The sequence below is a fragment of the Somniosus microcephalus genome, chromosome 1 (genome assembly GCF_052327205.1).
Source record: "Somniosus microcephalus isolate GS21.2 chromosome 1, FLI_Smic_1.0, whole genome shotgun sequence".
In the NCBI taxonomy this organism is placed as follows: domain Eukaryota; kingdom Metazoa; phylum Chordata; class Chondrichthyes; order Squaliformes; family Somniosidae; genus Somniosus; species Somniosus microcephalus.
In genome coordinates, this window is record NC_140987.1 from 373159982 (window position 1) to 373304160 (window position 144179).

The window sequence follows — 144179 nt, forward strand, 5'->3', positions numbered from 1 at the left end:
ACTGGAATGTGCTGTATTGTATACTGGAATGTGCTGGAATGTGCTGTGTGTAGGGCTCCGCCCATACCTGGCCCCGTTTGTAAGCTAGCTTCAGTCTAGCCCCAATCTCCAGAAGGACGACATCTCTCTCGCTTACGTGTTTCCTTCTAAGTTAATAAAAGCCTTGTTTTGTTCTGCTACCTTCGAGTCTCGGAATTATTGAGGCACATCAATTTTATTAACTTATTTTTTCAACACTATGGATCAACTCCTGAAACCCGAACGTTTGGATTTGGATCAACATGCTCCGGACGCATCAGCACGCTTCGGACACTGGTTTGAGTGTATGGAATTCTTCCTGGACAATTCCGCAGCCGTCAAAGACGCTACGGACGCTGCAAGGATGAGACTCGGAATTCTGCGGAATTGGGTAAGCCACCGGGTTTACCCCCTCATCCAAGACGCCGAGACGTACCTGGCTGCCTGCGACATCTTAAAGGCACATTACCAGCAGCCTACGAATGAGGTGTATGCTAGGCACCTGCTCGCCACCCGCGCACAGCGACCTGGGGAATCGGTGGAGGAGTTCCTAAGCACCCTGAAAATGCTTGGCAAAGACTGCAAGTGCCGAGATGTAAAAGCCGCAGTGTACACTAACAAGCTTGTTCGCGATGCCTTCATCACAGGCCTCAGCTCCACTTACATCCGGCAAAGACTGCTGGAAAAAACGGGGTTGGACCTGAAACAGGCTGCGGACACCGCGCGATCCCTGGATGTGGCCCAGAGAAACTCGGACGCCTACTCTTCAGCCCGCGCCGTCCACGCCGCCACGTGTGCACCGAGGGCGCCGCCATCTTGGAAGGCATCTTCCCCGCCCAACAGCCCGACACCGGCTGGGCCCCGCTCTCCCCCCAGAAGCCCTACGACAGCCGCGACACGTCAGGGACCCAACTGCTACTTCTGCGGGCAGCCAAAGCACACCAGAAACCTGTGCCCGGCGAAAGGCACCACCTGCTTTAAGTGCGGTAAGAAGGGGCACTTCGGGAAGGTGTGCAGAGGGAACCCCGCCGGAAAACCCGCCACCGCCGCGTGTGCGCCGTGGGAGCGGCCATCTTGGACGCCATCTTGCCCGACCTCGTGGGGTCCGCCATCTTGTGAGCAGACAGCGTGGACGCCATCTTGTATCGATCAGGGCCCTACAGTGGCATCGGTCACAGTGGACCAGACCAGGCCGCACCCGCTATCCAGATCAATGGTGGACATCAAGGTAAATGGGTGCCGGGTTAAATGCTTAATTGACAGTGGAAGCACGGAGAGCTTTATCCACCCAGAACTGGCACAACAACTCTCCCTAAAGGTGGTCTCTACTCAGGGTACCATCTCTATGGCTGACAAAACCCAGACATCGACCATTCTGGGTTATTGCACGGTACAATTGTGCATTAACGGAACTGTATATGACAATTTTAAAGTATTAATCATGAAGAACCTATGTGCGAGCGTGATCTTGGGCCTGGATTTCCAGTGCAACCACCAAAGCATCACGCTCAAGTACGGTGGGTCCCAGCCGCCCCTCACAGTGTGCGGTCTGGCTACGCTGAAGGTAAAGCCGCCTTCGCTATTCGCGAACCTTACCCCTAACTGCCGGCCAATAGCGACCAAAAGCAGGAGGTACAGCTGGGAGGACAGGCGGTTTATCGCGACCGAGGTAGGCAGGCTCCTGAAAGAGCGCATTATTGAACGCAGCAACAGCCCGTGGCGCGCCTAAGTGGTAGTGGTAAGGGGTAGCGAGAAGAAATGGATGGTGATCGACTATAGTCAAACGATCAACAGGTACACCCTACTAGACGCCTACCCGCTACCCCGCATATCAGAAATGGTGAACCAAATCGCCCAATACCGGGTGTTCTCCACCATCGACCTCAAGTCAGCGTACCACCAGCTCCCTATCAGACCAGAGGACCGCCCGTACACCACCTTCGAGGCGAACGGACGCCTCTACCAATTCCTCAGAGTCCCCTTTGGGGTGACGAATGGGGTCTCGGTCTTCCAGAGGGAGATGGACCGCATGGTCGATGACCACCACTTGCAGGCAACCTTCCCCTACCTCGACAACGTCACCATCTGCGGTCACAACCAGCAGGATCACGACTCGAACCTCGAGAGGTTCCTGAAAACCGCACAAAAACTCAACCTCACCTACAACGAGGACAAGTGCATTTACAACACCACGCGCCTCTGCATACTAGGCAGCGTGGTGGAGAATGGGGAAATCGGACCAGACCCCGACCGATTGCGCCCCCTACGGGAGCTGCCCCTGCCCAACACTCCCAAAGCCCTGAAAAGATGCCTGGGGTTATTTTCTTATTATTCCCAATGGGTCCCCAACTACTCCGACAAAGCCCGCCCCCTCTTGAAAGCATCCTCTTTCCCGCTCTCTGCTGAGGCCCACGCCGCCTTCAAAAGCATTAAGCAGGATATTGAGCGGGCCACGCTACAGGCAGTGGACGAGAACACTCCATTTCAAGTGGAAAGTGATGCGTCTGACTTCGCCTTGGCGGCCACCCTCAACCAGGCGGGGCGGCCCGTAGCTTTCTTCTCGAGGACCCTCCAAGGGCCCGAGATCAGACACTCCTCCGTGGAAAAGGAGGCCCAAGCCATCGTGGAGGCAGTGCGCCACTGGCGCCACTACCTAGCCGGCAAACGCTTCACCCTACTTACCGACCAGCGGTCGGTAACGTTTATGTTCAATAATAAACAGAGGGGGAAGATTAAAAATGATAAGATTCTTAGGTGGCGGATCGAGCTCTCCACCTTCGAGTACGACATCATTTACCGGCCAGGGGCTCTTAACGAATCCCCTGACGCCCTCTCACGAGGGATGTGTGCCAGCGCCACCGGGGATCGGCTACAGACCCTCCACAACGACCTCTGCCACCCAGGGGTCACGCGGCTGTTCCACTTCATAAAGTCCCGTAACTTACCCTACTCGATTGAGGAAGTTCGGTCCCTGACCAGGAACTGCCGCACTTGCGCTGAGTGCAAGCCTCGGTTCTACCGTCCAGATAGAGCCCACTTAATCAAAGCTACACGGCCCTTTGAGCGGCTCAGCTTAGATTTCAAGGGCTCCCTCCCGTCCGTCGACCGCAATGTTTACTTCCTGAACATTGTGGACGAATACTCTCGGTTCCCATTCGCCTTCCCCTGCCCAGACATGACCAGCGCCACGGTCATTAAATGCCTCAACAGCCTGTTCTGCCTGTTCGGTATGCCGAGCTACATCCATACGGATAGGGGGGCGTCCTTCATGAGTGAAGAGCTACGCCAGTACATGCTGTCCAGGGGGATCGCCACGAGCCGTACCACCAGCTACAACCCCCGGGGTAACGGCCAAGTGGAGCGAGAGAACGGGACAGTATGGAAAGCAGTCACTCTAGCTCTAAGGACCAAGGGCCTCCCTATCTCCCGCTGGCAGGAAGTCCTCTCGGATGTGCTCCATTCGATACGGTCGCTATTGTGTACGGCCACTAATACCACGCCTCATGAACGAATGTTTGTCTTTCCCCGGAAATCCACCTCAGGCGTATCCATGCCGTCATGGCTCTCCACCCCAGGTCCGGTACTCGTGCGAAGGCATGTGAGGGGCCACAAGACGGACCCTCTCGTGGAGCCAGTACACCTACTCCACGCCAACCCCCAATACGCATATGTCCGGCACGCCGACGGAAGGGAGGACACCGTGTCAATAAAAGACGTCGCCCCAGCCGGCATCGACAACAACCACGGCAATAGCGGCAACGACGATCACAGCAACTCTTACCCACCCACTACTCTTTCATCACCCCCGGAAGAACACCGACCAACGGCACCCCCACCAACTACCCCTTCAACAACCCTGGCGGCACCCCCGGCAGAGACCCAGGAGGCTACCGGGGACACCCAGCCGACACCCGCGGCACCGCAACAGCCACGTCGGTCGCAGAGGACTATCAAACCCCCGAACAGACTAAACCTATAGAAGGGGTGAATGTGATGAAATATTTCCATTCATCACTGCCTGTGACTGAGATCGGTTTCAGTGTCATTTCCCTTCCCCCAGACCTCATTGTATTGTGTACTGGAATGTGCTGTATTGTATACTGGAATGTGCTGGAATGTGCTGTGTGTAGGGCTCCGCCCATACCTGGCCCCGTTTGTAAGCTAGCTTCAGTCTAGCCCCAATCTCTAGAAGGACGACATCTCTCTCGCTTACGTGTTTCGTTCTAAGTTAATAAAAGCCTTGTTTTGTTCTGCTACCTTCGAGTCTCGGAATTATTGAGGCACATCAATCAGTCCAAAACTTGCCTTTCACTAGTTTGAATCTACGCTGCCTCATCCTGTGAAGTAATGTTCTGGATTTGTTATTTTCATAAAATTTACAATCTTGCAGACCTCAGTAAGATCGTCTCTCTGTTAACTCATTTCAAGGTTGAATAGCCCATAATTCTCAAGTCGTTCCTCAAAACTCAATCTTCTGACACTGGGGATTGGACTGATGGCTTTTCTCTGCACAGTCTCTAGGACTTGAATGTCTCCTTTGTATCTCAGTAACCAACTCAGGATACAGTGCTCAATGTGTGGTCTGACCAGATAACAATGCTGAAAGGCTGCGTAGGGGAACAATGGTAACGCAGGATCAGGGAGTAAAACTATGAAACAATTACCTCTCCATGTAGGGTAGGAAAGCTATATTTAACATAAAGAAAAGGCAAAGACAAGAACAAGACATTCAGTTCATCAAGCATGTCCCTTTAGTGTTCCAACTCATCCAGCCCAGCATCTAATTGGATTTTGAACTCCCCTAATATTAGCTTATTCCAAGCGTTATTTTCAAAGATTGGTTTTAAATTTACTTTCATTCACATAAATGTACTGTACGTCCTCTCATCCTGATATACTTTGAAGCAATTTTCTGGGTTCACATTTTGCATGGCATTTAATAATTTGTACGCTTCCTTTGAGTCCTCCCCTGCAACCTTCTGCTCTCTGGATTATATAGATTAAGCTTCTATAATTTTTTTTTAGTTGATCCCCTTTACATCTTGTTGCTGATCCCCTTTACATCTTGTTGCTATAAAGGGGATAATAAAGCAAACTAAAGACACCATAATGGTAAGTATGAAAACAGTGATCTCAAGAAACACATAGGGGGTGAAATTCAACTTAGGCAGGAGCACAAAATGGGCGGTAGCAGATCAACCACTCATTATACACCCTGGCCGAATTTCTTTCTATTGACTTCAAATGGAAAGGAAAATCAAGTGGAGCGTGTATAAGAACTTACGAATATAAGAATTAGGAGCAGGAGTAGGCCATACAGCTCCTCGGGGCTGCTCCGCCATTCATTAAGATCATGGCTGATCTTCGACCTGAACTCCACTTTCCCGCCCGAGCCCCATATCCCTTGATTTCCCCATGATTCCAAAAATCTCTCTATCTCAGCCTTGAATATACTCAATGGGGGAAAAATTCAGTTGGTTGTGCCTCCCGTTAGCGCCTTAAGAGGGCGCTGATGGGACGCAATGCAACTAGCGCCCGGGCGCGGCACTGCCCATGCCTCCCGCACAACCACTCAATTTCTGGCTCGGGGGTGCTAGTGCCCCGGCGAAGTTAGTGCCCCAATTGGGGCGCTACTCAATTTTTAGCCCAATGACTCAGCATCCACAGTCCCTTGGGTAGAGAAATTTCTCCTCATTTCAGTTTTAAATGGCCGACCCCTTATCCTGAGACTATGGCCTAGAAATTCAGTATAGCCACGTTTGGGGCGCTACAGCCGGGCGTTCGCTAAATTTTGCGCCCGGTGCAACTTAGCGCCACCTTCGCCGATATTCAGTTGCAACGCCCCAAGAGGTTGCTGCTGCGCTAAAGCAGGCGATGCACGACTATCATTAGGCGCTAAGCCGGCGATCCGGGGCGCTAACACCGAGGACGGGCGCAGCGCAGGTGCGGCGAGTTGCTCAATGAAGGCAGACACGCTGGCGCCGGTCAGCTCTTAAAGGGGAAGGGTCGACTTGTTTGGCTGCCATGCCCTGCACACTGCAGCCCTGAAGCAAGGCCTGACCATTGCTGGTTCATCAGTTCTACGCCCTCAACCATGGGGAAGCCCGCTATTCTTCCAAATCCCATTGCACGCTCTTGCTGCTTGTCCAGGGTCATGGGGAAGGAGATGTACTGACGTCTCCTAATGAAAAGGGCATTGTTCACCAGGCGGATGCAGCAATGTACCGCGAACTGGGAGATGTGGGAATGTCCCCAGTAGCGGATTGGAAGGAGCCAGTGGCATCGAAGTTGAGAGCCACCGTCACCTTCACTGCCACTGACAGAGACGTCCTGCTCCTCAGCTGTGGCTGCAGATCTCTGCGAAGCAGGTGGCAGATCTCAGTGACCACCTCCCTTCTGAATCGCATCCTCCAAACACACTGCTCCTCAGACATGTTCAGATATGAGAACTGCTGGCGGTATACCCTGGGTGGGTAAGGTCTCCTGTGCCGACGCCTGTTGGCCAATCTCCGTCTGGCCATGACTGGCACTCTCTCACGGCGTCTCTGATCCCTTTGAATGCAATGCAGAAAGCCAATGTTTCCACCCATTGCAGCCCCCATTATATGTGGCGACTCAAGGCTATGGCACTGAAAGTGAAATCCAAGTGCAAAGCTCTGGCCTGAAGCCACAAGTACCTGTGCAAGCGCTGAGTCAAAGCAGAAAGCTCTCTGCCTTTGTCTCTCTCCAAATATCCGTCTCTCACACAGAAGGATTGGCACAAAATGGCTGCCACTTATACTGCAGGAGGAGTCCCCTTTAAATAGCGCCCCCCGCGCCGACTGGGAACCGTTCCCTTCTACCAGTCGCTGGGGGCGCCAGGCGCAAAGAAGGGCGGCGCCACTGAATTTCCGGTTCGGGGCACACAAAGGGCGTTGCACCATGAAATGACGTCAGGATCTGCGCGCGCAGCTGAGCGCGCGCAAAGGTTTTGTGCTGCCGCTAAATCTTAACTGAATTTCGCGAGAGGCGCAGATCGCGCCGCGCCCGAGCGCTAGCCGCTTAGCGCCCCACTTCTCCTCCTCCTAAGGCGCTAGCGGCTGGCGCAAACAACTGAATTTCTAGGCCTATGTTCCCTAGTTCTAGACTCTCCAGCCACGGGAAACAACCTCTCAGCATCTACCCTGACAATCCCCCTCAGAATCTTATATGTTTCAATGAGATCACCTCTCAATCTTCTAAACTCCAGAGAGTATAGGCCCAATCTATTCAATCTCTCCTGATAGGACAATGCTCTCATCCCAGGGATCAATGTAGTGAACCTTTGTTGCACCACCTGTAAGGCAAGTATATCCTTCCTTAGATAAGGAGACCAAAACTGTGCACATACTCCAGGTGTGGTCTCACCAAGGCCCTGTACAATTGCAATAAGACTTCCTTACTCTTGTATTCCAACCCCCTTGCAATAAAGGTCAACATGCCATTTGCCTTCCTAATTGCTTACTGTACCTGCATGCTGACTCTCTGTGTTTTCTGTACGAGAACACCTAAATCTCTCTGAACACCAATAGTTACTCACCAGTTTAAAAATATTATGTTTTTCTATTCTTCCTGCCAAAGTGAATAACCTCACATTTTCCCACATTATACTCCATCTGCCACCTTAGTGCCCACTCACTTAACCTATCTATATCCCTTTGCAGGCTCTTTGTGTCCTCCTCACAGCTTACTTTCCCACCTAGCTTTGCATCATCAGCAAACTTGGATACATTTCACTCGGTCCCTTCATCTTGTAAATAGCTGAGGCCCAAGCACTGATCCTTGTGGCACCCCACTAGGTACAGCCTGCCAACTGGAAAATGATCTGTTTATCCCTATTCTCTGTTTTCTGTCCTTTAACCAATCCTCTATCCATGCTAATATATTACCCTCAACCCCATGAGCCCTTATCTTGCATAGTAACCTTTTATGTGGCGCTTTATCGAATGCCTTTTGGAAATCCAAATATACTACATCCACTGGTTCCCCTTCATCTACCCTCAAAAAACAAATAAATTTGTTAAACACGATTTCCCTTTCATAAAACAATGTTGACTCTGCCTACTCATATTGTGATTTTCTAAGTGCCCTGTTACCACTTCCATAATAATGGATTCCAGCATTTTCCTGATGACTGATGTCAAGCTAACTGGCCTGTGGTTCCCTGTTTTTTCCTCTCCCTCCTTTCTTGAATAGCGGGGTTACATTTGCTACTTTCCAATCCATTGGGACTGTTTTAGAATCTAGGGAATTTTGGAAGATCACAACCAATGCATCCACTATCTCTGCAGCCACCTCTTTTGGAACCCTTGGCAGCTGAGTCACTGCCTCCCATTTGTCACCGCTGCCGAAGCTGAATTTCACCAATAGGGTTGTAAAAGGAATGATCCCATAATGCCACAATAAAGCAATGATGTCATCATGTAACCTTACCATGGCAAAGCAATGATTTGCAGAACTGTAGATAAAAATACAGAATTGAATAGCGCAGCATGAAAACAGACTGATACCACGATTCCTTAGAGGAAGTAATGCAATGACACTTCTGTACAGGAAATGATGGAGGCAGCAATGCTCTTCAGGAAAAGTGGGATGTCACAATGCTGCAGTGGAGTAGGAGCAGGAGGGCAGTTTAGAGCTATGGTGGAGCAGTAGGAGGAGGTTGGTGTCACAATGGGGGGAAGGATGTCACAGTGCTGAGGATCAGGTTGCCAAGGATCTATGATGAAGATGAAGGAGGATGTCACAGTATGTAGAAGGTGGATGTTGCCATGCTGTGGAGAAGGATAAGGAAGAGGATAATGGCACATTACTGTGGATGAGGAGGAGGGGTATGGCACATGGCTAAGGAAGAGGATAAGGATGAGTATAATGGCACATTACTGTGGATGAGGATGCGGAGGATGGTACATGGCCAAGGATGAGGATAATGGCACATTGCTGTGGATGAGGCGAGGAGGATGTTACATGGCTAAGGAGGAGCATAATGGCACATTGCTGTGGATGAGGCGAGGAGAATGGTACATGGCTAAGGAGGATAATGGCACATTGCTGTGGATGAGGATGCAGAGGATGGTACATGGCTAAGGAAGAGGATAATGGCACATTGCTGTGGATGAGGATGCGGAGGATGGTACATGGCTAAGGATGAGGATAATGGAACATTGCTGTGGATGAGGATGCGGAGGATGGTACATGGCTAAGGAGGAGGATAATGGCACATTGCTGTGGATGAGGCGAGGAGGATGGTACATGGCTAAGGAGGAGGATAATGGCACATTGCTGTGGATGAGGATGACGAGGATGGTACATGGCTAAGGAAGAGGATAATGGCACATTGCTGTGGATGAGGATGATGAGGATGGTTCAAGGCTAAGGAAGAGGATAATGGCACATTGCTGTGGATGAGGATGGTACAAGGCTAAGGAAGAGGACAATGGCACATTGCTGTGGATGAGGATGACGAGGATGGTACAAGGCTAAGGAAGAGGATAATGGCACATTGCTGTGGATGAGGATGACGAGGATGGTACATGGCTAAGGAAGAGGATAATGGCACATTGCTGTGGATGAGGATGACGAGGATGGTACATGGCTAAGGAAGAGGATAATGGCACATTGCTGTGGATGAGGATGACGAGGATGGTACATGGCTAAGGAAGAGGATAATGGCACATTGCTGTGGATGAGGATGACGAGGATGGTACAAGGCTAAGGAAGAGGATAATGGCACATTGCTGTGGATGAGGATGACGAGGATGGTACAAGGCTAAGGAAGAGGATAATGGCACATTGCTGTGGATGAGGATGCCGAGGATGGTACAAGGCTAAGGAAGAGGATAATGGCACATTGCTGTGGATGAGGATGACGAGGATGGTACAAGGCTAAGGAAGAGGATAATGGCACATTGCTGTGGATGAGGAGGATGCCACATGGGCTGTGGGGGAGGAGCCTACAATGCTTTGATAGAAAACTGGAAATAAGCATTGTATTATTTTTGGTACCAGGCCTAAGGAAGTTACAAATAACTTCAGCAAAATCAATGACAAGTTATAGGCACAAGGTGTTCCCGATGAATTTTAACTAATGTTAGAGAAGATCAGGTTTTACTTTAATCTCATAACTTTCATTAAAAGTAATCAAAAGAATATCTTCAGGGCTTTTGAAAATACAGGTTAAACAAAAAAAAAATTAAGGTAGGTTGAAAATGGGAGAATAACTTGAAATGATGATAAATTTCAGATTTGGACTTCGCTATGAGGTGATAGTCCGAAATAAGGTACTTGTGTAATGCTGCTTCCCATTTAATTGGTAGGCATGGGTATGAAGTGGGCACAGTCAGACATGCCTTTCCTGTCAGATTGTCACCAAATCACAAGGCAGATATGAACTGAAACGCTGTAGTCATAAGCAGCAACCTCAGAGATTTAAACTGACACCTGGCAGTCTGCCAGTGTAACCCTCTAAAGTTAGAATTTCAAATATAAAATTTAGAACAAAAATAAGAGCCTCTCACTGACACATGTTGTGAATTCATCTTCTCTGGGGTTACACATTTAATGTCAATCATGACGCACATCCCATGGAATCACATCATTTATTTTGCAAAACATATTGAACAGGAGAATGGAAAATGACATTAAAAAGCCATGACTTTTATCTTTAACAATCTTTAAATGACAGTCCACAAGTAATTAATGTGTCTGCAACCCCTGCTTTTTTTTTTTAAGTGTACAAAATAAAAGAGTATTAACCCTTAAAGGACTGAAATAGCACTACTTGCTCTACCTCCTTTAAGGCGTACAAGGCATCTACTGTGGATTCCGAGAATTGTTGTCTTTATCACCAGTTTGCTGCTAATTGCCACACTTCCTCCCATGTTACCTGATAGTGTCGCTTATCATTGCCAATTTTTGATAATTTAGCTTTTATTTTTTGCATATCTTGCTGCATAAAGTATATATTTATATATATTTTTGGTCATGCCAGTCCAACAATTGCTGTCCCCTCAATGTAGCATAACCTTCCCCAGAAACTGCAGTTGTTCCTTCCTTTTGGACAGGTACAAATAATAATTAGAAAGGCTAATGGTGTGTCATCCTTTATCTCAAGCGGGCTGGAATACAAAGAGGTGGACGTTATGTTACAGTTATGTAAAGCTCTGGTTAGACCCCATCTGGAGCACTGCATTCAGTTTTGGGCACTGTACCTCAGGAAGGATATACTGGCCTTGGAGGGGGCACCGCGCAGATGCACCAGAATGATACCGGGGCTAAAAGGGTTAAATTAGAGCTAGGCCATTCAGGACTGATGTCAGGAAGTACTTCTTTACACAAAGTGGAAATCTGGAATTTTCTCCCCCAAATAGCTGTTGAGGCTAAATCAATTGAACATTTCATAAGTGTGATTGATAGATTTTTATTAGGCAAGTGTATTAAGGGTTACAGAACCAAGGCAGGTAAATGGAGTTAAAATACAGATCAGCCATGAATGGCGGAACAGGCTTGAGGGGCTGAATGGCCTCCTCCTGTTCCGATGCTCCTTCCATGTACAGTAATCAAAATCTCCCTGAAGCTGCACTAACAATTATTGTGCACAGTGACAGATTTGTGTAGTAACTGGCTTTTTCAGTCCGTCTGGAGTGGGTCTCGGAAAAAGCTCCACTGTCTGGGAGTGAAGCCCCTTGACAGACTAAAAAGTGACAGGACAGACAGGAATGCAGCATATCAGCGGACAGCAACAATGGTTTAGGTACACGGCTTTAGTCAGTGTGAATGTGTACTCTTTACCCATTTTTTTCCCTGCAGAGAGGTCCGTGTGCAATCTCGTTTAATCTTGTTGTTGCCCAAGTGGGAGAAGGAATTGTAAAAGATAGCATGAGAAAAATAAGGGCAGTATTAAAACGGTAACAATTGCTGCAGGCCAACAAATTCCCTCTTGTGGTTAACGTCCTCAATCTAACCTGGTGCTATATTTTACAAAATTTTCCAAGCCGGATGTGGTATTCTGTAAAATATCTGCAGAGCAACACAAAGCACAGTGAGTAACATCGATGCCCATTGTTCCCCCCACCCCTCCCTCCTTCCCTAAGTAAATTCTTCAAGCAATTCATCAACCTATAGGTAAATCATCAGCAAAGTCAGTTCTGGAAGGGTTAACATTGTTCATTGTTAACATGCAATTTCAACTGCAATGCTTTGCACAAATAATAACAAATATTCCCATATCCTAAAACTACCAGCACTACCAAGAAATACTTAAAATTATTAGACAAGACCGATTTTTTTTAATGCTTTTCCATCATTCAGTGATTAAAGTAACTGTTTAATTAGGTGGCGCTCTTTTGCACACTGTAACTGCCTGTGATTTGAACAGATTACCGTGAGACAACATTTGACAAATTACAATGCTACTTATACCTGCTGGGCACATAAACAGCACAATAAGCTTTCCCCATAATCCCCATTTTATGGTGCAAAAAACCCCACATCTAATATACATAGCAACTTTCATTGTTTTACAAGCAGTCATCATACAGCAGATTTAATGCAGTTTTTACAGCTTTGAGTGACTAGTTAGATAAACGCTACATACAGTAATCCCAAACAAAACTTCACAAAGTCTTTATTTTCTTCCCCTTTCTGAAGGCTTACTTCGATTGTCATGTATCCAGAGAGTCTGGAAATTGTGCATGTTACCTGATTTAACATAATAACAAACAAGAGGCTCCTCCCTTTACGTCACGACATAGTAGCAAGCCATTTGGTATTAAATCTGAATTTCTGGATGAGAAGGTAGTGCTTCAATTCTTCAGTGTAATCTGCAGGTACATCTCGAAGGTCAGTGTCAAACATTGCCTACCTCTCTCGTCAGTTATATGATGCAGCATACCTGAAATTGCCCTAGAAGATTCAGTTATAAGACACAGTAATGCTCTATAGAATTGAACAATTTATCTTGCAGGAGCTGATAAAATTTGGACTCCTATAGGATTTTAAGCAGAATGTCCTATAAGATATTTTAATAAGAGCAATCTTTACTCTAATCTAATTCAGAAATCAAACGTACAATATAGAAATAGTATATCAGATCACTTCTAATTACCTATAAGTATATAAGCTTTAAGTATAAAATGTATTTTACATTTTCAATACATTGACCTCAAACTACTCTACATATGTAGTACATGAGCTGCACACATAACGGCGATCAATCCTTTGCAAGTTTAAAAACAAAACCTACTTTGTAAAGAATAAATACAGTTTGAGGTGACTTGGTAGCACGGGGGTCGAACACCAGGTACTGTGGCTATAAAGGCCAGGGCTGTTTGTTCCTCAAATCTGCTTGCCACTCTTACTAAGACGGGTTCCTGGATGGAGTGCCCCTTTAATGCAAGGTCGTGCGCCTGTTTCAGGCGGGCACATCATCAGGAGGGCTGGAAAAAGTGGGGACCGTCAGCTCTCCTGCTACAAGTGAGTCTTCTCTTCCCTGATCAGAGTGGCACTGACACAACTTATAGAAGAAGTCCACAGCGCAGACCATGTGTATTCTGCTGTGTTTCTTTTAAATTATTCACGCGAATCATCACTCCACCGAGAAGTGGGCTCCTCGTATTGCAAAGTACCAAGGAACTCCAGCGTACTGATTTTGGCACTGATCAAGTGCGACACGGGTAAAACTGGTTTTAAAAAGAGCAGTGAAAGTAAAACTGATAGCATTCATACAGTCCGTTTTCTTGCTGCCATTTTCAGATTGTGTCTGACATCATTAGTTCAGAAAGAAAAAGGTGATTCTGGCTTGCCACCGAACTTTGGTGTAATACAACTGCCCACGAAAATTCACTCCTGAAAATACACCCCCTTTGCCTTTCTGCAACACAAACATTTCCTCAAGTGTTTGTAAGTAACGGCACAAAGAAGCTGCTGATACACAGCTTCATACACTACTTGTTTGGAAGGCCTCCCTTACTAAAGGTATACAGGTGTTTGCGAATGTTTAGTACTGCAAAGCAGGCTTGTATATTTTGACATGTGGGCTCAACATGAACTGAAAGCAGCAACTATATACATCCTGGCTTCAGAGCTTCCCAAAAGTTGCTTGAAGTGTTTTCTAAAGCTGGTGCTCGTGGACGTAGGGGGAGCTGCCGCCAGACACGGGCCCCTGCTGGGTTGGCGTAAAGTTTGCCAGGGGAATGACCTTCACAGGATCCTCGTTGCTGCAGTGTCTCTCCGAGCTGCTGTACAACTGCTGTCTGCCACCGCCTTGGCTTTTGTCACTGTCGTCCTTGTTGCTGGCTCTCCCCAGGGTGTGCCTCCCCTCTGGCCTGCCGCCTCTGCCCCAGCTCTGCTGAAATCCGATGGACGGCAGGGGTGGGTTGGGCTGCTGGTACTGGGTCAGCGACGGGGGCATCCAGCAGTTGTCAGAGTGACCGAGGACGAGGCACTCCTGCGTGCAAGTCTCCGAGGCTTCAGCCAGCACTTTCTGAAGAGACACCTCGACACCTGCAACACAAGCACAGATGCATAATGAATCAGCTCAGCAGATCCACGGGGAATAGATGTATTTTACTAATTTGTACAGAAAAGCGTCAGTAAAATCATTTGTTCAAAAAGAGAACAGGAAAGGCCTTGTTGTGACGGTTAAACATTGTGCAAAGAGGCGACAAGACAATTTAATAGCGCTTTGTGCCACTAAGAACCTTTTGTCATGTCAAGGTGGGATTAGGCTGCACTACATCGCTGAGTATTTATATTTACAGGTTTCCAGTAACACCAAGCGTCTGCTCACATCATTTGCATTTGTCGTGGCTTGGTGTCAAGTTTAATCAATCTTGCATTTGTTATTTACATATCTACATGCCACGGTGCCTGACAGTTTCTGGGACCGAGGTCATTCAAGTTAGCAAACCCAGCCCATCCACTCTAATTAGCAGAATTACAGTTACATGAATTAAATACAAGCTAGACAGGAAAAGATACCATTTTAAGTGTGGTCCTAAAAAAAATGAACAAATTCAGACATGTGATAATGGTAACATAATATATTACACAGAATTACATAGAATTCACAGCACAGAAACAGGCCATTCGGCCCAACGGATCTATGCCGACGTTTATGCTCCACATGACTTACCTCCCACTCTACTTCATCTAACCCCATCAGCATATCCTTCTATTCCATTCTTCCTCATATACTTATCTAGCTTCCCCTTAAATGCATCTATGCTATTCGCCTCAACTGCTCCACGTTCTAACCACTCTCTGAGTAAGGAAGCTTCTCCTGATTTCCCTATTGGATTTATTTGTGGCTATTTTATGCTTATGACCCCTACATAAAATGTGCATTGAGCTTACTAACAATATTTCAGCACCCACTTTTTTTTTTCTTCCCTCATCTCTTGAAGCCACAGACTTATGCTGGAGTGAAGATCCAGGTTGCAGATGGCCCTCCTGTACCACACCCAACAAGCCATTCCTCAACCGTGAGGCTGGGTAGTGAGCATTAACAGGCTATTTGACCACCCTGGGCATAACAAGCAAGTCTGATCATGTCCTTGCCCAGGGTCAATACACAGGCTATTCACCGCTCACCTGACTTTTTTCATCATTAAGGTTTTCAATGCAGCAACGTGATTTTTGCAATCGTGACAGATTAAACCTTCCAACTAAAATGCAATAGATTTTTGCCCCAAAACATCTCACAAATGATAAGGTTTAAGGGATCAGAACTCACAAAAGCTGCCCAATGTTGATGACTTGGTCTGGATCTAAGGAACAGGAGCAACAGGTGTTTCTAAATTTCAAAAGAATTATTTTATAGCTGCTATTGAAATTATGTTGCTTTATCTCATGCTACATTTATGTTTGCACACAGAATGATTCAGCTATGCATCACTCTGTCGTAGGTATCCACCCTAGTGATATTTATACTATTGAAGACCACAGATGTTTAAATCCAGGTGCAGGGGGCAAATAGTAGCATATTGCCATTAGGTTACCATGCTGGCATCACCTGTGAAGACAAGTGCTGTTTACACTATAGCAATGCCAGCATTAGTCCAATATGAAAGCTGCGCTTAGAGAGGGTGAGTTATTAGACTACCGCTGCCCAGTTTTTAATGCTTTCTCCAATATTATATGACCTTCAGTACAACTTGCAAGTTGTCATAACGTGCAGAATGTTTGGCTCCTCAGGCCTGTGTGACACGAGCAGAGCTGGTTTAGGTAAAATCATAAGTAGCTAGTTCACCTCCTGTGGTATTGCTCAAGGACAAAAATAAATTATGTTTTTGATAGTCTCTCTTTGTGTAACTGTCTCTCTGTTTGCCTCCAAATTTAATTCCTTGATTCCAGTTTTTCTATTTGACTTCCACTCGTTCTATCTTCTTCTTTTCTGCCTCTACGTCTTTCCAGAAGATGCTGAGACACTAAAAATAGAAAATCTGAGTACTCTGGGAGGCCTTGTGGCGAACTGACTTAAAACACAGAATCGATCTAACGACTGAAGTTAAGAGTAAAATCAAAGTAATGATATGATCGCAAGCCCTAGTCGTTGTATAAACAAGCCCCAGTATATATAAACATGTGTGTGTGTGAGTGTGTGTGGGGCGGGGGGAAGCAATTTGAGCAACAGACTCACAGTTTTTGAAGCGCTCACAAAAGACAAAAAAATGGCTTTCGACGTCCCGGCAAGACTGGTGTCAGCAAAAAAAATGGAGCAAACAGGAAACAAACAACAAAATAACAGCTTTGTGAGGACATACAACAAATACAAGTTGTTTTGAAGGGAATTCCTATCGAGTATATACTCATGGATGTGGAATTTGTCAGGAACTGATTTTTTTTGTGAAAGGGGGATTAATAACAATCACAGGTATGTTAACAAAATGTCATTCTTTCCTAAAAAGAAATTTTCTGAAAGAGTATTGTGAATTCTAAATCTTACAAACAAGAAACCTTTGAAAGCACTTTGAACAAGACAGTAAGTAACATGAAGCATTTATAACTAAGTATATCACAGTGGAATCTCCATTATCCACTACCATAGAATAGACTCCTGGTGGATAATGAAAATTGGTGGATAATTGAGTGTCTCTGAATTTTCCTCTGGCACAGCAAGGCATGAGAAAGAAAACAAGCCTAATGCATATGACATAGGAAACATTATGCGGTTTTATTCATCAAGGAAAGGGATGAAACACAAATGACAAAAGTGTCTGTACAAGCAGACGTCATCTCACGCGAAGCTGTGTCCTCCAAAAATTCTGCAGAATAATCAGGGAGCTGCATAATTGGAACGTGAATAATAATCAGGGCTCCAGTGTAAATAGAAACAGTATCTCAGGGTGTTGTCAGTTAAGAGGTAAATATCAGAATGCTAATATTATAATACTATTAAAAAAATCCTGAGAACTGTAGTAAGAGACTATACTTTAAAAGCTTTACATTGCTATTAACTATAGAATGATTTGAAGAATATTTATAACCAACAAGGAAGTTGAGCTGTTTAATAGTTGGCGTATGTACCAGCTCTTGTGTATTGGTGTGTGCACGCAGTGTTGTTTTATGGCGCTTTTCATCTGTAAATGTGATGAAAATTTGAAAAGAAATGAACGTGAATTGCATGCACTGAAGGGTTATGATCAGTAAGAATGCATTATACATAACCATTGCAACAGAGATCTCTCTCAAAACAACAGCCCCAGTGCCCTCAACATATGTTATACCGGCTTCATACTAGAATAAAAATGTAGTGCTACATTAAAACTTTGCTTTTGAAATGAATATCATTAGGCAATTGCACATTGCAATCATTGCACATTTTTGCCAACTAAGCAGTTCAGAGAAGTATAAGGGGGAAATAAAATCTATATATTTTTGTTCGCATAAAACATAGGTAGCAGCAGGGAAGTGAGCCTCCCCGGTAGTTAAAACAGCCGTTTTCTCCCTGGAAATGAAACAAGTAAGTTTGTTCCTGTCCCTTTTCCTGGCCTTTGTCAAGTTTCTGTATGTAATATTGATGCTGATAGCCTTCCCTGGGGAATAACATCTCATTCATCTACTTCAAAGGCAATATTAAACAATTCAAAAGGATTTTATTCAGGTTTAATGTAGATGTGCCTCATGAGTTAAGCCTTACCTTGTGCAGAGCTGGGGTTGGACACCCTTAGGAGGTTAGGAATGAAGTGAAAGACTAAATTAATTCTAGATGTCAAAAGGAATATATTGTTAACGGTTTAGGTGCCCTAACATCAGCGTAAAAATAAAGGAGTCCGCAAAGCGCCACAAAAACCGCTGATCTAAAATATGCGGTCTTTGATCATTGTAATGTAGGTTCTTGATACTGGGAAACATATGGTGATCTGTTGCATTACATTGAAGCTACACAAACGTCAGAAGTAGGCCTGAAATCCTAGCCAGCTCCATATCACACTTGAACTGTTATAGTCAAGATGACTGTGTGGCCACTTTTGTTGGTGAAAGTAATTTGCCAGCTGTGTACTGCAATAGTTGTCCCATATCACTGTCTCTTTATAATAAACTGGAATTTAAATTGCAAAAATGTTTTCCTTTCTAAATTCAATGTTATTAAGATTTCTCAGAAAATATAAAATCTTCAAATTTCCTTATTATCCCCAATAAACAATGGGCCAAAAGGCCAATTTAATAATAAAATGTAAAAAAATCCACTCAGATTTCTCACTGGACTCCTTGATGACTCGTCAAGCTTATTCCATCGGCAGTTGAGTCATACAGACCAGAAATGCTCCAGGTTCAATTACTGGCTGATGCTGAGGTAGTTGAACTTGGCCGAAAGAACAGGAAAGGCACAGAAATTGGCCTCAGGCTTAAGGGCAGAAAATGACCTCTTGCCAAATGCACAGATGTCAGGGGAGGACAGGATTGGGTTCAGCTAGGATGCCCCCCATGGCCTGTTAGCCGGCTGACAATCACTGACAAGGCTTACATATAGGCGAGTTGCACGAGGGACTACCGGGCAACCAATGCCGGTGGAAAAGCAACAAGGCACGGAGTCAACAGGCGGGAATTTCCTTGGAGCTGCCCGTGTAACTTCGCTGGAAGTGCGGCGGAAACCTTGTTTACGTGTGTAAATAGGGTTTCTGCCACACTTCCGACAAGTAGTGGAGCAGGAGCAGCTCCAAGGAAATTCTTGGCCAATGCTCTCAAGAGAACAGGGGAGGGAATTTTTTTTTTTAAATTAGGTTTCTGACCCAGTTAACTGCAAATTGGCAACAGTTTTGTTTCATGCTGTGCACAGCATTCAGTTCCTTCACAAAGGTTTGGTGGAAGGTTTCAATTATTTTTCTGACTTAAAACATGTTCCATGTTGAGATTAAAGCTGATACCACAGGTGTGCCTTTTCTTGCACTTTGAGCTGATCTTAACAAATGCTCATTTAGTCCTGTGACACTCTGTGTACCCTGACTGTATAGGAAAAAATAACACGCATAAAACTTCCAAAACACTATTAAACAAGGCAAAACATGCCACACTACAATACCTCCATCAGGTTATTTATAAAAGACACCAATATTTACGTGTCAAAGTATAGACCAGAGTTTCAGTGATGTATGTGTGAAAAAAGCATTAATATATAGTTTGATATATAGTTGGATAGAGTACTGTGCACCGTTTTGGTCCCCTCATGTGATGGGTGATATAGTGGCCTTGGAAAAGGTTCAGAAGAGAGTTCCAAGAATGATTCTTAGCTCGTGTCAGCTAAGACTCAGTTGGTAGTACACTCGCCTCCGAGTCAGAAGGTTGTGGGCACATAAGGCTAGGCTGGCACTCCAGTGCAGTGCTGAGGGCGTGCTGCACTGTCAGAGGTGCCGTCTTTCAGATGAGACGTTAAACCGAGGCCCCTTCTGCTCTCTCAGGTGGACATAAAAGATCCCATGGCACTATTTCGAAGAAGAGCAGGGAAGTTATCCCTAGTGTCCTGGCCAATATTTATCCCTCAACCAACATAACAAAAACAAATTATCTGGTTATTATCACATGGCTGTTTGTGGGAGCTTGCTGTGTGCAAATTGGCTGCCGCGTGTCCCACATTACAACAGTGACTCTACTTCAAAAAGTACTTCATTGACTGTAAAGTGCTTTGAGGGGGGTTGGAGAGGAATTTTCCAGAGTATTTTTCCCCTGACTTCATTTTCTGTTTGTTTTGTCTTTCCCAGGAAATTACATGACTGCGGTGTGGGGTGGGGGGGTGGGGTGGGTGGTGGAGGAAGTGTCTAGTCATGATGCTACCAGCATCATAAATATGGGGCAGGTTTGATGGACCAGTTAGTCTTTCCCTGCCTGTCATTTTTGTATGTTCGTGTAATGCATTCATACTTCAACATGTACATCAACAGAAGGGATAGGCCATTTGGTTTCACATGTTGTTAATGCCTAATATCTAAAGGGGAAACAGTTTGATTTCACTGATATGAACAGTAGGCTCTTTAGTGTATATTCACCAGACACTGGTAACACTACAACAAAGCTTATTAACAACGATGCATTTGTTACCTTGGGTGTGAAATTCTTCCCATCCATAATTTTAAGGAAAAATCAGTACGAGTACGGAACGAGAATTCTTATTTTATACGCCAACTTTATCATTAAAATTACTAATAGAAAGAATTGCATAACTCAAAATGACAACAGCATTCATATAGCCTGGAAAAAAAGATAGAATACAGAACGAAAGGCAGGAATCATATCCATTGGAGTTCTGGATGTGGAATATGCATGTGTACAAGTGAGGCTCATAACAGAAGTGAGATCTCACACACAGGGATGCAATGTAGCAAATTAACATGAATTAACTTGGTGCTATATTAAAATACGATGCCATTGAGATTGAAACTTTCAAGCTAAGTACAAGGGGAAAAGAGCAGCAACATGAAATCCATCAGTCCTAATATTGTGGCTGAAGTTGAAGTATACAAGTCTGTATGAAAGGATATATATAGAGTTTGTGGAACTAAGCTCTGATTGCAGTGCTCAAGACCACAGCAACATTATACAGTGCTAATGAAAGCTGGCTTTACTCAGGAAACAACTGCTCCCAGGCAAGTTATTAATTTTGAGAGCCGAGACAGAAAATTGGAACAGTTTGGCAAATATTCATGCAGGAGAGTCAGATAAATAGGGTCACCCAACACCGATAGGGACTTGATCTTGCTGTAGGGCAGGCTGAGTTAGCAGTGTGGCTGGTGTTGAAAAACAATCGGGTTTTTTTTGTCTGAAAAAAAAACTTGTAATGTTGTATTCTGCATTTTGGATAATTCTGGTTAACTTAACCAGGAGTGAAATTATTTCCCAAGATAACATTATCTTTAGGAAAATATGAAGACCATTGCGACCAGATGTTTAATTACCAAATTTATCAAAATAAAGTAATATTTTTATATTGAAAAGTTTTGTGTCTGTAATAATGCAGGACTATATGTCTGTAGAAATGTAAAAATATATGACACTACTATCCTTTTATTCAATCAGGTCCCAGAACCAGAATATTGTCCTTTCATCCAATTTTATACCAGGACTTAAACAATTGTAGTGATAGAGCAATTTAAATGTGAGAATTGAGAGACATTTCCTGAATGTCAGTGAGTTATATATCAATGGGGGCGATTTTGCCAGTGCTCAGGGGTCAGGTTTAGAGGCGGGACTGCTGGCAAAATCAGAAAGATTGGCAGCGGGTCCCGAACCCGCTTATAACCCGCCTCCAATCAATCTTCCCAGGAGTCGGGTCCCCGATTTGCACAGGGACCCAACTCCTAACGGCGGGAATAGGATTATAGCCACTTAGCTGCTTATTAACAGGTAGTTAATAGGCAGTTAAGAGGTTTTTTCCAATTTTGCCAGGTCGACTGCGGGCTTCCCAATGTCCGGACACCACGGCAGGTAAGTGTGGCGTGTTGTGAATCTGTTGTAGTGTTTCTTCATTAATGACAGCTGCAGAAGTGGTGTGAAGGATCCAATGGTGCACTGGTGAGTTTCAGAGTTAAGGAAATGCTGGGAAATTCATTTTTAATGTATTTAGACTTTTCTGTAGGTAATAAGGTTTGAAGTGTTTGTATAGTCCCACCTCACTGGGAGAACCTCCCTCACCAGTGACAGATCGCTTCTGTAACCTCACCTGCAGCTGCCATCTGTTTTATCCTAAGGAGAATGTCTCTGGAGAGCCTGGGTGCAAGGGCTCACTTTTGTACAGTGATTGTCAGTGTTTGCAGCACCTCAATGCTGTCAAACACTGAAAAATCATCTGTCAAACAAAAATGAGCATGTTCCCTTTAAGAAAACCGGCAGATGATGAGTCACCAACTGATATCATCTGACACCGGCTTCCTCTTAATTGGCCGGCAAGCCCGCGTCGTTGGGGGCGGGAATGGAACCCGCAAGTCAGCTGACCCGTTCCCAACTCACTTCTTCAGGTAGGATCGTGACCAATGTTGCAATTAGCCAACCAATCCTGACTGATCAAGATAGACAGTCTGCAAAATAGAAGTTGTAAGCTAAAGGGGAGCTCTTGAATGGTGCTGCATGTAAAGTTGTTTTAATCTTAATAATTATATTCCTTAATTATTCCGTGTTGTTTTATACTGAACCATAAAACAAGTGCAATGTAAGATCACACCAATCAGATACCAGAGGACACTGTCCCTTCAATGAATTAGATCCCAGAACCCTGCTTGTAGTTTCATCAGCTCATCATAAAAATGACCAATTACATTGGAGAAAAATAAGTTTCAATGACAAACAACCACTGTGACATTCTCCTTTCCCCCACCTCCTAAACTAAATTCAATACAATTTTCACAATGACATGTGTATTCCAGCTTTACTCTATATTAATTGGGGGTGGCTCATCTGCTGCTGAAACCCTCATCCATGCTTTTGTTGCCTCTAGATTTAACTATTCCAATGCATTCCTGGCCAGCCTCCCACATTCTACCCTCCGTAAACTTGAGGTCATCCAAAGCTCTGCTGCTCATGTCCTAATTCACACCAAGTCCCGTTCACCCATCATCCCTGTACTCGCTGACCTACACTGGCTCCCGGTTAAGCAACACCTCAATTTTAAAAGGCTCATCCTTGTTTTCAAATTCCTCCATGGCCTCGGCCCTCCCTATCTCTGTAATCTCCTCCAGCCCTATAGCCCTCCGAGATATCTGCGCTCTTCCAATTCTGGCCTCTTGGGCATCCCTGATTTTAATCACTACACGATTGATGGCCGTGCCTTCTGTTGCCTAGGCCCTAAGCTCTGGCATTCCCTTCCTAAACCTCTCTGCCTCTCCTTCCTCCTTTAAGACGCTCCTTAAAACCTACCTCTCATCTGCCCTAATATCTCCTTATGTGGCTCGGTCAACATTCTGTTTGATAACGCTCCGGTGAAGCACCTTGGGATGCTTTACTATGTTAAAGGCACTATATAAATACAAGTTGTTGTTGCTATCTCCCAGCCAGGCCCACACATTCCACTGTTGATTGTTACCTCCATCTTCCTCATTCATTCCCTCCAAACCTTGGCTTTGCCACCTGCTCCTCCCCAGATCAAGGCAGGCCTAACATCCCTAACTACCTCACGTTGACTTCAGTCCCAGCCCTCCACCCCTATAGTCTTGCCAGAGTGGTCTGGCTTTCCTGTTTGCTTTCTCTGGACTTCTCCTCTATGCTCGCTCCTGCCGCACTCACCCCCCCACCCGCCCCGCCCCGCCCAGCCCAGCCCAACTCACGTTCACTCCTTTCCAACCTTGGCCTCCAAAGCTGCTCCCTCTAATCTGCAAACAGCTCCCTGCCTTTCTGCTTACTCACACATACCTGGCCTTCCTGATCCCTCTTGTTTCCACTTTCCCCACTTTTACCTCTTGAGCCTCTACACCCCATCTGCTCTTGCCTGGCCTGGAAGGATAAGGATTAGCTGGGCCCTGCACTGAGATATATATGGCCCTGGGGCTAGATTAGTCACTGATTACATGGGTCTGGGATCTTATTAGGCTTCAGGGATTGGCTGGGCTGGGACATACACCCAAATGCAACAAAGCAGCAAGCAGTCTAACTCCCTGTTGCCAGTGAAAGACAACTGTCAAAGGATGAAGCTCCAAATCAGGTTCCAATTCTGCTTGGGAGATGAGGGATAGGAGAGAGAGTGAGGACATACAAAAAGAAAGAGAGGGAAAGACTCACACACTCACATGAGGAGAGACCATATATACTAAATGGTACAAGTTTAAAGGGGGTGCAAGAACAGAGAGACCTTGGGGTGATTGCGCACAAATCTTTGAAGATGGCAGGACAGGTTAGCAAAGCAGTTAATAAAGCATATGGGATCCTGGGCTTTATAGATAGAGTACAAAAACCAGGAAGTTATGCTAAACCTATATAATACACTAGTTCGGCCCCAGCTGGAGTATTGTGTCCAATTCTGGGTGCTGCACTTTAGGAAGGAAGTAAAGGCTTTGGAGAGGGTCCAGAAGAGATTTACTAGAATGGTTCCAGGGATGAGGGATTACAGTTAAGTGGATAAACTAGAGAAGCTGGGGTTATTTTCCTTGGAGCAGAGAAGGCTAAGAGGAGATTTGATAGAGCTGTATAAAATCAGGAAGGGTTTAGACAGAGCAAATAAAGATAAAGGGGGAGAAAATCGGTATTGCCCCATTTGGGGCGCAATTATCGGCCGGGCGCAAAGTTTAGTGCCTGGTGCTAATTATCACCTCCGACTGCAAACTTGGCCTCTATCGCCCCTGGAGGTGATTGGAGCGCTAAATCAAGTGCTACACACCTCTCTTAAGGCGCTAACGCCGAGGAGCGAGGAGCTACCTCAGAGCACTGGCGAAACTCATGTGATGTCAGTCAGCAATGGAACACAGACACACTGGCGCCGGCCAGTTCTTAAAGGGGAGGATCAATCTTGCTCTCCATCCACACCCTACTCATGGCAGCCTTGAATCTCAGCCTGGAGAGACCTGTACATCAAATCTGCTGGAAAGAACAATGGAGAGGCCCAGGGAAGGAGCTCAGAGTGCAGCCCCCACAGTCTCTTCTAAATCAATGCAAGATCAAATCAAAATGAACCTGCAAAGTGCTGTTCAGTACCCAAAACTCCTCAATTAGCATTGAATACCTCCAAAAGTCTCTCTCTCTCTCACTGAGAATGCGTGGTGCAAAAATTTTGCAGACAAAAATAGACGGGAAGCGGTCGCCTTTAAATAGCGCTCCCCCAGTCCCTTCGTGACTGCAAAACGCTTCCCCCAACCTGTCGTTGCTAGCGGCAGGCGGTAAGGCAGGGGGCAGCACTCAATATCCGGTCCGGGGCGCTACTGGGGCATTGCACGTTCGACTGACGTCATGATCTGTGGGCGCAGGAGATCATGGCAGTAGTGTTTAGTGCCGCTGCAAAACGTCTGGTCAATTTCGCAAGCGTTGCAAACATCACCGCACCCGGGCGCCAGTTGCTTTGCGCCCCATTAGCGCCCTCTTAAGGCGCTAACGGGAGCCACAAACCAACAGAATTTTTCCCCCAAACTGTTTCCAATGGTTGAAGGGACGATAAGGAGAGGGCACAGATTTAAGGTGGTTGGCAAAAGAACCAGAGGCAGCATAAGGAAAAACGTTTTTTATGTAACGAGTGGTTAGGATTTGGAATTCACTGCCTGATAGGGTGGTGGATACAGATTCAATAGTAGCTTTCAAAAAGGAATTGGATAAATACTTGAAGGATAAAAAAATGCAAGGATATGGGGAAAGACCAGGAGAGTGGGACTAACTGGATTGCTCTTCGAAAGAGCCAGCGCACACTCGATGGGTCAAATCGCCTCCTTCTGTGCTGTACTATTCTATGATTCTATACAGAGATAAGATGTGTGAATGACAACATACCCAGATAATTGGAAACATACAGAAGAGGAGCTAGCGAGGAAGAGACTTATAAAAAGATGAAGAGAGTGAGAAAAAGAGTCAGACAAAAAGTGATGACAACGATAGAAAGTGTGTGCACGCCAGAGAGAGAGTGGGGAGGGAGGAGTTTTTTTTAGATGATATAATTGCACATTGAAAGATTTCAGCAAGTTAAACTTATTACTGTCTTGAATAAATGGGTATAAACACATAGAACGACTCAATTCTTTTTACAAGAATATACTGATAATGCCAAGGAATTTTGATCTACAAAGGATAAATAAGTGGAAAATATAAAGCCTGAATCCAAATTGATAAAATTTGGGCTCACTGGATTAATTTGGTACAAACTGTTATTGTCAGCACAGTTCAGTTTTGTAGGAACTTGCCCAAAGTGTGAAATGTTGGGTGTTATTGTCTATGCAAAGCAGTTTCTCATTTGATAAGTAGAATTCAGAATCCACATATGATATTCTTATTTATGTATCTCAGTGTACGTAGAACCATTCTATCACTTCACATCAATTTCACCCACGTAAGAAGCATGGATAAAAATTACAAAAAGAAAATTCTGCAGATGCTGGAAATCTGAAATAAAAACAAAATGCTGGAGATACTTAGCAGGTCAGGCAGCATCTGTGAAGAGAGAAACAGAGTTAACGGGGCCGATTTTCCCGCAGGTGCGGGGAATTGTCGGGTTCCCCGAATGTTGGGTTCCGACACGAATCTAAATGGGTCTGCCAGCTGGACGCAATTTTCCCTCAATTGGCCAATTAATTTCCAGCGTGTGGGCACCCTTGCTAATTGTCCATTTCCAGTCAGAAAGCCCCACAGTATGATGTCATCATTTGTGGTGCTTTTAAAGTCTCCAGCAAGCTTTTCAACCTCTACAGGCTTCCCAACCAGTCGTACAGCCAGCGGCAGAGCCCGAGCTGCCGCCAAATTTGATAAAACCTCACTGCAGACATTGGTGGATGGGGTTAGGGCCCACAGGGAGGTCCTCTTCCCTAGCTCAGGGAGGAAGAGGCCTCCCAAAGAGACCAGGGCTGCTTGGATGGAGGTGGCTGCAGAGGTGATCTCTCAGGGAGTCACCCGACGGACCTGGATGCAGTGCAGGAAGCGCTTCCATGACCTTCACCGTACAGGAAAAGTAAGTATGAAGTTTCCATCACCCTGAACCTGATCCCCATTGCCTTTCCCCAACAGCACTCAGCTTCAGCACTCTCTTCCTCCACATCCCACTTCACAGTCACATCCATGCACCCTTATCCATTCCCTATCTCTCTATGCTCACATTCACATAACTATTCCACCATGCAGCCCTCACACTGCCTCTCACTTTGAGGCTTGGAACACAACTGACAACACACAGGGAGGGCCCTTGGTCTTGCAGCCTCACACCATCTTTGTCTCCTTCTAAGTATCTATGCTATGCAATCTCTACACTCACTCCTGCACTCTCACTCAAACTCCACTTGTCTCCCTCACTGCAGGAAAAGAGAGCCCACAACAACAGAGAGCGAGCCAGGACCGGAGAAGGTCCACCCTCAATCGCCCACCTGACCTCCTGGGAGGAAGGAGTGATGGAGATTGTCGGGCCTGATGTGGCTGTGGAAGCTGGGGAAGGAGAGACAGGAGCAAGCCCACAAGCTGGTGACCGAATAGTTTCCCATCTCTCTCATTGACATAGCATGAGTCGCTGATATGATTCTGAAGCTACATCATTTGGACTTATGAGCATCTGCCAAATCCAATGTGCAAGTAGCCTTGGCATCAGATCTCTAACTCTTTCCTTTACTCCCCCACAGGACCATCCAGAGCCCCCGTCCCCACTGTCGAGGAGGAAGAGGCTGTGCAGCCAGACTCCTCAGAGGAAGCTCCAGCCTCTGAGGGCACAGCGTCAGCAGAAGTAAGCGCACCCAGCACCAGTGCAGACACTCACACCTCGGGGGGGCCTTCGGGACATAGAGTAGTGTTGTCACCTGGTGTTTCACAGCTCACAAGTGAGCATCAGCAGATTGTGGAGACAGCGACAGCAATGGAGAGTCCTCGTCGGAGGGCGCAGGCCTCTGCCAGCTCAGCTCAGCTCCATGTCGACCCTATGCCTCTGGGTCCATCCGCAAGAGAGGAGGTGATGGATCTCCATGCACAGATGCAGGAGTCTCTGGCAGGTTTTGTCTCCGGCAGGTTTTGTCTCCAGGGTCACTGTGAGTGTGGAGCGAATGGAGGAGTCCATGGCGAGCATGAGCAGAGCCTTATTGGAGTCATTGGCGCATGAAAACATCACCACGGAAAGGATGGCTACCTCCGTGGTAAGCCTGGCTACCGCCGAGGAGAGGAGGTCTGCGGCCGAGGAGAGGAGGGCTGCGACCGAGGAGAGGAGGGCTACGGCCATGGAGGAGCTTATTCGCCAGGGTATCGAAAACATGGTGAGTGCTCAGAATAGAATGACATCTCTTGAGGAGCGATGGGCATCTATTGAGCACTGAAACCAGACCTTCATGGAAGTCCCTCTGAGCAGGACTTCCAGTGCAGATACGGGTCCCCATGGCCCCCCCTGATGTGCAGCAAGGTGCTCTCCAGCCACTTGCAGGTGCTGAGGGGGAGCTGACCCATGAGAAGGAGGTTGTTGGCACACCTCAAGGAAGTGGGGGCTCCTCTCCACGCGCTCACACTTCCATGCCACTTCAGAGCCCTCGGTCAGAGCCCCGCCGGAGTCCACACCCAAGTGAGATAGGAATCTCAACCCCTGCACAGCTGCAGGAGCAGCAGACTGCTGGCGAGCCCTCACAGGCTCGCCACCCCAGAGGATGCCCGCCAAAGGTGTCGAGACAGGAGCAGCAGGAAAGTGAGCAAGGGGCCGCCACATCTGCTGAAGCCACAGGGGTACCACTACATAGGAGCACGCGTAAGAGAAAAATAAAGCACCACTAATCACAAGGGAAGTCACTTGGGTGAAAAGTCTTGTATATAGTTTTAATGCCATCAGTTTCTTGTACATAAAAAATCTGGTGGCAACTGCTGCAGTTGTGGCGTCTGTCATTTGGCGAATGGGATTTCACATTGAGGCCTTAGGGTTACTTGCAGATGTCAGCAAGCTGGTCAAATAGGTAGAAATGCGCAGGGATGGGCCACTGTCCATGGTCAGTTAAGAAGCAGCAAGGCTACAGTGTTTGATGTACCAGGCTACGCAAATCTGGCCAGGATGAGTGCGTTCCTTGCATTCCGCCCAGCAATGTTCTCGCGCACTGGTCCCGCTGGTTGACAGGCTTCTGCAGGATGCTCGTTTCCGTCCTCCTCCTGCTCAGCATCATCCTCAGCATCATCCTCATCCGAGGCGGCTCTGTGAGGAGCCTCTTGGTCCTGCGGAATCGGCAAGCCACGACGCTGTGCCACGTTGTGAAGCACACAGCAAACCACAATGATTTTGGAGACCCTGGCTGCTGAGTACTGTAGGACTCCACCTGATCTATCGAGGCATCTGAAGCGCATCTTTAGCAATCCGATGGCTTGCTCGATAATGCATCTGATGGAAATGTGGCTGGAGTTATAGCGCTCCTCAGCTTCGTTGGCTGGTCTCAACAGCATCATTAGCCAAGTCCACAGGGGATATCCCTCGTCTCCAAGTAGCCATCCCTGAAGTTCGTTTGGCAGACTGAATAGCGGAGGCACAGTAGACTGGCGCACGCAGTATGAGGGAGTCATGGCAGCTGCCAGGGTACTTGGCACAAACATGCAAAATCACCTTCTTGTGGTCACACACCAGCTGAACGTTAAGGGAATGGAAGCCCTTGCAGTTGACAAAAACTCCTGGATTGCGATGGGGAGCCCTAAGGGCCACATGTGTGCAGTCAATGACGCCCTGCACCCTTGGAAAGTCTGCCAGCTGAGCTAATCCAATCACTCACGCCCTCACACTTGCGCGATCCCGGGTGAAATGGATGTCATTGTGCGCGAGGGCAAAGAGGGTATCGGTGACCTGTTTGATGCAAGTGTGTGCGGCCGCCTGTGAGATGCCGCTGATGTCTGCTGCTGATCCCTGGAAGGAGCCTGAGGCATAAAAGTTGAGTGCAGTGGTGACTTTGATGGCCACTGGTAAGGAGTGTCGACCTGGTGCTCTGGGCTCCAGGTCTTGCTGTAGCATTGCACAGATGTCAGTCACTACCTCTCACAAAAGTCACTGCTGCCTTTGGCACTGCTGCTCAGTCATGTTGAGGTAGCTCACCCTGTGTCTGTAGACCCTGTTTGGGGGGTGTCTCCTGCGTCGATGGCCTTCCATGCGCTGGCCCCTTCTGGCCTGTGCTGCCTCAAGTGTGTGAGCCGCAGCCTGGTGCTCCAGCTGCTGCTGCTGTTGCTGGTGCTGCTGTTGCTGGTGCTGCTGTTGTTGTTGGATCTGCTGCAGCCTCCTCTGCTGTTGGAGATCCACTAATGCCAAGAAGGGAAGGAACAAAAGGCCTCCCATGCTTCTGGCAGATGACTCCGTTGAGGAAGCGCTGAGTTAGGGTGGTGAGAGGGGCTTCCCAGGAGCTCACACTGGAGAAGTGTGTGAGGCCCCAACCTTCCACAGCTGTGCCTAAGCTTTGAACAAGTTGCCCCAAGCCTGGAACAACAAGGTCCTGCAGCCTACAAATGCTGTCTGATTAAATCTCTTCATTCCTGATTGACCTGCAGCTGAAAGTAAACAAGCCGACATTGTTCACGCCAGGTTTCATCAGCGGTGTTCCCACCAGGCGTGGTTTACGTGGGGAAAGGCTGAAAATTGCAAGGGGCCCTTAAAATTGGATTACAGATGCCAATTATTGCTGATTAGGCTCCCGACGACCAGTCCCACGCCTGCTGCGGGCGGGACTGATTCGGGTCACTTTGAAACACCGGGGCGAAAGTCGGACGGGGCGGGGAATCGGCCGGGGTGGGGTGGGGTCGCGACCCCCTATTTCTGCGATTTTTCAACCCCCGCATGCCTGAAACCCCGCCTGACGGCTCCAGGAAAATCGAGGCCAACGTTTCAGGTCGATGACGAAAGGTCATCAATCTGAAACGTTAACTCTGTTTCTCCCTTCACAGATGCTGCCTGACCTGATGGATAAAAATTAACCAGTTATGGACTAGTGCATTCCTTGCTTCTTAGCATCCTGGAAATTGCTGTATAATAGAATAGATGGTCTCACCTACACCAGAGAAGTTGGGCAATGGGCAAAATTGAAACTGAGTATCAAGGCAGCTATGCATTTGAGTGCTATGTAGGTTAAATCAGCCTGATTTACTGCTCAACAGTGAATACTTAAAGCACCGAACTGCCATAAATCTAACCTTAGGTTTTTGAACTGAATCAATTACTGCAATGCTTACTTTACCATTTTCCAGCAGTAACATCCATTTTGTTCAGCAACATAACGAAACTTTTTTTTAAAGGAAGCATTAGGTTACTAAAGTATTATACCAAATGCATAGTGGGATAATCCAGCGGTTTGAAATTCAAATACAAGGTAGCTACCCCTTATAATGCTGAGGGCTGCCAAATGTGACACATTTGACCTCCCTTTTGCAGATTCTTTACAAATATTATTCCAAAGTTTGGTCTGCCCAGTGTTCAGTATCCATCTTCCATCATTATTGATTTGATGGACTTGTTGCAATAAACCCTATCTGAGCAATTTGTCTTAAATCAGCACAAAACCACAAATGGTGTTCAATATCTCAAATCCTGTCACAGTGCTGTCCTCCTATCTCATGACATAGATCTAATGTACTGTAACCTTGTCTATGTGATGTCAATAACATTATTTTGACCATTGCCTGCATTCTACATGAAAAATAACATTTTGAAAATAGAATCCTTGAGACTTGAGTCTTCATCAGGGGCTGATAATTGCATTATATGTTTTGTAATATTACTACTTACCTGAAACACTGGGCTGAAAATTCAGTAGGGTTAGCGCCCATTTTGCGGCGCTAGAGGGCCTAGCGCCGCAATGATAGCCGTTTCTGAAATTCACTTCGGCGCTGCCATCGGCGTTAGCCGGTTGCGCTGCGCCGGCACCGATGACGTCATCGGTGTGCGCAGCGTCCCGGTTGCCGTGGCAAAGCGCCCGAACGCCGAAATTCAGTTGCGGCCGCCTCGCCCGTGGCAGCCGCAACTAAGACTCTGGCAACCGAGTCTTACACAAGTTAGCGCCGGCGCATTAAGGTCGCGCGGCGGCCGGCCGCTTTCCCGCCGGCCGCCTGCCCGCACCTCCCTCCCCGGACTCCTCCACCCCCCCCCCGCGGAACAGATGCGTCTGGCCTGCAAGCCCGGCACTTGTCCGAGGTGCCGGGCTCATTTTTGAAAAAATCAAACGGCCAGCGATCGGGTGAAGGCAGCGCCTCCTTAACGGGAGGAGGAGGCCTGCACTTCCCCAGCCTGCCGCACCGCATCGGGTGCCGCAGCGCCGGATTAGCGCCGCAATGCGGCACTCAGCGCCCATTGGGAGGCACTCACGCCCGCCAGTAGCGCCGGCAGCCGTCTGGGCGCGGCGCTACTGAATTTTTGGCGCGCGCAAGGGAATTAGCGCCGGCGCTAAATTTCCGGCGCTAAAGCCCTGGCGCAGCGTCAACTCAATTTCTAGGCCAAAATGTCCACAGCCTGCCCAGTTCTGATCTGTCCAATAGTCTTCTACCTGCTTTTATTTGCAAATGGATATCCATAAAAGAGATAACCAAAAGACAGGTAATGAGTAGTCCTGAAGGCTAAGTGGTAAAATCTCCTTCTCTGAGCCCTACTGACCAGGGAGATCCCAGGTTTTTCTGTACTGAGTTAAGCCAAAGTGTCAGTAGGGACTCCAAAACTGCCACAGCACACCTGTGTCACGGAGAGAAATTGGGCCTGAGTTCTCATTTGCTATACAGCAATCCCTACTGGAAATGCATGGATGTGTGGATGCCAGATGAGGACAGGATTGGTCTCGCTGTTATGCCCTCCACAGCTGGCAATGTGGACTGTCAAGACTCACATGAATAATAGCCACGTGATGAGGTACCAGAAGGTAACTGCCCCCTGTGGACCATACCCCCAAATGAGGGAGTCAATGCCTTCAAGAGAAAGAAGAGGGGAGAAAACTGAAAACAGAAAAACACAAGAATGCCTTGCTGTCAACAGAAAACAGCAACACATTAAAAGGAACTGCAGTCATTTTTTTCATTATTTTCAAAATTCTTTTAAATGTGATTTTAATTTGCCTCTATTTCTCTGCATGGGGGTTTTATTTTATTATTCATTTTTATTCTTAAGCTGTCAATGTAGCAATCCAATAAGCCAGTCTCCCCCAATTCCCTTCAACATGGTTCAGGAGTCAGGAAGATTGACAGATGTATTGGCGAGCTCCCATTGAGTTGGGCCCTGTACTTATTGCGTCGTCAAGGTAACAAAGCCAAGCTGAAGGTGGCCAGGTACTCTGCTCTGCCAAGTTACATCCAAACATGGGTTCTGTTGAGGTAACAGAAGCCTGACTTTGCATTTTAATATTTATTTTAAAGGCTGTTTTTCTTTATAAATTCTATGTCTGTTGCATACATCTTCATAAGGCAGACAATCATAGTAACATCAGTGCTGCTTTAATGGACCATTAAAGATTCAGAGTTGACTGCTTTTGCAGTTCTACTTCACAACTTGCATCAGTGCAAAACAATTTTTCACACTGCACCAACATAAGGCATAAAGTACATCTACAATATTAACCAACCAAACTAGTATATGCTCAGCAGTTTTCTAGTGTCTTCCTGAAGCGATGATTTCATAGCTCTGTTGATTTACTTTACACTATAACTTCAACTGGTGCAGCATGGTTTCCAATCTGTCCCACAATGCACCATGAAATGCCAAGAGATTTAAAGTATGGGCATACCCGCAACAAGCAGTTATAGAAAATGCTGGAAATACTAAGCAGGCCAGGCAGCATCTGTGGAGTTGGAAACAGAGTTAATGTTTCAGGTCAATGACCCTTCGTCAGAACGTTAACTCTGTTTCTCTCTCCACAGATGCTGCCTGGCCTGCTGAGGATTTCCAGCATCTTCTGTTTTTATTTCAGATTTCCAGCATCCGCTGTATTTTGCTTTGGTACAAGCAGTTCAAGGTTCTTTTTAAAATGTAGCAGATGGTTACGCATCCCAGTTGTTCTTCCTTTTGTTCAATGCAGTTTTAAAAACTTTTTTTCCCAACACTGCAATCACAGGTTAAGTCCCTGCAATTTATTTTTGCACATTTATCGCACATTGGCACTCAGCACAAAATTGGCACACTGAAGCGAACACACATGGGACATTTGAAATGGCTTCCACTGAAGCAACAAAACTCCACTTACACCATTCCAATAAATTGTCCTAGTATACGATCGCAACCAACAGTAGAGCCATTTTCTTTCTCCTTCTCAACCCAATTCAGTCAGCTGAAAGGAGCCTGCAATCAATGCTTTGCATGCTGCTATTTTTCATAACTTGTTTGGTGTAGTGGGTGATTGGGTGATGCCATGTGTTTGAACATCTTTCAACTCTAAGAGCAGGGGGCTGAAATCAGTCCAAACAGAGGGAACGATGGCCTCCCCTTTCCAACAGCTGTTAAGGACTGCGAGCTCATCCCAATCCGACAGCTGTCCTCAGCACAGTGCCCTCCAATTTTGCACTAATTGGGCTTGAAAATCTTGGCACAGTGGACCGACATGGCAAGGGAAGATTAAAAAGCTTTAAAAAAGTCAAAACTCATTATAAACTTTTTAAGACATCGATTTTATATAAAGTTACAGAACTTTAGTAATATTCTATGCCCAGAAATTTCCCATATAACTCTTTATTTTAGTATCAGATACAAACTGACAAAGAAACAAAGACATGTATTCAGATAGCATCTTATCGCAACTCGCAGAAATGTTTCAAACTCTTTCACATATAATTAACTACTTCAAATTTCAGTGACAGTATAGGCAAACATGGCAGCCATTTTATGCACACCAAGATCCCACAAAAATATTCTTGGTTCAAGATGGAGATCAACAGATTTTTGTTAGGTAAGGGTGGCAAGGGTTGTGGAGCTAAGGCGGATAAACGGAGTTGAGGTACAGATCAGACATGATCTAACTGAATGGCGAAACAGTCTCAAGGGTCTGATGGACTAATCCTGTTCCTATGTCATATGAAGGATGACACCTTCCCTTCAGAAATCCAGCACTCTCTTAGTATTGGAGTGTCAGTCTAATTTATGTGTTCAAGTCCTGGAGTATGGCTTGAGCCAACAGTCTGACGAGAGATGAGACTGCTACTAATTAATCAAAACTGACACCTGCCCCAAGCCTCCCGTCAAGGTTGGCCCTGGATCCTAACCTAGACCATGTCACTCAAATGTACAGAATTATGCAAAATTTTAATATACTAAGATATGCAAAACAAACTCCCGTTTCCACATAATTCATATTTCCTCTATAATTCTTACAAAACATAAATGTTCTTAGAAATTTCCAAGTAATATTATATATCTTTCATTACACCATAGCCTGTAATTTGCAGTCAATGCTGAAGCTAAGGCGCTCGCCGTTGACCTCGAAGAAAGCTGCCCACAGAGGTCTTGCGATCTCTGTGACGAGAATTTTACCTTTCTCGGCGTGCAGTTGATTGTAGCGCTGTGTAATGGGAATTCCCAGTGTAGAGCTGCAGTGATGTCAACAAGCTGTCTAAGCAGCCAATCAAATTGAAGAATTCTCATAGACGGCAAACCAGAAAATGGAAAGCACAGATTATCTGCACTTTTTAAACATGTTGCAGAGAGTGTTATAATGCTTGGGACATACACTGGGGTTAAGGTAAAAGCTGAAATATCATGAACAAACTTTAAAAAAGAAAACAAAATAAAAATGTTTTCAAATTGTAATTTCTATCATCATGGAGAAATTTGACACTCCACAAATATAAAAATTAGTTTTTCAGGGCCAGAATGGATGTTTTGCAGTCAATACACTGTTAAAAGCCCAGTTACACCTATTCCAACAAGGCTTGACATTTAATTGGGTATTTAACAACAATATTAGCACAGAAAAGCTCAAGTTCTCATCAGTTCCACTGATTTCACTGATTACACAGATTTCTGGCAATGGAGGGGCAGGGGGGTGGGAGGGGGGAGCAGGGGGGTGGTGGTCCACACGCAGCCAGTGTCAGAGCAGTGAATGACTGACTGCAATGTCAGGATTTCTGCGTTTAAATGCGCATGCGCTAAATCCTGATGTTTCGGTCAGTTTCAGAGGGTTAATGAAGGCGAACGCTGGTGGTTTGCTGTCATTACCCATGGCAAAATCTGGGCCTATGTTCTAATTCTTGGTGTTGAAATTTAGTTATTCTTTCCTCACTGAAGAATGTTGAGTTTTATTTGAAATGAAGCATCCTGTCTCCCCAAGAGGCCACATTGACCATGTACAGCCCAAAATCAACGCCCAACATGACTTCCGATATAGTCCTCTTGCCTGGCCCAACGCCTGTCAAGATTGATTCCTGACTCTGCCAATGAATCAAGGTACTTGTGTTTTCTTTTGTTTACATTTGGAATGTAAAACAAAGACTGAATGGATTTCATTTTTCAGTGGAAAGTAGATTTCAGTTTGTTCTTTCAAATGATTTAGACATAACTGGATGATTAATTTCAATTATTGGGTTACATAAGAGCATAACAAACTAAGAAATAGGAGCAGGAGTAGGCCATTCGGCCCCTCAAGCCTGCTCCACCATTCAATAAGATCATGGCTGATCTGGTCTTGGCCTCAACACCACTTTCCTGCCCGCTCCCCAGAACCCTTGACTCCGCTGTAGCTCAAATATATGTCTATCTCCACCTTGAATATATTCACTGACTCCGCCTCCACAGCTCTCTGGGGTAGAGAATTCCAAAAATTCACGACCCTCTGAGAGAAGAAATTCCTCCTCATCTCTGTCTTAAATAGGTGACCCTTATCCTGAAACTATGCCCCCTAGTTCTAGATTTCCCCAAGAGGGGAAATATCCTCTCAGCATCCACCCTGTCAAGCCCTCTCAGAATCTTATATGTTTCAAAAAGATCACCTCTCATTCTTTTAAACTTCAGTGAGTATAGGCCCAACCTCCTCAACCTTTCTTCATAAGACAACCCCTTCATCCCAGGAATTAACTTAGTGAACCTTCTCTGAACTGCCTCCAATGCAATTATATCCCTCCTTAAATAAGGAGACCAAAACTGCACGCAGTACTCCAGGTGTGGTCTCACCAGCGCCCTGTACAGTTGTAGCAAGACTTCCCTACTTTTATACTCCATCCCCCTTGCAATAAAGGCCAACATTCCATTTGCCTTCCTAATTACTTGCTGTACCTGCATGCTAACTTTTTGTGTTTCATGTCTGAGGACTCCCAGATCCCTCTGTACCATAGCATTTTGTAGTCTCTCTCCATTTAAATAATAATTTGCTTTTTAATTTTTCCTACCAAAGTGGATAACCTCACATTTTCCCACGTTATATTCCATCTGCCAAATCTGTGCCCACTCACCTATCTATATCCCTTTGCAGACTCTTTGGGGGGAATTTTGCCGGCGCTCAGGGGGCGGGGTTTGGAGGCGGGACATCTAGCAAAATCGCAAAGATTGACAGCGGGTCAGAAATCCGCTGTCAATCCGCCTCCAAACAATCTTCCCAGGTGTCGGGTCCCCAATTTGTGCATGGACCCAACACCCAGCGGCAGGAAGAGGAGTATAGCCACTTAACTGCTTGTTAACAGATTGTTAGCAGGCAGTTAAGAGGCTTTTTGCAATTTTGACAGGTCCACTGCGGGCTTCCAGACATCCGGACACCACACCAGGTAAGTGTGGCATGCTGTGGGTCTACTGTAATGTTTCTGCATTGATGACAGCTGCAGAAGTGATGTGACGGCTCCAATGGTGCACTAGTGAGTTTCAGAGGTAAGAAAATGTTGGAAAAATCATTTTTAATACATTCAGACTTTTCTGTAGGTGACAAGTTTTTGGATTGTATGTGTGGTCCCACCTCATTGGGAGAATCTCTCTCACCAGTGACAGATCGCTTCTGTAACCTCACCTGCCATCTGTTCTAGCCTAAGGAGGCAGTCACTGGAGAGCCTGGGTACAAGAGCTCACATTTTTACAGTGATTGTCAGTGATTGTAGCACCTCAATTTCAATGCTGTCAAACACTGAGAAATGAGCTGTCAAAAAAATTGTGCGTGGCCCCTTTAAGAAAACTGGCCAATGATGCATCCTCAACTGACGTCATCTGACTCCAGCTTCCTCTTAATTGGCCGGTAAGCCAATTGATGCAAAATCGCGTCTGTGCATCTGATGTCATTGGGGGCAGTACTGGAACCCGGAAGGCAGCTGTCCCACTTCCAAGCCGCCTCGGACCAAAAAATTGTGGCCTTTGTGTCCTCCTCACAACTTGCTTTCCCATCTATCATTGTATCATCAGCAAATTTGGCTACAGTACACACGGTCCCTTCATCCAAGTCATTAATATAGATTGTAAATAGTTGAGGCCCCAGCACTGATCCCTGTGGCACCCCACTAGTTACAGTTTGCCAACCTGAAAAAGACCCATTTATCCCAACTCTTTGTTTTCTGTTAGTTAGCCAATCCTCTATCCATGCTAATATATTAACCCCAACCCCGCGAGCTCTTATCTTGTGCAGTAACTTTTTATGTGGCACCTTATCAAATGCCTTCTGGAAATCCAAATACACTACATCTACTGGTTACCCTTTATCCACCCTGCTCGTTACATCCTCAAAAAATTCTAGTAAATTTGTCTAACACGATTTCCCTTTCATAAAACCATGCTGACTCTGATTGATTGTATTATGAATTTCTAAATGTCCTGCTATTACGTCCTTAATAATGGATTCCAACTATTTTGGAGCTTAACAGTAACACTTTGGATAAAAACTTCAGAAATGAAGAATGTGCAAGTGTTTTGTGAGAAAATTTTTGTTTAGGGAAATTTACTGATTGTATAAGTTGGCAAACACAATCATAGCGGATTAAATGCTTTAAGGCAAGATGGTGGGTAGGAGGATTGAGGATGGTATAAGAGGCTATGGATGGTTAGGAGGAGCCGAATAGACTGATGGGGTGGGGACGCCTGCAGATCTGAAAGGGGCCAGGGGCAGTTCAGGCCTTCCTCGTCATCAGGGCTCCCAGACCCTACTCCAACAATACTCTCAAGCTCTAGTCCCACTAATGTTCCCAAATCCCATATCCAGTCCTGCTGAACCACAGGATTGCCTTCCCCAGGACTTCCAGTCCCAGAGCGACTTTTTCCCAGTTCTCACAAATTTCAGAACAGCCTCCCAGTACTGTCAGCCTCCACAACCCTCCTTTCCCAATGCTCGCAGAACCCTAGACCACTCTTCCAATGATTCCAGATATCAGGTACCTGTCCTAATGCTACCAGACACCTGAAGTCCCCTCCTAGTGTTGCCTGATCCCAGGCCTGCCCTCAATGGTCCCAGACCTTGGACATCTCAACAACAACTTGTATTTATATAGTGCCTTTAATGTAGTAAAACATCCCAAGTCACTTCACAGGAATACTATATGACAAAAAAGTTGACACCGAGCCACATAAGGAGAAATTTGGGCAGATGACAAAAGTTCAGTCAAAGAGGTAGGCTTTAAGGAATGCCTTAAAGGAGGAAAAAGAGGTAGAGAGGTGGAGAGGTTTAGGCAGGGAATTCCAGAGCTTAGGGCCTAGGCAACAGAAGGCATGGCCACCAATGTTTGAGCGATTATAATCAGGGATGCTCAAGAGGGCAGTATTAGAGGAGGGCAGTATTAGAGGAGCGCAGCTACCTCGGGGGGTTGTGGGGCTGGAGGAGATTACAGAGATATGGAGGGGCAAGGCCATGGAGGGATTTGAAAACAAGGATGAGAATTTTGAAATCAAGGCATTGCTTAACTGGGAGCCAATGTAGGTCAGCGAGCACAGGGGTGATAGGTGAACGGGACTTGGTGTGAGTTAGGCCATGGGCAGATGAGTTTTGGATGACCTCACATAGGGTAGAATGTGGGAGGCCAGCCAGGAGTGTGTTGGAATAGACAAGTCTAGAGGTAACAAAGGCATGGATGAGGGTTTCAGCGATAGATGAGCTGAGGCAAGGGCGGAGATGGGCGATGTTACGGAGGTGGAAATAGGCGGTCTTAGTTATGCCACGGATAAGTGGTCGGAGGCTAATTTCAGGGTCTAATATGACACCAAGGTTGCGAACAGTGTGGTTCAGCCTCAGACAGATGTTAGGGAGAGGGATGGAGTCAGCTAGGGAACGGAGTTTGTGGTGGGGACCGAAAACAATGGCTTCGGTCTTCTCATTATTTAATTGGAGAAAATTTCTGCTCATCCAGAACTGGATGTCGAGACTGTGGAGGGCTCGAGAGAAGTGGTGGTGAGGTAGAGCTGGGTGTCATCAGCGTACATGTGAAAACTGTGTTTTAGGATGATGTTGCCGAGGGGCAACATGTAGATGAGAAATAGGAGGGGGCCAAGGATAGATCCTTGTGGGGCACCAGAGGTAATGATGTGGGAGTGGGAAGAGAAGCCATTGCAGGTGATTCTCTGGCTACAATTAGATAGATAAGAATGGAACCAGGTGAGTGCAGTCCCATCCATCTGGACGACGGTGGAGAGGCGCTGGAGAAGGATGGAGTGGTCAACCGTGTCAAAGGCTGCAGATAAGTCAAGAAGTATGAGGAGGGATAGTTTACCTTTGTCACAGTCACAAAGGATGCCATTTGTGACTTTGATGAGAGCTGTTTCGGTACTGTGGTAGGGGTGGAAACCTGATTGGAGGGATTCAAACATGGATTTGTGGGAAAGATGGGTATGGATTTGGGAGGTGACAACACGTTCAAGGGCTTTGGAGAGGAAAGAGGAGGTTGGAGATGGGGTGGTAGTTTGCAAGGACGGAGGTGTCAAGGGTTGGTTTTTTGAGGAGAGGGGTGATGATGGCAGATTTGAGGGAGAGGGGGACAGTACCTGAGGAGAGAAAACCATTAACAATGTCACCTCTTGCCAATACTATCAAATACTAGGAACTTTTTTCCAACTACATGCTCCCAGAATCTCTCTCCCTCCACGGTGCTCCTAGATCCTGGGATCCTCTTTCCAGGGCCTTCACAATACAAATGATAATGTTTCCCTGTTAACACTCATATTCTTATAAAATATTTGCACCACCAATAGCAATTGCAAAATTCATACAGTAGAGAAAGACATAGAAGTAATCTTTCATTTAGGATAGCAGTAGCTGATCTTAGCATCCGTCCTACCCTTATCTGACCTTCAAACACAATTTTTTTGAAACATTTTTTGTCAGTGCTACAGAATTTTTTATAGAAATGTTTTCCAAATTTGTTCCCGCCTTTTCTCCTGAAGCCACTCTCTCCTGCTGCTTGCAGCAATGCCCAAAAAACATTGGGATATAGCTCAGATCAGACTATTGCAATGGAATTGCTCTATGTAGTTCCATATCCTGTTGTATTGATAATTGGCTATGAGAATACATTCATCTTGGATCCATCCAAAGCATGAAGAAGCAGTTAACAAAAACCCATTATAGGTTCAAGAGAGATTTCTTTTTACAATTAGCTAGCCTTTACTCAGTTAGCTTTGCTCAAATTGATTATTTGGTACATAGTTCACTATCTCCCATCTGGATACTGGGAATTGTTTGAAAGTGGTTACCAAGCTAAAAATTAAAGGAAGAAAGGAGAGAAATAAAATAGTTAAAGCTGAAACATTTTATCAGAAAGACTTTGATATAAATCAACCATAACTGAGCATGTTGTCTGCTGTACGTGCCCATGGTGTTTAAGAAAGACTTGCATTTATAAAGCTCCTTTCACGACCTCCGGACGTCCCAAAGCGCTATACAGCCAATTAAGTACTTTTGAAATGTAGTCACTGTTGTAATGTAGGAAACGCGGCAGACAATTAGCGCACAGCAAGATCTCACAAACTGCAAAGTGATAATGACCAGATAATCTATTTTATTGATGTTGGTTGAGGGACAGAAAACTGGGAAAAAGCACTTGGAGCATCAGCTGGCAATTTTGCACTATTCTAAGTTTTCTGCCCTGTGAAAAAAGAATGAATTACTTCAAAAATTTAACTCCACTGCTTAATCATGCCCACTATTGGTTTGTTAAAGGCTCTTACGGCCAATTGAAACTGTTTTTCCATCAGATGCAATAAATTCTCCACTGCTGCCCATTGCTCCTGCCCATAGGTGGAGTGATTGGCCCAGACTGTCCAGAGAGGTGATCACTGAGCTGTGTCACTTTCTGAACAACGAGCTGCAGGAACAGTCTTCAGTTAGCACTGACCTCCTTATGGCAGTCTAGTTAATGACAGCATTCAATTTCTATGCCAATGATAATCTCCAGATCTCAATAGGGAACATCACTGGGGTGAGGTGCTATTTAGTCCTGAGAGTCATAAAACAAGTGACTATTAAGCTACTTGGCCATACCCAAAGTACATCAACTTTGGCACGGAACAATCATTAAAGCAGCAGGGATTCCATCAACTTACACAAGTTCTTTGGGTCAAAGGATAACAAGTACCCCTGTTGTTATTTGGGTGCTTTCCAGCAAACTATGTTGCATCTAAATCAAAAGGGCTCTCACTCGCTCAATGTGTGACAGTATGTGACCAATAATATAGGATTGTGCACATAAGTGTCATATTCCACTAACTTGATTTCCTTTCAGATGTCATTCAGGCTGCTTAAGATATTGCACACAAACTAATCCAGAGTATCCAGAGTTTCCGATAGGGCTAAGTGACATTCATGTACCATGTACCTGGTCCAGAACTCTGCTCAAATGTGTTTACCAAGAGACCTACTGCCTCAGATGTGTCTCAGGATTCAGAGTAATTAAGCTTCTGCTCAGTACATTCGAGCATCTTGGAAGAGTCCTCTGGCGATAACCCCTCAACAACAGTACTGTTACCATCACCCAACATGTAAGTGATTTTATGCTGCTGAAATGAATGGAAAGGTAACATAGGAACAGATGTGGACCATTCAGCCTCTTGATTTGTTCCATTTTTTTTATTCATTCATGGGATGTGGGCATCACTGGCCCACATTTATTGCCCATCCCGCATCAGTCATGAATGACCTCAACTCCATTTTCCCGACTTTGACCCATATCCCTCGATACTCTCACCTAACAACATTTATTGATCTCAGTCTTGAAAATTCAATTGACCCAGCATCCACAGCACTTTAGGGGAGAGGATTCCAGATTTTCACTACCCGTTCTGTGAAAAGGTGCTTCCTGATTTGCCTAGATCTAATTTTAAAATTGTGCCCCCTTGTGCTGGATTCCCCCAGCAGAGGAAATAGTTTCTCTATATCTACCTTATCAAATCCCTTTATCATTTTTAATACTTCAATTAGATACCCCTCAACCTTCTAAACTCAATGCAATACAAGCCATATTTATGCAAACTTTCCTCACAATTTAACCCTTGAAAGCCTGGTAATTTATTGCCTGAAAGGGTGGCAGAAGCAGATTCAGTAGTTACGTTCAAAAGGGAATTGAATATATACTTGAAAAGGAAAAATTGGCAGGACTATGGGGAAAGAGCAGCGGAGTGGGACTAATTGGATTGCTCTTTCAAAGAGCCGGCACAGACATGAAGGGCTGAATGGCCTCCCTCTGTGCTGTACGATTCTATGATCATTCTGGTGAATCTCCTCCTTTGTTTCTTTTCATGCTCCTGGGGAGTAGCGGAAACCAGATATGTGGGTCCTTCCCTAGTGAAGAAAGTACATGGGACAGTAGTGCATTGTTAATTCTAGTGAGCAGTCCAGCTGGTACATGTTGCATGAATGTCTTTCTTCAATTCCTAGCTGTTGTGTTACATGCCACAGAGGCACATGACAAGTATGTAGGCATATATGTACCTGTCGGGCTGTGGGCCTCCCACCACAGGAAATCCTATTCCAATAAACCCCAGATTGTTGGAAAAAAACAACTGGTTCACTAATATTCTTCAGGGAGAGACCTGCCACCCGATCCCAGTCTGGTGTACATGTGACTCCAGTCCTACATTACATGGTCGACTCTTAATCAATGTTTCTGCTCATTTCTTTTGGGTGCATGGCCCCTTTAAGGGGCTGCGCAGTCCATTCAAATTACCGCGCATGCACAATTTTTTTCATTATAACACCATTGAGTGGCCTGCGTGGGACCTGCAAATTGCCGCACAGGAACATTGCTTTTAATGTCTCAGGGCAACTGGGAATGGGCTGTAAAATACTGTCTTGTCAGCATCACCCACATCCCAAGAGCAAACTTAAAAAAAACAATTAGACTGATATCTCTCTGCGGCAGAGCCTTCTCCTGGAACCACCCCTCTCTGATGCCACTCCTGGCTCTGGTATTGTAAGACAGCTTGGATGAGAAGCAGAGTATTCAGTTTTAACAAATGGTGCTGATAAAGGATGGTGCACAGATGGAGCTGTTTTATTTGTCTGGCCAAGTCAGGGGTAATACTTCAAAAGTGGAGGGTAACATTTACCACTTGTGTTGCTGTGCCAAAACATTGACACCATTCCAAACACAAAACATGAATGACAGTGAGTGCGCATACAATATTTCTCCCCCATATACCAGCTCCCTTTCCTTTCTAGACCGTCACCTCATGTTCAAGGTTTCCTTACAGGTATGAACTTACAATAAGATTAAAGTTGAGTTTTCTCCAAATGTTTGACATTTGCACAAATTGTAGCCTATTTGTACATTAATTCCAGCTGTCACCTTCTATTTACATTATAACCTCTAGCAACAGAACACTTACATTATAAGCACCTTGCTATAGGTGGTCTTTTAATCCTTTGGCCCTTTGTTCACATATTAATGTTGGCTTACCTTTGTACTTTTGCACAAGCTGGTAAGATTCCTATTCACTTCATCCATCATCCATGGTCCAGGCATATTCAACATTCATCCTGTCAGCAACCTCATGCCAGGCATGCTGATATCTGGCTTGAGTGGGGTTAGCATCAGCTGAGTTTCAGAGCTCCTCTCTTTGCAGTGTTGCATTACCAAGTTTGGACAGAGACTTGCCCGTGAGCCCTGATTTTCTTGTGCATGGTTAAAATGCAGCAGCCCTTAAATTAACATTTTACAAATACGCCTGCAATTTAAGCGGGGATTCTTCCAACCTCACCCTAAAGTCAGCCAAAGATCAGCGGAACAGCTACACATACTAATTCTTCAGAGTATCCGCAGAAGTTACAGGAGGAGGTTGGGAGAGCCCGGTGGAATTTCTACCCCTGCACTAATTATGTGCCTTTTAGGTCAATGCAGAAGTGAAACTGCCATCATCACATTGACCAGATTGTTGCATTTGCAAAGATAATCCAGAGGATGTAAGCAGAGCTCAGTTCATGTTGCTTTTTAATGGCTGATCCACACACACACTCTCAGGCAAAAAGCAATCGAATACCAATACACAATACAATGATAACAGCACTATCAAACTCCATGTGCTCAGGCCAAGGCAATCGAGTACCTATCACCAATGTCAGACATAACATTTCCTCCCCCTCACAGAATTTCAAACATGAAATGTAGTGACAAAGTCCTGTAGGTGGCCAGGGCGAGAACATGTACGAACAGGCCGAGGTGCGGACTGGTGAAGAGCAGGCCGAAGTGGGGGCTGGTGAGGAGCAGGCTGAGGCACAATATCTGCTTGAGGGTTGGCTGGCTGAGCCACATGTGCATCCTGCCACTCTGGGGGTAAGGCTTGGGGATTAGGTCCATATAATCCCGCATCAGGGGGTGCTGGCACCTTCCGAAGGCAGCTGGCATGCCACCGAGAGCTGTCAGTGAGGCAGAAAGTGGCTGGTCCAAGTTGGCGGCTGATTTGGAGAGGGAAGGACCAGAATGACGCCATCTTATTGTTGCGGTGGGGCCTGCGGACTCTGACCCAATCGGAGACTGAGATGTTGGGCGCCTTGGCCCTCTTCGACTGGTCGAAGCGGAGTTTCATCTTCTCGGCAGACTGGAAAACTGCTAATGTAACGCCCTTATTTAAAAAGGGCAGTAGACAGAAGGCTGGAAACTATAGACCGGTTAGCCTAACATCTGTGGTAGGTAAAATATTGGAGTCCATTATTAAGGAGACAGTAACAGGACATTTGGATAATCATAATTTAATAGGACAAAGTCAGCATGGTTTTATGAAGGGGAAGTCATGTTTGACAAATTTGCTGGAGTTCTTTGAGGAAGTAACATATAGGGTGGATAAAGGGGAACCAGTGGACGTAGCGTATTTAGACTTCCAAAAGGCATTTGACAAGGTGCCACACAAAAGATTATTGCTTAAGATAAAAAATCACGGGATTGGGGGTAATATTCTGGCATGGATAGAGGATTGGCTATCTAACAGAAGGCAGAGAGTTGGGATAAATGGTTCATTCTCAGACTGGCAATCAGTAACTAGTGGTGTTCCGCAGGGGTCAGTGCTGGGTCCCCAACTCTTTACAATCTATATTAACGATTTGGAGGAGGGGACCGAGTGTAACATATCAAAGTTTGCAGATGATACTAAGATGGGAGGGAAAGTAGTGAGTGAGGAGGACATACAAAACCTGCAAGGGGACATCGACAGGCTAAGTAAATGGGCAGAGATTTGGCAGATGGAATACAATACTGGAAAGTGTGAGGTTGTGCACTTTGGCAGGAAAAATCGTAGAGCAAGTTATTATCTTAATGGCAAGAAACTGGAAAGTACTGAAGTACAAAGGGATCTGGGGGTCCTGGTGCACGAAACTCAAAAGGTTAGTATGCAGGTGCAGCAAGTGATTAAAAAGGCCAATGGAATGTTGGCTTTCATTGCTAGGGGGATAGAATGTAAAAATAGGGAGGTATTGCTTCAGTTGTACAAGGTATTGGTGAGACCGCACCTGGAATACTGCGTACAGTTTTGGTGTCCATACTTAAGAAAGGACATACTTGCTCTCGAGTCAGTACAAAGAAGGTTCACTCGGTTAATCCCGGGGATGAAGGGATGGACATATGAGGAGAGGTTGAGTAGACTGGGACTCTACTCATTGGAGTTCAGAAGAATGAGAGGCGATCTTATTGAAACATATAAGATTGTGAAGGGGTTGGATCGGGTGGATGCGGGGAGGATGTTTCCGATGATGGGTGAAACTAGAACTAGGGGGCATAGTCTTAGAATAAGGGGCTGCTCTTTCAAGACTGAGATGAGGAGGAACTACTTCACTCAGAGGGTGGTAGGTCCATGGAATATGCTGCCCCAAAAAGCTGTAGAAGCTACATCATTACATAAATTTAAAACAGAAATAGACAGTTTCCTAGAAGTAAAGGGAATTAAGGGTTATGGGGAGCGGGCAGGAATTTGGGCATGAGTCTAGGTTCGGATCGGTCATGGCCCTGTGGGTAACGGAGCGGGCCCAGGGGCCGTGTAGCCTGATCCTGCTCCTATTTCGTGTGTCTAATTCTGTTAGATTCAGGAGATGGTTCCATGATAGTGGATTGGCGGTTAGGATCAGATCAGCCATGATCTTATTGAATGGCGGAGCAGGCTCGAGGGGCCGATTGGCCTACTCCTGCTCCTATTTCTTATGTTCTTATGTTCTTATGTTCTCCTGCTGTCTAGCAACTGTGGCTTGAGCCGGTGGAGCAGGGCTCCGAGCTAGCGAGGGGCGGAGCCTGCCAAGGGGCAGCATGAGCTCACGGCCTAGCATGAGGGATGCGGGTGAGACCCCGGTAGTGGAATGCTGGGAGGCTCTGTAGTGCAGCAGTGTGTGGAGGAGGGCCTTGTCAAACGCACACCCCTGGGATAGGTGTGCTCTGAGGCCATTTTTCTATGTCTGGTTAAAACGCTCCACCCCCCATTTGACTCGGGGTCGTATGTGACAGATGCCCTTGCTCTCAAGGTAAGAGGAGAGTTCCGAAGAGACCATTTTGGGGCCATTGTCTGTGGTGATGGCCTTTGGATGCCCCCAGCGGGAGAAGAGGGACTCAAGGATATCAATGATGACCCGAGAGGTGACGGAGCCCACGGCAGTGACCTCTGGCCATTTTGAGTGCAGGTCATAGGTCACCACTAGGAACCGTTGATGGTGGGGGACACCATGGATCTCCCCGCAGACGTCCAGCTGCAGGTGCTCCCAGGGCTGAGAGGGCCAGTCAAGGGGTTGCAGGGGTGGAGGAGCTTGGTGGCCAGTCTTGCCACTTACAAGGCAGGCTGCACAGTCCTTGACCAGGGCCTCGATTTCCCTGTCGATACCCGGCCACCACACTAGGTCTCGGCATCGTTGTTTGAGCTTCACTATGCCCAAGTGGCCCTCATGCGCCATGGATAAAACACGCGCACGAAGGGCACTTGGGACCACAGTGCAGAGCCCACGTGCAACACAGGAGTCATTCCAGCAGGAGTGCTCCTCTTTAACTCTGGAGTAAGCAGACAGTTCCTCAGGCACCTTGCGAGGCCAGCCATCTCTGATGAAGGTGCACAGCTGGGAGAGGGCCGGATCCTGTTCAGAGGCCTCTTTGAGCTCCTGGAGAGAGACTGTGGTTTGGAGAGGCGTGTGCAGCATCGGGACGATATCCTGTTCCACATGGTCAGACCCGACGAGTGGGGCTGGGGCAGAGAGAGTGCGGGAGAGCAGATCTGCAACAACATTGTCACGTCCTGGTGTGAACTGGAGACTGAAATTGTATTGGCGGAGGCGGTCAGACCAGAGGTGTAGACACAGTGGTCTGTGGCCCGTGCCGGATGTCGACAGCAGGGCAGTGAGAGCCTGGTGATCGGTTCGCAGGGTGAAGGCATGGCCATACGTGTACAGGTGCCACCGCTCACATGCCCAGACGCACGCCAGCGCCTCACGCTCGCCTACTGAGTACTTCTGTTCGGTGGGGCTAAGGGCTCGGGAGGCAAAGGCGATTGGTTTCTCCACTCCATTCTGTATCTGCGATAACACCGCCCCCACAGCTGCAGCGGACGCGTCGCAGGTGACGAGGGTGGGGCTGGCGACGTCAAAGTGAGCCAACACTGGAGGCGACGTGAGCTGCGATTTGAGGAGGCGAACAGCTTCTGTACAGGCTTGTGATCACACCCAGGGCTCATCCTTTCACAGGAGCTGGCGCAGTGGGGCTGTGGTGGCTGAGTACTGGGGCAAAAACTTCAGGTAGTACCCAGTCATGCCAAGGAAGGAGGCAACCTGTGCTGCAGAGCTGGGTTCTGGGATGCTGTGAATGGCATCCATGTTTGACTGGAGTGGGGATATACCGTCAGCCGACAACCGAAACCCCACAAATTCGATCTCTGAAACAGCAAAGACACACTTTTCGCCATTCAGTGTGAGCTTGTGTTTTGCTAGAGCCGTGAAAACTCTGTGAAGGCGTTCGTCGTGAGTGGATATTTGTCAGGGATTACGGCCTTATTCACTGCTCGAAGATCGACACAGACGTGTAGACCACCTGACTTTTTTGTTGCGACCACCAGGTTGGAGACCCATGGGGAGGCATCAACTGGTTCGATGATGCCAGCTTCCAGTAACTGCTTTAGTTCAGCTGTGACCACATCACGGAGAGCAAGCGGGATGCGGCGCAGTGGCTGAATGACAGGGGTAATGGTGGAGTCAACCATGGGCTGGTGGGTGAAGGCAGTCAGGCAGCCCAGACCCTCGAAGAGTGCTGGCCATGTTTGGCGCCACGGTGAGGCGATGTGCAGAATCGCAGACCCGCCGGTGTCCAAGAGAGAAAAACCCAGGTCAGTGAAAAGATCCAGTCCCATCAGGTTAGCTCCTTGGCGTGCCACATGAAAACAAAAATCTGGCAAAACTTTTGTTCCATAGCGTAATGTGAGGTTGACTGAGCCCACTAGTCCAATTTTCAAATTACCATACCCGCAAAGGGCAGTGAAGGGCGCAGAGAGTGGCAGGGAGCTGAAAAAACGTTTGAATGTGTCCACATTCAGCATTGAGACGCTGGCACCGGTATCCAATAACAGAGGGATGCACACATCATTCAGGTTAATTGTGCATGACTTGAAAGCCACTACTGGCCCAGAGCTCACGTTGTGAATTATAGGTCAACTGCTTGAGGACTGAGAGTGTTCATCTGTAGCAACAGGGGCAGAGTGGCAGACCTTGGCAAAGTGATTTTGTTTTCCACAATTGCGACAGGCTTGGCCGCACGCGGGGCAATTCTGCGCTCTGGTAGCATGTGAACGAGATCCGCAGTTTCCACACTGTTGCCGCGGTAGCGCGCGTTGCTGCCGTCGCGCGAGCATTACAGTGTCAGGGCTGTCGGGGCCGAAGGCGCCATCACTGGGTGTGTGTGCTAGTTTCGCTGCACATTCGGCTGCAGACTCCACTTGAAAGGCAATGTTAACTGCCTGTGACAACGACAGATCGTCGGACTCAAGTAACAGTCTTTCACGCACTCTCATGTTGTTGGTGTGCTCTATTAGTTGATCACACACCATCTCATCTTGTAGTGCACCGAACTTGCATGAGCTAGCTAACCCCCTCAAATTAGCCACGTATTGATGCACCGACTCGCTGGGAAGTTGGTGACGCTGTCTAAAAATGAATCGCTGCAGGAGGGCACTTTGTGGGGCAGAGAAGTGTGTGCTTAACAGAGCCACAGCCAGATCATACGTTTGAATTGAGTCTGCTTTGCATAATGTCCCAAGAACATGCTGGCCCTCCACTCCCAAGCAATGGGATAACAGTGCCTTTTTCCGAACCGTACTCACAGTTTCTAGTCCAAGAGCAATGAGGTAGGTTTCAAAGGACTGTAACCAGCGAACCCATGGGATCGGGGGCTCACCTGGTAGTGCAAGGAAGGGAGGAGGTGGTGGAAGAGAGATTTCAGCCATCCTCATCACCAAATGTTGCGTTTGCAAAGATAATCCAGAGGACGTAAGCAGAACTCAGTTCATGTTGCTTTTTAATGGCTGATCCACACACACACTTTCAGGCAAAAAGCAATCGAATACCTATACACAATATAATGATAACAGCACTATCAAACTCCATGTGCTCAGGCCAAGGCAATAGAGTACCTATCACCAATGTCAGACATAACACAGATTTCCAGCATTAACACTAACACAAAAAAACGATGAAAGAGGTTCCCAGCAGGAAACCTGTTGTAATACAAATGGAAGAATATTAACAGGAATAAACCCAAAAAGTAGGCATATTAATGCTTGAAGAACCACAAACAGAAATTCTACCTATTTCCTCACTTGTAACGTTTACAGCCCTTCCCAACATGTTTTGCACTTTTGAAAGGTTGTGTTACCAACATACTTTGACCCAAAACAGGAAAAAATATAACTGGTCGGGCAGGCACCTAATATAGTGAAATACTTTACAGCAAAAAAAATACTGCTGAACTAAGGTACACTGAACAAGTGAGCAGGAAGAATGGCACCTGCGTTTTATTTTTAGAGTCATTTCAAAGTTCTAAGTATGAAAATACATTTGCCAGTCTTAGAAAGTAAAGGTCATGTAGCGTGTCAGTCAAGGCAATGACGGGTTCCTTTTCAAAATATCATTTATAAGATCGACAATAACCAGGCTCCAGAGTAAAAGAATGCAATCTCAAAGCAATTCAGGGTCCCCCGTTCAGTAATTATGCACGATGTAAATGGCAAATTCAGTCTATAATTACCGCTAGCAAGATACCGCTTCCACAGCCAAAAAAAATGCTTAAATATAATTTCTCTATATTTATTACATATGCATTCCAAGAAGTTGGCGATTTGAAAATGTTAATGGATCAACTACTCTATAATCCACAGATGTAAGTGTATCTAATTGCTGGATACAGCTCATGAATACCATTTCTATTTTGTTAAAATCCATTCACCCCATTTGAGTCGTGTATGAGTCACATAACGATTTAGCAGCATATTGAACATTTTTTTTAAAGCCCTAAAATACACAGGAAAGCATTTAGAAAAAAAAATCCTGCTCTGAGCCAATTGACAGATACTCAGAAGAATATTTTTGAAAGATATTTTTACCCACTACATCAATGGAATAATTACTCGAGTAAATAATTAGGCAAACATGTGGGAGAACATTACCACCAATTACAAGCTAATTGCATGCAGCTATTCACAAAGGTATAATCAGATTTCTAATCAGAAAAAAATTATCAAAGTCTTTTTTATATGGTGCTCCTAGGGTGAGGGGAGAATGTTCTAAAATGGAGCATTTTCCAAATATGTCACAAGAGCTACTTTAGCTGGACTGTATTGAAAGAAATATCAATCACACTCTGGGCCCCCAGATTTCAGCCTTACACCGTTGATCCAGAACTAGATATTCCCCACAGTAACTTGGTTTTAATCCCAAATAGTTACAGAGACTGTGAAAGAATATTATTTGGGTGCCTCCAATACACAGCTTGAATTTATTAAAAGGATTTTTAACACATTTCAAAATTATTGCACTTATCAATAACATCCAACTATTATGTTTAAGTGTTCATTGTTTTGCCATTATGTATCTATATCCTATACACAAATATATGAATACAAAGTTATACTCTATTATATACATGTGTATATATTTAAGCAGGTATTGGCTTGTAAATCGCATGAATTTATGATCCACCCTAAGGCTACTGTGTAAACAAGATGGTTCATTTTGATGCATTTTCCCCAGCAATGATTTTAAGTAAATCCACAGGGACTGAAGACCTTTTTCAATGCCACACAAAGGGAACATGCTCCAGGGCTTCCTCTGTAAGTAGAGTGCACTTCAAATACTTTGCACTTCTGATTTTATGTACCACCATTTGTGATTTCCCTTGTTATAACACAAACAAACACAAAGTGTACAGGGTGCATCAATATTACCAAAACTTCATGATGATTACCTCCAGGGCACATCTTAAAAAGAGTCCAGATGCAGATAGATTAGTACTTGACATTTAGGTTAGTTCTTATAAGAAAGTAATTTTTGAGAATGAAGATGGTTCTAATCAGTCAAATTGAAGCTGGAGCTGGTCCTGAACAACCTGAGAGTAGAGAGTTTTCTAACTAATAGAGAATCATACAATCCAGAAGGTGGTCATTCAGCCCATTGTGCCTGTGCCGGCTCTTTCAAAGAGCAATCCAATTAGTCCCAGTCCCCCACTCCTTCCAGGAACTATAATATGCAAGAGTGGAGATGGTCCTGACTATCGTGTTAGACTGAAGATGGTCCTAACCAACTTGTGAGAGTGCAGATGGTTCTAACTTGTTTTTAACTGTTTATAAGTGAGCCCTTACATGAGTTTTAAAAAATGCAGCTAATCCAAGGGCTTTCGTATAGCTGGGAGTAGTAATATGAGACCAAGTATCATAAGATGGGTCTTTTAACAAATGCTCAAAAGGTGGAGGTGAGAGCTGCATTCAACTAATTTCAAAAGAAGTTAAACTTTAAGAAGCTTGAACCCTTAAAAAACTGTGAATGATCTGTAAATTTCTCACTTATACGAAACATATTGCTCGTCTGAATAAATGGATTCAGCCTTGTGTTGAATCCAAGCCTAATCCAGGTCAAATCTAAACTATTAAAGCACTGTCAGTTCATTGGTAAACTGCAAAGAATCAGCCCCAAGTTTCCATTTCACCTTTGGAAAAAATCCTAAACATTAAGCTGACAATTCTCATTTTGGCTTAGTTTCATGCAACCAGCCAAACTGAGATTAACTCCAATTTTTGGTTGAGATTTGGGCTAATCTCTCATGGTTTGGGTCGTACAGCAGCTAAACCACTTGGCTTTGTAGCTGTGTTTTTGATAATTGAAGTTTCTTATGAACTAGGGATAAAGTGCCTAGGCCACAGAGCACCATCAGGTTCAGCAGTGGAGCAGTTACAGAGGATTGTACTGACCACTTGTCTGCCAATCCAACAGAAATACAAAGAGCTCAATACCCAAGATGGGGAAGCTTAGGATAGAAAATAATCTGCATCTTCAAGAATTTTTAAGAGTATCATTGAAAACATATAAAAACAGAAAATGCTGGAAATACTCAGCACATCAGGCAGCATCTGTGGAGAGAGAAACAAAGTTAATGTTTCAGGTCGATGATCCTTCATCAGAACTGAAAAAAGCTGGAGATGGAACAGGTTTTTAAGCAAGTGCAGGGGCAGAGAAAGGGGGGAGGGGAGGAAAGAACAAAAGGGAAGGTGACGTAATAAAACTCACTACGCACTTGGTTTGAGCATAAAGCAAGGCTTTAATCAACTTATTTCAGAACATGGAAGTCTAGTTGTATCCACTAGCTCCTTGTCTTTACAAAATGTCCCTGGCAAGCTGGGGCCAACGCCCGAGTATTTATACTCCTTGGATGGCGCCACCAGCTGGCCATCCAGTGTTATTTCATAGGTAGTTTCTCGATGATGAGATTTATGACAGAAGGTCTGTGATAGGATGGGAGGCAGGAGAGATTAAGAGACAAAAGGAGATGGTAATGGGACAAGTTAAGAAATAAAAGATGGCTCTAGATAAAGTGTAAATGGCACTGGCAGAATGAAAGACAGCTGCCATGTGAGAGAGAGAGAAAAAAATGGAAAAAAAAGATAGGGGCAGAGGTTATGGTCTGAAATTGTTGAACTCGATGTTGAGTCCAAAAGGCTGTAAAATGCCTAATCAAAAGATGAGGTGCTGTTCCTCGAGCTTACGTTGAGTTTCATTGGAACAGTATAAGAGGCCAAAGACGGTGAGGTCTGAGTAGGAGTGGAGTGGAGAATTAAAGTGACAGGCAACCGGAAGCTCGGGGTCACCCTTACAGACTGAATGGAGGTGTTCCGCAAAGCGGTCACCCAATCTGCGTTTGGTCTCCCCAGTGTAGAGGAGACCACATTGTGAGCAGCGAATACAGTATACTAAATTGCAAGTACAAGTAAATCGCTGTTTCACCTGGAAGGAGTGTTCCTTAGAAAACATATATTTGTTTTGTTCCAAGTAGACAGCAACCTATAGACAGATACCTGAATTCTTCAGTTCTAGTATTTATTTGTCTTATGGGAAAATAGAAAATGGCACTGAAAAGATAAAGAGTTCACCCTTACTGAAGGATAAATGTAGTTTGAAAGAAAATAATTAAGTTTGTAATTACTATTACTTAGAGCTGTACATTTCCCATTCCTAGTATCCAGGCTGCATTAGAACGGACTCATTAATAATAATGAATTCATTTAACCCTGCAGGCACATTACAAGGTGAAAGATGCCACACTTCATTACTATGAATAGAACAATAATGTGGAGGTATGATAGACTATTGATGCATACTTATGGCAGAAGAATGCTTAATACTGCTTCTGTACATGTTTCTTCAATCTGTTATTTAATTACTAATAAGTGTGCAATTATTTCATTTCCTACACTCCGGAGTTGTCCTTATTTAATTCAGATGACAAAAGTATTAGCTGAGGCTGAGAGCCCTCTTTGCATTAATTTACAAGGATTCAATCTCACTAAAAACTCGCAATCTGCCAGGGCATCTAGCCTGTTAGAAAATGCAGAGGACTAAGTATTAATGACCTTAATCCTGCCCTTCATGCATCTCTTAATACATTTCTAATATAGCTCTGTGAAATAGAGACAAAGCAATACAGAAATCAATAGAAGTCAGAACTGCTTCTGCTGTGTTACAGTTGTTAACTAATGATACTCAGTATAAGGGGAGAGGTAGGGAATGGGACTGTGTCTCCATGGGCTCCCCAAATACACTTTTATGTTGTACTTATTAGTAGCTTAACACTAATTGTTAAACATCTTTGAGAATTGGTATCATGGAGGCAATCATGGTGTGGTAGGATGTTATATTCTGCACATGGCTAATTCTTACCTAAGTCCTTGGGTCAAATGTAGAACAGGTTTTTGTTCAAGGAAGGAATATTGGGAGTAAGTGTCCCCCACCAAACTGTTGTCATTTAACTCATTTCTGGCACTGGAATGGGTTCTGACCTCTGACCTCTGACCCCTGAGAGCTGGCATCAACTGGGGAATAGCGTATTGACCAGAAGGATTTACCAATGGGAAGAAAATAACAAAAATATTGAAGGATAGAAAAACAAATACCAAAAGAAAAAGACATTTTAGTACAATAATTACAAAAAAGACTTGGGGGGGAGTTTTGACAATGGGGGCGCGTTGGAAGTGGGACTACTGTTTGTTGGGCTTTAGTCCCGCCTCCACCGACTTCTGGCCAACCCATGCTATTTTCCCTTGATTGACCTTGTTAAGCCTGCCCAGCAGGCTTAGCAGGCCAATTAAGGGTAAGCCGGTGACAGAGAACGTCAGCGTATGACGTTTCATCTGTCAAGATGAATTATCATCGTTTGACAGCTTTGAGAAGCTGTCAAACACTGACATTTTCTGTAGTTTGGTGAGTTCTTGTACTCAAGACTCACCAAACCTAATTCCAGAACAGAAAGCAGATGGCTGTTGCATCGGAGAATGCAACAGCCGTTCTGTCATCTCTGCCGTGGAGATGCTGGAGCCTCCGGATCCCCAACAATTGAAGCCTGCAGAAAGAAACAAAGGTAAGCAAACTTTTTCTAACACATTTCACTCACCTCACATACTCATCTCTTCACACTTGCACCCATCACTCACCTCCACAGTGCACTTTTGGACCTCTCTCACCCCCGCAGAACCACTGCTCGCCTCGCTGACCCTGGCAGGGTTTCCTGACATCGGGAAGCTCGCACCTCTGTTGGAAAAATGGGGATAATCCTCTTAACTGCCTGTTAACTACCTGTTAACAGACAGTTAAATGGCTGTAATCCCCTTCCCGCCTCCAGGAGATGGGACCCGGCATGGGTCGGGTACCCACCTCCTGGGAAGATGGCACGGAGGCAGGTTGGGAGGCGGGTACCCATTTTCCCGGCAGTCCCGCCTCCAAACCCACCTCCCCAGGGCTGGGAAAATCGCCCCCTTGCATTTATATAGCACCTTTCACAACCCCATGACATCCCAAAGCGCTTTACAGCCAATGAAGTACTTTTGAAGTGTAGTCACTGTTATAATGTAGGAAACATGGCAGCCAATTTGCACACAACAAGCTCCTACAAACAGCAATTTGATGATGACCAGATAATCTGTTTTAGTGATGTTGATTGAGGGATAAATATTGACCAGGACACTGGGGATAACTTCCCTGCTCTTCTTCGAAATAGAGCCATGGGATCTTTTACGTCCACCTGAGACAGCAGATGGGGCCTTGATTTAACATCTCATCCGAAAGACCTCTGACAGTGCAGCACTCCCTCAGTACTGCACTGGATTGTCAGCCTAGATTTTTGTGCTCAAGTCTCTGGAGTGGGACTTGAGTCCACATGGTTCGATGAGTCAGCATATGGTCCTTTCATCTCAGGAACTTAATTGTAAATCCAACTGAATGAAGATCCTTTCTCTCTCTCTCTCTAACGATTCAGAGACTTTAAATGAAATGAGATTGGACAGCTTTAACCCAACTGCTCAACTCAAAATTGACAGAGAGTTGTAAATCACACTCATAAAAGGTGGCAAGTATGGAAAATGGAGTGAAAAACAGATTATGCTTTTGCAGTAGGAATGCTGTTCTGAAATTGAGAGAACATATGTTGTTGAAAGGAGAGATGCAGATGATGGGAAGAAAGAAAGACTTGCATTTATATAATGCCTTTCACGACCACCGGACGTCTCAAAGCGCTTTACAGCCAATGAAGTACTTGTTTTTTGAAGTGGAGTCACTGTTGTAATGTGGGAAACGCAACAGCCAGTTTGCACACAGCAAGCTCCCACAAACATCAATGTGATAATGACCAGATAATCTGTTTTTGTTATGTTGGTTGAGGGATAAATATCGGCCAGGACACCGGGGATACCTCCCCTGCTCTTCTTTGAAATAGTGCCATGGGATCTTTTACACTCACCTGGGAAAGGACAGAACCAGGTTTAGGTTGTGATGCTCTCCCCCCTATGATTAACTAGCCTGAAATTTAAGACATACCCTGGTAAGCTGCCCCACTATCCTTACCAGCATTGTCTCCGCCAAACCCAAAGACTGTTGGAAGAAGAGTGACAGCAGTCCCTGAGGTAAAGGTAGCAAACTCCTTACTTCACAATATTGAGGCAGAGGACCTAGTAAATGTCTCTTTTTATATATTTTTAAGCCCTCAACCAAGCCTAAGGCCTAAATAAAATTGAACTCTTTGATTTTTCAGGACTCTTCCCCTCCCTTGAACCCATGGCCTACAGTTCTGGTGCTGCTGCAGCAACTCCCCCTGCTGCACTACCCAGAACCTTCTGGAAGTGAATCAGCGGGCTCCCTACTGCTGGCGGGGATTCTGCCAACACTGCATACTTAATGAGCCCTGACCCAGGAGACAGGATTGGGGTTACGATGGGGTCGAAGGCACTGTTTCTTTTAAGTTGCGTGACTGTGCAGCACTCTAGGGGTCCCGTGGAGCTGGTGAGCCTGCTTTTAAATTGAAAAAATCGCGCATGCACAGAATTTCGAATGGGCCGCGCAATCTGTTAAAGGGGCCGCGCGGGCCCAAAAAACAATTGCAGGGAACGTTGGTTGAAGGTACGAGGGGAACTCCTGCCCCACCGCTACTTCGCCAACACCAGAGAAACCCTGGCCATCAAATCGCTGGTCTATCGCAGGGTCTGTGTGAGTTCTACAACCATTCTGCATTACAGCATAGACATTGTTAATCATGCTCAACTGGCGTGATTCGAGCACTGTTGCTGACTGCACTTGCATTGTCATTTCCACCTAATTTAAAGCCATTTAAAGGGCAGCCTTCTTATCTTTAAGACAGTGGAATAGATTTGGAGCAGCCAAATTTGTGGACAATGGATGGTTCTTGTATGTATATGATCAAATGGACAGATGTTGTGCTTGAAATCACGTTGGATGAAATGAGACAAAGGTAGGCTGCTCTTTTTAGCACTGAAAGTCACAATCCCCAGTCAAGCTTGGCAAGAGACAGATGACGGGGTGAATATTATCAGCAACACCCAGAGGACCTGGCTGCAAATGCAAAAGGTGATAAATTTGAGGAAAATTGCCAAGGTAAGGCGCCTCATGTTTCCTACACCAAGTAGCTGCCCTAAGTATGCATGCCACATAGTTTTATCTCTTATCCTGTTTAGACTTTCACTGCTGCCACATCTAAAACACTTGTAAAACCATACAGACTTTTGAATGCATGGCCATATTGCAACAGGGCACAAATTCAAGCTGCAACTTACAATTGAATCTATTGTCACACTGAAGGCATAAAAGTTGGTCACACAGCAAATGTTTCTAACATTACCCAGCTGCACGATGCATTGTGTTAATTTACGCACACACGACAGGGTGCATGATGGTTACTTCTGTGTCACTGGCATAAAAGTTAAGGGTCATGATGGTGATCTTGACTACCACTGGCACTGCCATCCTTATGGCGGAGGTTGGCGCCAGAGTCTTTGAAGCAGATGGTATAGCTCTGTAACTCCCCCCTTGCTGAACCTAAGCCTGTGGAGGCAGTTCTGTTTGCCATTGCCAGGCAACTGTACACGTAGGCATGGCTGGTGGCAATGTGGTCAGTCCAACTCAGGCACCATTCGATAGCCCTAGCATCTCTCTGTTCTTCACTCTCTTCCATTAAACCTAGTGAGAGGGGTCACTGAAAGAAATTCCCACATCTTACATTTGAATGGCAGGGGAAAAAAATGAAGACTCTAGCTTGAAAGGATTCATTTCCTGCAGGCAGGAACTTGGCTGACCTTTAAAATCTACTGGAAACATGCAAGCTTAGCTCACTGCACGTGTGGTGTGAGAAGTGAGGAATTTCACAGACCCCCTTCATTAAAATCTGATTTGCATTGTATTTGAATAGAAAATGAAGCTCGTATAAAGGTTACATGGCCAGCAGAAAATTTGTGCAAAATGCAAAGCAAGTGAGGAAGTGAATTCCTTAACTCATGAACAGATGATTGTCCACTTCTCCTCGGCAAAGGTATTTTCACCAGCAGAAATTCCCAGGTTTGTGTCGCACTTGCATTAGTTGTCAAGTTACATAGAATTACATAAAAATTACAGCACAGTAACAGGTCATTCAGCCCAACTGGTCTATACCGGTCTTGATGCTCCACACAAGCCCCCTGCCACTTTACTTCATCTCACGCTAAGTTACTTAAACATAGCGCAGCACTCAGTCCAGAATTTGGAAAAATGCACAACATTTCTAAGCACTTTAGAATGTGTAAATATTACGTACAAGTATGTGGAAAGTGTGAACTTAAGATTGCCTATTGAGGCTTTTATGTACCATATCTAAGAAGAAGATATACCTTGAAAAGAGAAGTACAGGACCATACTGTGACCCACGTTTACCGATTATTTACATCTGATTTAGAAAGCATGGTAAGTGCACTAAATCTATGCAATATCTATCCAAGACGAATTTACAGGGGTAATTTTGTGAGGCTCAGCTTCCAAAGTGAATGCAAGTTAGCACTAAGAGCACAACCTCTCAAAATTAACCCCCTACAAATAAAGGTGTTCCGTCGATTTAAATAAATACAATGAACAGAGATTTGTTTCCTGAAATTACTTTTATTTTCTCCTCCATTCCTCTGATTCTAAATTAATGCTTGTCCCCTATTCCCTCTACTCCACTGGCAGAGGTTAATCTTTCAGCCATTGCAGCCCTGCCCTCTGGAATTCTTCCAAACCTACACTGCCCTCAGTCTTGCCCTTTCCCCATTCCTCTGCTTCTACTTAGTATCCATCTCTCACCTCTTGCGAAACACTCTTGAGGCACTCGTGCACATCAGGAATGTCTTATAAGTGTTTGTTGTTGTATTCACTTAGTAGAATACACAGCCATTGGTAATCGCTTATGAGGGACTGGCTGGAATGATTGTCTCTGGCAGCAGTGCTGAAATAATGTCCTTCAGTTGTGTGTGTGAGCGCTTGTATGCAATTATGTCCTCAGCCTCCAGCTTAGGCTGTTCTTTCACTCTAATGCTCGCTCTACAACCCTCAGGGCAGTGTTTTAGCATGACAGACATTCTGTAGCAATACGACAAACAGCAATTCAGTACTCAGAAGGGTATTTTATTTTATTGCAGTTTATGCCGTTACTATTTAACTATTCACTGCGTTTAATTTACATCACTTGAGATGCCTGCTAAAGTAATCATGTGGTTCCTGGCTATAGCCTTGCCTGTTGAAAGTGCTGTAGCCTATTCTTGATTAAAAAAGACAATACCAAAAACAAGGTCAGTGTATCAGTATCTGTAACTTGTTGTGGAAGCTGGTGCGGTTGCCTGTGCTTCTACATTTCGTACATCAAAAGGAATCTCATTTTTTATATAGTGAAGGGTCTGGGTTAGAACCCTATTCTGTCATCTCTGGGACCTGGATTTGAATCCAATCCAAAGACTCATAGATGAAAGTCTCGTCTCTCTGCCAGCTGTGAAAGTACAAGGTAAAAAATGAGTTTGGGCAGAGTCAATCCAGCTCCTCAGAGGCACAAATCCATAGCACAAAACTGTCCATAATTCAGCAGTAATTAGCACTAAATTAGCAGCCTCAGTCAAAGGGCTCACTAGGGGATTTGTTGTGGGAAATTCATTGCTATACCAGTGCAGTAGGGAATGCTCTTCAGCAAAGCAGAGGATGCTTTATTTTGGACCAAACCCGTGCTGTATGTTAATCCAAGATTTCTTAGCACTGACATAGGTGAAAAAGAAACGGGTAAAGAACATCCATTACAAACTTCCTTCAGTTTTGCCAGAAGTGTTGGTTTAAGTGCAATATGGGGCTCTGAAACCTTAGTTATACTGCCGCTCTGCACACAGGCACCCAAGTGACAATTACATTTTTAATGTTAGTGAAGGGCTGGGACAGTCGGCTCTTTGCCAATGTTAACCAGTTTAAATATTAAGTTTAAAGATTCCGAGATGGTCCAACAGCATCTGTTGCAGTTGCGGAAACAGGTGGCAAAACAATGGAAGAGAAGCTTTAAATATCAGTTTGGCCTAGTAGGTGGCACTGTGGGCTATGAGGCACAAGGTTATGGTTCAAGTCCCACTCCTGGAACTTGAGCACATCTAGACTGACACTTCAGTGCAATACTGTGGGAGTGCTGCATTTTTGGAGGTGCTGCTTTTCAGATAAGATGTTAAACTGTTGTCCCACCGGCTGGTTCAGGTAGGTGTAAAGGACCACATGGCAATATTCACAGAAGAGCAGGGAGTTCTACTGGTGTCCTGGACAACATTCTTCCCTCAATCAACAACACCAGAAACAGATCAATTGTTCATTCATCTCATTTGCTGTGTGGGTCCTTCCTGTGCAAAACTTGATTGTCATTTTTACCTGTGTTATTTGTGAAGAATTTTAAGACATGGTAGGATGTTATATAAATGCAAGTTCTTTCTCCATGAGAGTGGTCTCAATACTTGGCGTTTTCAATCTGGAAGATTCTACTCCCAATTTATACTACGCTGTTAACAGCAATGAAAATCTGAAACCACTTGCAATTGTCTCCTCTCCTGTACAGGAGCCATGGTATTGTGCTGAAGTACAATCCTGTTGGTGCCATCAGCCCTATGGTACCTTGCCTAATTAACCACTTTTCATGTGTGACCCTAGATATTGAATGTTGGCAAGCTAAGGGTCATCATGGTCGAACCCATTTGTGTTTTCACCTGTTGTTCACACACAGATTAGGCTACAACTGGAGTATTGCATCCAGTTCTGATCACCACACTTTTGGAAGGATGTGAAGGCCCTTGAGAGGGTGCAGAGGAGATTTACCAGAATGGTTCTGGGGATGGGGGATCTTAGCTACAAGGACAGGATGGAGAAGCTGGATTTGTTTTCATTACAGCAAAGGAGGTTGAGGGGTGATTTGATAGAGGTCTACAAGATTATGACAAGTTTGGATAGGCTAAACGGGGAAAGGCTGTTCCCACTAGTTGATGGTACAAGGACTAGGGGACACAGATTTAAGGTTTTGGGCAAGAGATACAGGGGGATGTGAGGAAAAACTTCTTTACGAAGCGAGTGGTGAGGACCTGGAGCTCACTGCTGACAGAAGTGGTGGAAGCGGAGACACTCAACGTTTTCAAGGGGAGACTGGACAGCCACTTGAGAGAAATAAACTTGCAGGGCTATGGGGATAGAGTGGGGAAATGGGACTGACTGGATTGCTCTGCAGAGAGCTGGCATGGACTTGATGGGCCGAATGGCCTCATTCTGGGCCATTATGACTCTATGACTTATGACTCTATGACATGTAAGAGCCATTGGATAGCAATCACAATTGGGAACCCAGGCTGCTTTTTCTCTGCCCTTGTCCATTGGTACTTTTGTCAACTGTTTTGCCCCGACCACCACCCAGAGTTGAGAGGATTACCTATTTAAAAAAAAGTTTTTAAAATACCTTAAGCAAAACAAACTCAGAAAAGACAATATATTATATCTGAAGTTGATGAAGGAACAATCATTTATTTTCCTAGCCAATGTTCTCTCCGTCCCTACACATCTCAAGGCATTGACTTTCTCACTGACGTACAATTCCACAGGTGGTGGTTGCCCCCGGTACCTCACCAAAACACCCAATACTCAAGTGTGAGCTTCAACGGTGAGCAAGGGTGGTCAATCCAAGTGTGGAGGACAACACAGCCGAACCCAATCCTGTTCTCATCTTGTGCCTACATATATGCACTTGAAGTTGAGATTGCAGAATAGCAATCAAGAGTAGAAACTCCGCAGAATTTACCCTCCCTAACCCAGGGATACTAAGACCCTACTGCTGTCCTGGTCAAAGATCGGCCAACTCAGCATAGGGATCAAACCTGGGACATTCCTGCTCTGACTGGCTCACAGATGGAGCCTTTCCCTTTAAGTTACTGGGGCGGCTTTTTGGTATAGTTGATTTTATTGGTGACTTAAAGTAAAGTCCGCCTTTTCAACCAGGTTTTTCCAGCAACATCTTAATAACTCACTGATATTCTTTCACACAACAATAACCATCTTGTCATAATCTATCCAAAGAAAACCGCTGGCTTTGTAAACAGATGCTGCAAAAATTCATCTGAAGGATTAATTTATAATTTATAAGAAGAAAAACTCTGCCAAGATATCTGTTTCGAAAGAAGGCTAAAGTCCCGTGAGCTGTGCCCAGCTGGTGACTGAGAGACTCAGCGGGGACTACATTTTAAGGTTGGTTGGGCTAACACACACTTAACAAAAAAATGTAAAGCCTGCTGAAAGCAAGCCCAGCTCTTGTCCTGGGGCAATTATTCTTCTGAATACCGGGAGCATTAACATTGATCCATTCAAAAAGTAGAGATTCTTCTTGCTGCTGTAAGCTAGGCATAGATTACTGATCCTAAAACAAGGAGTTTGTAATAGGTATAGAAATATCATATTCTTCATTGGCACATGGAATTATAGGTTTTACTCCTTTGAAGTTTCAATTCGATAGATTGAGCTTAATTACAGAAAGAATCATTTAACTGGAACACTTTAGACCAACATAGTCACTTCAGCCAATTGTTCCCATTAAGTAAATATTGCAAAATTTATGGGGAACGAATTGTTGTCGGAGCAGGTGATCCTCTTCCTTTTAGATCTTGGATCTCTGTGCTGCAAATCTGTGGTGATCCATTTCCACTATTACACCTTGTAAGCAATGTGATGGATGGCCCAGAATTTGTAGTGGGTAATAACAGCAAATTAATAGCGTTGGCTCTTATTACCCCTTTGAAATTGACCACAACTTCAGGATTTAGCGCATGCACATCTAAATGCAGAAATCCTGAAGTTGCGGGCAGTCATTCACTGCTCTGACACTGGCTGCACTGTGGACACCTCCCCCTCCCGCCCCACATAGCTGTCAATCAGTAAAATCTGTGAAACTGATGAAAACTTGGGCTTTTCCATGGTAATACCGCTGTTAAATACCCCAATAAGTTAGGCCTTGTTGGGTTAGGTGTAACTGGAGTTTTAACAGCGTATTGCCTGCTAAACAAATGTTATGGCTCTGAAAAACGAATTTAAATTTTGTAGAGTGTCAAATTACTCCATAATAATGAAAATTACAATTTTTAAGAAACTTAAAAAAAATAAAAAAATTTAAAGTTTGTTCATATTTATTTCAGGTTTACCTTTTTCCCATGTGAGAGTCCCAATCTTTGTTTTGCTCTCTGTAACATTTTTAAAAAGTCAGAGTAAAAAGGAGCTTCTTCACTTCCTGATTCTCTGTTTGTGAGAATTCTGCATTGTGATTGTCTGCTTATACAGCTTGTTGACATCACAGCAGCTTGCGCTATGGAATTCCCACTACACTACACTGATCTCAATTGCACGTTGAAAAAGGCAAACTTCTCGCCACAGAGGTCGCGAGATCTTTGTGGGCAGCTTTCTTCAGGGCCAGCGGCGAATCTCAGGCCAAAATCTTTTGGCCATATTGCAGTCACTCTTGCAGCATATCTAAGTACAGCTATAATATATCCTCGGCATATCTTTTCAAAGCCTACTACAAAGTAACAAAGTTCTGTGACCTATAACATTTTTATCTTACCTTCACCCTCTCACGCCCTTTTCAAATATAGTCTTCTGCTAAGTAGCAATTTACTTTACTGTATGAGTCAATATTTTTAATTGATCTTTAAGTCCTTTCTATCTCATAATTGACACCCTAACATGCTGAGGTCCAAGTCAGTCAATAAATGTATTAAATGGCTCTGCTGAGCCATAGCACATACTTTTATAAGGAGTTAATCAATTGTAACAGTGGAAGGTTAAAGGATGTATATTAATTATTTGGAAAACAGGCTCTTATTTGCTGCCTGGTCTGATGTGGTTCATTTGTTATTATCCATCTACTCTTAATTAGGTCAATAGTGTAATAAACTTCTTGTTATTAAGTCAACAGTCCAATCTCCATCAAATACCATACGTTTAATTAACACATTAGGAATCTATTACACTGAATCAAATGGCCATTTTGTTCAAGTAGAATATTCAGCTGCCGGGATTCTCCATTTGTGCTCTGCATACATGTACCAAACAAAATCAGTCTTACTTCTTATCGGGCAGATCAAATAAAATATCCAATGCATTCATTTTAAGTGTCTGTAACTCTGACATAATCAAAGAAAATATAGTAAGTTAATGATGGCACAAGGTAGATCAAATAGGTTTTCAGATCTTTTGTCTTAAGGATGCTACAGTATTTCATAATTCACAGACTGTGATGAGTCTTCCAGCTGTGCACTTACATCCAGTTAAGTTGTCAAGTTTATTCTGGAGGAAATCCAGTATGACTTTCATTTCACAATTGGTGGGGAAAATATATTATGCCAACATTATACTGGAATGAATTCTCACACCTCCGGACATGGTACTTCATACCACCCGCACACCAGTATTGTGACAGTGAAAAGACAGAAATGTAAAGACACTAGATACTGCAGTTGTGCATCCCATATGAATATCAAAGCAGTATGCACTTTTAGAGTGCTGCAAAAGGACAGCATCAAATTATATTGTCTTGATTGTAACATTCTCTAGTTAGGGGTGAGAACAGCCTTGGCTCAGTGGTACCGCTCTCGCCTCTGAGTCAGAAAGTAGTGGGTTCAAGCCCCATTCCAGAGACTCAAACACAAAATCTAAGCTGACATTTAATTGCAGTATTGAGGGAGTCTTGCACTATTGGAAGTGCCATCTTTTGGTTAAGAAGTTAAACTGAGGTCTCATTTGTCCTCTCAGATGTACGTAAAAGATCCCATGGCCCATTTTCAAAGAAGAGCTGAGGAGTTGTCTCCGGTGTCCTGGCCAATATTTAATCCCTCAACCAACATCACTAGAACAGATTATCTGGTCATTATCTTATTCCTGTTTGTAAGAGGTTGCCATGTACAAATTGGCTGCCACGCTTCCTACATTACAACAGTGACTACACATGAAAAGTACTTCATTGGCTATAATCGCTTTGGGACATCCTGAGGTAGTGAATGGTGCTATATTAGGACTTGATTATCAGGATGGCAGAAGGCAAACTAGATGGATCTTGGCCTTTTTTCATCTAGCAATTCCTATTTTCCTAGAGGAATTAAACTTCGTTCTTTCTTTCTAGCTGTTATGATATAGGTGTTGTTAAATTTGGATTAGGGAAGACCAGCATTTATGAGATTGCTAAATCTTGGATTCTTTATCCTGGCGGCATAATCAAAGACTCAGTTCTTCAAGGGTCTAAAAGTCTGTTTCTAGGATAAGGGAGTTGGATTTGCTGGCTGGGTGGTAGCTCAAAGGTGGCCACAAACAAATTGAAACAGCAACTGCATAAAGCAGCTTATAATTACTTAAATACATGCAAAGGGATCTGCTCAACAGGGAAATTTATATCATCAGAAAAGAATGAAATGTCCTGTCAGCTTTTTACCAGTCCAGCACACAAACTGGTAACTTGTTTTTAAAGTAAAGATCTCTCCCCACACATCTCAGAAACAAATCATTCTAAGATTGACTGCCTTAAACTGCATTTAATGGCCCAGAAATTCGGGTCCCAACGCGTGAGTACGCACGGGGTACTCACTCGTGGACCCGATGGAAGTGGCGGTTTCTTGCATGCACTGCGCATGCGCGGGAAACCGGCACTTCCGTTCCTCTGAACGAAGGGGTTCAGAGGTCGAACGCGTGCGCGCGGGAGTCTGCGCGTGCGCTTTGAACTTACGTTTTTTTTACAGGTTTTTCCATGAGGGTAAGTCTTTAGATTTTAGAAATGTAAAAACCAGGCGTAAGGCCTGCATTTTGAAAGGTAAGTGGTCAATTAATTAAAATTAAAACATTTTTTCCACAGGTTTATTATTTTTAAATACTTTAAAGCAAGGTAAGTTTATTTTTAGCCCTGTTTTTTTATAAAATTGTTTTTTTCAAAAATTTAAATTATTGTTTAAAATAGTTATTTAATGTAATTTATAGTTTATTTAAAAAGTGTGATTTAAAAAAAAAATTATTTGAAGGTTTACTGTTATTTTGGGGCCCGTATATTCATAAGTTTAGACAGGTCTTCCTGTCAATCTTATGAATGGGCTTTTCCCTCCTCTGATTGGCTGCCCATGGCTCACGTGATCCCAGGGGACGCATCGCACTAACTATGCCCCTGGGACACGCAAGCACAGCGCGCTGGGAGTTGGAGCAGGCCCCGGAGCAGAATTCCACGGGAGCCCAGAGCTCAACTGCCTGCGCGCAAGGTATGTGCAGGTCGGGGGCTTGCACCCGCGGGAAGCCCCCGACCCGAATTTCTGGGCCTTTATGATGGTGCAAACTCAATTGAATGCTGCAAAATCTGCAATCAAACTGGGCTAAGAACATAGGGACAGGAGTCAGCCATTCAGCCCTTGGCGCTTGCTCCACCATTCAATTAGATTATGGCTGATTTACACCTCAATTCCATTTTTCCACCTTTGCTCCGTACCTTTACCTAACAAAAACCTATCTATCTCAGTCTTGAAAGCTCCAATTGTCCCAGCATTCATAACGCTTTGGGGGAAAGAGTTCCAAATTTCTACTTCCCTTTGTGTGAAAAAGTGCTTTGATTTTGCACTTAAATGGCCTGGCTTTAATTTTAAGATTATGTCCCCTTGTTCTTGATTCCCCCAACAGAGGAAATAGTTTTTCCGTATCTACCCCATCAAATCCTATTAACATTTTAAACACCAGAATGAAACTCCTGCCTTTTTTATGCCTAAGAGTTAGAACTGGAATGTAGCTCTGAGTATTTGGAGACACACATTGGTTGCTGAAATACTGGGGGCAGTTTCACCAACCAGAGGGGAAGAAAACCTTGCAGTAAAATAGAAAAACCATGGCTACTGCCTTCTGCACCAGTTCCAGCTTCGTGACTAGAGCCTAAATCCATCCCTACACTAAATCGGCCTTATTTTGTGGTCATTTTAAATGGGATTTTGAAAGGATAAACAAGAGTAAGATACATTCCAACCGTTTTTAAAAGTAACACACACAGAAACAAGATAAATTATTCTGACAAAAATCGGTGAGCTTCAACCCAAGTTAGTGAAACTTGCCAGCTTTGTCTGCATTTAATCTCCCATATGTCTCTAAACAACAAGGCCTGCGATACAGTGACTACATAAATGGATTTAAAGGGCCAATGGTCTGCAGCAGTGTGCTTACTGCAAATTTGACCTTGTATGCTTATACGCCATTCAATTTTACGAATCAATGTCTAATTCAAAGGCTGCTTCTGTTGAATCTGACATGCATTTCAAGCTTAACATTCTCTGCAATGCTGAACTCCAGAACTCAGTCAGGTTGGTTTGGACTTACCTCAGACCATGGTTTTAGACCCAGATCAACTCAGCCTTTGGGTAGTAAATAGACCTGAACTGGACTCTGAATCTTGAAAAAGAGCTGCCATATTCCCTGACCATTTTTCTGAATATGGCAGGACAGGGGTGATCAGGTAAAATAGCAGCCCCATTGTGTCATGGGTAAATTCTACTTTATCTGACATCTATTTCTAACATAATCACAAGTACTCTTGGAATCACTATGGGCACCAGTCAAAAAGCTGCTTTAAAGTTGAAAAAGTGATGACAATTCTGAGACAAATACTGGGGTGGCACTGAGTGGAAGCTGGGCATCTCCACATAGGGAAAGGTGAAGGGAGAAGCTTTTGAATGGATCAGTACAGCACTAGTGAAGACCAGAGCAACAAGATAAACCCCAATAAATAACCTCCTTCAGATTTTCACTGTAAGCACAAGTCCGTAATTATAGATTTGGCAGCAGGGACAATGTGTTCTTATTATTTTGGAAGGCACTTTGCTAATTAGGTGTGGGAACATGAGTCATGACCACTTGACTGCTCTAGGACTGGTGCAGATGGTGAGTGTTTGACCATCCAGGACAGAAACATAGCAAGAAGGTTTTTGACTAAAGACTTGAAACTTGGAATGTGGCCATTTTGACTGACCAGAATTGGAAGCATGCCAGTGGCTGTTTATCCAGGACCAGAGGTATGGCTGATGGCTGTTTGATTGATTGACTAACTGCCATTTTAGGCTTGGCTTGCAGAGAACAAAATCACTGCTAAGAAGAAGCCACTGGGCTCAATTTTGTCACATATGCTCATAAGTTTACTACTTTGTTAGACCATTTAATGCAGACATAATAGTACTGAACAGATGGTATTAATGGAGCCATGTAGAATGAGCATGGGCTATGATAATAGTTTAGACAGGCTAAGCTGGTACCAGCAGCAATGGCACCATCCAAAGTATAACCTGCTTAAAATCTGATAAGGCAGACTAAACACTTCAAAAAGAGCATTATTGAAAAAAATGTGTTTTTGAAACCTCAAAGTAAGGAATTGGTTTCATCTACGGAAGTTAGACACTTTTGATTTTTTGGCAGAAGCATCTAATGATTTCATACTCATATTATAAGCTTTTCTTTTTATGAATACATATTAATTTAAGATTTCTGTTGTGATTAAGAGTGCTGTGCTAACTCCACCCTTGCACTTTGACAGTACTGAAAATAGCTCAGTAAAGTTATGGATACCCCAATATGCAGCTTCAGACAGTGAAGCTAATCTATTATACAAATAGTTTTATTTTCTCAACTCAACTGCTAAAGCAAGTCCTTTGTCTCTTTGTCAAGTTAAATTTCAAACTCTAAATGCTACATTACAGGACTCAATATATACTCTGCAGGTCAGTAGTTTGCACAAAGCTATGGCAAAATTTCAACTGGTCAAGTCAAATATCAGTTCTAGTCTACCACATTCTAAACAATGCAAAGTGAAAAGTGTGATTAATTGGTGTTGGAAACATATTTTGGCAAAAGCCATGCACAGATGTGGATAAGTGCTGCACGAAAATAAAACATGATGCGAGAGAAACAGCTACAAATCTTCACCTACGTCCGACTTGTTATTCAACATTGTGAACAGTTTTGGAGTCTACAATTCAGACTGCATATGGGACTTTTCACAGTTTTAGCTACAGCAAACATCAGTTGCTTCAGTGCTAATCCATAATCAAAGCAACTCCCAATTAGAAAGCATATCATTCAGCCCTTAGTGCTTTCTTTCCTGCTGAACCTCTGCCTGAAAAGGATCTAATAAGGCCATCCAAAAGAACAAAAACCTTTGGAATCCAAATTTCTATTCTCCATCTCCCCAGGATTGCAGTACTTTTATATAACTTCTGCTAAATTACCCACGTTTGAAGATTTTGTTGGCCATTGCATATATTTCTCCCTCTATCCAAACAACTTTTACTTTCATTTAGAATTAGCTTCTCTCCCGAATTATCAAAATGAAAGTGTTTAAACAGCTGTGATTTAATTGGAAGAACAGCCATTGTTCTGAATCAGATGCCCTTAGGCTGAGTGTAATAATGTTTGAACAGTCAGTGAGATATTTCAATCTCCATATTTGTGTATTTAAAACGAAATAGGTCATATGGATTCATTGAAAGGCAACAGGTCATCTGAATTTGGAGTTCACTTAGATCTGACTGAATTTGTTTAAACTCCAGTATCAGCATGACCTTCATTTATATAGCATTCTTCACATTGGAAAGATGTCTTAAAACAGGAGAAGAAGAAAATACAAAGAATAAGAACGTGTTCATCTTTATCTTTTGATTACCGTTTATGTGTTGCTGGAATGTATTTGAAAACCAGAATTTGCCAACACCCAAAAATGTGAAAATATAACATGACAAGGTACCACACCCCAATGAGATTTCTTGCTGCGCTACATCCCCTGTTAAACTGAAATGTCATACAGGCTTCTTCTTTGAATTTGTTCTGATTGTTAACAAGTAGAATGATGAGATCGATGCAAGTACTAGCCCATTTAAATAACCCAGTTTCCTTTGTGCTGATTTTGCCCCACTTATAATGCAGGACAGATTCTGAGACTGGTGTCATAACTGGGAGAATAGCATGTGCACAAATCCTATCACATTATAGAAGCTGCCATTTGAGATCTTGCACATGCTCACTTGCATTCACTACATTGCCAATCCACCCTGGGCCTTCTCTGATGCCAGGAAATGTTTCTAAAAGCCAACAAGGTGAACATCACTTTGCTGGTCTATATGGACATGCCGAGAGCTCAATCAGACCACAACAACAACAAAACTGGCTGGCTTGATGGTGACCATTTATCAGTTAGCATAGCTACCACTTTGGTTTCAGATGCAAAGCCTAAAACCATTTCGGGAGGTGATATTCCCTGCCTTGAGAAGCATGTATGCTGCCTCATTTATACTGCAGCCCTGTCTTCAGAGCAAATATTGTTATGTAAATAGGATATCGACCATTGGAGTTAAAAAGTTTCATTTGTTTCCTCCTCCCCTCACAATATTAAGATGATGGTAATGGATCAGCCATCTGTTATACACCCAGCTTGATTTTCCTTTCCATTGAAGTCAATGGAAGTTAAAACCAGCCCTAATGTTTCTCGGCAGCTATCTATAGTTGCACTTATATTATTGCTTATTTAGGTTGGATTCTGAAGAAATGGTGTTCCAGATCTGGCTTCCAGCACTCATACAGCTAATTTCAGCTCTCTAATCCCTGCGGCAGAATTGTGCACCAATGAATAATAGAGCCAGATTTGGTAATATCAGTGCTGGGAGCTGGCATTTGGACAGCAGTCTCCTGGTATCCAACTTTAAGAAAGTGCCAGTATAAAAGCAGTTTGTATTGCCCTCCACTCGTTAATACGATGAGCAACATGGGTGACCTCACCCACTTATGAAGCAACCATTGTAGGAAAAACTCTTCCGCTCCGAAGATGCTACTGGCTAGGGTCAGGTATTTACCATGTGGGAAATTATAGAGATGGATCTTGGCATACTGAGGCCGGAATTTTGCCAGTGCTCAGGGGGCGGGTTTGGAGGCGGGACATCCGGCAAAATCGCAAAGATTGACAGTGTCAGAAACCCGCTGTCAACCCGCCTCCAGACAATCTTCCCAGGTGTCGGGTCCCCAATATGCGCAGGGACCCAACACCTAGCGGCGGGAAGAGGATTATAGGCACTTAACTGTTTGTTAACAGGTTAACAGGCTTTTTACAATTTTGACAAGTCTACTGCGGGCTTCCCGACGTCTGGACACCACACCAGATAAGTGTGGCATGTTGTGGGTCTACTGTAATGTTTGTGCATTGATGACAGCTGCAGAAGTGGTGTGAAGAATCCAATGGTACACTGGTGAGTTTCAGAGGTAAGACAATGTTGGGAAAATCATTTTTAATGTATTTAGACTTTTCTGTAGTGACAAGTTTTGAATTGTTTGTGTAGTCCCACCTCATTGGGAGAACCTCTCTCACCAGTGACAGATTGTTTCAGTAACCTCACCTGTAGCTGCCATCAGTTCTATCTTAAGGAAAGAGTCACTGGAGAGTCTGGGTGCAAGGGCTCACCTTTGTACAGTGATTGTCAGTGTTTGCAGCACCTCAATGCTGTCAAACACTGAAAAATCAGCTTTCAAAAAAGATTGTGCCTGGCCCCTTTAAGAAAACCAGCAGATGATGAGTCATCAACTTCCTCTTAATTGGCTGGCAAGCCTGCAGGGCGGGCTTAATAAGGCCAATTGACGCAAAATCGCATCTGTGCGTCAGATGTCGTTGGGGGCGGGACTGGAACCCGGAAGGCAGCAGTCCCACCCCCAAGCCGCATCGACTGAAAAAATCATGGCCTGAGTCTTTCAGACTACTTTGGAGTTAGATACCTGTGGAATTGTGTTTATTTATTGATTTACCAAATGCTGTCTCTTTTGGCGAGATGTCACAACTTATCAAACTCGATTACAAACAGCATTACACAGGCAGAGGACGGAATAATGTCAAATATAAAAGTGCACTAAATCAGATACTGTACTGACAATTTTATTTGAAGTATCTAATAGCTACAGGTTAAATGCATTAATAGATTTATCCGATCATTAACATTACTCACAAATAGTCCTTAAAGTATTTCAAACCACATGCTATGCAGAATGGTAATTAAGAGGCTGAAATGTTGTGGTACTGGTATTTTTGAATTGATCATTTTCCTTTGTATCCCATTCAGTTTGCTGCCTTAGCCAGCTTCTCATTTACCATGGGCAAAAAAGCCTATTCTGTTTGAAAAAACAAATACATTAATTAGAAATCATTACATTGCTCCTGACCAATTGGGATTGACTTCTGCTGAGGCAAGATGAAATCACGGAGACCTGCTTGGAATGTACATTAAGATATCTTCAAGTATCTTTTAAAGTTGCAACATAGGCATTGTGTCAGCATTCCGATACTGGTGTGTTTATTGCGTGGTTGAAGATTAAAATTCAGGGTAGGAAGCAATCCAGCAGTTAAACCTAATCAGATAAAAGTTTTAAGAATGTCCATTGCACTCTGGACATCACACTTCAAAAGTAAATAAAGAGATAAGCATTCTGTTTTTTTTCCCCTGACCTGGAGCTCTTGCAATCTGCAAATCTCCCTCAGCGATACTTAAACACTGATTGACCTCACAACTTACTTAGCCCACTCCCCAGAAAGACTAGAGTAGTGGCTTTAAAAGGACAGGCCACATTAGCAGCTAAACATCACAAACATGCTCCAGACCACAGACTTCCCATGAGCTATGCTATATTAGATATCACTACTTGTTACAGATGCAAAGCCAGATGTTCTTCTGACCAGAAGCCTAAAATTTGGAGGTAATTTCCAACTGACTTCTAATTGACCTCTTTAACAAACAGCTGCAATTATCTGCATTTCTGCAGGGAGTACTTGAGCAGTGTCCTTAAAGGGACAGTCCAAGTACGCAGCCAAACATCATAACCTTGCTCCAGCCCCCGCGAGCAGTGCCATGTGAGATCCCCTAATATATGCAAAATGTTAGTTAACATTAGTTGATGGGAGCATTCTGAGTGGTTGTACTCAAAACACTGAGCTCTAAACTCAGACAGTACAGTACACAATAAACGTTACTGGGAAGTGGGGTGAAATTCAATGGAAATCAATTTGAATGGAAAAGGTAATTGAGCGGAGTGCAAAACTGGCTGCTGGTGCACAATTGCTCATTTTGCTTTACCGCCCAAGATGAATTTCATCCCATTGACTTACAAAACCTCAAAATAAGAATACACGCTAAAACTCTTCATACTGGAGACATACAATAGGTCATATCATTGTACGATTGCCTTCACTTCATTAATGGATTCAATATACCAAATCATGGGCAACAACGTGTACATAAGAGCTGGAGATTTATTGAAGATAAAAAAAAACAGGAATACTTGAAATTTGAAATGGAAACAGAACTGTTCTGTGGAAGGGTACCATTTGAAATGTTAACCTGTCTTTTATCTTCCAGATGCTAATCATTTGATGACGTGCACTTCCAGCAATTTCTATTCTATTTATTGGAACAGAATTAATGGAGAGCCACCTATGGGAGGACTATGTACAGTGATATATTTATATACTCAAGGCACTGACATGGTCTACTGCCACACTGTTGTGTCACCACATTCTCCTGGGCTGTGCAAAGCTCCACATGAAACATGGCAACTTCTCACCATAGCAATGAGACTTCATCCGTCTGCAGTGCCTGCAGAGATTTATGCACACGAGTGACAGTTGTCTCAAGCGTGAGCTCCCGGTGGAAAGCTTCTCTGCTGGGAATACATCAGGAAATTGTGAGCTCGCTCTGGACAGTAAATCATGGGAAACGTGCCCCTGATTTCCTGATATGTGCTGCAGGGAGGTGAGGTTCTCGGTTGGCATTTATAAAGTCAGCCCTATAGTGTGTTTATTTAGAAAAACAATTCCAAGTTTGCAATATTCTCTCAAATATTCTTACTATGCAACAGTTATACCTGATAGTTGATAACTTCCATTTTGAATTCAAAATACCAATTAGATGATTGAAGTTTTGGTTATGAATATGGAAATTAAAACTATCTAATCAAGTGACTCAAAATCTGACACCCCTGCCTGGAGGTTAAGTTGCTACAATCTGTTGCAACCAGGGGGGTGATTTTTGCCAATGGGGGCGCGTTGGAGGCGGGACTGCTGCTTGTCGGGTTTTAGTCCCACTCCCAACGACTTGTGGCCAACCCACGCTATCTTCCCTTGATTGACTTTGTTAAGCCTGCCCAGTGGGCTTAGCAGGCCAATTAAGGGAAAGCCAGTGACAGAGAACGTCAGCGTATGACATTTCATCCGTCAAAAATTTTGACATTCCCTGTTGTTTGGTGAGTTCTTTTACTCAAGGCTCACCAAACCTATTTCCAGAGCAGAAAGCAGACGGCTGTTGCATCGGAGAAACAAAGGTAAGTAAATATTTTCTATAATTTTTCACTCACCTCACATACTTACCTCTCCACAATTGCACCCATCACTTACCTCCACAGCGCACTTTTGGACCCCTCTCACCCCTGCAGACCCACTGCTCACCTCGCTGACCCTGGCGGGGTTTCCCGACGTCGGGAAGCCCGCACCTATGATGGAAAAGTGGGGATAATCCTCTTAACTGCCTGTTAACAGGCAGTTAAGTGGCTGTAATTCCCTTCCTGCCTCCAGGAGACGGGACCCGGCGCGAGTCGGGTACCCACCTCCTGGGAAGATGGCACAGAGGCGGGATGGGTACCTGCCCCCAAATTCTGCCATTTTCCCGGCAGTCCCGCCTCCAAACCTGCCTCCCCCAGGCTGGCAAAATCACCCCCATTGTTCCTCTTTAAGCGCAACTCAACATCATTCAGTAAGGGGGAGGGGGGGCCACTGTTAGATTGGCACGAATAATCATTGCTGTGCTTTAATGACCAAGCCAAACTGGATTTATACTAATGACGCTGTTCATTAATTAGGCGGAGAGGTTAGAACTGAGAAGCCGATCACATAAATCTATTCTCCGATTCAGTTCTGTGACCAGTGGTTTGATGTTACTGCTGTGATGGGCACCATTACACTGCTCGTAGATTTTCAAACTATGGAGGTGGGGACAGGGGGAGTTGAGAGTTCCACGAGGTCATTAGATTTTCCATCTGGGTGTGGGCATACAGTGGCTTGACAGCCCAAATTTATAATGTTGTTTTCATTTTTCCAGATTTATTGAATTACTTTTAGCCCATTGCTTCTGTTGATATATCACCGTCGCCTGCAGTGACAGCATTACCTACTATTAGCCAACTGACACCGTCTTCTGGATGTTAGAACAGGGCTCCCCGGCAATGCATCAGTATTTAACGGGGGTGCCCAGGAATGGGCCAGTATTTTCAGGAAGTCTCCCACACAGAAAGGTTTGGTAAATCACTGACCTAGTTGCAAAAAAAATAAATTGGTCCAAACTTGACTGGGCTACATAAATATCCATTATCAGACCAAACAGACACTTACTAAAATACTTATTAGAGAAAAAAAGTGCATATTAAAATATTATTAGATGAAGTTTAGGTGTGGTTAATAATCATGTGGTGAATATAGTAAATATCAACTTTTATGATGATTGCTATAAGTGCCAGTACACAGTATAGATTTATTGGAGTTTTCTCATGTTATATCAATCACGGTAAAAATTGTATATCCTTGTGTCTTTCTGTCTCGAGAGTATGCTTTTTTAAAACAATAAATATTTATATAGCCTACAGGGACACATGGTGCATGGATATTTGTTATTTAAGTGTTTTGCAAGAAAGTAATGGATTTAACTGAACCAGATCGAAGCATGTTATTGATGGGCCAGGTGTTACTATTGACCATAATTTTCATTTCACAGGAGCTCTTAAGTTCTCCTCGGGGTTCTCTCTATAGTGGGAAAAACCTTGGTATATAACTGTATATATTTGGGAGGACATCAATAAAAGCCCTACCCACAATTCCCTCTGTGCATTAGCGAATGTGACATATCTGAAGTTTAATGTGTGCTGTCGTTCAGCAGCCTGTGCTTATTACTTCACTTTCTCCCTAATGACATCGGAAAGAGCTTTTCAACAAAACCATTTTATTTTAAACATTATTGCCGCAGACAGTTTTCTGCAATTGAGGCTTCATTGGCTTGACCTTGGTGACCAAACATTGGGCAGAAGACAACGAATAAACGTCTGGGCTAACAGTTTTCATCTCAAGTGTAACTGCCAACGCTTCACCTGGGTACAGGTACTATCTATCATTACAGCACTCCAGCGTGTGGGAAATTCAGTTACGTCTCTCGAAGGCTAACTCAAACTGTGCAGTTCAATTTTCATCCTATCATTTCAGCTGAGTAGAAAATCCGACAATTTATTACAGACCCATGCAGGATAATGGCCCAGTTGCAAGGAAGTGATGATAAAGCTTAAGTTCATGAGCTGCTCCTCCATTTTGCAAACACAAGACTGTCAGATCCATTCCTATCATCTCCTACAGAATGCAGATTTTCTTGCTGTGCCTTAACCCCTTCACTAGCCCACTGTGTACCAGAAATCTTTTATTGGGACATCAAATTATAGCTCATTTAAAGTTCATTTAGTTTAATGTTTTATGAGATTTATTTTTATTTACTTTTTTCTTACACTTTTCAGGTCCACTGAATCTCCTCAGTTAGGCTTATAATTTCTGTCAGGAAGGCATGATGGCCAATGATTTATTAATGGTGTCTGTGTGGCTTTCACTAGCCGGGATTAGAAATGCTTTCTACCATTTTCATTAAAAGGCATCGGCACACTTTACTTGAACTTTAAGGCACTTTCAGCCCGAAGAACAGCCAGCTCTCAAAATATTATTTCAGAGCTGCTATATTGGTTGCAGCATAATAAATAGAGGGAGAAGAACCGCCCAGTTGACTGTGCGGCAACATCATAAATGCATTGACAAGGATTTCCGCTGGTCAATATTTCTGGCAAAGTGTAAGCATGTTATCTTTTGAGGAGTAGGTTAGAATTTCACTAGTAATACTGATAGGGGAAACTTTCATGAATGCACATTTAAGGGCTTGATTTTCAGTGTGCCGTGGAGTCGGGTTTGGAGGCATGCAGGGGGTTAAATTCCCAAAATCGGGGATCCCGACTCCATCTCGCCCCCAACCTGCCTCCGTGCCAATTTCAAAGGAGGCGGGTACCCACCCCACACTGGGACCCGCCTACCTGAGGCGGGAAGGGATTAGTGCCAATTAACTGCCTGTTAACAGGTAGTTAACAGGCAGTTTTTAGCCTAATCCCTATTTTTAAGCTTGAACTGTGGGAACCCCAACGGCTCCAAACCACGCCAAGTTGGAGGAGTCAGGCCGTCGGTTTGAAGGGCTTGGAGGGGTCGAGATGTCGGTGTTCAGGTGAGTGACGTGTGCATGAGTGCAAAGGTAAGTGTGTTTGGTGTGTTTAAAGTGATTAAATAAGTTTTACATTCACTTTCTTACCTTTTCAGCCTTCCTTCCTTTAGGTTCGGGGAGTCCCTCATCTCACCTGCACAGAAAGCAGAATGGCTGCGAGCTGTCAAAAGTGACAGCCTGCAGCTTTCTGTGCAGGAGAGATTTCTAACTGAGTCTGTGGAAAAGGACTCATGTTAGAAGTAAGACTGTCAGTGTTTGACAGCTTCAAACAGCTGTGAAACACTGATATTTCATCTGTCAAAACATCTTGACAGATGACATTTCAGTCTGTGACGTCACCTGTTGCCGGGTGGCCCTTAATTGGCCTGCTGAGCCCACTGGGCGGGCTCAACAAGGTCAATCAAGTTAAAATTGCGTGGATTGGCCGCATCTCGATGGAGGCGGGACTACAACCCGAAAGTTGTAGTCCCGCCTCCAACTCGACTTCTGAATGAAAATCCAGCCCTTAATGTCACTACACCTAGTGACTCAAGCAGCTCTTCCCCCATGTGTGCTGCTTAAAGAATCATTGGCATAAGATTTTGCACACTGATATTTTGAGGGATTTTTGTACACTGATGCTATAGCACCACCAATATGTCATTATCAAATCAGTGTTTCCAAACCTGATAGAATGGCTTATTAATTATTTCAGCAGGATGACAATGCCCCTTTAAGACAGCATGGACTAGTAACTGAAGTCGGTTCCCAGTTCAAACTTGCCTGACCGACCTAATCTTCCTAGTAAAACAGTTATATATTCTCATCTCAATGGGCTAAATTAAATACTTTGTTACATTAGTGTGCTGGGACCAAAGCAAAATACTGCGGATGCTGGAAATCTGAAATAAATTAAATAGCGGGATTTTATGTTGGAGCTAGAATGGGTTTACAATCGTTTTGGTGCCAGGGCTGCAAGCTTTATTTTCTTAGGAAGTTAATACCGACGTGTTGGAGAATGTTCAGAGAAGTGCAACACGCCTAGTTATTGCTATGTTGATTAAAAAAGAACAGCTGCATGAATATCAGGGTACGAACATGATAGAGGATTATGCAGATGAGTATAAATAGTGATGACTGAATGCTGTCTGGTACACAATGATTCCTGAGCTATAAAGATCTTAGAAATGCCATGCCAAGGAGCGCATCTGGTCCAAGATGTATAAATGTAGGATGTCAGAATAGACCGACATTCTAGGCTTTTGTTTGATTTACCGTTGGCCTGAGAGTGATAGAGAGAGACATTTTACAGAATGCTTCCTTGGAAGGTGAAATGGCTTGGGTTGTATATGTTACTGTTCAGGCTCTAGGAGAATTCAGTTCAGACAGGGAGCCTCAACCTCCGTACCTTCTTTCTGTTCCTACTCTCATTGTAGGGCGGCTGGAGATTGTTGCACAGTGCATATTTAAATTTTAGTGACTGTGCATGTGCACACTGGTGAGCACCAGGTGCCTGCGCTGCATGTTCAGGGTAGGCCTGGCTATTGAACATAATGACGCACGCGCATAAACACTTGGAAACAGTTCCATGCATTAACAGGCAGCTGCAGGAGATGCAAAACTTAACAGCACATTGTGGGACCCATGAAAGTAGACATCTCTGATGTAGTTGGGAACTTGGGTTCTTCATATTAAAGAGCACCATCATTGGTGGGAGTATTACATGCCTGCTGTTGCAAGCAAAGCTTTGTGTAAATATGCCACATGACAGTTGTTTTTGTGTTGTGCAGGTGCTGCAGAATATAAAGGAGACGGCTTTCATAGAATTTGAACCTTAAGGAAATATTATCAAATTCCTTTCTGTAGCTGTTCTGCAGCATAACTATGAAACTGGACTTCCCTAGCCAAATGCTAAAGGCAAGCTGGATCAAGCCAAGTAAGAATTAGCATATGTTATGTGCCCCACTGTTAAGGTTGTGGGAGACACACTAAAAATGTCTTACGAAGGAATGTTTAATGTCTGAGGAGAGGGAGGGTATTTCCCTTACTAAGGGAGATATTAAAAAGATTATACAGAGTGTAATGTATTGTGTGTTCTATTGTGTGTTCTCCTCCCACCTGTGGTGGCGCTGTCACAGGAGATAAATGGTTGGGTGTTCTCTGATAAGTTTAGCTCACTTTGTTCGGAACTTTCCAGAACTTCCTTTCCTTCCAATAAAGCACTTCATGTTTGAATCTCTGAGTTCTGAGTCCTAAATTGTGTCTAGGTAGAAAGGTACTGACACAACAAGTGGCGACGAGGAGTGGATGAATCTGCGTACGTTACGGGTGCAGTGAGTAAACAGAAAATTTAATTTGAAACGTGAGATGGCTACTATATTAGGAAACATCGGTGATTTTGATGAAAATGTGGAGCAATGGAGCGCTTATACGGAATGTTTTGACTATTTTGTATTGGCAATTGCGGTGGCAAATGAAAAGGTCGTGCCTACCTTTTTGAGTGTAATCGGGCTGAAGACATTCAATTTACTTCGCAGCCTCGTGCAGCCAGATAAGCCAGGAACTAAAACATATAAGCAACTAGTGGAAATTCTTGGAGCACATTTTTCACCAAAACCTCTGGTTATTGCTGAGAGATTTAGATTTCACAAACGGAATCAAGAGGAGGGGGAATCAGTGACGATGTTTATTGCTGCTTTAAAAAGGTTGTCGGAACACTGCCAGTTCAAGGAGGTGCTGAATGACACCATTAGAGACAGACTTGTGTGTGGTCTGCAAAATGCAGCCACACAGAAGCGCCTTCTTACTGAGGACAACCTTACTCTTGAAAAGGCCATTGAAGTTAGTGTCTCCATGGAGATGGCAGAAAAGGAGGCTCACCAGTTGAGTTCAACAGGCAGAGTTCACAAGGTGTCATCTGAGCCTAAAGGTGCGCGGAACGGCACATGTTACCGTTGTGGGAAAACGGGCCATCACGCTAATGACTGCTGGTGTACGGAGCTGGAATGCCGAAATTGTGGCAAAAGGGTCACATTGAACGCCCCTGTAGAGGTAAAAAAAGAACAGACAGAGCTGGGAAGCATGGAAGCAAAATGTCTGTATTTGGACAAGAGAGGAAAAAGAGTGTTCATTCAGTGCAGTATGATGGAACAAGCAAAACAGAGGGGAGCGACACCTCTGAGGAGGAAGAGGTGCATATTCTGACGGTTGCAGGTGATTCAAATGGCTACTGGGTGTCACCACTGGTGGAGGGACAATCAGTGCGGATGGAGGTGGACACAGGAGCGGCTGTGTCCCTTGTTTCAGACACTGTCTACAACAAAATGCTAAAGCATCTTACCCTTCAGCCAACAAACATTGTGCTAAAGACGTATACCAGCGAACCTGTGGCCATGAGAGGCGTCATTGAGGTGACAGTTAAATTGAATGTAAAGACTGCAAAACTGCCACTATATGTGGTAAAGGGAAATTACCCATCGCTACTGGGACGTGCGTGGATAGAGAAAATCACGCTGGACTGGCCTGCAGTCCGCATGATGTCAAAAGGGGAGTCAGGTCTGACTGCAGTGTTAAACAAACATGCAGAACTCTTCAATGGGGAACTTGGGAGCATGAAAAAGATCAGCGTGAGACTGGACATTAAACCTGACAGCAAGCCAAAGTTTCACAAAGCCCGACCTGTACCCTATGCAATTAGGCCAACAGTTGAGGCTAATTTGGAGGCCTTAGTCGAGAATGGAGTCCTGGAGCCTGTGAGCATGAGCAAATGGGCCACACCCATTGTTCCTGTCCTGAAAAAGGATGGATCTGTTCGAATCTGCGGGGATTTTAAAGTGACTATTAACCCGGTGCTGTCTGCGGAACAGTACCCTCTTCCCCTCATTGATGATCTTTTTACGGGCCTGGCCGGAGGGCAAAAGTTCAGCAAAATAGACTTATGCCAGGCTTATCTACAAATGCATGTCGATGACAAATCAAAGGAGCTGCTGACAATTGTGACACACAAGGGGCTATACAGGTACTGCCGCCTTCCGTTTGGAATTACGTCGGCCCCTGCTCTATTCCAAAGGGCAATGGATCAGATTTTGAGTGGACTGCCAGGAGTCCAGTGCTACCTGGACGACATCCTTGTCACTGGGACAAATGAGGAGGATCATCTTCTGAACTTGGACGCGACACTACAACGACTGGAAGAGTACGGACTCAGAGTTCGTAAAGACAAATGTGAATTCTTTCAGTCTTCAGTTGAGTACCTGGGGCATGCGATTGACGCTACTGGCCTGCATAAGGCGCCGTCAAAGGTCAAGGCGATCGTGGAGGCCCCAACACCCCAGAATGTGAGCCAGTTACGTTCATTTCTGGGGCTACTTAACTACTATGGGAAGTTTATTCCAGACTTAGCAACATTGCTGAAGCCATTACATCAGTTGCTATGTCAAGGCAAAACATGGAAATGGACTGAACTGTGCAACGAAGCTTTCGCCCAAGCAAAGAAAGCATTGCTGAAATCGGAGGTCCTGACACACCTCGACCCAAAGCTACCCGTGCAGCTAGCATGTGATGCATCACCATATGGTGTGGGAGCAGTCATATCCCACATCATGCCTTTGGGTGAAGAGAAACCTATCGCCTTCGCATCACACACCTTGAACAAGGCCGAGAGTAACTATGCGCAGATCGAGCGCGAGGCCTTGGGAATCGTTTTTGGAATTCGAAAATTTCATCAGTACCTGTTTGGGAGAAGGTTCACACTCCTGACGGACCACCGTCCATTGACTTCAATCTTTGGGCCCCACACCGGAATTCTGTCTCTCGCTGCAAGCAGGATGCAAAGGTGGGCTTTACTCTTGTCAGGACACACATACGACATCAAATATCGCAAATCAGACTTGCACGGCAATGCAGACGGTCTCTCGAGGCTACCCTTGCCTGTTACTCCCCCAGAGCCTCGTCAGATAGACATCTTCTACTTTAGACAAGTGGAGGGAGCACCTGTCACTGCAGTTCAGGTGCGAAGGTACACCCGCAACGATCCAGTCCTGTCTGAGGTAATGGACGATGTCATTCGAGGGAGAGCTATAGGAGATTCTCCTAGTTTGAAACCTTACATTTCAAAAAGAAATGAGCTCTCCGTCCAGGCAGGTTGTCTTCTTTGGGGACGCCGTGTCATCATTCCGCCACCTCTGAGGGAACCTATACTGCAACAACTTCATACAGGCCACAGTGGGATGGTTCGGATGAAGGAAATGGCAAGAAGCTACTTCTGGTGGCCAGGTCTCGATGGGAATATTGAGGAGAAAGCCAAAACATGTTCCCCATGTCAAAGGGTCTGGAATGTTCCACAGCTGGCAAACCTACACCCCTGGGATTGGCCTGCAGAAGTGTGGCAGCGAGTACATGTGGACTTCGCCGGTCCTTTCGAAGAGAAGATGTTTATGGTGGTTGTGGACGCTCGTAGCAAGTGGCCGGAGGTCGCTGTGATGAGGTCTACCACGGCAGAGAAAACAATTGAGAAACTTGGTGAGATGTTCAGCCGTTATGGCTCACCAGAACAACTTGTAAGTGACAACGGTCCACAATTTGTATCACAGGAGTTTGCAACCTTCCTGCATGTGAATGGTGTCCAACACATCAGGTCTGCGCCCTATCATCCCTCTACTAACGGCCAGGCAGAAAGGTTTGTGCAAACTTTGAAGCATGCCCTGAAGGCATCGCAAGGTCAGGGCTCAATCCACCAACGTCTGAACAGCTTCCTGTTGTCCTACAGGAACGAGCCGCATGCCACAACCAAAACTTCCCCCGCTTCGCTCATGATGAAGAGGCAGTTGCGGACAAGTTTTGACTTACTCAAACCTCCAAGGGCAGAACAGGTTGTCCATTGTCAACAACAAGCTCAAGTTGAAAAGAGAGAGAAAAGAGCCAAGGAGAGACGGTTTCATCCGGGAGAGCACGTCCTAGCTCGAAACTACAACACTGGACCGAAATGGGTTCCTGCTACGGTGATCGCACAGGCGGGCCCTGTGTCTTACATGGTTGAGACTGCTGAGGACGTCGTCTGGAGAAGACACACAGATCAACTGTTGCTAGGAGCAGAGACAGCCACAGAGGCTCCAACGGCTGGTTGGCCTGAACTGTTTCAGGATGATACCGCAAACCAGCATCCCTTGCCACAGTGCTCTTCTCCAACACAGGAAGTCATAGGGACTGTTCCACCTGTGCAAACTCCTGACTTTCGACTGACACAGGCACCTTCTCTCTCTAGGCTTGTGTCAATGCCTACTGCTGTGGAAGCCAGCGATGACCGCCGGTATCCTGTCAGAGAGCGGCGGCCTCCAAGACGCTTGGATCTGTAGGCTTAGTGACTTACCCACAAGACTGGGGCAGAATAAACCCCAGGGTAAAGTCAGGGGTTGAGGCAGTCTACCTCTACCCTAGGTTCGTTGAGTGCATTGAAAGTAACTTACCTGTTGAGGAATAACGTGGACCTTCCATTTAAGAGGGGAGGAAATGTTATGTATTGTGTGTTCTATTGTGTGTTCTCCTCCCACCTGTGGTGGCGCTGTCACAGGAGATAAATGGTTGGGTGTTCTCTGATAAGTTTAGCTCTCTTTGTTCGGAACTTTCCAGAACTTCCTTTCCTTCCATAAAGCACTTCATGTTTGAATCTCTGAGTTCTGAGTCCTAAATTATGTCTAGGTAGAAAGGTACCGACACAACACAGAGAACTGTATCAAAAGGAGTAAGGCCAGTGTCCCCAGCATACAACTGTACCACACAGAGCAGAAGCTCCCTGGTTAGATTTGTGCCTTTGCTGAATTATCTAATGTTAACTGGGGTGATGGTAAGAATTCTACGTTTGGCTTCAACATTCCTGATCTGGGGAAGGGAAAATGAGTCTGGGGTCCCCCTGCTAATTGCAAACGAGTGAATCTTGCTTCAAAGTGCACGTGTGAGGACAGAGTCAGGCCCAGTCATGATACCTCCAAGGATTCAACAACCTGCTGATGCTCACTTTCTAAACTCACACATGACTGATGGTTGAGGTGCTCAGTGTCCATGGAACCATTACTCCTTCAGGACAGGAGGAGGACAGAGATTTGGTGAAAAAAGGAGAACGTCTACTCAATAAAGTCACATTATTGTTTGAAGACTAAATTGCTCCTACATTTTCCAACATACAACAGTGACTACACTTCAAGAGTACTTCATTGGCTGTGAAGTGCTTTGGGATGTCCTGAGACCGTGAAAAGTGCTATATAAGTGCAAGTCAATCTTTCTGTTTTCTTTCTCCCAATTTACAAATTCCAAATCTGCCTTCAAAATTTTTTCTCAGTTGTGCCTCTATCTCTACCCTCACACAGTTAAAGAGTTCTGAGTTGATGTTATGTTTCTGCCACACAGCAGATTTTTTTCATAGATTAATAATTATGAGAGTGATTATTTCTGGGTATAAATATTTGTTTTACGTACAAAACCTTCCAGTACACCTTCTTCCCTTGATTTCTCTCTGTGCTCCAGTACACAAATAAATGTTGATTTCCCAAGTGAACATAAAGGGCTGATGCAAGGCTGTTCATTTGTGTTTGCAACAAGTACTTAAAAGAAAAAGAGTTCTTTGGATAGATGGCTCGGGCCTACTTGAGGGGAAGGGGCGAAGTGGCTCGTAACTGAACTTATATAAAAACTGGAAGTGTTGGAAATTGCACAGCAGGTCAATAGAGGAAAACAGGTTTGGGTGCGACCGTTCACCAGGAGGATTGGCCTGCTGCGCATTTCTAACATTTACTATTTTTGTTTCAGTTTTTCAGTATTCCCACTTTACTTACGAAATATATTTAAAAAAACAATTGTCATGCTATTGAATAGATCCGATCCATAGAGCTTTTGTTTTGCTGACCAATTGTGGAACAACTGCAAAAAGCTGCATTTTAAGCAGATTAGCTAAAACTGACTTGGGGCATAGGTCTAGAACAAATCAGAATTGCCCTGACACCAGATTTGTATAAAAGTGGATTGATGTGTTTCTCTTAAAATGCTTCAGGCTTATAAAGACTTTCAATGTCAAGTGGTGAAAGCAGCTGACTTCATAGAATCATAGAATGATACAGCACAGAAGGAGGCCATTCAGCCCAACATGCCTATGCTGGCTCCTTGAAATAGCTATTCAATTAGTCCCATTCCCCTGCTCTTTCCCCATAGCCCTGCAAATGTTTCCACTTCAGGTATTCATCCAATTCCCTTTTAAAAGTTATTATTGAATCTGCTTCCGCCAACCTTTCAGGCAGTGCATTCCAGATCATAAAAACTCACTGCATAAAAAAAATGTTTCCTCATGTCACCTCTGGTTCTTTTGCCAATCACCTTAAATCGGTGTCCTCTGGTTACTGACCATTCTGCAACTGGAGACAGTTTCTCCTGATTTACTCTATCAATACTGTTCATGATTTTGAACACCTCTATTAACCTTCTCTGCTCTAAGGAGACAACCCCGGTTTCTTTATTCTCTCCACATAACTGAAGTATTTCATCCCTGGTACCATTCTAGTAAATTTCCTCTGCACCCTCTCTGAAGCCTTCACATCCTTCCTAAACTGTGGTGCCCAGAATTGGACACAATACTCCACATGGGACCTAACCATTGATTTATAAAGATTTAATATAACTAACCTGTTCCATTACCATCTCCTTTTGCTTTGAATATCTCTTAATGTCTCTTAATCTCTTCCGCCTTCCATTCTATCACAGACCTTCCCTTTTATTCTTTCATCCCCGCCCCCCTTTCCCAGCCTCTTCACTTGCTTAAAAATCTGTTCCATTTCCTGCATTTTTCCAGTTCTGACAAAAGGTCATCGACCTGAAACGTTAACTCTGTTTCTCTCTTCACAGATGCTGCCTGACCTGCTGAGTTTCTCCAGCATTTTCTGTTTTTGTTTCAGATTTCCAGCATCTGCAGTATTTCCTTTTTGTAACATAACTTCCTTGCTTTTGTACTTTATGCCTCTGTTTATAAAGCCAAGGATTCTGTATGTTTTTTTTAACAGCCTTCTAAACCTGTGTATGTACACCCCCAGGTCTCTCTGTTCCTGAAACTCCTTTAAAATTGTACTATTTAGTTCACATTGCCTCGCCTCATTCTTCCTACCAAAATGTATCAATTCACACTTCTCGGCATTAAATTGAATCTGCCATCAGTCTGCCCATTTCATCAGTCTGTCTATGTCCTCCTGAAGTTTGTTACCATCCTCCTCACTATTTATTACATCTCCAAGTTTTGCACCAATTGCAAACTGTGATGAAATATTCCATTCACCACTGCCTGTGACTGAGATCGGTTTCAGTGTCATTTCCCTTCCCCCAGACCTCATTGTATTGTGTACTGGAATGTGCTGTATTGTATACTGGAATGTGCTGGAATGTGCTGTGTGTAGGGCTCCGCCCATACCTGGCCCCGTTTGTAAGCTAGCTTCAGTCTGGCCTCAGTCTCCAGAAGGAAGACATCTCTCTCTCTTACGTGTTACTTTCTAAGTTAATAAAAGCCTTGTTTTTGTTCAGCTAACTTCGAGTCTCGGAATTATTGAGGCACATCAATTTTATTAACTTATTTTTCAACACTATGGATCAACTCCTGAAACCCGAACGTTTGGATTTGGATCAACATGCTCCGGACGCATCAGCACGCTTCGGACACTGGTTTGAGTGTATGGAATTCTTCCTGGACAATTCCGCAGCCGTCAAAGACGCTACGGACGCTGCGAGGATGAGACTCGGAATTCTGCGGAATTGGGTAAGCCACCGGGTTTACCCCCTCATCCAAGACGCCGAGACGTACCTGGCCGCCTGCGACATCTTAAAGGCGCATTACCAGCAGCCTACGAATGAGGTGTATGCTAGGCACCTGCTCGCTACCCGCGCACAGCGACCTGGGGAATCGGTGGAGGAGTTCCTAAGCACCCTGAAAATGCTTGGCAAAGACTGCAAGTGCCGAGATGTAAAAGCCGCAGTGTACACTGACGAGCTTGTTCGCGATGCCTTCATCACAGGCCTCAGCTCCACTTACATCCGGCAAAGACTGCTGGAAAAAACGGGGTTGGACCTGAAACAGGCTGCGGACACCGCGCGATCCCTGGATGTGGCCCAGAGAAACTCGGACGCCTACTCTTCAGCCCGCGCCGTCCATGCCGCCACGTGTGCACCGAGGGCGCCACCATCTTGGAAGGCATCTTCCCCGCCCGACAGCCCGACACCGGCTGGGCCCCGCTCTCCCCCCAGAAGCCCTACGACAGCTGCGACGTGTCAGGGACCTAACTGCTACTTCTGCGGGCAGCCAAAGCACACCAGAAACCTGTGCCCGGCGAAAGGCACCACCTGCTTTAAGTGCGGTAAGAAGGGGCACTTCGGGAAGGTGTGCAGAGGGAACCCCGCCGGAAAACCAACCGCCGGAAAACCCGCCACCGCCGCGTGTGCGCCGTGGGAGCGGCCATCTTGGACGCCATCTTGCCCGACCTCGTGGGGTCCGCCATCTTGTGAGCAGACAGCGTGGACGCCATCTTGTATCGATCAGGGCCCTACAGTGGCATCGATCACAGTGGACCAGACCAGGCCGCACCCGCTATCCAGATCAATGGTGGACATCGAGGTAAACGGGTGCCGGGTTAAATGCTTAATTGACAGTGGAAGCACGGAGAGCTTTATCCACCCAGAACTGGCACAACAACTCTCCCTAAAGGTGGTCCCTACTCAGGGTACCAACTCTATGGCTGATAAAACCCAGACATCGACCATTCTGGGTTATTGCACGGTACAATTGTGCGTTAACAGAACTGTATATGACAATTTTAAAGTATTAATCATGAAGAACCTATGTGCGAGCGTGATCTTGGGCCTGGATTTCCAGTGCAACCACCAAAGCATCACGCTCAAGTACGGTGGGTCGCAGCCGCCCCTCACAGTGTGCGGTCTGGCTACCCTGAAGGTAAAGCCGCCTTCGCTATTCGCGAACCTTACCCCTAACTGCCGGCCAATAGCGACCAAAAGCAGGAGGTACAGCTGGGAGGACAGGCGGTTTATCGCGACCGAGGTAGACAGGCTCTTGAAAGAGCGCATTATTGAACGCAGCAACAGCCCGTGGCGCGCCCAAGTGGTAGTGGTAAGGGGTAGCGAGAAGAAACAGATGGTGATCGACTATAGTCAAACGATCAACAGGTACACCCTACTAGACGCCTACCCGCTACCCCGCATATCAGAAATGGTGAACCAAATCGCCCAATACCGGGTGTTCTCCACCATCGACCTCAAGTCAGCGTACCACCAGCTCCCTATCAGACCAGAGGACCGCCCGTACACCGCCTTCGAGGCGAACGGACGCCTCTACCAATTCCTCAGAGTCCCCTTTGGGGTGACGAATGGGGTCTCGGTCTTCCAGAGGGAGATGGACCGCATGGTCGATGACCACCACTTGCAGGCAACCTTCCCCTACCTCGACAACGTCACCATCTGCGGTCACAACCAGCAGGATCACGACTCGAACCTCGAGAGGTTCCTGAAAACCGCACAAAAACTCAACCTCACCTACAACGAGGACAAGTGCGTTGACAACACCACGCGCCTCTGCATACTAGGCAGCGTGGTGGAGAATGGGGAAATTGGGCCAGACCCCGACCGATTGCGCCCCCTACGGGAGCTGCCCCTGCCCAACACTCCCAAAGCCCTGAAAAGGTGCCTGGGGTTATTTTCTTATTATTCCCAATGGGTCCCCAACTACTCCCACAAAGCCCACCCCCTCTTGAAAGCATCCTCTTTCCCGCTCTCTGCTGAGGCCCACGCCGCCTTCAAAAGCATTAAGCAGGATATTGAGCGGGCCACGCTACAGGCAGTGGACGAGAACACTCCATTTCAAGTGGAAAGTGATGCGTCTGACTTCGCCTTGGCGGCCACCCTCAACCAGGCGGGGTGGCCCGTAGCTTTCTTCTCGAGGACCCTCCAAGGGCCCGAGATCAGACACTCCTCCGTGGAAAAGGAGGCCCAAACCATCGTGGAGGCAGTGCGCCACTGGCGCCACTACCTAGCCGGCAAACGCTTCACCCTACTTACTGACCAGCGGTCGGTAGCGTTTATGTTCAATAATAAACAGAGGGGGAAGATTAAAAATGATAAGATTCTTAGGTGGCGGATCGAGCTCTCCACCTTCGAGTACGACATCATTTACCGGCCAGGGGCCCTTAACGAATCCCCTGACGCCCTCTCACGAGGGATGTGTGCCAGCGCCACCGGGGATCGGCTACAGACCCTCCACAACGACCTCTGCCACCCAGGGGTCACGCGGCTGTTCCACTTCATAAAGTCCCGTAACTTACCCTACTCGATTGAGGAAGTTCGGTCCCTGACCAGGAACTGCCGCACTTGCGCTGAGTGCAAGCCTCGGTTCTACCGCCCAGATAGAGCCCACTTAATCAAAGCTACACGGCCCTTTGAGCGGCTCAGCTTAGATTTCAAGGGCCCCCTCCCGTCCGTCGACCGCAATGTTTACTTCCTGAACATTGTGGACGAATACTCCCGGTTCCCATTCGCCTTCCCCTGCCCAGACATGACCAGCGCCACGGTCATTAAATGCCTCAACAGCCTGTTCTGCCTGTTCGGTATGCCGAGCTACATCCATACGGATAGGGGGGCGTCCTTCATGAGTGAAGAGCTACGCCAGTACATGCTGTCCAAGGGGATCGCCACGAGCCGTACCACCAGCTACAACCCCCGGGGTAACGGCCAAGTGGAGCGAGAGAACGGGACAGTATGGAAAGCAGTCACTCTAGCTCTAAGGACCAAGGGCCTCCCTATCTCCCGCTGGCAGGAAGTCCTCTCGGATGTGCTCCATTCGATACGGTCGCTATTGTGTACAGCCACTAATACCACGCCTCATGAACGAATGTTTGTCTTTCCCCGGAAATCCACCTCAGGCGTATCCATGCCGTCATGGCTCTCCACCCCAGGTCCGGTACTCGTGCGAAGGCATGTGAGGGGCCACAAGACGGACCCTCTCGTGGAGCCAGTACACCTACTCCACGCCAACCCCCAATACGCATATGTCCGGCACGCCGACGGAAGGGAGGACACCGTGTCCATAAAAGACGTCGCCCCAGCCGGCATCGACAACAACCACGGCATTAGCGGCAACGACGATCACAGCAACTCTTACCCACCCACTACTCTTTCATCACCCCCGGAAGAACACCGACCAACGGCACCCCCACCAACTACCCCTCCAACAACCCTGGCGGCACCCCCGGCAGAGACCCAGGAGGCTACCGGGGACACCCAGCCGACACCCGCGGCACCGCAACAGCCACGTCAGTCGCAGAGGACTGTCAAACCCCCGAACAGACTAAATCTATAGAAGGGGTGAATGTGATGAAATATTCCATTCACCACTGCCTGTGACTGAGATCGGTTTCAGTGTCATTTCCCTTCCCCCAGACCTCATTGTATTGTGTACTGGAATGTGCTGTATTGTATACTGGAATGTGCTGGAATGTGCTGTGTGTCGGGCTCCGCCCATACCTGGCCCCGTTTGTAAGCTAGCTTCAGTCTGGCCTCAGTCTCCAGAAGGAAGACATCTCTCTCTCTTACGTGTTACTTTCTAAGTTAATAAAAGCCTTGTTTTTGTTCTGCTAACTTCGAGTCTCGGAGTTATTGAGGCACATCACAAACTTTGAAATTATGTCCCAAGATTCACCACCCTCTGAGTGAAGTCCCAAGTGATAATATCTCTCAAAAAGTGCAGTGATCCTAATACCAATCTCTGGAGCGCACCACTGTACACTTCGCACCAGCCTGAAAAACAACCATCCACCACTACTCTCTGCTTTCTGTCTCTTAGCCTATTTCATAAGTACAGGAAACTTTGGTTTATCCGGAGGTTAACTGTCTGGAATGCTCGATCCACCGGCAAAATTCAGGAGTCGGTTCAGTAAGTTTTTTTTCTTTTCGTTGCTTTTTTTTCACCAGTCAGGCTCTGCAAGGTCTAGCTAAAGCTGTTGCTTAGCTACAGAGACGCTTGCAAGCTACGGCCGACTGTTTAGAAGCTGTTGCTAAGCAACAGGATTTGTTGCTAGATACGGAGCTCAAAAGCTCCGTATGTTTTAACATAAGCGCTGGTTTGTCCGGCAGTTTTGATGGGACGGCAACAGCTCGGTCCCGTCGGTGCCGGATATCACAAAGTTTCCTGTACATAAGAAATAGGAGCAGGAGTAGGCCATTTGGCCCTTCGAGCCTGCTCCGCCATTCAACAAGATCATGGCTAATCTTTTACCTCAACTCCACCTTCCCGCACTATCCCTTAATTCCCTTAGTTCCCAAAAATGTATCGACCTCTTGTCTTGAATATACTCAATGACTGAGCAGCCACAGCTCTCTGGGATAGAGAATTCCAAAGATTCACCACCCTCTGAGTGAAGAAATGTCTCATCTCAGTCCTAAATGGCTGACCCCTTATCCTGAGACTGTGACCCCATGTTCTAGATTCCCCAGCCAGGGGAAACATTTTCTCAGCATTAACCCTGTCAAGCCACGCTGTCACTGTCTCTTTAATGCCATGGGCTTCAATTTTGCTAACCAGTCTATTATGAGGTATTTTATCAAACGCCTTTTGAAAGTCCATGTACACAACATTAACTCCACTACCTTCATCAACCCTCTCCATTACTTCATCAAAGAACTCAATCAAGTTGGTCAAACATGATTTGCCTTTAACAAATCCATGCTGTCATTTATTAAACCATATTTTTCCAAGTGACAATTCATTTTGTCTCGGATCATTAACTCTCAAAGTTTCCCCACCACCGACATTAGGCTGACCGGCTTGTAGTTGCCAGGTTTATCTCTTTCCCTTTTTTTGAACAGTAGTGTAACATTTGCAATCTTTCAGTCCTCTGGCACTGCTCCCATGTCTAAGGAGGATTGGAAGAATGTGGCCAGAGCCTCCACAATTTCCACCCTTACTTCCCTTATTAACCTAGGATGCATCCCATCTGGACTGGGTGACTTTTCTACTTGGAGTGTTGGCAATATTCTAAGTATTTCCTCTTTATCTATTTTTATTTGCCACATTATTATGGGTTTATGTTTGACTGACTTTATTCCAAGCATTTGGTCAAGGATGTAATTGTGCAAAGGACTGTATCGTGAAGATTTGATTTTAGATGGTTATTCTGATCCCAATTTAAAATTCAGGATCATAAAAGAGTGTTTTGCCATGTTATACTGTGTACTGCCTACCTGCCATTTTTCTGGGATCTTGTGAAAAAATGGGTAAGTAACAACCAGTATTCTAACTTTGCACTTCTGATAGGTAGACTCATCCTCTGTAGGTGGAATTCGATTACAAGCTGCACGTAATTAATTGATTACCTAAATTAGCAGATGCAAAATTTTGGTTAGTGCACACCCATCTTTCCAATACATGTTGCTGGCAGGAGATACTTCGTGTCAACAACAACTTGCATGTATATCGCGTCTTTAACATAGTAAAACGTCCAAAGGCAATTCACAGGAGCATAGCCAGACAAAAAATTGACACCGAGCTAAAGAAGGAGATATTAGAATAGGTGCTTGGTCAATGCAGGAGGTTTTAAGGAGCGTCTTAAAGGAGGAGGGAGAGGTGGAGAGACAGAGAGGTTTACGGAGGGAATTCCAGAGCTTAGGGCCCAGACCACTGAAGGCACAACCGCCAATGGTGGGGCAAAGGAAGTAAGTTTGGGCGTGTGAAATCAGAGAATTAGCTCTGATAGGCTTTTTTAAATTTCATCATGCAAATGTTATATTCTTCCTTCTTTAGCCCTACATCTTCACACCTCTTGGGCTAAGACAAATGGAACATTGAAAACTTTCAAAAGGGAATTGGATATATGCTTGAAAAGGAAATGTTTTCAGGGCTATGGGGAAAGAGCAGCGGAGTGGGACTAATTGGTAGCTCTTTCAAAGAGCCAGCACAGACACGATGGGCCGAATGGCCTCCTTATGTGCTGTATGATTCTATGACTTGCTGCCAGCGTGATTGCCACCTTTAGAGAGCGTGTGAGGACATCCTTGGCTATTGTCCTCCAATTCTCCTTCCCTTTCCATGGCAAAATGCCAAATTGCAGTCCCTAATTGGCACCTTCACTGATGGCAGGGTAGAGATTATGAACTCACCCTGTGGGCAATGCATGCTCCAGCCTGTGTCTCATCAGTCTGTGGCACAGAACAATGTTGTGCCAATGCACTGTACCACCCTGCCGCATACTGATCTATTTTGTTAATATTTTATGAACTCGTGTTTCAGAAGACCTATTAGACAGTCCACATTGGCTGACAAACTTTCTGGTTCTGTGCATGTAATGATGTAAAGTTTTGTTACGACACACTAACATTCTGCACCGCATCCAATTTTGAATTTCTGATTAGTAATTTTTTCATATTCTACCAGTTGCTTCAGGCAATAAAAATATTAAACTTTCAGTACTTAAGAGAGAGCAATAATTTTGTCAGCTTGTTATGATCTTAACTTTAAAGCTGCACTATTCAATCAGAAGAAAAATGAAAAATGGATCTGGGATAGGAAAAAATTAGTATAAGTCAATTTTGAAAGAAGAAATAGTTCTCTTGGGAGATTTCTTGAGTCTCATTTGGAATATCATCTTCCATACATACAGATAGATGCCTGTAACTAGAGCTTAGACTCACCATTTTGGCCAAGCAGTTTAAGCACAGACCTCACAATTTTGCTCTCCACATCATTTGCACATTGCCCTGCAACCATTTATCTCTTAGCAGTGTCAGAACCAAAATGCTTCCATATAGGTGATAGGGTGAGATGAAGTAAAGTGGGAGGAATAAAGTGGAGCATAAATACTGGAACAGACCCGTTGGGCCGAACGGCCTGTTTCTTTGCTATAAAATGCTATAAAAAGAAAAGGAGTGATTGCTTTGGCCACCAGCTGAATTGTCAACTGCTGACACCACGAGAAGGGATTGAGTGCCCCCTGCTCTGCCTAGGACTTTGGTTCCTCGTCCATCTCATCCCATTCTGTTTGACTTCAAAATATTGATAGTTGCATGCTTATAGTAGCTCCAGTGGCACGTCAGACCTGGATGCCGGGGGAATTGACAAATCGGGAATAATGGAAAAACTACATTCCTGAAAACAGAGCCATGACCAAGAGCTGAACAAGTCCCAGTTTTGGTTCCAAAATTATGTACCTTCCTTGAAAAAGTTATATTTACAGACTGACTTCCAAACATGTGTTATATTAGGTAACATGGCTTTTCGTTGCAGTAACTGGAGCTGGAAATATGGTGTAATCAAAGATTCTGGTTAGATTCCTGAGGAAGGTGAAAGGGGTCGGGGAGATATTGTTGAGATCACTTTGATGGTACTTCAATTTTGATATAAAAAGGAGATTGGCTTCCTGGTTTATATTGTACTGGTTGAGAGCCAGTAGAAATTTAATTTTGGTTTCAAAAGGGCATCTAGTTTTCATAAATTAATGAAAGGTGACATTGATAGAAGATGGTGAGATTACTGATTCATTTTGTTCTACATAGAAACTTAATCCCCAGGCAAAACTATTTTGTAGCACCTTTGAGGTCCGAAAAGCTGAATATAGGGAGTTAGGAGGTAAATTTAAAAATAGGACCTCAAAGGATTGCTACCAGTGCTATGTGCTAGTCAGAGTAGAAATAGAAGGATATTTCAGATGAATACGTGGCTAGAGGAATGGTGCAGGGGGGAGGGATTCAAATTCCTGGGACATTGGAACCGGTTCTGGGGGAGGTGGGACCAGAACAAACTGGACGGTTTGCACCTGGGCAGGGCCGGGACCGATGTGCTAGGGGGAGTGTTTGCCAGTGCTCTGGGGGAGGGTTTAAACTAAAATGGCAGGGGGTTGGGAACCTGAGCAGGGAGACAGAGGAAAGGGAAAAAATGATAAAAACAAAAGATAGGAAGGAGAAAAACAAAAGTGGCAGTCAGAGAAATCAACAGTTTAAATCAAACATGGCCACAGTAAATAATAATTCTAATAGGTCTAAGAGCATTAAAAAAACAAGCCTGAAGGCTTTGTGTCTTAATGCGAGGAGCATTCATAATCAGGTGGATGAATTAGCTGTGCAAATAGAGGTAAACAAATATGATTTGATTGGGATTATGGAAACATGGCTCCAGGGTAGCCAAGGCTGGGAACTCAACATCCAGGGGCATTCAATATTCAGGAAAGATAGGCAAAAAGGAAAGGGAGGTGGGGTAGCATTGCTGGTTAAAGAGGGGATTAACGCAATTGTAAGGAAGAATATTAGCTCTGATGACACGGAATCTGTATGGGTAGAACTGAGAAATACCAAGGGGCAGAAAACGTTAGTGGGAGTGGTATATAGACCTTCAAACAGTAATGCAGGGGTTGGGGATGGCATTAAAAGGGAAATTAGAGAAGCGTGCAATAAGGGCACAGCAGTTATCATGGGTGACTTTAATCTACATATAGATTGGGCTAACCAAATTAGTAACAGTACTGTGGAGGAGGAATTCCTGGAGTGTTTACGGGATGGTTTCCTGGACCAATACGTCAAGGAACCAACTAGTGATCAGGCCATCTTAGACTGGGTATTATGTAATGAGAAAGGATTAATTAGCAATCTTGTTGTACGAGGCCCCTTGGGTCGGAGTGATCATAATATGATAGAATTCTTCATTAAGATTAATTCTTCAGTAAGATGGAGAGTGAAGTAGTTGACTCGGAGACTAGGGTCCTGAATTTAAATAAAGGAAACTACGGTGGTATGAGGCGCGAGTTGGGTAGGATTGATTGGGGAATGTCAGTCAAAGGGTTGATGGTGGATAGGCAATGGCAAACATTCAAAGACCGCATGGATGAACTACAGAATCTGTTCATCCCAGTTTGGCATAAAAATAAAACAAAAAAGGTGACTCAACCGTGGCTAACAAGGGAAATTAGGGATAGCATAAGATCCAAGGAGAGCACATATAAATTGGCCAGAAAAAGCAGTAAACCTGAGGATTGGGAGCAGTTTAGAATTCAACAAAGGAGGACAAAGGGATTAATAAGAAGGGAAAAATAGAGTATGCGAGTAAGCTTGCAAGGAACATAAAAACTGACTGTACAAGTTTTTATAGATATGTGAAGAGAAAAAGATTGGTGAAGTCAAGCGTAGGTCCATTGCAGTCAGACTCAGGGGAATTTATAATGGGGAACAAAGAAATGGCAGACCAATTAAATACATATTTTGGTTCTGTCTTCACAAAGGAGGACACAAATAACCTATCAGAGATGTCGGGGAACATAGGGTCTAATGAAAGGGAGGAACTGAAAGAAATCAGTATTTGTAGGGAAATGGTGTTAGGGAAATTAATGTGATTGAAGGCCGATAAATCCCCAGGGCCTGATAATCTACATCCTAGGGTACTTAAGGAAGTGGCCCTAGCAATAGTAGATGCATTGCTGATCATCTTCCAACATTCGATGGAATCTGGAACAGTACCCATGGATTGGCGGGTAGCAAGTGTTACCCCACTATTCAAAAAAGGTGGTGGAGAGAAAACGGGGAATTACAGGCCGGTAAGCCTGACATCAGTAGTGGGGAAAATGCTAGAGTCCAGTAGTGGGGAAAATGCTAGAGTCCATTATAAAGGATGTAATAGCAGAGCACTTGGAAAACAGTGTCAGGATCGGACAAAGTCAACATGGATTTACTGATATACCTATCAATTCATCCAATGAAAAGCGACGAGTTAAGAAAGTAACTATAGGTTTTTATTGGCTAAATAACAGAGCCCACCCTCGTGGGTGATCGGATCCAACAAGGAGGAATACCAGCCAGTCGACCACCTTTATACCTGGGCAGGTAGGTGGAGCCATGGGCGGAGTCAGCAGTGGTCAGCCCAGGTATAACAGCGTGACAAGAGGCGACCTCGTATAGTGATACAACAGTGTGAACAGTGATAACCATAGAGTAACGATATAACAGTGATAACTATAGTGTAACGATAGTGAACGACAAAAGTGGTTTACCACATTTACAAAAGGTAAATCGTGCTTGACTAATCTACTGGAATTTTTTTGAGGATGTAACTGCTAAAATAGATAAGGGATAACCAGTGGATGTGGTGTATTTGGACTTTCAAAAGGCTTTCGATAAGGTCCCGCATAAGAGATTAGCGTGTAAAGTTAAGGCACATGGGATTGGGGGCAAGGTATTGACTTGGATAGAGAACTGGTTGGCAGACAGAAAGCAAAGAGTTGGAATAAACGGGTCATTTTCCGAGCGGCAGGCAGTGACTAGTGGGGTACCGCAGGGATCGGTCCTTGGACCCCAGCTATTCACAATATATATTAATGATCTAGACAAGGGAACTAGATGTAATATCTCCAAGTTTGCAGAATACACAAAGCTGGGTGGGCGTGTGTGCTGTGAGGAGGATGCCGAGAAACTCCAGGATGATTTGGACAGGTTGCGTGATTGGGCAGAAGCATGGCAGATGCAATATAATGTGGATAAATGCGAGGTTATCCACTTTGGTGTCAAAAACAGGAAGGCAGATTATTATCTGAATGGCAATAGATTGGGAGAAGGGGAAGTGCAACGAGACCTGGGTGTCCTTGTGCACCATTCGCTGACGGTAAGCATGCAGGTGCAGCAGGCGGTTAAGCAGGCAAATGGTATCTTTGTAGCGAGAGGGTTTGAGTACAGGAACAAGGATGTCTTGCTGCAGTTGTACAGGGCCTTGGTGAGACCGCATCTTGAGTATTGTGTGCAGTTTTGGTCGCCTTATCTGAGGAAGGATGTTCTTGCCATGGAGGGAGTTCAGCGAAGATTCACCAGGCTGATTCCTGGGATGGCAGGAATGACATATGAGGAGAGATTGGGTCGATAGGGCTTATACTCGCTGGAGTTTAGAAGAATGAGAGGGGATTGTAAAGTCTGTAAGTATTATGGCGAATTAATACACAGACTACAAGAGTAACTTTAACAGGACTTTACTATTCGAAGGTCAGGGCGAATCTGCCCAATAAATTCTGCCACAGCACTTATATACCGGTGTGGTCACCACCGGTGTTACAGTATACATCAGCCAACATAAAGTAGTGCAACACCTAAAATAGTTCTCTTAAAGGTGGACGGTTACATACAATAGTTCTCTTAAAGGTATAACGGTTACATACACTACAATCCTCCTTTTTTAGCTTACAACATACTTATTCTCCATTAAACATACATGTATTCAACTTCATGTAAAACAATTCACAGATATAGTCTCTGTGGAAAACAGTTCACAATTTCAGTCTCTGTGGAAAACAGTTCACAGATTTAGTCTCTGTGGAGGCGTCTCCTGTGCTTCTTAACTCAGTCCGGACAACGCCTCCGTGGTGTAGCAGTTCCCGGTGGTGTAGTCGGTTCACGTTGCTGGAGTGACTCATCCAATAGTCCTTCCCTAAACTTAACAGCTTGAACTTCCGTCACTTCTGAACCAGCATTGCTGACTTTTAAAAACCACTGGATTCCTTGGGAAGTTTTTCTACTTCCAACTGATTTGGCTCCATTCGGAGGGAGCACGTGCGTGGTCTGGTAGAGGTGATAATGGTTCAGATGGTCATTATTTTCTGCTTCGTCTTTTCCTTTTCTGCTTCTTGGAGACTCTCTGGGCTCCACTGTCAGCTGCCAGCTGCCTGCACAGTTCCTCCCGTAGTAGCGCCACCATCTCCCGATGTTCCTTAGACTTTTTGTGATTCATCAAGGTTTCTGCACTTTGGGAGTTTTCATCACAAGCTGGGCAGAATAGGTCCTCGTAATATTCGGTGTCGCTCAACAGGTCATGGTAATATTCGGTGTCGTCCTGAGCTAAGCCAGCGGGAGGGTCTTCTATTTCCTCCCTACCCAGCTGGATGTTAGCCAACTTTTGTTCCAAATCCTGACATCTTTCCTGAAGAGACTTCTTCATGTGTTCAGCTTCATCCCGCTTCTCCTGGGCTTCCTGCAAGTCTTTTACTAATGACATCATTTGTGATTTCAATACTTCAACTTCATTCGGAGATTGATTGATCGGACTATTCAATCCCTCTACTGAAGTAGCTGTTTCAGCATTCTGTTGTTCTGCATTGACGTGAGTTAGCGTACTTTCGGCCTCCAAGAGCGGCTCTGCTGCAGTCTTCTCAGTCTGTGTTGCCACCTCAGCTATTTCAATAACTTTTGAGAGTTCCGAACCCCTTTTCTTTGAAGATTGAGGCTCGTGTTCAAGTTTTTCCCATTTCAGGGTCTTGTCCCTCAGCATATGAAGAAGTTGGCTGACTGTTAACTCTTCTGCCATCATCCGTTTCCCATTAGCTGCAGGGCTGTTTATAAACTTGCCCTGGGGCTCCTTTGCTGTTTCTACTTTGCCATCATCCGCAGCCTCCACCATTCGAATTTCCACAAATGAATCGTCCGGTGATGCTGCACCCAACTTCAGTAGGAGCTCGGAAGTCATGTCGACCAAATCAGCCTTTTCTGCCTGCAACCTGCTAACAAGCGCCTTCAGTTGCTGCACATCTTGTTCCACCAGATTAGAGCACGCACCTTCAGAACCCGAATCAGCTTTGATTCGTTTGGCCTCCTCTCGCAGACGGTTTGTGCGCTCCTGCTCCCTTTTCTCCCTCAGCTGCTTCTGTTGTCTTTCCAGATTCTCCCATTCGGTGTCATAGAACTTTTTCATTGCTTTCATCTCTTGTTCGAGACGGCAACTCAATTGCTCTAATTGCTGTCGTAATTTGAAATAAGTTTGAGTTCGAGCTCGGTGTTCCTCAGTAATGTATATGTCTGTAACCTGAACAGGCTCAGAATTCTCTGTCAAACTATGTTGTTGCTGTTCAGTGGAGTTCTGTTCTGCAACTTTGTTCTCCTCTGGAGCATAAGCCTTTATGCACGCCTTCGTTTTTCCAACCTTAGTCAGCAAGTCCATTTTAGCCTTGTCTTTCATACTTGGGTTGGACTTATCGTCATCCGTTTCAGAGTCTGAGCTGATTGTCCGCACCGAGTCCTCACTCGTTATTGCTTTTAGGTAGTGCCATTCCATGTCTATTTTCTTGATCCACTCCCGTCCTAGAAGTGGTGGTCCTCCCTCAGGTAGTACATATAAGTCCATTCCTGGGTGTTCTTTGCCCCTGTCTCTCACCTTGACTCTTATCTTTCCCATGGGGTATACTTTATGCCCCATGTATGTCTGCAATATGAACTTGGTATCTCTCAAGGGTATATGTGAGAATAGCCGGTTGTAATCCCTTCGATTTATGACTGATAGGGCTGATCCAGTGTCCAACTCCATTTTTACTTGGACTCCGGCTATTTTTAGCATAACCCAGATAGTTTGTAGGTCAGCTTCCTTACTCACATTGTGAATTCTCAGACTACCCAGTTCCTGGCCGTTTGGGTCTGAATCCGAATTCTGTTCGTCTGAACTCTTCTCAGCCAGCTTGTGTACTTTGTTGTACTTTTCCTGTGATGGCTTTTTTTGGTTGTTGGTCTTCTTTCCTGACCGGCATACTTTAGCTATGTGCCCCAGTTTGCCACATTTTCGACATTCCTGGTTTTTAAACCAGCATTGGTTCTGGTCATGTGTTGTCTTCCCACAACGATAACATTTCGTTGTACCCGAAGTAATTTGATCCACACTGAGTACCGCTGCCTTTAGCTGCATTTCCACAGTTCCTTTCGCCGCGGCTTCGTGTGATGCTGCAATAAGGACAGCCCTATCAAGTGTAAGGTCGTTCTCTTCGAGCAGTCGCTTTTGCGTTCCTTCCTTCGACAACCCGCACACGAACTTGTCTCGCAATGCCTCTGTCAGATTTCCTCCAAACTGGCAGTATTTCGCTAATCTACGCAGTTCGACCAAGTACTCCGCGTTGCTTTCCTCTTTCCGTTGCGTTCTCGCATAAAATTTGAATCGTTCCGCCAACATCAGCGGTGTGGGGTTCAAGTGATCCTTCAGAACAGCAATAATATTAGCGAAGGTCTGATCCGCCGGTTTAGCTGGTGATAGAAGATGCCTCAATAGCCCGTATGTCTTCGCCCCCATTGCGTTTAATAAGGTGAGAGCTTTATCATCATCATCTATTTTATTGGCCTCACAATATATCTCGATACGTTCTACGTACGTGGCCCAATCTTCCACCTCGGCATCGAAGTTGTTGATGTTACCATGCTTAGGCATCTTCACTATCTCTCTGCGAAACAACAGAATTTCTCTTTAACTTTTTAACTTTTCCTCTTTTTTTTTCAAAAATGGCGGTTTCCCGCGCTTGTCTTCTTCCCCGCCTACTGGCAAAATGGCGGTTTCCCACGCTTGTCTTCTTCCCCGCCTCCGAAAATGGCGGTTTCCCGCGCTTGTCTTCTGGTGGGAGGGTAAGCTTTGCCCTCGGGCGCCGACCGCTGGTTTACGGGGTTTGCGGTCTGTGCGCCGGCTTCAGTTTATTCTGAAGCGCGCGCTAGAAAAGCCGATCGCGTTCCTTGTTCCCCCCCCTTCTTCTTTTCGGCAGGGGCAACTGGCGCTGGGGACAACCAGTTGGCGTCGGACAGATCCAGCTCCTGGTCCTTCACGGCAGCTGCTGTGAGCCGCTGGCCGGAACCTCGCTCGGTCTCTCTCTCGGGCTCTGTCTCCCTCGCTCGCTCTTTCTCGGGCTCTGTCTCTCCCGCTTGTGCGGCGCTCGCTCGCTCTCTCTCGGGCTCTGTCTCTCCCGCTCGCGCGGCTCTCGCTCGCTCTCTCTCGGGCTCTGTTTCTCCCGCTCGCTCGGGCTCCCAATCGCGCCTCCAGCCCTCTCGCAGTCCGGTGCTTTCCTCCCCGGCTGCGGCTGAGTTCTCCGCGGTTTATTTATTTTATATCGTCCCGCGCCTTACGATCCGGTCGCAGCGCTTCGTGGCCTCAATCACTGTCTGGCCTTTTTCACCCCAATCACGCCTCCCAGCTTCTCGCAGTCCGGTGCTTTCCTCCCCGGCTGCGGCTGAGTTCTCCGTGGCTTATTTATTTTTATATCTTCCCGCGCCTTACGATCCCGGTCGCAGCGCCTCGTGGTTGCGGTAGTTGTCCGGCCTTTCTCGCCGTCGCGGTCTAGCCGTCTCACGACGCTCCCCAGCCCGCTTGTACCGCGGCTTCTGCTCCACGCTGCCCCAGTCTCAGCGCCTCTGGGCCCGACTTCTGTCCGGCTCCTTTCCCCCTCGACCGTGGTCGAGTGCACCGCCCTTATCCTCCGTTTATTTGTTTCTATTTTCCCTTTACTCACAGTCACCGTGGCCGACTTGCTTCTCGTGTTGATCGACTCACTCACCACCGTGGCAGAAGGGACAATCCGTGCCTGTTGCTGATGGAAGACTTTGTGTTTGAAATCTTCCTCCTTTCTTGGTCTGCAGACTCGAGTTTTCTCTCAGCAAAACGACGAGGGCGGGTGCCTCTTCTCGACGCTCGTTTACTTCTTCAGAAGTATTGTTGCCGCAGGGTAAGATCGAACTCGTCGCCACTGTAAAGTCTGTAGGTATTATGGCGAATTAATACACAGACTACAAGAGTAACTTTAACAGGACTTTACTATTCGAAGGTCAGGGCGAATCTGCCCAATAAATTCTGCCACAGCACTTATATACCGGTGTGGTCACCACCGGTATTACAGTATACATCAGCCAACATAAAGTAGTGCAACACCTAAAATAATTCTCTTAAAGGTGGACGGTTACATACAATAGTTCTCTTAAAGGTAGAACGGTTACATACACTACAGGGATCTCATTGAAACTTATAAAATTCTGACAGGACTGGACAGACTAGATGCAGGAAGGATGTTCCCGATGGTCGGGGAGTCCAGAACCAAGGGTCACAGTCTAAGGATAAGGGGTAAGCCATTTAGGACAGAAATGAGGAGGAATTTCTTCACCCAGAGAGTGGTGAACCTGTGAAATTCTCTACCACAGAAGGCAGTAGAGGCCAATTCATTAAATATATTCAAGAAGGAGTTGGATATATTTCTTAAGGCTAAAGGGATCAAGGGATATGGGGAGAAAGCAGGGACAGGGTACTGAATTTGGATGATCAGCCATGATCTCATTGAATGGCGGAGCAGGCTCAAGGAGCCGAATGGCCTACTCCTGCTGCTATCTTCTATGTTTCTATGAATGGAACTGCTCTGTGTTCTAAAATTTGATTCTCATTTTTAAGTCTGCAGATATTTAAAACTACATTGCTCCATGATTTTGTTTAGAATTGTTTATTGATTAGGACCACAGGCACCTATCTGGAAGCAACATGTGGTCCTAGTTAGACTCGTATGGTTGACTAATAAAGAGCAATTTAGGGTTTATTATATCGCTGTAATTAAAGAGATTTGGAAACTGATTATTTTTCAGGTTAGGGTTATTTTAGGAAGTGATTTAGAATGAAATTAAAAGTCATTATGGTGCACTGCAGCTTTATCCAGTAAGAAGGCACAAAATGCTGTATCTCGCGTAACGAGAGTTAGAGGTTTGAGATATGTTGGCCAAGGGATTGGCATTATCTCATGCTCCTTGAAATTATAGTGAAGGTATCTTTGTTTACAGTCCCATCTGAAGAATAATGCCCTTTATTAGGGCACTGCCCTCTAACATTACAGCCAAGTACCAGTCTCGGAGCCTGTTCAAGTCTTCCAATTAGTGCATGAACCCACATCATTTTGCTCCAAAGATCACATATTTGATGAGTCAGATGATGTTGTCAAACTACAGTATCACATATGTTTAAAATAATCTGATCTCTTTTACAATAGTATCTTGTTTCTTGCTAGTTACAATGAATAAATGATATACTGTAATAATGGACCCTGCTGTCATTATATCAGTATACTTATTAGAATTCTAATGAGACCATCTAGGAGGGTACACACTGGAAAAAGGAATTTGTATGGACATCATGCATTTATAATTGTTTTGTAAGAGAAAGAAAGATCGTGGTACAACAAGCTGATTAGTTAATTTATGACAAGAAGTTTAGACCAGAGGAATAAAAACACTGGCAATACTTAGAGAGATAGTAAAAGGAGCAATGCAATGAAAGAATAGCTTCACTGCTCGAGGTTAGTGTCCCTTTAAGACAGTAAACAGATTTGTTGATGTGTTGACATGGAAACAGCAAGCAAAAGCAGTTTGCCTCTGGTGCTGTCAGCTAGAAAGGACACAATATATGGTACTACAAAGTGAAAACAAACTAGAGAAAACAGGTCCAACTACAATCAAAATGTCATAGAAACCTCCTTCCAAATGCAGCTGGATACCGATAGAGATAGAGCATGACAGCTCCAGCATAATAAATATCCTTTTCATACGAACGGCTTCGATAAACTGACAGTGACATTTAATGAGAAGAGCGGGGGCACTGTTCACTGACACACTACTATGGTTCAAACCAGAAGGTGTTAAGGCACATCAGTCATGGCACATGACAAAGCTTCAGTCTGCTCGAATTCAGCTCATTTTCACTGCATTTTTGTTTTGGGATTTCACTGTCATTCGAGCCACTTCAGCTGACTTGATTGCAAATGAATCTCATGGAACAGTGAATCCAGTCACAAAACAAAATGGCAACAGACCTCCATCTTCAAAAAGGCAGGCAGAATATCAGACCAATTGTCAAATATCTGGTGCATCTTCAATCCTGGATCCAATTAAAAAGCATACATTTACATTTGTTGTCATAAAGAGACAGTATTTCTTGTTAGCGGAAACATCAGATTTTAACATTAAGATCAAACACTACTTTGTATCACACATATTCTCAATGACATATATGAGAAGTATTTTAAGTCACCTTTGACAAATAACATAGTTTAATTATAGAATTCCAGTGCACCATTCCAATCACTTTAGTAGATTATAAAAAACCTCCATTTCAAATACAATTCTGATTCAAGTACACAATGTTGTGCCAAAGTAGTTCTATATTTTCCAGGATTCATGCTACTGCAGAAATTGTCTGTCTTTTTTTATTTGAGTGGCTGCAAGAATTATATTGCAGCACTTAAACTGATTTTTTTTTTTTACACAGAAAGTACATGAAGCTTTGCCTAAAGGCTTAAGCACTATAATAAGATACTGTATGTTGGACAGATTCAATCATTTTTGACATTGTGTTGAACAACCTTGCTGGGCTAAAGGATACTGTCTCTTTAAGTCACCTTAAGATGCTCCTTAGCAAGTTCTAAATCTATATATTCAGTGCAGATGAGTCTATGAACACAGCAACTCAACTATTTCGGAAGGGGGAATTGGTGGCGTATATCCTGTAGCAGCAGATCAGTACCAGGGGCTCAAAATCATTAAAACAGTGAAAAATAAACATATAAATGGGTATATTTTCCTCTCAATTGGTGCTTGCGTTCTCATTATTAATGCATGCCCTTTTGTTTTACAGCGAAGTGCTTTATATTAGATTATCTATTTAATACATAAAATAATACTTTAATGTTATCATTTCAGATTTTTAATTAACATCGCATTAAGTTGATGCATTTTTAGTTAGTGAGTGCTTCTTGTTGTCATGAGTTTTCACGTTTCCAATTTGTTTTTCCTAATTAAGCATCAATCTGTAAAGCGTGCTAACAGCATATGCAGAATGAACTGCAGTCCTTCAGGCAGCTGAGATTTCTGATCCCCTGGTTTAATCACTATCGCTTGAAGTTGTTGAAAATGATATCATATGACAAGTACGTGCACAGGAATGACATCATACATACCCCTTATAGGAGGGTTCACGTTTGATTCCACATTCAGGTGAACGCTGCGATGTTCTGTGGAACCAGGACAACGAAATGAACTTTCAGAGATACACATACCCCCTAATAATAACAACAATACAAACACTGAGAATACTGTAGTAATAACAATCTGCCGACATTTGCAAATAGTAGCCACGGTGATACTACAGGCCCGTCTGAACAGCAGGCGGACTGTATGTGAGCTCATTACTATCTATGAAAGTCAACACCCTTGACCCATTGGCGATAAACCAAAATACTGTTACTAGATTGGCTCATCCATTTAATGCTTGCATTTCTAGTCAATAGGTTACGATTGGAAGCTCAAGAAACAGCAAGTTTCTCAACGGGTCCTCCTGTTTCACAATTACTGAACCCAGAGCCCAAACAAGGATTCTAAAACATCTGGAAGCGGACGTTCCCATTGACAGAGGGGCCTGTTTCACACCAACAGATTCACAATATAATGCACATCTTACCAATGCATTACATTGACATTAACAGAGAGCAGATGACAAAACTGAGCCAAGACAAGGTAAAACATGGTATGGGTCTTTACAGTGAAGATGCACGGTCTGTGCTCAGACAGAAAAACTATATAACATTGCTTTACTATCCTGAATCTACAATTATGTTTTCTTGTTCTTGATGCACTAAAGTATCATATATATTAAATATTAACACTGTCCCTCACAATATTTGTCCATTAGAAGACACTTTTCAGCTGAGTAATTCATGGAACACTGAACTAATCTATTGGAATGTGTCCTAAAGTTGCAAAGTTCCTGCAATTATGTCATGGATATATAGGATTTTGAATATTTGGATATAATGATTCTAATAAGGGATCATTAATTGCCAGAATGGAAAATACATATTATTAGCATAATAATGTCTATAAACCAGAGAGTGTATATTTCCAATAGAAACTCATTCTTTGTTTTACCTTGCCCTGATTCAAATTTCTGTTATTCTTAGTTAACATATTATATCACATTATAATCACCACATATTCTAAAGCCAATCACAGCACCTTGTTTCTAATCTCAAGGCACCTTGTAATTTTGCTGACAACAGTTTATGTCTGACTATCCTCAAGGACCCCTCCTACAAATGTTTTTTTCTGGATTATCTTTTACCAATCGGTTAACAGTTTCTTAAGATGAACCCATATTACTTGATGTATATAAAGCAAAAGAGATTTACAAAAGAGATTTGTGCATTTTACAAGATTTCAAATGGGCAAACAGAGAGAGGCAAATAAATCTTGTGGTTATCCAAAATGTGGGACTTCCATTGGCCTTAGAAATTAATAATTTTCTGAAAAAAATAAATTCGATAAAGTGGTTTTATCTTTCAGAGAATTTGGGAAAATACCTTTCAGTGCAGTGAAACAGCAGAACAAAGGAGGGAAAAGAAACATGAGGGAAAGAGAAGACATAAGCAGCAGAGGGAAAGCGGACACAGAGACAGCTCCCCTAATGGTTCATTTGGTAACGGCCCCAGTGTGGAACTGAATCATACAGACCTGCAATAATCCCAAGTACGATCCCTGCTGTGTGCTGATTTAGCTGATCTCAGACAGGGTAGTGATAGGAGCACTACAATAGGCCTCAGTGCACTGTACTGAGGGGGGCAGAAAGGAGAATTCAACCAGGATTTCCATCTCTGCTATCCCACGACCCCTGAAAGTGCACCTGAATAAAAGGCAGGTGTGGACAGGATTGCCCTTGGGTGTGTTGCCCCGACCCTTCCCCCCAACTTTCGTACAGCCTGCCTGGTGTCACGAATAAAGAATGATTATTTGGGTGAGGTACTGGAGAGTGACCAACACTTGTGGAACTATAATCAAAAAATAAAATAAGATACAAAGCGAAGAGTGTGAGCAGGGAGAAACAACTGCAGAGTAAACAGCAAGTTAGAAATATCAGCCCATGATTTGAAAAAAGCCTTCAATGTGCATTTGTGAGAATGTATAAAGAAAAAGATGGTAGTTGTTTCTACGGGGTAGAATTTCCACATAGGTTCTCCCAATCCCCCATTGTAACTACAGCGTACGACTGATGAAAACCCCAGAGAACTCGGGAAAAGCCTTGAGGAAATGATATCCCTATATGCATCTTGGTGTGTCTGCACCCCCTTGTATTAAGAAACATGTAATGGAAAAACAAGAAGGAAATACATGGAAGAATGATGTACCAAAAAAGTCAGGAGCACGGTCTTTACACAGTACTTTTTATTAGCCCATGATAATTTACAATCTGTTCAGTGATCATTACTTGCTTTTCATTTGATTTTAATGATTGCGTGGAATGATGCTTTGTGAACAGGGTCATATATTACATCGTTTGAATGGTGAAAGTAGACCATATAAGCAGGTACTTAGGATGGCACTGTGTGAAGATGGCCATATGACAGGTGTTTGGAGCAACACTGGGTGAGCTGAGCCATATGTCAGGTATTTGGGTAGGTGCTGTGTGAACATGGCCATACAGTGGATACCTGCAATAACACCAGGTGAGAACGGAGCCAGATAGTGAGCACTTGGAGTGATACTGTGTGACTGGAATCATATAGTGGGTGCCTGGAGTAAGTGGGTAAACTGCATCATTTAACCTGTAGCTGCACAGTACAATTCCACTGAGCACTGCATTGCACTGCAACATACTCAGATACAACATTGGCACACGCGATTATTGGAAACATAATTTAAGAAGGACACGTTTAATATAGCATGAGCTGCCACAAGCCAATAGATTACATTCTTTTCGCTTTTAGTATTTCCACCAATTTTTATTTTAGATGTAAAATATGTGTTTAGAACAAAAAATGTACAAGTACAAAACAGATTACCTGATAGAATCCTATAGCAACAAGCATTAAAAACATCAGATTCCTGATCATTAATCACAAGCTCAGTCTTTGAAATACAACCAAAATTAAACTAAGGTCACAAAATCAGATCTCATTTGTGCTTAGATTGCTTTATTAAAAGTTTTTTTTTTTTAATTGACACCTTAATTCCTACAGAGTGTATGCGTGTTTCATATTTGTAATTATTTTACTTAAATTTATATAAAATTACCATTTAATGCAGTACATTCTCAGTAATCTCTTGAATTGTGCAAGCTTGGTTACAGTGATAGTCAACTGTGGCTCAGTCACCTCTGAATCAGAAGGTTGTGGGTTCAAGTCCCTCTCCAGGGGCTTGAGCACCAAAATATAGGCTGACACTCCAGTGCAGTGATGAGGGAGTACTGCACTGTCGGAGGTGCTGTCTTTCGGATGAGATGTTAAACCGAGGCCCCGTCTGCTCTCTCAGGTGGACATAAAAGATCCCAGGGTACTATTTAGAAGAAGGGCAGTGGAGATATCCCTGCTGTCCTGGCCAATATATTTCCCTCAACCAACATAACAGAAACAGATTATCTGGTCATTATCACATTGCTGTTTGTGGGACCTTGCTGTGCGCAAATTGGCTGCTGCATTTCCCACATTACAACAGTGACTCCACTTCAAAAAAGTACTTCATTGGCTGTAAAGCGCTTTGAGACATCCAGTGGTCGTGAAAGGCGCTATATAAATGCAAGTCTTTCTTTCTTTAGTCATGAGCTTACAAAGGTGTCAGCTTTGGCTCAGTGGGAGCACTGGCATCTGAGTCAGAATGTAATGGATTCAAGTTCCTCTCCAGGGACTTGAGTACAAAATCTTGGCTGACACTTTAGTGCAATACTGAGGGAGCGCTGCAATGCCAGAGGTCCCATCTTTTAGATAAAACCTTAAACCGCGGCCCCATCTGCCCTTAGGTGGATGTAAAAGATCCCATGGCACTATTTGAAGACGAGTAGCAGAGTTCTCCTTGGTGTCCTAGTCAATATTTGTCCCTCAACAAACATCACTAAAACAGACTATCTGGTGATTATCTCATGGCTGTTTATGGGACCTTGCTGTGTACAAATTGGCTTCGCATTTCCCTACATTACAACAATATCTACACTTCAAACATACGTCATTGGCTGTAAAGTGCACTGGGACATCTTGAGGTCGTGAAAAGTGTTTTACAAATCTCAGCGTACAGTTTCTTCCTTATACCTCTGTAAGCACCTTGGGATGCTTTTTCTATGTTAAAGGAAATATATAAATGAAAGTAGTTGTTATATCTGGTCACGCCTGTTTGGCACAGAATCATTGAAGTGTTGAGGCGTGGTCCCAGGAGAGTGGCTTTGGCTCCATTGGAGAATCACCTGCTGTCCTCTCTCAGGATGACAACATACCTGCTCCCCCACTATCCACTCCGTCTGTGCCCTTGTTAGTGCCACACAGCCAGCTGGGCCAGACTGCCCTGGCCCATGCAGAGATGCAAAGACTGCAACCGGGCCCTCAAGGCCCAGAGCTGCTCGAGCTCACCCACCAAGCTCATCTGAACTGACTCAAAGGTCACCAACGAATTTCTAGGCTCCAGGACTTCTGAACAGAGAAGAAAAAAGCCATAAAAACTGAACAAGATTGAACTTGGAGAACTTGTTTCCACCTATTTCTGGAATAACGAAGGTGGCCATCACTCTGATTTTGAGGATAGATGTGAAAGACGGTGCATAATTTCCAACAGAAATTCATTTCCACATTCAATAGTAACTGGTTCAAGCAGCTTTTCAAAACTACTGGGTGTTACTGTCTGAATTGGATTTTCTTATTCTGGGATAGCTTGCTCAGCAGTACAGTTTACAAATATCTATAGAAAAATCAATATGTTTTAATTATAAGGAACAAAAGCAAGAGCAGATACAGATCTATTGTGTGCCTTTTAGGTCAGCGGGGTCACTCTGCTAAGAAATGGAACTCTCACAGGCTCAGAAATTGAATGCCTACAGAGTTCACGGCTTTCTTTTGAACAAGGTTATCTTCATTTCAAGTCACTTTTACCTGCTGTTTTCCAGCAGAGATTACTTTGTTTTTTGTCTGAAGACCTTTACATTTTTCTTATAATTTATCTCTTAATTTCTAAGAGTTGATCCTGTGCTTTTTCTTGTTGGCATTAAAACCCCATGTATCTGTGACAAATCACTTCAAGCTAAAGCATTACCAGTTTCAATCTTTTACCCTTGACTTCACAATTCAAACTTGACCTGCCTAAGTTTAATTTAATGTGTAGGTAGGCTCCAGTTATCAGCCATAGAACAATATCTGTAGAATTCACATATACAGCTCAGAGTTATACTGCTGACTGTACCTTGCAATGCGCTTAGCGATAGAACAGCTCTGCATACATGACCTTGGATAGATGTGCAGAGTTCAAGCTGCTAATTTAGGTGAGCATGGACAGGCCCACTTTGTCTCAATTAAAAAAAATTGCAAAGTTCACTGGAAGTGCAGTGGATTGGCTGGGGTATTTTTAAAATGCAGCTTTGCACTGAACTAAAGTTATACTGACGAAGGGTCATTGACCTGAAACGTTAACTCTGTTTCTCTCTCCACAGATGCTGCCTGACCTGCTGAGTATTTCCAGCATTTTCTGTTTTTATTTTAAAGTTATACTGAACCTGGTGCAAAAAACCAAACAGTGTGAGAACAGAGTAGGCCTCAGGCCTCTATGCCCTATGATATGCAACATGGACACATTCTGTGATCCTGGGCAATATGGGCACAGTCTGTGATCGTTTAAGCAAAAATCTAGTTTTCCACTTAAGTGTTAGCTTGGTATCACTCTTGCCTCAAGACAAAAGGTTGTGGGTTCAAGTCTCACCACAGTACTACATAATCTAGGCTGACCTTTCAGAGCAATACCAAGGGATTGCTATATTCACAGAAGTACTGTCTTCTGGATGAAATGCTGAATCAAGGCCCTGAATCTGGCTGTCCAGGTAGATGCAAAAGATCCCATAGCACTATTCAGAGAAGAGCTGGGAATCCTCCCAGAGTCCTGGCCAACATTCTACCCTCAATCAATACCATCAAAGAACAGATTACAAAAGCTTTCATCTCACGTATTGTTTGTGGGACCCTGTTTTTCACAAATTGGCTATCATGTTTCAAAAGTAACAATAACTAAACTTCAAAATGCAATTGAATGGTTTTGAAGTATTTTGGGAAATCTTGTGGACATGACAAGTTCTCTCTTTTAATTTTGGATTTATAACATGAAAACTTTAGTCACTAAACTTTTCAATAAACTTTCATCCACAAAGAAAACATTAGGGCCTAGAAATTTCAGTTTCCCTTAAACCAACACTGGGGGTAAATCTGCGTTAGTGTCCAATAATTCCACCCGTTTTGTATAGCGCTCGCTTACTGCCTTAACAAAATTGTGCAATTGTTCACGCAAAAAGTCGAATACACTGGCAGATTGGATAATTAAGAGTCAAATATTCTATATTGCCACACTAACACATGCTCATTCACTGCTTTCATCTTGTTCAGGAATACATCCAGCCAACATAAAACATCAGTATGGCACAGCCAGTGACCATTACGGTCAGCATGACCCCCAAGTTTTATCTGTCTGGTTCCTTCCTAGCCAGCACTGGGAACATCTGCAGTGTTAGTGTATTCGCTGACTACAGGTGTATCAAGCAGGACACGGAGCCATTATTCAGCAAGACTGATAACTTCATCATTTTACAACAATATGCAAGGACAATACAATTCTATGGAACTGCTGGCTTTCCCAGACCAAGGATCACAGGCTGCACCCATGTTGCCCAGGATCACAGACTGCACCCATGTTGCCCAGGATCATAGACTGCACCCATGTTGCCCAGGATCACGGACTGCACCCATGTTGCCCAGGATCACGGACTGCAGCCATGTTGCCCAGGATCATAGACTGCAGCCATGTTGCCCAGGATCACGGACTGCACCCATGTTGCCCAGGATCACAGACTGCACCCATGTTGCCCAGGATCACGGACTGCACCCATGTTGCCCAGGATTACAGACTGCACCCATTTTGCCCATGATCATGGACTGCACCCATGTTGCCCAGGATCACGGACTGCACCCATGTTGCCCAGGATCACAGACTGCACCCATGTTGCCCAGGATCGCGGACTGTGCCCATGTTGCCATTAGGCTGGTATGCAACTAGCAACACAGAATCAAGCAGTGTGCTTCGCCAGAAGCTCCCACAACCCTTTAATTTGAAGCCAAACACAGGCACCTTCATTTGAACCAGAATGAAGAGTGGAAAGAAGATTTCAGGGAGGCCAATGCTACCCTTTGTAGCCAAGGCTCCTAGCGCTGCAGCAAAGAAGACTGATATGCCAGGCACTAATACAAATGCCTTCCAAGAAGTGTCACAATGAAACCATTTCTTAAATGGGTAAACCACATTGCCAAGTAAGTATGCAGGCCAACATTTTCATACTCAGCTCTTCCTCTACTGTCATCTTACATTAGTCTCCTAGTGTAGTAACCAGTGACAAATCAATATTCAGCATAATTTTCTCAATCAATTGAAATCACATTTATTTCCTCTGTTGTGCAATGTATGGCAGTTAGTATGGTGCTTTGTTCCAGTCATGTGATATATAGCCTACCAATCCTTCCAAGTGATTCCCTTGTGGAAGGAGTAAGTGTGATGGTAGGGTGCAACATTTCACTGACAGCCTGCTAGGACTCTAGTGGTCTTCGAACTCCTTGGGCAGTGCATTGCAGAACACAGACTAATCCTATCTGCCTACTGCTAGCCCAATTGGTTAAATCAGCAACTCTCCTGGTATGCATGGCTCAGCCATTCAATGGAGTCTCTCAGACAATGCTTTTAAGTTGCAATGTTTTTCCTTTCTTAATATCCAGTTTGTTAATATTCCAGGAAAATCCTCATTTTCAGAGTTCTAAGTGCAACATTCAATCTTCTAATCTAACAGTCAATGGGGCTCAATGTGCAGAAAATGTTCCTTGATTTGACACCACAAAGAATGCATAATAAGAATGAATACTCTGCCTTTTGTACAATCAACTTTCAATAACAATGTTAGCCAAATCCTCTTGGCTGCCTTTTCTGGATGGTGAGCATCAATCAAGCTGCTCAGGCTTGTTGGTGTCTGTACTAATTCAATCTAAGGCCAGTTAAAGCTTTCACAGGAGCATTTTAACTCCATTTGACTCAATCAATCTTCTACAATTAATAGTCACAGCAAAATATCTTGCCATTTTGGAAATATATGTGTAATGTCATTTGTAAAGGGTTAGGTCACTGCTGACCAATCAGCAGCAATATTTAGTGATACAATGTGATGAACTCAGACCCTGGAGGCCTGGTTGGGTTCCCTTTGCTCCAGGGGTAAACACAGCTCTTTATCACAGGCAATTGTCAATTAGTCCAATGTACTTTGTCTCCAACTAAATTTCCGATGGCACAACTTTTCAAGAGACAAGAGCTTAAACATTTATAACATTTAAAATGAAAGGTTACTAGACCTTGAAAATTATTCTTCTCAAGGAAACTCGAAGGATGAGATGCAGTGACCTGACTTTTCCTGTGTTCTTAATTAAGAATTTATAGGAGGGTTATGGTAAGAATTGCAGTACTTACTTACCTTGGTAATGAAAGGGGATCTACTCAGCTCTGTTTCATCCTTAGGGACAACTTGGTTACTGCCCCAAAGTTCTAATATACAAAGTAAACCTTCAACAGTCAGTTTTAAAACACAGGTAATACTTTTCTACCTGCATCATATATAGACAAACTAAGTACCTGTGACAGAGCTTTAATGTGATGGAAGAGGGTGCAAAGTGTATAAAAACATCTAAATACTGGGACTGAGTTCCAACTTTACTACTCCTTTGCAGACTGAGAGGAGTAATTAGAACATGTGAATTCCTGCCACAAGGTTCTCTATATTCAATCACTCAGAATGTTGAACTCAGATGAGAGGCTTTTGTAGATTAGAGCCCAAAGCTCTATAGCAGCAGCAGCATAAGCATTCATGAGAGATACGCCCACTGCACTAGGACCTGTGCCACTGAGGCTTCTGTTGCTTGTAACCTTGGAGTTGCCATGTGCTCCATGGTAGACTGCAGTGCAGAAAATTGTTTCTCAATGACTGCACAGCGTCAGCTGTTGGACTCCTCTGAACTTTAAACTAAACCGGCAGTCCTATTCAGATACAGCATTGGGCCATGCTGTATTGAGTCTAAAAGTGTCGGCCTCCCACCTTGCACCCTCCATAAACTTGAGCTCATCCAAAACTCTGCTGTCCGTATCCTACCTTGAGCCAAGTCCCGTTCACCCATCACCCCTGTGCTCGCTGACCTACTTTGGCTTCCGGTCTGAAAGCACCTTGATTTAAAAATTCTCACCCTTGTTTTCCAATCCCTCCATGACCTCACCCCTGCTCCCCATCTCTCTAATCTCCTCCAGCCCAACAACCCTCAGAGATCTCTACGCTCCTCCAATTCTGGCCTCTTGCGCATCCCTGATTTTAATCACTGTACCATTGGCGCTGATGCCTTCAGCTGCCTTGGCTCTAAACTCTGGAATTGCCGCTGCACACCTCTCAGCCTCGCTACCTCTCTCCTCCTTTAAGACACTGCTTAAAACCCACGTCTTTGACCACCTGTCCTAATATCTCCTCATGTGACCTGTGTCAAATTATGTTTGATAACGCTCCTGTGAAACACCTTGAGACATTTTACTATGTTAAAGGCACTATATAAATGCAAGTTGTTGTTGATACAGACACTGATATTGAATAGAAGAGAATTTCACTGCACAGCACCTTAATAAGCAGAAGCAACCTGTTTTTAAAGGTAGGCCCTATGATGCCAGAATCCTACTATTGCAGCAGAGACATAAGCCATCCTGCCTTCCTCATCTGCCACTACTGCTTGCTCCTCCTCACTTGTGAATTGTGACTCACCTTATGAAACCTCCTCAATCTCACTATCTAGATATTCTGATGTGTATGTAGATGTGCTGGTGCTTGGTGCCGAGAATGACACAAAGTGAGCTGAGGTGCTGTCTTGCTTGACTGCACTAGTATCTTCAGTGGCTGCCTGTTCTTCAAGGCCGACTAAACAGAACAACAGATATAAAATGTCTTCCTCAGAGAAGCACCTTCAAGCATTGCTTATATGCAATAGACTGTGTGTAATGTCTTAAAAGCTGAGTGTATGCTATGTATGTCAGTGACTGAGTAGGGAGGCCAAACTGGCCAAGATGGTACCAGCTCTGAGCTCAGGAAAGACCTCTGGCTTTGCCCGCTTCTACTTCCTCAATGGTACTATAGCCAATGTTGTCCATTGTGGTTTGGCCATATGATATCAAAGACTGGTAATGTCTGGGTCCTCCTCAAGTTTTGATCTGTTCCCTTTTATAGAAACATAGAAGATAGGAGCAGGAGTAGGCCATTCGGCCCCTCGAGCCTGCTCCGCCATTCGATGAGATCATGGCTGATCATCCAAACTCATTACCCTGTCCCTGCCTTCTCCCCATATCCCTTGATCCCTTTAGCCTTAAGAAATATATCTAACTCCTTCTTGAATATATTTAATGAATTGGCCTCAACTGCCTTCTGTGGTAGAGAATTCCACAGGTTCACCACTCTCTGGGTGAAGAAATGCCTCCTCATCTCTGTCCTAAATGGCTTACCCCTTATCTTTAGACTGTGGCCCCTGGTTCTGGACTCCCCCGCCATCGGCTTGTCCTGCTAGCAGCGAAAAATCTTGAAAGGTCACTATTTTAGAAAGCACTAATGGTAATATACAGTGTCCATCCAGTCTGATATTAAATGAACATGTGTTTCTTCCTTGCTGCAGTATGTATATACCTAAGGCAGGTGCTTGGCATTGAAAGCTATGCTTTAGCAACTTTCTTCTGGTCAGCTGTCTTTTTCATAATTGTATCTAAGTCCTCTGGGTCCTGCACACGGCACTCTGTCAGCAATCTGTTCCCAAGATTGCTAAGTGAGTCTTTTTTGAGGAGGGTTTCTTCCTGTTCCATACAGGACACTCTTGCCCTTCATCAATCAGGATCTCCTGTACATTAGTAATCAAAGTATGCCATTCTTGCTCTCCCAACCTACAGTAGAAAAAAACTAAGGCCTGCTTTCCCCACTGTGAAACTGCAGTTTAAGTGCCTGCTTAATCCTTGAATGTGCTGGTCTACATATTAATTGTTGATGATTCTCCATTTGACCACTCACTGTGTAGATGAAAGATCACACAGTTTACACATGCAACTAAAAACAGCTGCACTGGGGTTAACAACATACGAGAGTTCTCTCAAAAGCCTTTGTGACCCAAAGTTAGCATCAAGTAATGCATCAACGCCGTTACAGGGCTCTAAAATCAACCCCAAATTCAGTAGGTTAAGCAAAGAATGCCATAGAATTATAGGCATTGCAAAAACACAAGAGATGGGGCATCAGGACCCAATGCTAGAAATATTTTGTTAGGAAAAATATGTCTTACATAATATACTAAACCGAATTACTTTGCTTCTAGATCTTGGCCAGACTTTTTGTTTGTAATGCATAATTGTTCACTGTTGGTTAGTGTACACACCCAAAAATGAAAAGGAAGAAGAGTCTTTAATATTGTGATATTTTGCAGAATAGTGAAGCAAAACAGTCCGTTAACTGCATCTTAAACACTTAATCGGCCACGACATTGTTTGACATCCATTTCTGGAATGCAAGTTGATTTGTAATCAGCCTGTGTTTGGGAAACGGCACCACCATCTCACATTTATATAGTACTCCCCATGAGAAAATTACATTCCAGACCATTTTACAAGATGAAAGATACATACAAAAAAAAACTTGGATTTATATGGTGCCTTATCACAGCTCTCAAAAACATCTCAAAGCTCTTCATATATAATGAATTACTTTGACGTGCAGTGACTGTTATTATATAAGTAACCATGCCAGCCATTTTGTACATTACCATATCCCACAAACAGCTGTGAGATGGCCGTTAATTTTTCTGTGATGCTATTTCACAAACATGGGTAGGAGGCCTGGAGAACACACCTCTACTCTTTGTATCATGCCATAGGATCTGTAATGTCAACCTGAAGCAACACACAGGGCCTCAGTTTAGCGTTTTACCCCAAGGATAGCATCTCTGGCAAAACAGCACTCTCTCAATACTGAACTGCAGTGTCAGTCTATGATAAGTACTTAACTATCTGACTCAGGCAAGAGTGTGACAATCAGGCAAAGTTTAAAATGAGCAGGAAAAGGCGGAAGTTAAAGGCTGAGACCGAAGGCATAGTCATAGAGATGAGTTTTCAGGAGATTTTTGAGGGCAGGGAGAGAGGTAGCAAAACAAAGTGGTTTCAAAAAAGAATTCCAGATGCACGAGTGTTGTGACTGAATGATGGCTTCTGATGGTTGAGCAGAGCAAGAACACGCTAGAATGGAGAACTGCTGGAAAAGATCACTGAAAGTGGAGCAAGGCCATGGAGGGATTTGAAATAATAGGACCCCAAAGACTTTTTGGGCCAATTTCAAAAGTAGATATTGTTTTCCTGTACAACCCGGGAGTCCTTGTAAATATAAGAGCACAGCAATGTAATTCATGTGTGGTGCCTGTATCTTAACTAATTAGGCCACACCATGTGTCGCCTTATGGAAGAATCTAAGGGGGCTAAATTTGGTTGGTGGGCACTAACGGGGCGCAAATCAACTAACATCTGGGTGCGGCGCTGCTAACGCCTCCTGTGAAATTCAGCGGGAGGTTAGCGTTGGCGCTAACTGTTTGTGCCGCCGGCGATGACATCATCACTGTGTGCAGCACCCCACTGTAATATTGGCGCTACCCAATTACCCCATATAATTTAAAAGCAATACCAATCTCATACCAATATGGGAAGTCACACAACACCAGGTTATAGTCCAACAGCTTTATTTGAAATCACAAGCTTTCGGAGCGCTGCTCCTTCGTCAGGTGAAGTGAAGAGATGCATATAGGCACAGCATATATAGTCAGAGAACACTGCCAGATGATTACAGGTAATCTTTCTAACTGCCCTTTATCACACCTCGGCAGAGAGATAATCACAGCAATCAAAGGTGTGAATGGTGTCCAAACAGGTCAGTCAGGAAAACATTACATCAAAGAACAATGAGGTAGGGTCACAAGAGGTCAAATGTTGCAGATGCTGGGGTCTGTATGAAAAACAGAAAAAAAACCAAAAAGCTTTGCTGGAAATCACAGCAGGTCCGGCTGCATCTGTGCAGAGAGAACAAGCCAACGACGAATCGAGTCTGGATGACTCTACGTCAGGTGGGATTAAATGTAGCGTGACATGAATCCAAGATCCCATCCTACAAGTCATCCGCTTCATCCTTGATCACAATGTCTTCACCTTCGACAACCAGTTCTTTACCCAAACACACGGAACAGCCATGGGGACCAAATTCGCACCCCAATACGCCAACATCTTCATGCACAAGTTTGAGCAAGACGTCTTCACTGCACAGGACCTCCAACCAACGCTATACACCAGATACATCGACGACATTTTCTTCCTATGGACCCATGGCGAAGAATCACTGAAAAGACTACACGATGACATCAACAAGTTCCATCCCACCATCAAACTCACCATGTACTACTCCTCAGAATCGGTTTCATTCTTGGACACACGAATCTCCATCAAAGACAGACACCTCAGCACTTCACTCTACCGCAAGCCCACGGACAACCTCACGATGCTCCACTTCTCCAGCTTCCACCCTAACCATGTTAAAGAAGTCATCCCGCATAGACAAGCCCTGCGAATAAACAGGAGCTGCTCAGATGAGGCGGAACGCGATGGACACCTACAGACGCTGAAAGACGCCCTCGTAAGAACGGGATATGACGCTCGACTCATCGATCGACAATTCCGACGGGCCACAGCGAAAAATCGCATAGACCTCCTCAGAAGACAAACACGGGACACAACCAACAGACTACCCTTCGTCGTCCAGTACTTCCCCGGAGTGGAGAAACTACGCCATGTTCTCCGCAGCCTTCAACATGTCATCGACGACAATGAACACCTCGCTAAGGCCATCCCCACGCCTCCACTACTCGCCTTCAAACAGCCGCCGAACCTCAAACAGACCATCGTTCGCAGCAAATTACCCAGCTTTCAGGAGAACAGCGACCACGCCACCACACAACCCTGCCACGGCAACCTCTGCAAGACATGCCAGATCATCAACACAGATACCATCATCACACGTGAGGACACCACCCACCAGGTACATGGTACATACTCATGTGACTCGGCCAACGTTGTCTATCTCATACGTTGCAGGAAAGGATGCCCCGGAGCATGGTACATCGGTGAGACCATGCAGACACTGCGACAACGGATGAACGGACACCGCACAACAATCGCCAGGCAGGAGTGTTCCCTCCCAGTCGGGGAACACTTCAGCAGTCAAGGACATTCAGCCTCCGATCTTCAGGTAAGCATTTTCCAAGGCGGCCTTCGAGACATACGACAACGCAAAATCGTCGAACAGAAACTGATAGCCAAGTTCCGCACTCATGAGGACGGCCTCAACCGGGATCTTGGATTCATGTCACGCTACACGTAACCCCACCTGACGTAGAGTCATCCAGACTCGAGTCGTCGTTGGCTTGTTCTCTCTGCACAGATGCAGGTGGACCTGCTGTGATTTCCAGCAAAGCTTTTTGGTTTTTTTTCTGTTTTTCATACAGACCCCAGCATCTGCAACATTTGACCCCTTGTGACCCCACCTCATTGTTCTTTGATGTAATGTTTTCCTGACTGACCTGTTTGGACACCATTCACACCTTTGATTGCTGTGATTATCTCTCTGCCGAGGTGTGATAAAGGGCAGTTAGAAAGATTACCTGTAATCATCTAGCAGTGTTCTCTGACTATATATGCTGTGCCTATAGGCATCTCTTCACTTCACCTGATGAAGGAGCAGCGCTCCGAAAGCTTGTGATTTCAAATAAAGCTGTTGGACTATAACCTGGTGTTGTGTGACTTCCCACATTTGTCCACCCCAGTCCAACACCGGCATCTCCACATCAATCTCATACCAGGAATATTGCACTGAGTTATGATGAATTATAGCTATTCTTTCAGTTGTGAGGAAACTAATGTTTAAGTAACTCATGAGAGTTCAAAGGAGGTTCTGTCAGTAAGGACATTATTTGCTGATAATAAAATCACCTATTACCTGTCACATCATCTGCACTGCTGTCAAAACCGATGAACATGAAAAGGATTGTACGACAACTGTTTCATACCTAAATCTGCTTTTACACTACAAGTGCACATTGTCTGATATTCATTCATTTTTTTTTCCCTCTGCTATCTTTGGAAATATACCGTGAAGGAGGGACTGGAGAATTACAATCCAGTGTCACTGAACCTATTTTATTAAAAATCAGGAAGTATGCCCACACAACTACCACACTCTAACAACCTCCACTTGTGCAACACATCCACTATGGATTTATATATACTTTTTAATATTTAATTTTCAATTTGCAATTATTTAGAGCTTTTAGTGGAAAGGCATGATGCATTTGGGTTTTATGCAAAGCCATTTTGCCATGATGCTAGCAAAAAATCAGCTTGCAGACGCAAATAGCTTGGTAGAAACCAATTCAATTTAACATTTTAACGCTTCCTCTTTGTCACAAAACAGGAAGTATAATAACAACTCAAGGTGTTATACATCCATGTCGACACGCACTTTAAAAAAAATAATATGGCCCCACATTGAGTAGTACCCCAAATCATGTTATATCACACAATTACAAAGGCTTCTCCACGTATTTAGCGCAATAATGGGGACAAAATCTGTGAGATCACAATCTTTTCCTATGCTGGTAATGTGATATCATCAGGTTATCTGTTCCAGTGGAACACTACATTATAAATGTGAGCTACTGACAGAAAGCCTTGTCCACCTGTTGCACTTATTGGGAAATCGTAAGCATGCTGCCAAGGTTTTCTGTCCAATAAAATTAATGGATAGGACCTGGTTGTCAGTGTGCCCGTGATTTCCTAATTATGTATGGAGAAGACTCCTTTCTGACAGTGTGCATTTATAAAACCAGCCTCGAGGTTAGGCAATACAGATTTAAGTAGTCTTGCACTTCAAGGCAGAGGACAATATTGTGTCCTCAGCTTGAGCATTTCTGTGCTGTACGCGCGTGGAAACCCGGAAAGTGCGCTGCCCTTACGGACACATACACACCTCATACGTGCTCGAAATTATGGCCCAATATTTCCATATTCAATCTATCAAAACCTTCATAGTTTTAACAACGTCTCTTTAACCTCCTCTTAGCCTTCTCTGCTTCATGTGGAACTAGCCCCAGTATCTCATGTCATAATCATAATTATAATTCTCATCTCTGACATTATCCTGGTGAATTTGCACTGTACGCTCTCTCTGGTTTTAATGTCCCTTCTATACCGGGGTGCCCAAAACTGTGAACAGTATTCCAACTGTGGGCTAAATGATGTTTTATACAAATTAAGGAGCCAAAGGGAAATCTTCATATAGAGGTAGAGGACATGGCTAAAGTATTAAATGATTACTTTGCATCTGTCTTCACAAAGGAAGCAGATGATGTGAAGGTTACACTAAAAGAGGAGAGGGAAGTTATGGACAGGATAGTAATAGAGAAGATGTAGTAAAAAGATTAGCATTACAGAAAGTTGTCAAGATGGAATGCATCCTAGGTTGATGAAAGAAGCAAAGGTAGAAATAGCAGGGGCATTGGTCACAATCTTTCAATCCTCACTGAATACAGGTGTAGTGCCGGAGGACTGGAGGGTTGCTAATATTATACCACTATTCAAGAAAGGGGAGAGGGATAAACTTGGAAACTACAGGCCAGTCAGCATAACATCGGTGGTGGGGAAGTTATTGGAAACCATTATCAGGGACAAAATAAACTTTCATTTGGGAAGGCATGTGTTAATCAAGGAGAACCAGCATGGATTTGTTAAAGGCAAATCATGTCTGACTAACTTGATTGAATTCTTTGATAAGGTAACAGAGAAGGTTGATCAAGGTAGTGCAGTAGATGTTGTATATTTGGACTTTCAGAAGGCATTCAACAAGGTGCCACACGGGACAGTTATTAAGAAGATGGAAGCCCGTGGAATTAAGGGAAAAATTATGGTATGGATACAAAATTTGCTCAGTGACGGTAAGCAAAGGGTGGTGGTGGATGGATGTTTTTCAGACTTGGAGTTAGTTTGCAGTGGTGTTCCACAAGGTCAGTTTTGGGTCCATTACTCTTTTCAATTTTTATAAACGACCTAGACTCAGGTGTAGGGAGCAGCATTATAAAGTTTGCAGATGATAAGAAACTTGGCAAAGAAGTAGATAGTGATGAGGATAGTTATAAGCTTCAGGATGGTAAAATGGGCAGAAGCATGGCAATGGAGTTCAATACGGAGAAGTGTGAAGTGATGCACTTTGGGAGGACTAATATGGAAAGACAGTATACTATAAATGGTATAATTTTGAAAAGTCTTGATGAACAAAGAGACCTTGGTGGCCATATACAGAAATCCTTAAAGATGGCAGGGCAAGTTGATAAGATGGTTAAAAATGCATATGGGTTACTTGGGTTTATAAATAGAGGCGTAGCATATACAACCAAAGAGATCATGCTGGAACTTTGTAAATCGCTGGTTAGGCCTCAGCAGGAGTATTGTGGACAATTCTGGTCACCACACTTCAGGAAAGATGTAAAGGCCTTAGAAAGAGTACAGAGGAGGTTTCCCAGGATGTCACCAAGGATGAGGGACTTCAGTTTTGAGGAGAGGTTGGAAAAGTTTGGACTGTTCTCCTTGGAACAGAGAAGGTTAAGAGGAGAACTATTAGAAATTTTCAAAATGATGAGAGGTTTTGATAGAGTAGAGAGTGAAAAACGATTCCCCTGGCGAGTGTGGCAATAACCAGAGGGCATATTGAAAATCATTGGCAAAAGATCGAGAGGGGAGATGAGGAGAAAATCTTTCACTCAGTGTTATCGGGATTTGGAACGCTCGACTTGAAAAGGCTGTGGAAGCTGATTCCATAAATAAATAATTTTCAAAGGGAGTTGGACAGGTGCTTGAGGATGAGGAACTTACAGCATTACAGACAAAAAGCGGGGAAGTGGGACTCGGGAAGACTGCTCTTTCAAAGAACCAGCACAAGCATGAGGGACCAAATGGCCTCCTAAGTTTCTATGATTCTAACACACTGGACAACAAATTATTCCATTTTTTTCTTCAGGTAATGATTACATGATTACAATTTAATTATTGTCCATTGCTAAATTGAAGTGCATAAACATTACCTCTGAGAAAGACAGACAAACAGCAAATGTCCTTCTGCTATTTGCACTTATAGGCAAACAATGTTTTTTTCTCGCAGTGAAAAGCCCCATCTCTCTATATGCAGGCTTCACATACAGTTAAGAATGTTTTCAGTCACAGTGAACATTCATAATGAAAAGAAAACCTGAAAGATTGTGAGATAATTGAATATGTTTCAATAAAAACCTGACAAGAATGGAAACAATCAAGTATGGAACTCATATCAGAGGATTCAGTGGTTATAATTTTTCCAACTGACAGTAAAACTGGTGTAGGTGAGAGAAAGAGGGAGTGAGTGGGAGAAAGAAACAGCAAAAGAAAGTGACTGATAGAGAGAAAGAGAATGATGGACAGAGAGAGGAAGAAGAGAGACAAGGAAGAGAGAGACAGAGAAAAACAGAGAGAAAGTGACAGACAGGGTCAGACGGAGAGAGGGAATGTGTATGTGAGAGACAGAGACACACAGAGACTGTGAGTGTCAGATAGAGGGCTGGATTTTGCCAATGGTGAGCTTTTGGAGGCGGGACTCTCACTTGTCGGGTTTCAGTCCCGCCTCCATCAACTTCTGGCCAACCCACACTATTTTCCCTTGATTGACCTTGTTAAGCCCACCCAGCGGATTTAGCAGGCCAATTAAGGGAAAGCAGGTTACAGAGAACATCAGCGTATGACGTTTCATCTGTCAAAAATTTTTGACAGATGAATTATCATCATTTGACAGCTCTGTGAAGCTGTCAAATACTGACATTCTCTGTAGTTTGATGAATTCTTGAATTTAAGACCTCATCAAACCTCTTACTTTTGCAGAAATTAGCCATCTGTCATCTCTGCCGCGGAGGTGCGAGACTCTCCACATACCCACCAATTAAAGCTTGCAGGAAGAAACAAAGGTAAGTACACTTTTTCTAACACTTTCCACTTACCTCACATACCCACCTCTCCACACTTGCACCCATCACTCACCTCCACAGCACACCTTTGGACCCCTCTGACCCCAGCAGACCCACTACTCGCCTCGGTGACCCTGGCGGTTTTCGAAGACTTCGGGAAGCCCGCACTTGTGTGGGCAAAATGGGGATAATCCTCTTATCTGCCTGTTAACTACCTGTTAACAGGCAGTTAAGTGGTTGTAATCGCCTTCCCGCCTCCAAGGAGAAGGGGCCCGGTGCAGGACGGCTACCCGCCTCCTGGCAAGATGGCACGGTGGCGGGTTGGGCACCCGCCCCCAAATTCTGCCATTTTCCCAGCAGTCCCGCTGCCAAACCCACCTCCCCAGGGCTGGCAAAATCCAGCCCAGAGTGTCTAAGACAGTGAAAGAGAACAAATGAGTGTTGCGACCCACTCCCAGGAGTCCCAGATGTAAGGGATTCCCCACCCCACTCCCCACATTACTGACCCAAAACCAGTTTTGAGCAATAAAAGCACATTATATACTGTAGTTTCTGGCTTCAGATTGGAGCCTGGACTGACAGCTGGGAACAGACAGGGGGTGGGTTGTTTCTGCCCCCTCAATGCTTCCAATCCTCAGCCCATCCCTCCATACTGCCTTGATCTCCATATTTATCTCAATACTTAGATCTTAGACCCCAAGACCTTTCTTCCAATGTTCCTAGATCCAGCAACCCCTCTCTCAGTGCTCCACAGGAGTCGTCCCAGTGTTTACATATCCCAAGATCACCTTCCCAATGCTCCCAGATTCTAGTACCCTGCTTCACAGAACTGAGACAAACTGGCACCTCTTCTCAATGCTTCCTGACTCCGGGACTTCCCCCATAATCCTGCCATGTTCTGCCCCTTCCAGCTGCTGCCAAACCCTGGGATGCCCATCCACCTCTGCCACACTTTTTGATTCATTCAGTCATTGTAAAAGAATGATTCTGACAATAATACATCGTGCATTACAATGTCATATTGTTATAAAACAATAAAAAGAAAGCCAATCTGATTGCTAACTGAGCTGTGGTTGTGCCAAGAGCAATCAGTGTCTAATTAAGCTGAAGAAGGCACAACAATTACACCTTGCAGCCTTAAAGTGGCTCAGCAAAGGGGGAACAGCTATACTTTTAGCAACATTATAATATCTCCAACAAGCGAGAGTCTAACCACATCCCCTCGACATTCAATGGCATTACCATCATCGAATCCCCCACTATCAACATCCTGGGGGTCACCATTAACCAGAAACTTAGCTGGACCAGCCACATAAATACTGTGGCAACATAAGCAGGTCAAAGACTGGGTATTCTGCAGCGAGTGTTTCACTTCCTGACTCCCCAAAGCCTTTCCACCATCTACAAGGCACAAGTCAGGAGTGTGATGGAATACTCTCCACTTGCCTGAATGAGAGCAGCTCCAACAGCACTCAAGAAGCTCAACACCATCCAGGACAAAGCAGCCCGCTTGATTGGCACCCCATCCACCACCTTAGACATTCATTCCCTCCACCACCGGTGCACCGTGGCTGCAGTGTGTACCATCTACAAGATGCACTGCAGCAACTCGCCAAAGCTTCTTTGGCAGCACCTCCCAAACCTGCAACCTCTTCCACCTAGAAGGGCAAGGGCAGCAAGCGCATGGGAACACCACCATCTCCAAGTTCCCCTCCAAGTCACACACCATCCTGACTTATAAGTATATCGCCGATCCTTCATCGTCATTGGGTCAAAACCCTGGAACTCCCTACCTAACAGCACTGTGGGAGTACCATCACCTCATGGACTCCAGCGGTTCAAGAAGGCGGCTCACCACCACCTTCTCAAGGGCAACTAGGGATGGGCAATAAATGCTGGCATTGCCAGCGACGCCCTGATATCATAAACAAATTAAAAAATAATAGACTGTGTGTTACATGGCATAACGTTTCTGTTCTCATGAAACAACAAATCTTCCTACAAACTGTCAGCAGCACTACAGTGGATCTGCTGGGCACATCACACTATAAACTAATCTGTAGCACCAAAGATCTGTGATGCTTTTCTGATTAGCTCAAATTTCCTAGAACTATCAAAAACATATTAATATTTCACATTTCCCTTCCCCCCCCACCCACCTCCAACCCTCCCACCCCAACACCCCCGTCCCCCACAATCCTCCTCCCGGAAAAAAAAAGGATCTGACGAGTTTCCACAACCACCGTGACTAATGCCTGGGGAGATGACTGATATGTTTTAAAGATCTGATGAATTGCTCAGGCATGGTCTCGACATCAAATACTGATTATAATTATGTCCTATTGGTTATTTAATGATAAAATCTAATTTAAAAATCTTTCCCACCTTAGGCTACATTGAATTGTTGAACGCGGGTTGGTACCCATTTTAAAATTGTGGTAAACCAGCAGAAGCAAAGGAAAGGAAAATGTCAAACTTTGATTTGCAAATAGCTCTAATCAAACAGTAATAATAAACTCATAATAGGTTCTCACATTTTATTTTATTGCAGATCTCCTAGCTCAGCAGGGCTTACTGAAGTCTTTACTTAGGGATAAATATTCAGACCTTCAAATGAGATTGCACAAAATTCAGATTTTATGACTGAAATTGGAAATAAGAGCAAGAAATGTATACGGAATGGTGAAAAACACCTTCAATCTTTGGAAAATTTACCATGCTGTTATATTCCTGCTTTCATACTTATACAATGCAGTTTGGCTGTGTAAAGATGTAAAAATGTTCGTGTAACTATCGAGTCAGGCTGCATTTTTACTCCTGACTGCAGTAAAGACAACCATTGCGGGACCCCATCCAGGAAGCAACCTTACGTGCCTTGGGCTTCACAGTCTCTGCGGGACGGCTTCGAGTCAGTGCATGGACACATTTTAAGAAGTACCCAAGCAGTTCAGTGAACTGCCTGAGAGCATTTTAAATGAGGAAGTGCTCATGCCGCTGTTGCGTCCTAACATTAAGATTTAGCCAGCCATCCAACAATTTGCATGTGGGGGCCTCGAGGGCAGAGTGTAATCCACAGCCAGCAGCAGGACTTACTTCTGCTGCCTATCCGTAGCAATCTAGAGGAACTAGTCTCTGTGTGTGGGGGTTACCTCTGCTAATACTGACAAGCTCCCAGGGCCTCCTGTTCTAACTGTCCAATACTACCCAATAGTGCCATCGTTGTGGAAAATATTTTTCTTAGCAGTATCTGAATAATGTGCTAGTAATCCAACAAATACAGGAAAGTAAAGCCTTCTTCAGGCACTGTGCTCAAGGCACACAGTGCACTAGAACTCAGGATCTGCAGACTCCAGCTTGAAAATCTGTGCTGTAGTACAATGAGATGCTCGGACACCTCCCCCAAGCTGCCAAGACACACAGACACATTGGGCCGTGTTTTCCGATCAGAGGCTTCCCGCGTGCCAGAGGCCTCCGATCTGGAAAAAATCTACGGACTTACCTGAGGGCTCCCGAGGTGCGTATACTTCCGTTCCTGGGCCTCTCCAACTCAAAATGCGCAGGGCCCACGTATCCCAGGGGTGCTTGCAGTTCACAAGCAGCCCTGGGATCATGTGGGCCATGGGGAGCCAATAGGAGAAGGGAATCTCCCTTCATACACTTGACAGATAGACCTGTCAAATATATGAATGGAGATCACCCCAAAAACACAGTAAAACATTGGCCCAGAAATTCGGGTCGGAGGCTTCCCGCGGGTGCAAGCCTCCGATCTGCACTTACCTAGCACGCCGGCCGTTGAGCTGTAGGCCCGCGTGGAATTCTGATTCTGGGCCTGCTCCAACTACCGGCGTGCACTGCTTGCGTATCCCAGGGGCGCAGTTCGTTCGATGCATCCATTGGGATCACGTGGGCCATTGAGAGCCAATGGTAGCAGGGAATGCCCATTCATAAAATTGACAGGAAGAGCTGTCAAAACTATAAATACTATAAGCCCCAAAACATCACTAAAACTTCAAATACTTTTTTTTAAATCACATTTTTAAAATAACTATAAATTACATAAAATAACTATTTTAAACAATAATTTAAATTTAAAAAAAAATTAATTACATTTTCTAACGGGGCTAAAAACAAACTTACCTTTCTTTAAAGTATTTAAAAATAATAAACCTGTGGAAAAAATGTTTTATTTTTAATTAATAAAAGCAGGCCTTGCACCTGCTTTTTACATGTGTAACTCCTGGAGACTTACCCTCCCGGAGAAACCTGGAAAAAAAATGTAAGTTCCATGCGCACGCGCTGCCTCTCCGGCGCACGTGTTTGACCTCTGAACCCCTTCCTTTAAGGGAACAGAAGTTCCGGTTTCCCACGCATGCGCTGTGCATGCACGAAACCGGCACTTCCGTTGGGCCTACGGGTGAGTACCTCGTGCATACTCACCCGTGGAGACCCGAATTTCTGGGCCATTAAATACATTTTTTAAAAACATCACATTTTTAAAATGAGTTGAAATTACAATAAATTTAATATTTTAAACAAAAACTTAATTTTTTGGAAAAAAATAATTGAAGTTTTTTACGAGGCTAAAAATAAACTTTCCTTTTTTAAAAGTATTTTTAAATGATAAATCAGAGAAAAACATTTTTTAAAACTTTTTTTCAACTCTTATGCTGGTAAAAGCAGGCCTCTCCCCCCTGCAGAGCCTTCTCTAGGGCAGGCGTCCGATCTGTCAGGAGAATTCTTGACAGATCGGAAATGCTGGTTTTCAGCGCATGCGCTTGGCATGCCTGAAACTGGTATTTCCGATGTCCTTATGGGTGTGTACACAGCACGCACACACCCGTAGGGATCGGAATATACGGCCCATTCATAACTAGACCATTCTAGAATAGAACATGGGTTCCACTAGACTGCTACGTTATTTGGATGAACAGATCAATTTCCCCCATTGTTGCTAGCCTGCCAATGAAGTGGGAAGGATCCCAAATCACCACTTTGAACAAGCAGAGAAACTGGCAGGGCAGTGTCCTGGGAAGGAATGTTGGTTGATAGCTTGTTCTGTGTTTCCAGCAGACGTCAGGCTTGGCTAATTCATATTGTAATTGATGATTGGAGACTTGTGCCATAACCACTGAATCAATTGATACATATTTGTTGAATTGTTATGGTGCCTTTCTTATTATTCATGGGTTTTCTCATGTTACACGTGACAATTCACAATAGAAACAGCCTTATAACAATTATGGGACAACTTGATTGATGGAGAGAGAATTGAATGAAAATCATTTTGAGATGCTACACACATAATTTGAACAAAGATCAAGAAGTTAGTTACTGTGGTTTATATATGTTATTTGTGGTTCAGCTGGGGAGAGGTTATGGGATCAGTTTCAGTGTGTTCGGAGTATTGCCGATTCATCTTCAAGGCCTAAGTTCAAATCGAGCTCAGAAAGAGGTGAGGAGTGTAATTCTCAATGGTGTAGACATGCCTAAACAACAAAACTGCCCTAAAATTTAAACAAATATTGACGCAAAGTCAGTAATCTTGCTCTGAGAATCTATATGAAGTACATGCATCGTGCTGCAAACACTATTGGTGCATTGTTAACGGAAGGCAATTTTTTTTTTGGCAAGTCTATTATAAAGGTAATGTAGAGAGTGGTTACATTTGACCTGTGCCATGCTGCTCCTGAAAATGTTTGTCGCTGTCAACAGATGCAAAGTGATACATATTTCATTCCCTGGCACTGTCATCTCTCACCTTGCTGGGTATATACATCGCAATGGTTTCCTAGCTTTTTCATAGACCCTCTCCTATGAATCAGTCAGGAGATAAATGAGCTGAAGACCGATCTACAGCTTCCAGCGCCAGAAATACTTCCAATAGAATGGTAAACAGATGGTGTACTTCCACGGAGTAGGATGGACAGACTGTTAGATTTTCCCCATGATAGTATATCAAAACCTAAAGGCATAGCTGAAAACTGATTATACTCTGTCTCTATGAATCGGTGGCCTGTGATACCTGTCAAATAAAGGCAACTGATAGTATTTTAGGAATCACTCTGTTTATTTTAGGAATCACTCTGTTTATTTTAATAATCACCTTCTACTGTAAAATAAAGAGATTGCAAATAAATGCCTTTGCAGTTAAGGCATGAATATATCCAGGCACCTGCTATGAGTGGGTATTATAGGTGCCCACTTGGGATGACATTTTAACTGAATTTGTAGCTCCAGGTGATCTCAAATGCACCAGGTCTATTTATAAAGATTCAATTATGTCTCAATTAAGACTCCTTTTGGCTTGAATGTTTCTGTGCCTTCAAAGCACATATAAGGGTAAGGTAGAGAGTGTAGGTAAAGTAACCAACCATGCTTCTGTCCCTTAGGCTCTAGCCAACGTCTGGTACTTTGTACAAGTAATCATGTGTGAGCCTAGATGGTGAGTATTCACAAACTATTCGACTATAAGGGGAAGTCAAGCCTGATCCTGTCCTCGTCCAATTCCTATTCTGATTAACGTTCCACCAAGGAGCCATCTTTGGTTTCTTAACCTGTCCCATTACCATCTCCTTATGCCTTGAATATCTCTTAATGTCTCTTAATGCCTCTTAACCTCTCCTGCCTTCTATCTTATCACACACCTTCTCTTTTGTTCTTTCATCCCCTCCCTGCTTTCCCAGCCCCTACCCTTGCTTAAAAATCTGTTCCATTGCCTGCTTTTTTCCAGTTCTGATGAAAGGTCATCGACCTGAAACGTTAACTCTGTTTCTCTCTTCACAGATGCTGCCTGACCTGCTAAGTATCTCCAGCATTTTGTTTTTGTTCCACCAGGAGACCCTGGTTAGTGATCAATAAGAAGGACGCTGACTGAACTTTTACATCTCCCTAGCTCAGGGGCACTGAGGCCACCTGCAGCATCCATGCTACTCCCCTGTCTGAGCCTAGCTAATACAGCACAAATTAGGGATTGTAAACTGAACCTTTCCTTGGTCTGTACCCCTCAGTTACACACAGTTCAATGTATTGACCAACCCAGCTGATAGGGGCAGTCCCATTCCACTTCATTTTACTGAGTTCATATGTAAAAATCATTTATGTATTTCCTCGTTTTTGCAGCTATTGACCTCATTTGCTGTTTGTGCGACCTTGCTGTGCAAAATTTGCCTTGCCTATTTTCCACATAACAACTGCGGGTCTTCTTGGTTGTGACGTGCTTTAGAATGCCCCGAGGACTCAATGAGGTGCTCTAAAAATCCAAATCCTTTCTTTCCGCTAGCTTCTGAAGTGTTTCTTACACTTACCTTTAAAAAAAATTGTACTTTGAATAGTCCAATGCTCATAAACACCCAGCACACATTTATGATTGAATGGAATAATAAGTGTAGATTAAAACTTGATACTTTATACCTTTTATTTCAATTAGCAGAAATACTCACTTTTAAGGGACACTGGCTACACCTGAAAATTTGTGTGTGGTGTCATAAATCAGTTAAAACATGATTCCGTGCAAACCGCTGTAGTAAAACTACCTTCTCCAACTGCTGAAAATTGCAAAAAAATCTAGGCCACCCATTTCCTAGCTGAAACTTAAATGCACTATAATCATTGAGAAACCATTTAAAACATACTTTCTAAGTGACCCTGCCTGATTGTACAATGACCTGACGAAATTTACCTTATCTAAACTTTTTATGAAATTTAGGTAACTGGAAGTGGAATCTCCATTGAGGCATAAACAGTCCATTTGCCATCAGCGAGGCTATAATACATCCTGTCAGCAATGGAGCCAGGTCCTGATCTACATACACGTATTCCACTTGCAACCAGATTCTGCTTTTTTGAGCTAGTACTCTCTACGCCCATCTGAAGTATCCACCTCAAAGAAAGGACTCTGGACCACTTTCAACAGTAATTTATTCCTCATAACTCCTGATGACCTGTTTACCACATTTCACCCTGAGTGTTTACAACCAATGTTCCCTCTTACTTTGTTTTGGTGCTGTGTGGCCCCTGTAAGGGGCTGCAAGGACCATTCAAAATTTCGCGCATGCGCGGTTTTTGTATTGAAAAGCTGGCAAGCCGACTGCCCGGGTTCCCTGGAACGCTGCGTGGCCATGCAGCTTAAAGGGAACATTGTTTACAACAACAACAATTTGCATTTATATAGTGCCTTTAACATAGTAAAACGTCCCAAGGTGCTTCACAGGAACACTATCAAACATAATTTGACACCGAGCCACATAAGGAGGTATTAGGCTTGGTGACCAAAGGCTTGGTCAAAGAGGGAGGTTTTAAGTAGCGTCTTAATGGAGGAGAGAGAGGTAGAGAGGTTTAGAGCTTAGGGCCTGGACAGCTGAAGGCGCGGCGCCATTGGTGGAGCGAAGAAAATCGGATTGTGCAAGATGTCAAAAATGGAGGAGCGCAGAGATCTCGGAGGATTGTAGGGCTGGAGGAGCTTACAGAGATGGGAAGAGGCGAGGCCATGGAGGGATTTGAAAACAAGGATGAGAATTTTAAAATGTAATTTACAGTGAAGTATCAGTAAAAATATTCTTTTGTTTCATCTCGTGATAATGAACTCAGCACAAACTGACATTGTATCTGGGACCATCCTAATCTGCATCCTTCTATTTCATGTGCATTCACCGAGTTGGCCATTGGAAGAACTCTCTGCATTTCTTCTTCAAAAAAAACCTTCTGTATTTCTTTAGTGCGATACTGAGAGAGTGCCGCATTGGCAAAGGTGCTGTCTTTCATGGGGATGGGGAAATTCAGCCTGTTTCTTGCTCTTGATCAGTATCCAGTGATTCCTGCTGCAAGTGTGCATGCATGAACATGTGTGGGTAAAGACAGGATTCGACTTGGCTGTGATGTTCCACCAGTGAAATAGCTGCGCAACACGATCCAGGCTCTAGTATGACCACTATGGTAAAGTACTGGAGGGTAAATAGTGCTCAAGGAACCACACTCCAGCTAGCAGAATACTGCGGCTAAAATGTTATGTTGTTAGCATGTTCCACTTCTACTTTATAATATCAGCAATGAAAATGCCATCTGCAGGTGTTACGAAAATAAAAGGATGGGCATTTTGAGCTGAAAATGTCTATCAGTACTGAAAGGGTTAAGGGTTATGTGCAATCATCCAGAAGGTTTGATGCTGGAGTCGAGGGCCTCATGCTAATTAAGGTACTTGGCTCTCACCTTGTGTTTTAATTAGCTTCCTGTCCTTCGTTTCAGCATTAAACCTGCTGGATATTCACTGCAATTTGTACCTGTTAAAAATACACATGCTTCAGCCAAAGTGTCTCTCCAGTTAGGCTGTTCAAAATTAATAATTATGTTGGCATGTGGACATTTTTGTGCTCATTTCAATGCAGCAGAATGAAACTCAACACATTCTGAAATTTCTACCAAAAATATTCAGAAAACGTCAAGTGTGGGTTATACATACATCAAACACACCTTGAACAAAGCTTAGAGGGATAAACATGTGGAGTCTTTTTGAACCTGGAGCTTATCACAGTCCCAGTAGTCTTGATTTTAAGCTGAGACTTGATACGGTTACAAGATTGAGACCTTTGATGAAGAACTGCACACATTGACTTCACAGCATCCTGACCATCTCCCAGCACTTTTAAACGCCTCAAAGATATCATTTGACTTTTAGCATTTTTTTTTAAACTGGTGGGACTCTTGAGAATTAGGGAACCAGAGTTTCAAGCTCTTGTGTTTCTTTGGCCAGCAGCATGCTTTAATACCACATTTGCTTGAATAGTCTGTTTGGGGTTGGGGTTGGGGTTGGGGGTGGGGGTGGGGGTGGAGGGGGTGCATGGCAGTGAGAGACATTTTCACTGAATATCACTACTTTAATGTAATAATGTTAAATTCTACTGGGAATCATTTTCAACCTCCTTTTGCATATTAAATTGGCGACTGAATCTTGCTAATCTCATCACTCAAAAAACCTCCACGTTCAAAGTCTGATCTCTTCAAGGTACAGTTATACAGAAACAAAAGCAAATAGAGCCCTGCTTATTGATATACTTAAAATATCTTGCAAAATAATCACTTTGTGACACAGTTGCATACCATAGATTAATTCACTTGGGTAGTTTCAAGATAAAATGACTAAATTGAGGAAATTGTGGGAGGGAGCAATTTAAAAAGACCAATGTCCTTAGAAACATGTTGTTTTCACTGGTGTTTAATTTGCAATGCGCTGAAGTCTCCTAATTGAAGCTGCCTGACAGAAGCTGTAACACAATAACAAAAACAATGCCGATTTAGTGTTCAATGGAGTGGGCAATGGGGCAGGAATTGTGCATTGAAACAAACTGTAGTGTAAATTAACCGACTAAATAATGACTTTTCCTGGTACTTTCCATTCGATTTTCCATTACCTAAAAACTACAAAAATGATATTTGATTTAATTTTAACTCCACGTATTGTAAGCAGAATGAGATGCAATAAGACTAAACAGCAGCTAGTACACAAAGACAGGGTTGGGATACAAATCATTCAAAAGCACACCCAGGCCAGAGGCAGGGTCTAAATCATTATTAACTGGCTCAGTTAAACTTTACCCTTTGCATACATACGTTGTGTTTTGCCCTACGGTAGTTCCTAACTTAAGTCTCGCACATGAGATTCTTGAGTAGCTGAGGTGGTTTCCCTTGGCCTTCCTCATGGTTTTTATCTTCGGAGCACCTTCTCTCAGGTGGGCTGCAGCCAAGGCTGAGGATTGGTGGGGGTATGGGGACGGGGACGGAATCACCCACACACATCAGATATAAGTACCCCCATTGGATGTCAATCCAGTATTCAGAGCCAGTGCTGCGGTTTCCTCTAGCTGGGGTTGTCTGGGGTGGAGCTCGAACTCAACCTTTCTGACTTGGAGGCAGGAATACTTACACTGAGCCAGCGGTCACTGGGCGTGAGTACTCCACTGCATGCCAACCAGGTATTTAGAGAGCACATTGTAGTCTCCACTCGCCGACAAATCAATCTTAATGACCTAAAGAGCAGATCTCTGGCATGTTCTTTACGGTGCAATGTTGAATTCAGCACAAACCAATGATATAATTTTCCCTCCTCCATTACAAGTGAAGGGGAAATTCTTACTCACCCAGTAGGTTTGTGCTCATACTGAAAGAGTGAATTTTAATTGCTAACAGGAATTCTCTCTGAGAAAAGAAACAAACTTCTGCTAAAAGGGCCATCTGTAGAGGCCCCATAAAAATTGTATAAGGTAAATGGACCACAACAAAATGTATTACATGGTTTCTCTCTTTCTGATTGAACCATAATCAATGATAAATATAATAGCGGTTGTGCCACATTATAATGTTATAGTGAGGAACAGTTCTATATGAAAAAACAAACTCATGGCTCATTTAAAATGCTTGATCTAAAAATAAAACAAAACAGGAATGCTGAAGAATGATTGCTGTTTGAGTTCTGCATAGCCCTGTGTCTCAAAGGCAATACTTTGCATATCTGTGATTAGAACCTAGCCAGCGAGTGAGCAGTTATTCAACACTACAACTGTAATTTCCAGCATTGGTTATTGTGATATTTTGCCTAAAGTTTTTTTTCCCATCAACTACATGCATGGCTACATTTGATTGGATTTGTTCTTCGGGCATGAAAATGCTAGTTGGAATCCCAGCGTAAAATAATCTTTCAGTGTATGGATAAATTGATAAAAATACATACTTTGAAAGCTCTTCAAAAGTGTTCGTTCAAAACAAATTACTTTCTCGTTCCTCTGCATAAGCATGTTATAGGCTGGTTCTAACATCTGCTTATGCAAGAAGGAGAAGAACACATTCAAGAATTTTCCAGTGCTTCAGTGTTTTAGATTTGCATATCAATTTTTCTTAAAAATTAATAAATTCATACTCATCTTGTTTACATGGTATACATATACTTTATCTCTCAAACCAACTATAATATGATATTCAATAATAACTCTGACAGAATGATTTATGCCTGCAGCAACCAAAACTAAAATGTCATAAGAGGAAATGAATATGACATTTTTATCAGCCTGATGAAAATACTTTAGAAATCAGGCCTGAGACAGGACATGTAAGATAGTTCACATTTCTAATCTATATCTTTATGCCATGTGGTCTAACCCATAATGACTTACAAAATCATTTTCCTGGGGCACCAATAGTCTGACCCTTTTCTAGCAGCCTCGTGTTCCTACTGCAGCACAACTTTTAATTCTCTGATCTCTAAATACAGGAACGGCTTAAAACTGCAGTGCTCGGCAGTTTCCAAAATTACTTCTTCGAGGTGCGAAGACGGCAGTTAAAGAAGCTAACCTTTTACATCCCTTTCTGAAGATATTCAGCTTTTTCTTTCCTCAGACGGGGTTAGGTTTATGGATGTACAGCTTGTGTACGGACGTTGTTGACCCCCTGGGCTTCCAGTCTGGGATTCACACCAATCCAGGGTTGGCATAGGTCACTATCATAAATCTACAAACCTCACAGTACTGAAGTTGACCTCTATATGGGAAAAGTTATTATTTATGGCCTGAGTTTCATCCCCTTACGCCCCCACCTCAATGAATTTCGAGCTCGTCACAACGCTGAGCTCTTTTTCCATCGCCTTCATCTTCGTGCCCACTTCTTTGGCCAGGAGTCTTCCCCCCGCACAGCTGACCCTTTCTCCCATTTTCAGAATTCTTGTTCTACTTGGACTCCTCCCTCTGGACTCTTACCCTCTCTAGATCTTTTTATTGCTAACTGCCGGCGTGACATCGGCCATCTCAATTTCTCTGCTCCCTTCCCTCACTCCAACCTACCTCTCTCTGAACTTGCAGCACACCGTTCTATCAGAGTCAACCCCAACATTGTCATTAAACCTGCTGACAAGGGTGGCACTATTGTAGTTTGGTGAACTGACCTCTACCTTACAGAGGCTGAATGCCAACTCTGATGCCTTCTCCTACCTCCCCCTGGACCATGAGCCCACTACCGAACATCAAACCACCGTTTCCAAGACTGTCACTAACGTCATCTCCTCTGGAGATCTTCCCTCCACAGCACCAACCTCATAGTTCCCCAAACCCGCACAGCCCGCTTCTACCTCCTTCCCAAGATCCACAAACAGGGTTGACCTGGTAGACCCATCATTTCAGCCTGTTCTTGTCCCATTGAACTGATTTCTTCCTATTTTTTCTCCCCTTGTCCAGTCTCTTCCCACCTACATCTGTGACTCTTCCGACACCCTCCACTACTTTAACAGTTCCCAGTTTCCTGGCCCCAACCGTCTCCTTTTCACTGTGGATGTCCAATCCCTCTACACCTCGATCACCCACCAGGATGGCCTGAGGGCACGCCGCTTTTTCCTTGAACAGAGTCCCAACCTGTCCCCATCCACCACCACCCTCCTCTGCCTGGCTGAACTTGTTCTCACATTGAACAACTTCTCCTTTGACTCCACTCACTTCCTCCAAATTAAAGGTATTGCTATGGGAACCCACATGGGTCCTAGCTATGCCTGCCTTTTCATGGAATATGTGGAACATTTTTTGTTCCAGTCCTACTCAGGTCCCCTCCCTCACCTATTTTTCCGGTACATTAATGACTGGATTGGTGCCGTTTCCTGCTCTTGCCCCGAACTAGAAAATTTAATTCACTTTGCTTCCAATTTCCACCTTTCCCTCACCTTCACATGGTCCATCTCATAAGAACATAAGAAACAGGAGCAGGAGTAGGCCAATCGGCCCCTCGAGCCTGCTCCGCCATTCAATAAGATCATGGCTGATCTGATCCTAACCGCCAATCTCTATCACAGAACTATCTCCTGAAACTAACAGAATTAGACACACAAAATAGGAGCAGGATCAGGCTACACGGCCCCTGGGCCCGCTCCGCTACCCACAGGGCCATGACCGATCCGAACCTAGACTCATGTCCAAATTCCTGCCCGCTCCCCGTAACCCTTAATTCCCTTTACTTCTAGGAAACTGTCTATTTCTGTTTTAAATTTATGTAATGATGTAGCTTCTACAGCTTTTTGGGGCAGCATATTCCATGGACCTACCACCCTCTGAGTGAAGTAGTTCCTCCTCATCTCAGTTTTGAAAGAGCAGCCCCTTATTCTAAGACTATGCCCCCTAGTTCTAGTTTCACCCATCATCGGGAACATCCTCCCCGCATCCACCCGATCCAACCCCTTCACAATCTTATATGTTTCAATAAGATCGCCTCTCATTCTTCTGAACTCCAATGAGTAGAGTCCCAATCTACTCAACCTCTCCTCATATGTCCATCCCCTCATCCCCGGGATTAGCCGAGTGAACCTTCTTTGTACTGACTCGAGAGCAAGTATGTCTTTTCTTAAGTATGGACACCAGAACTGTATACAGTATTCCAGGTGCGGTCTCACCAATACCTTGTACAACTGAAGCAATACCTCCCTATTTTTATATTCTATCCCCCTAGCAATGAAAGCCAACATTCCATTGGCCTTCTTAATCACTTGCTGCACCTGCATACTAACCTTTTGAGTTTCGTGCACCAGGACCCCCAGATGCCTTTGTACTTCAGTACTTTCCAGTTTCTTGCCATTGAGATAATAACTTGCACTGCGATTTTTCCTGCCAAAGTGCATAACCTCACACTTTCCAGTGTTGTATTCCATCTGCCAAATCTCTGCCCACTTACTTAGCCTGTATATGTCCCCTTGCAGGTTCTTTATGTCCTCCTCACTCACTACTTTCCCTCCCATCTTAGTATCATCTGCAAACTTTGATATGTTACTCTCGGTCCCCTCCTCCAAATCGTTAATATAGATTGTAAAGAGTTGGGGACCCAGCACTGACCCCTGCGGAACACCACTAGTTACTGATTGCCAGTCTGAGAATGAACCATTTATCCCAACTCTCTGCCTTCTGTTAGATAGCCAATCCTCTACCATGCCAGAATATTACCCCCAATCCCGTGATTTTTTATCTTAAGCAATAATCTTTTGTGTGGCACCTTGTCAAATGCCTTTTGGAAGTCTAAATATACTACGTCCACTGGTTCCCCTTTATCCACCCTATATGTTACTTCCTCAAAGAACTCCAGCAAATTTGTCAAACATGACTTCCCCTTCATAAAACCATGCTGACTTTGTCCTATTAAATTATGATTATCCAAATGTCCTGTTACTGTCTCCTTAATAATGGACTCCAAAATTTTACCTACCACAGATGTTAGGCTAACCGGTCTATAGTTTCCAGCCTTCTGTCTACTGCCCTTTTTAAATAAGGGTGTTACATTAGCAGTTTTCCAGTCTGCCGGGACCTTTGCTGAGTCCAGGGAGTTTTGGAAAATTATTACCAATGCATCCACAATCCCTACCGCCACTTCCCTCAAGACCCTAGGATGTAAGCCATCAGGTCCAGGTGATTTATTCGCCTTGAGTCCCATTATTTTACCGAGTACCACTTCCTTAGTGATTTTGATCGTGTTTATCTCCTCCCTCCACTATAGCCCCCTGTTTGTCCAGTGTTGGGATATTCTTAGTGTCCTCTACTGTAAAGACTGATACAAAATATTCATTCAGTGGTTTTGCCATCTCCATATTTCCCACCATTAATTTCCCGGTCTCATCCTCTAAGGGACCAACATTTACTTTAGCCACCCTTTTTCTTTTTATATAACTATAAAAACTCTTACTATCTGTTTTTATATTTTTTGCTAATTTACTTTCATAATCTATCTTCCCTTTCTTAATCAATCTATTTGTTATTTTTTGCTGTCTTTTAAAGTTTTCCCAATCCTCTATCCTCCCACTAGATTTGGCTACCTTATATGCCCTTGTTTTTAGTCGAATACTATCCTTAATTTCTTTACTTAGCCACGGATGGCTGTCTTTTCTTTTACACCCTTTTCTTCTCAGTGGAATATATATTTTTTGGAAGTTGTAAAATAACTCCTTAAATGTACACCACTGATCATGTATCGTCTTACCCTTTAATCTATTTTCCCAATCCACTCTACTCAGTTCCACTCTCATACCTTCATAGTCTCCTTTATTCAAGCTTAGCACGCTTGTTTGAGATCCAACCTTCTCACCCTCTAATTGAATATGGAATTCAACCATGTTATGGTCACTCATTCCAAGGGGATCCTTTACTAGGACATTTTTAATTAATCCTGTCTCGTTACACAGGACTAGATCTAAGGTTGCTTGCCCCTTGGTCGGTTCAGTTACATACTGCTCTAGAAACCCATCCCTAATACAGTCCATGAACTCATCCTCAAGGCAGCCCTGCCCAATTTGATTTGTCCAATTAATATGATAGTTAAAATCCCCCATAATTATAGATGTTCCCTTATTACAAGCCTCAGCTATTTCCTGATTGATACACCATCCAACTGAGTTGCAACTTTTCGGAGGCCTATAGACTACGCCCACTAGTGTTTTTTTCCCCTTATTATTCCTTATCTCCACCCAAACTGTTTCATTATCCTGATCTTTTGACCCAATATCATTTCTCTGTATTACAGTGATTCCTTCCTTTATTAACATAGCCACCCCACCTCCCCTTCCTTCCTGCCTGTCCTTCCTGATCATTAAATAACCTGGCATGTTTAATTCCCAGGCATTGTCACCCTGCAGCCATGTTTCTGTAATGGCCACAAGATCATACCCATATGTAGTTATTTGTGCCATTAACTCATCTATTTTGTTACGAATGCTACGTGCATTCAGATAGAGAACTTTCAAATATGTTTTGTGACACTTAGTTCCTGCTTTTGCCCTTTTTATTACTTTACCTTTTACTCCATACCTTCTGCCCCTTCCTGACACACTCTGGTTTTTAATTTCCCCACTGCTACCTAAGTCTATGACCTTCTCTGTTGTC

The 144179-nt window shown here is 44.2% G+C and overlaps 1 protein-coding gene across 1 annotated transcript; it reads right to left on the minus strand.

The window, feature by feature from the left end:
• Nucleotides 1-10618: 10618 nt before the first annotated feature.
• Nucleotides 10619-108728, minus strand: LOC147125012 (protocadherin-9-like). Its single transcript, XM_085996052.1, has 2 exons — nucleotides 108079-108728; nucleotides 10619-14538 (listed from the first exon to the last, which is right to left on the minus strand). Exons 1-2 carry the CDS (start codon nucleotides 108305-108307, stop codon nucleotides 14147-14149), a joined length of 621 nt encoding a protein of 206 aa, XP_085852178.1. The 5' UTR covers nucleotides 108308-108728; the 3' UTR covers nucleotides 10619-14146.
• Between the last annotated feature and the right edge of the window lie 35451 nt (nucleotides 108729-144179).

Coding starts and splice junctions, on each gene's coding strand:
- LOC147125012 (XM_085996052.1), bottom strand. CDS start 108,307: ATGAGCTCACATACAGTCCGCCTGCTGTTCAGACGGGCCTGTAGTATC. Junction 14,539..108,078: donor CGTGAACCCTCCTATAAGGG/GTATGTATGATG, acceptor CTTGTGTTGCAG/GTGTCGAGGTGTCTCTTCAG.